Source organism: Colius striatus, chromosome Z (assembly GCF_028858725.1).
Source record: "Colius striatus isolate bColStr4 chromosome Z, bColStr4.1.hap1, whole genome shotgun sequence".
NCBI classification, from domain to species: Eukaryota; Metazoa; Chordata; class Aves; order Coliiformes; family Coliidae; genus Colius; species Colius striatus.
The window spans coordinates 39,709,545-39,853,723 of NC_084790.1; the positions used below are offsets into that span (position 1 = coordinate 39,709,545).

Below are 144,179 nucleotides of genomic sequence, written 5' to 3' on the forward strand. Positions count from 1 at the left end.
CAGAAACACTTCATGTTTTTAGAGCAACCATCACAAAATTTGCTTATAAATTGTTGGTAGTAGTACATAAAAAGGAGTTGCCTTCCTTTGACTATCAGTAAATTTAATAGAAATGTAAAAGTGAAAATAACAGCATCCTAACCCTGTAAATTCCTCAACCCATTGTTATGCCTGCTATCTTTGATTTCACTTCTTGACCTTAATTCTTGTACCAGAATTCACAGCTAACAGCTCCTTTGGCATAGAAAAAATTGTTGTGAATGCATGGACAGCAGATCAAGGAAACTGCCCCAGCCCAACCCAGGGACCCTTACTCAATGCTGTGCAACTTTTAAGGAGAAGAATAACTAAGATCAAATTAAGACTGCATTCCCTTGGCAACTAGAGGAAGGTTCCAGGAACACTAGTAGCATTCCGTGGACCAAGGAATTGTTTTTATGGTGGACATGGCAACCGTTCAGTTTGGTCAACTATCCCTGAAACAGCTTCAGCACACAAATCCATCTTCAGAGATTGTTCACCCAGATTTACTAATACAAATGTTTTCAGTCAATTAGTTTTTATCAAACAAATACATTTTAATAAACTGTCTCTACAAACTCTACTTAACATTTGTACCACAAGGAATATAGTATAATTTCTATTCTCTTTTCAGTATTCTGATTTCCCTAGCACTGTGTTATGGTCAGTAGTAGCACACCTGGGTTTCCTGGTCATTAGGGAAAACATTCCTCCATACCCCAGCAAAATTTTATATAAAAGTAAAAACCAAATTCAATATAAAAGTAGTTTAAGCAAACTGAAAATTATTATATGAACAAAGCAGGAGATAGACATATATGTAGGTACACACATTAAAAAAATATACAACTATTCAATTTTCAATAATGGGTTTATGTTTAAAGTAACAGAAAAGAGTTGTTCTATAATACAGCATTCAAATTTATAATTCAAAGTTAAGGACATAAAATCTGGGGAATTTTGAGAAAGAACTGAAAGCATAAGTTTATTATTTTAAGGAAAAGTGTTACTATTGCCCCCCTCCTTTTTTTTTTAATGAATGCAAAGAGTACTTTGCATCAACCTGGCAGCTCTTCCTCTGTTTCAAAGTTAAGATGTGCTTATAGCACAAAAATGAAGCCTAGCTTATGGAGTCAAAATTAAAAGTTGATCAAAACCCATGCTTTGTAACACTTGGAATACAAAATTTCTTCTGCACTGAATTAATTGACAGAATTAAAACTGGCTCAATTACTTAAACAAGAAACGTTCTATTCTGACGCATTTCATCATTTAGCTTCATACTGACAGTTGCTGATGAAATAAAAACATATATGTTTGAAATAAACTATATATGAATATTTCCTCTAGACTGAATTTTAATCCCTTCTCTCTGTTTCGCTCTTTCTGGAACTTTATAACAATGTCCTGTCTGCTAAAATTATTTCACTTCAAACTCACAGGCATTTTCCTTGTAGTACAGCATCAAATATGAATAACTTCCTTGTGAATAACCAATTGAAGGCACATGATATAATACACTTCACTAGAGAAAAAAAGTGCTACTAGTAGTCATGTGAAAATTTAGACTAGAATTTAAATTTTAAACTAGAATATAAACTGATAGGAAGTGTGTCCACTCTTTCTCTTAAAGCCACTAGGGCAATAGGAGAAATTTTACCTTATTTCTAGAGCACTGGGGAGAAGAAACATTCTCACATTTTTCTTTTAACTTGGCAATTATGAGTACCTACTTTCTATGCCAGCGATCCATTAAAGCAGGAAAAAAGTGCAGCACAGTTTTAACAAGCCAGAAAAACCCCAGACTATCTCCAACTTTGTAAGTACATCTTGAAAAGACACGGAAAAGGTTTACATTAGTGCAGTATATAAATCACTCAAATAATATTTTAGTGACATATACCATACATAGTGCACAAAATTACTAGCTTGAGTTTGTTAACATATTTTTGTGTAATTTACATGTTTTTAGAACATATACTCTTTATTGTAACGCATCCAGTAAAGCACAGATTCATTATGGTTTTGGTATCTCTGTTTATTTTTGCCATGGTTTTGCTACACATGGCAGTATCAATGCATAGTTGGAAATATAAATTAATTTAAAATATTACTGGTAAGCAACTGTTAGGCTGTTCATTTGTAACAGGCAAGTTTATCTCCTGGGTGACGTGAAAATATTTAACTTTGCCTTTGTTCTCAAATCTGATTACTCACAAATTACAGCATAACATGCAACGTGTCAAGTTTACTTTGAAAAGCTGTCAATAGCCTGAGCTAAAGTAGTCTAACAGTCAGGAGGTGCAGTGAGACTGTCGTATCTGCTTGGAGGGAGAGAGAAGGGGGTCGTTTGTCACAAGTGCTCACTACTCTTCCTAATACATTTCAAAGTGTTTACCTATTGCTGTGGTAGAACTGGTATAAGAACATGACTAGAAAAATACTACTTTGGAATACAGCTTAAAAGTATTGTAAAAAACCCCCCACAAGAATTGCTAGAAATACTGAGATTGAAATTATGTGTTTTTAAACTGCTGAACATGTATTCATAGACTGATCCTTAAACACAGCTAGAGCAGTATAGTACTGATCTTAAGACTGGTGGTGGACATAGAGTCACCAAAAATGCTACAGCTGCAATCTAAAAATGAGAACTTGTAATTCTCTGCTTTGTTCCTATATACATTTCACTTTGCAACAAATACAGATAAAGTGATACATTACCATGAAACAAACATACAGAAAACTTTCTACACCAATTTGTGTTCACTTCTTGCACAAAATATCTTAATTACTGAAATTTTATAGCCTACAGTTCAGAATACAAGTTACAAGTAAATGGATAAGCAATGCTCTTCCTCTACCAAACCATCATGCCTTTGGATAAAAGACAGTTCCTGCTCTGAGGGCTCTAAAGCAAGACATTTCTGATGTTTCTCAGAAACTTTTACATAATGTAAAAGACTGAAATCCATAGTATGAGGATAATCCTTTAAGAAATGTTCTGCTTTTCCAAGAAACAAAAATAATTATTAATTTTGTAACAAAGGTTAAACAGGCCCACTATACTGTCACAGAAACGAGCACACATTTCTAACGTGAGGAACAAACACTGCAGATACTACTGTTTCTGCGGGAAGGCACATTTTAAAAGGGTGAAACACTTCCCGTAATTAGCTTAGTGTGCTGCGGAGAGTCGTTGGTACTTTGTAGCCACAGAGGTCTCTGGTACCCATTAAGGCAGCAATCCCAGTTAATATTTTCTGTTTTTTTTTTTTTTTTTTTTTTACTTTATACCAATACACATTTACTAACATAAATGTAGTATGAACACACCACCTAACCTTTGTGCCCTTGTTTAAGTTCAGCAGATTAGATTCATCTGATCTATACACGCTCTTCCATAAAAATAATCCCTTTTGATAGTTGATTCACCACAAACTGGAATAATTAAGGCCCCATCTCCATCTCCAAGTGGGCAATGGACTTCAATAAAGAAAAAAATTACAAATCAATTACTACAGGCACCTTGTACACTGTAAGTAGATAATAGCTTAATTTTTACTTTGAGATTTCTTCAGAGAATTTTCTGTAAATGATAACCATTACACTGAACAGCCCACAGAGCAAATTACTATGTTGTGAAGCTTCAACATAACAACATTTTTCTTAAGGACTTTACTTATGATTAAATTTATATTTCTTTATAATAATAACAGTAATGTGTTTTATTTTACATTAGTAAGGATGATATTGCACTTAATGGAAAATGTTTTTTACAAGTACAGTAGTAAGGTCTTTAAGGAAACACATTTTGAGCCATTTTGATTTTTTTATACCCCCTGTATCTTCCCTAAAGCTTATGTTCTACCATAATAAATAAGTTTGCTTAAATATTTACTAAAATTCCTTAGTTCCTAATTAACATTCACAGAATCACAGAATTGACTGCAGTTGGACAGGACCTCTAGAGATCATCTAGTCCAACTCTCCTGCTAAAGCAGGTCCACCTAGATCAGGTTGCACGGAATGAGTATGTTTTTAAAATCAGTTTGGCTAACACAGATAATACTGTAACCAAACTGTCTTCTGTTTTCGAACCACAAACAACAGCTATTACCTGCAAACCGAGTACCAAGAAACTGCAAAAGAACAGAAGTTAGTAGAAACACTCTAAGAATAGCATTGTTCAAAGAGGTGCAGAAATACAGTTTCATGTTGTGAAATAAAAATAGCTTTTCTTTTAAAATAGTTGAATATGGGAGTCCAGTAGGAAAGGAAACAAATTCAAGAAGCTAATTGATCTTTTTTAGTACTGAATTCTCACAAATACTTAGCATTTATGTAATACTTTATATTTTTAAAGTGCTATACAAATGCTATCCAGGTGAAATGTGTTATCTAAAGGCAGAATACAAATCCAAAGTGAACAGGTGAACTGCACCATGACAGTACAATGTAATTGAATTACTACAGAGAGTGACCAAGTACTTTATGAATTAGCTAGCTATGCATGAACTATAACAGAAGGCCATTATTTCACAAGGGGAATGTATAGATATAAAACTATTACCATTCATTACACAGCTGTCTATGACCACAAGAAATTGACATGGAAGCTATAACTGGCTCCACAGTCTTAAAGAGCCTAACTCAGAAGTCATAGGAAACATAAGAAAACCACTTCAGTGATAAACAGGCAGCTTATTTCCAGTGCTAATACAGTTTTCAACAGCCATTATTCTTACACATCAATGCGGATTCCATGTTTTATAGACATTAATTCTCTGGTGCCTGTTAAATACATAGCAAATGAACATAAATGAGGTAAAGATGCTGTAATTGCCACATACAACCAGTATGGCAAAGGAGGAGTTTTTCCAAATGGGCAGATCCAGAGGCCATGACGAATCCCATCACGGATGTGATGAGAAGTCCAGGATATGAACAACATCCAAGGAAGAAAGCACCATGAATCCTTAAGCCTGAAAAGGTGCATAATAAACTTTAATGTCAGTGCCACAACAGGAATCACAGTAGAACAATGAAGAAGTGGCCTCTGTTGAAGAGTCAAAGCAGCCTGCAGAAAAGAAAAATATAAGTGGCAACGGTTATAATCATGACAAGAAACGCTTCACAGAATGTTTACAGGTGTATTATCAAGAGGCTAAGTGGACATACAATGAGAAATAAACTGTCTCTTTCCACTGCTCATGATCAAAATCGACAATATGACTATTTAGATCTATGAGAATGGTGTGCTGCTCTGTCTGTTGTATGATATGAATCATGCACCTTATTAAGCACTACCGATAGCAAAAAAATGGGAGAGAGAAGGATGAGGTATGCTGTTTGTCATTTAGTCATGTAGTACATAGGTAGAGTCTGCTGCACAAATGATATATCTCTAATTCCAAGATGATTACAGGAAAACAACCATACAATACACTTGAAACATTTAAAATGCTTTACTTGAAATATTTAATATGTTTTAATGGCATTTACTTTCAAAAACACATCCTGTATTATACTTCAGTTAGCAACCCTGAAGTTACTTCAGCTGGACAATACCTAAAACAGAACAGTCATTTCCAATATATCAAAACTATGATCTAAGTTCCGTGTACTTTAATTGCCTTCACACAGTGTTCTTTATGCACAGGCAAAGGACAAGTACAGAAGCCAACACCTGAATAATTTCTGACTAAAGTCTTTATATTAACAACTTGTTTAATGTTAACTCTGTTGAAAGACTAATATTTGGTTTTAATTCAAGTGAATGTGGAGTTAATGACATTAAATTTATCTGTTTTAAAAAGTGATAATTAGCAATTTAACATACATATTTTAGAAAATATTCCAGTCATACTGACTAGCAACAGCTAGAACTATCTCCATAAACTCAAAGATATTAAAAAAAAGTATTTGATTTCTAATCAACAATGGAGTAGATTTTTTTTCTGTAAGCACAGGAGAAATGAAAGTACACTGTTAAAAGATCTATATGGGTGCTGATGCAGTATTAATTGATTCGATTCAGATACTGGTAAATACACGTAAAGACTGCAACAGATACCAGTGACATTCACTTGTTTAAGACATTGCATCTGATTGCTAGGTTGAACACATGCCTCGCCGCATATAGAGCAGAAAGCAAACACAGCATCACTACAAGACGCCAGTCAGTAACCCGCTGATGTTGTGTTAACCTTTGCAGGATTCAACAGGTATTCATTCAACCTGACAGGGAGACTCTGGAATAGCTTCATCAAGTTCTCACTGAGAATTTAGGCAACTGCTTGGAACTCTGTCTCCTCTGTAAGGAAATTTCCATGTAGCCTTATCCAAGAAATAGAGAGATGGAAACTTACGGACTGCTTTGGAATATAACAGACTTTAAACCAAAGCCAACATTAGAAGGCTTGGAGAAAGCTTTGCTATATTACCTTCCCACCACATGCTTGTCTGCTACTGTCTCAACCAGGTGGCAGGACTAAAAACCTCACAAACTGTCTCAAAAACTTTTAACTGTAGTGCTATGGATCCAGCTCTTTAAAACTGGTGCAAAGTGTACATTTTCTCAACTTCATTTCTATTTAACACAAGTTCATGGATTAAAGTAGAAAAAAATCTTGTGATACTTAAATTCTTCATCATCTATCCTGCAAAGACTGAGTTTTGTTACTGTCAGCAAGAGCCTTAAAAGTCCATTCTAGCCTAATTTTGAAGAAGCACTCTGGATAGTGATACATTTTGACAGATATCCTGTTGGCTGGTCACTACCACTGCACTTTGGAGAAATCAGTGGCAAAGTCTAGAGAAGTCTTTTTCCTCTGTCCGTGAGAGGCTAGGTACCAACAGCAACACAGTCAGTAAGGAGAATCTGAATTATGTACACAATTTGTAAGTATTAGTGCAATCTTTATCCAGTTGTGAGGAGGTGATGCTTAATTTCTTTTTTTCATACCAATAGTAGATAGCAGGGTTGTTCATATAGCAAACCTAAGCACTCAATTTTGTAATTGCAGTACAGTCAATAGGCTTCTGAAATGCTGTTGCCCAAGTTCTGAGAGAACAGTCTGTTTTCTCTTTTACATTCTGTAACCAGAGAAACCTTTAGATCCTTGAGTTGCCAAGCCCAAGAGACAGACATGTAGTTCTATTTGGCACTATAAGCTACTAGACTCTTTCTCCCAAAATGCACATTTGTTCAACTTTAGAAACTACCAGATCTTAAAAAAAACACCAACACCAAAATCCAACTTGTACAAGCCTTTTCTGCCTAAATCTCTTGTAAAAAGATGATCACAGTTTGAGTATATTTTGGGGGACACCTACAATGAGCGAGATGAAGCTGCAGCTGCAAACAGAATCTATTCACAACACAAATTACCTTTCCATTTTCCTACATGTTCAATCGGATGCAAGATCTTCTTGAAGTTCCTGCTCCTTCAGCTCCTCTCACACAGTACAATGGGCAGCTGGAGACAGGAGACCATGATCATTTGCAGAAGCCAAGCGCACTCTGCTTTAACGCTCAAAGTGACACCATAGAATTTATATAACAACATGGGCTCCCTCACTCATATTCCACAATGCTTCACAAGCCCAAAGTCCTTAGTTTTGAGGCTGATCTATAAAATGAGTGGTAAATTAATTGTGTGTGTGTGCGTGCAGAGCTTATTCTCCAGTTCTGGAAATGCTCCTGTGCAGCCCATGTTGGCTGGCAGTGGTACATTATCCAGTTGTATCATGTGTATCTGCCAGTACAATTTTGTTTGCTGCTGATTGGATTCTCTACACTTTCAGAAGCTGGTGAGTCTTAAGTAGCAAGCTAACAACTTCTGCATGTCTGTTCTGCAATACAAGCATTTGGGCTACAGCCCTGGGGATTACTGTGAGCCGCCGATCATGCTGTTCCTGCTTACCATTACTGCTGAATATGATGGCAGGCTGCACTAAATTTCACCTTTAGAACTACTCGATGAGACAGATTCTTCAAATGTTGACTCTTAGACTCTTCCACACTTCTGAGAGTATAATGCATAGTAAAACCTACACGGAATACAAAAACCTACAAAAGCAAAGTCTTTATAGACTTTATACTTGTTGCAAAAACAATGTGGGGGAAAGGGCAGATCACATGCTATTTGGTACACAAGTATTTATCAGACTGAACATATAAATACCACAGGTGACTATTTGCCCTGAAAAATAATGATGACACAGTGAAAACAAGCCCAAGAGACAAATAAACCAAGTAGCAAGCTGTCTGTGTTAACAGGAACAGAAGTAGGTGACTGGAGTGAAGGTAGCAACTGGAGGTAGTATGCAATACTGCCTTGTGTTGCATAGCGAGTTTACTTGAAAAAAGTAACCCATCATTAGATGGGTCATGACAAAGAGCTTTGCAGAAAATTCACTAACGTGAAAAATACTATTGTTACAAACTAGTAATAGCAGTGTAGTTAATGAGTTAGATTTCCTAACATATTTTCACATAACCAGTAAACATTGTATTCTTTTAAAACACTTGCTCTCAATCCCCACACCTAAAGAGGAAGAATGGCACTAGAACTACACAGTAAAAAAGTATCTCCTGAAGGAATAAATTATATAGGCAACAGCCTGATTTACACCATGAAACTGAAAAGAACATCAGCTGAAGAACAAAAAAATGTATATTAAAATCAGTTCTAGCTAGCCAGGCAACAGAGCAGAAAAGTGTACGGGGATTACAATATAACACAAATTTAAAAGACTCTGATGGCATTTGCAAGAAGACATAAAACCTGTAATAGATCTTTTTTTCTTTAAAAAAAAAAGACAAAAGAGTCTATGCATATGACATTAAAAGCAATGGATCTATGCTATTTGACTCAAATTAAGTCTCACTGAAAATACTATACACAGCTGGGGACAGGACCCTTTAAAGATACTTAAGGCAAAAGGCAATCCAAGCCCTTCAGATTTTTTTCTGAGCTATGGAATCAAGATGATACTTTTTTTGTGAAGTATAATGGTTTTCTAACTTGTAGGAGTAACTCTGTTATTGCTGTAAGGATCCAGAGACCTACACAGGATATGGTTTACAGATACATATCCTTTATTAGCCCAGTTAACGTCGAAGGTGGGAGAGTTTGTAGGCAAACAACTACGAAAAAACCCTTGGGTACCTTGCTTTCTCCTCACCTCACCTAAGGAAGTTTGGCTCCTAAAGGACTCTTTTTCTATCCGCAACATCTTGCATTTACAGTTTTAAAACATTTTTGAGGAAGCACAGCAATCAGTTGTCTTTTCCAGAGAGGTCTTATAGAATCAGAAAACAAGATCTAACTGCCAACAGTCATACTTTAGGCTGGATATTAGACAAATGCTATCTGCTTGCAAACTGAAACAACACAGGCACAATTTAAGTCATGAGATTGCAATAACTTCTTTGTTTGGGATACGAGGGGTAGTCTACACAAACATCCTCCATCATGGAAAGCTTAGTCATACTTCACCTTGCCTCACTGAAGGCAGCAGAGACAGGTCACCTCCCAGTTCTACAATACCATCCTCAACTCTCTACACAGACATTGGTGAAGAGCATCATCTAGTGGTCATACTTAAGACAAAATACTGGTAATAACCTCCAATGCAATAAAAAGTGTAAGTAAAATGGTAACAATACTTCCTAACAACTAGACATTAATTACTTCCATTTACTTTAAAATAAGAAAATACGGAGAATAACCACAGATGTTACTATTCTAGGGCCCACTAATCAACTAAATCAACTTCCCTTTTCTTTGGTTTTACAGTTTATACACTATTTCCATAAGCAAAAATCACAGAAAAGGGGAGAACTAGGGGCTACCTAGGGAGGAACACCACCAGGCACCAGCACATGCTGGAGGCCAACTGTCTGGAAAGCAGTTTTGAGGAAATTGAACTCGTTGAATAACCAGTTTAGTATGAACCAGCAATGTGACCTTGTGGTAAAGGTGGCCAGTGGTACCCAATGGGCTATATTAGGAGTGCTGACAGCCAGTCAAAGAAGGTGATCACTGTTAAGGCCACCTTTATTGTACTGGGTCCAGTTCTGGGCTTCCCATTATGAGGGAGACATGGACTGACTGGAGTCCAGACAAGGGCCACTAGGATGGAGCACCTTGCACATGAAGAAAGGATGGCAGCTGGGACTGCGCAGGCTGGAGAAGAGGCACAGGGGAGATGGCATCAAGGTGTACCAGTATTTAAAGGGATGAAAAAGGTGAAAAAGAATGCCATAATCTGGTAGTACTAATCCTACTGAGAAATTCTGTCCTAATAAGCAGTTCTGCAAATGGATAATGATCTCATATGTTCCTCGCAGGAGCAAATTCATCTTTTTACTTTTATAAACGAGACTGACGCTTTTTTTCTTTTTTCACAACAAACTATATTTAAAAGGCAAACTCAGACCATCTTTTTAAAGGTGACAGCTCATATACAGCTTGTTTGTGGGAGAGAAATGTTAAAATCTATTTAAATATTGGTTTAAATATTTAAATTTAAAAATGGAATTAAACCCAAATGTACTACTCAGTAAGACTGGATGGATGAAATAAATCAGCAGCTGAATTACCTGCTTTCCAAGTGTTTCAACCCCTTATAGTAAACAAAAATGGAATAATCCTCTTTATGCACAAAGTGTGTATGACAGCACTTAACTGTTTAACTTGGATAAGTAAGCAACTGTGTGATACACATAGGACATCATACACAAGGGCTTTCAGAACTCTTTTTTCCAAGCTTCGTAAGGAGTAGAACAGCAGATATAAAATATTTTTAGGGCCTTAAAATCATAACAATTGCACGCATGTATAATTCCCATTTCCATTAAAAATGTATCTAATTAAATTACCATTGGAATCCTTTATGTTTAGGATATGGTAAAACAATAATAAAATAAGCAGGGATCAAGAATGAAAAGAAGCAATCACTAATTGATTGACTCACCTTTAGTGACAGAGAGCGAGCAAGAAAGAAGTGGTCCACATCAATGACAGAGGCTAGGAAACCAGCCAAAGTGACCTCAGTAAAGTCACTTTTCTTCCTGAGTCCAATCACTATTGCCCAGGACCACATTCCCAGTATACCGTGCACTGCATTATCAGAGAAGGCCCGGAGCCAGTCATGTTGCTGAATGAAGGAAAATTGCAGAAGTCTGTCTGCTGCAAAGCAGAATATCCCCAAAACTAGACTAGAAATAACCGAAGCTGTGCTGAAAGTTTGGAGAAGAGCATGGGCCTTCTCAGTCTCAGATGCCATGGCAAAAACCACGCTACGGCACTCAAAATGTGATCAGGATGTACAGTGTGCATTGTCCTTTTTATCTTCAGATGTTCTGTAAATGTCAGAGAACAGGAAGAAAATTATTGAAGAAAAAAACCCTAGCAACCCAAAGCATTTGTTTTAACAGCTACAACTGATCATAAAACCCCTGAATTCATTGTTTGCACTCTATTTCTAAGGAATTTTTTATTTTGGTTAAAGTAATTTGTGGACTTGAACAGCAATTCTCTGAACTAAAACACATTAGAACAAGCACCTCTGTACCATGGAAACCTCTAACTCCACTTTACAAGATAATTTTAAACATGTCTAAGATAATACATGGAATATGTTCCAAGATGCCTCCTGGTCTTAAATACATGACAGTCATCAAATTAAATCCTTTACACTCTTAACAAAAAGGAAAGAAAAAGATTTGGTTTGGGCGGTGGTTCTTAGGACTGATGCTCAAAAACGCCAAATCTCTCTATGCAACAACTGTTAATATGCAGTTCCTGATCTATAATACTAATACCAAAACACTTCTAATTTATGTACTTTGTAAGCATATCTATTTCCACCCTGGAAGTCCTTTCTGAGTAACACCTTCTTCAGCTTGGAGACATGTAGAATGAGTATTAACATAACCAGAACTGTTAAAATATCTTTACTATTTATTACATCCACAAAGACAACCACTGTTCAGTCAAACAGAAACTAACCAAAACGAACTCCTTTCAGAGCAAAATTACATATGCTTTTCTTTAGTATGCACTCCAGCACTAAACTTACTGTTAACTTTCAGGACTTGCCTATTGTCTGTCACATTACCTTCCTTAACAGCTCATTTTGCAGAGGAAAATTAACTAATCCCAGTCACTTTCCTTTTCAAAAATTGACCATTGAAAATAAAGGCATCATCATTAATATCAGTAATCACTTAAAAGTCCTTAAAATCTACATCCTGTAGTTGTTACAAAACTCTCTGTACAAGGTGATTTCTTGGGAATACGTAACTGCTTGACACCAAAAGAAATAAAAAAATAATTCACAATTTTAAAGACACCCCACTCCACTCCTAAGAAGCAATTATAGGATACCCAGATTATGGAGACAGACAACTCATTTCTGTGGTAGCATTAAAACCAATACTTTCGAAATAAAAATCCCCACATTAATCACATACTCCCCCAGCTTTGTTATATTAAACACACTGAAAAGCAGTTTTTGAAGGACAGTATCAAATATAACTGTCTCAACTGTTATGCTCTCCAGTGTTTTTGGGGAGTCACAAAGGAAGATGACATTTTCAAAGCCTTCATCCTATCTAAAAACAGATTCTTCAACCCAAGAGGTTGCTATTTCTGTGCAAGACATTAAATCTTGATAATCCTTCTTCACAGACTTCTGTCAGGTAAATTTTCATTCTAAATGGGCTTTTTGATGAGTGTATTAGACTTCCTTTAAAAAAGCATACTTCTAACAATGTTGACTCACAATAGTTTATGATTTTAAACACATCACTGATTATGACCCCCAGAAAACACAAAACTTTTCTTCCAGATTATTTGCATGCCTGTTTATTGCAGAATTATCCATAAGCCCACAACTACTGACATGGACCTTTATAGAAAAAAAAAAAATCTCCACCAAGTCATTTATTTGGATTTGTTTTTTTTTTTAAAGAAAGAGAAGCAAGAGGTAATAATACATGGGCTTTGTAAAAAAAAAAGTGGGTCAAGTTTAGAGTCTGTTAACCATGACTGTGCCTCTTCTGAATGAACAAGTAGATGTAAGTATTTCCTGAAAGGCTGGAACAGTTACAGGCGGGTTACTTTAAAATATACAGTATACTTCTGATTAAATTCAATTTTAAGGAAAAAATAGCCATCTCCTCAGAAACACTTCTTCTGTATAACCATTATATCAGGTTGGATTTTACTAAAAATTACAATAAAATCTGTATAAAAATCCAATATCTGAAGAGTTTATGTGGCAACATCCCGTTAAAAAGTGCATCAGTACTCATAATCAAGCTTACCCTGGGACTAGCAGAACACATTTTTTCCACTGTAGTTGTCTTTATTGCACTAGCAAACGTGGCCTATGCCTCAGCATTGAGCCTTTGTGCTTGCTGCATCCAGTCTGCCCAGTCCAGTCCATGAAAGATCAAAGGCCATTTGTTCCATCCTGAACAAACTGAACAAGGCAGCAGTAAGCACCGATACTAGGGAAAGCTCCTCAAACTCTTTACAAAACATATAGGAAAACGGAACAATTATCAAGACTATAGAAATGGGCAACATTTTTTTAATGAATTCCTGGACAAATATAGTTGAGCTAAAAGCAACTTCAGCTAGGGCTTAGAAACTCTGTTAAATAAAGTAGGAAAAAAGAAATTGAAAAAGGAAGACCACAAATAAAAATAGAACAAGATAATAATTAAAAGATGATAAACCTGAATGTCATAAAGTAAAAAAAGGGCACTTCCAGCCTTCTGTTTTATGTATTAGCATTTCAAAATATATAGACACCTATTTTAACAGATTTTTCCTTGCAATGACGTGCCTGGAAAATTCCCACCTAATGAAAGACTCATGATTCACATTCAGGGTCTCTTTTTAATTTCATCCCACCAGTTGTTGACCTCAGAATAGATAAACAGAGACTTACAAATTCAAGTAGCAGCAGAGGTGTGTGTCAATTCTGTGGCAGGTTTATAAAGCTTTGCTATGGATATTATTAAAGTGGGCATAAAGTACTCAGGGAAAGTATCACCAAAAAAAACCCCACAACCAGAATGAATATGATTTGAATATTATGTATTGTGAAATGCCAACCGGTAAAAACAAAGACAATCTGTGAATGGGTATCTCTGAGCCTGAACAAAGAAAAGTGGCTTCAGATTACCCTTAGTCCACAGGCACGCCCACGGCCTAACTGTTCCTTTTTAAATGTCTGTCTCTACCATCTTTCACAGACAAAAATGACTGCTGTCTCTGTAAAAATCAAGTCACACTCCCAGGTACAACAATGTAAGTATAAATATTCTGTAGACCAAGAGTGTAAACAGACTAGAAAAAGCAAAACTGTTCAACCAAAATATCTCTGAAATGTACATTTTCAACATAAAATTAAAAACCATATTCTTTATCTGAAAAATTATTATTTTCAGGCTCTTTATAAAGTACCACAACAATAGGTTTTTATATTCTATAAATCTCAGAAAGCACGGTTGTGGAGTTGACATCCTTCTTAGAACAGTGGGAGACATTATTATGCAAGAGTGCTTAGACAGCTATGGGTGATCAGTCCAGTCAACATACTGAAGGAAAGACTTAGGTTGTGTTTACAGATTAACACTGCATAGAGTTGTGATTTCTCACAACATTTTAATACAAGATCACGCATTACGCATAACCTACACCCACAAATTTTGCTGATATATTTACAGGAATTAAAAAAGTCATTTAAACAAATACATAGTTAATGCAAATTACTGACAAAGGAAGATATTTATATCAAAGCTGTAAATACGCATTTGAGGAAACAGCTGACACCAAAAGGCCTTTCCACTTAAAGTGTAAGAGTAGAACAAAAACCCAATCGCTAAAACTGTAACTTATAAATACCGCTCTCCAAAATTTTTGCCTTGATTTTGCAAGAAGTTATCAGGTACATGAATGCATACAGGAATTTAATGCCTAAAATTAGTAGAATTATGCACTTTATGCAAGAAATCAAAAGACCACAGTCTCTATAAGCCACTTACAATTCTACAGTCTCTTAAAAACTCATTGGATCTTCATTTATTTGAAAAAATCCATAAAGTACAATTACCATTTAAGACACAAGCTCAAATTTTTAATGTACTATCTTACGGAAAGGTGGATCCGAGCCTAAGACAATCTGTAAAGAACTGATAATGCAAATGTTTTTGGGTCAGATAACGCATTATTGGTTGGATAATGGAAGGAGACTGATGAGAAAAGAGGACAAAAGCACACAAGAAATCAGCAGGATTTTACCAAGGTACTGAGGAATAGACTTAGATACATCCACCAGGAAATTAAGAAAATCAAACAGTTTCCCCATAAAATCAAGACTTATTTTTTTATTTCTGGGACCATAGATTAAAATGTCTTAAAAGCGATCCCAAGGCACCAAAATGCAGACCATATCCTTTGTAAGTTCTTCTGAACTGAGGTGTATCCAAAAGAAAGAGTTAAAAGAAATATCCAAAATGTATTTAATAACTAGAGACGGACCACAATGCTTTGGATAAAACAAAAAAAAAAAAGGATTTGCCATTTTAGACAAAAAAAAAAAAAAAGCATGAGCAGTTTATGTATTACTGTAATTACAACATCATTCAGATAAACAGCTAATCCAATTTAATATTAAAAAATCTGCAAGCATGTGTAATTAGGTGAGGTACGACAGGCATGCCGCAGACACACATGCAAAACTAGAGATCAGCGACAATTTTTATGTCTTGAGGAAAGAGTACGCCTTAACACTCGACACCACAGCCCCTCATTAGATCACTCTTCAGCCATGTCCTGCCACCTCTACAGCAAAAACGGAGCCAAGAGTGTTAGGGAGCCTGAGACACACATAAGTGCCATGCCTGGCTTTAGGTAAAGCACCGCATTGCCACCTCGTATATTACGAGCTGACACGATGTACGGGTACTTAAGTGAACACCACGGGCATGTGACGCTGGCTCCTCTCAGGCTGCTACGACTGTCGTTCTCCGCTTTAGGTCCTTCTCAGTAAAACCCACGGCACCGCACACGCCCCAGGGTCCCCTCACCGACAGATGTGCGCAGCCCCGACGCCGCGCCAGAGGAGAGAGAAGCCCGACCCTCCCGGGCCCGGGAGGCTTCCTGCCTCCGCGGGGCGAGGAGGCTGCCCAACAGAAAGCCGGCCGCCGCCTCTGCTCCCCGCGCCGAGCTTGCCCCGCCGCCCCTACCTGCAGCGCGGTCACCGCCGCCCGCCCGCCCGTCCGCCCGCCCCCTCCGCCGTGGAGCTCAGGCGGCCGCCTCGAACCCGCCGGGCCCGCGGCAGTACGCATGCGCGACCGCAGAGCACGCTGGGAGCGCGGCCACCCGCCGCGGCGCAGGCAGCCGCCTGTCCCTTCCCCTCCCCGCCCGAGCGAGGTGGGCGGGGCTGTGCGAAGCGCTTTTCTAGGCATATGAAAAACAAGGCTTGGGTGATCACAAAAGGACTAACCAAAGCGCTAGAAGAGAAACCAAGGCTAAAAGGCTAGGATTTTATCAGGAAAGAGACAGACCGTGCACCAGCCGTAGCTGCAGATTCTTCAAAGAAATATTTATGACAAAACCGTAGGTTAGGATGCAGTTACGAAACTTTTTGTTCAACATTGAGTTAGTGTACGCTTCTGAATAAAAACACATTCTTAGCAGTTAAAACTGCTTACCCCTACTAGAGTCACTGGAGCAGGCAGTTAACTAAGTTGCACCATCAACAGCGTAAGATTCTAACAGAAATTCACACACTTAAAAGCCCCCGTATACAGTGCGGACAGGCAAGAAGAACCTGTGCAAGTAACAGAATACAGCTGTAGAAAGAAAACTGTGGTATTATAACAGCAACTGATAAGACGTTGCTGGTCTGCTGTGGTATTACACTGACAGGTCACCACTCTGCCTTCAGCCTTCTTTCCTCAGAGCTGTTACACCTCCTGCAAAGATACTGCACGCAGGCCTTTGCACATTATGAGGCTTCACTTTACTGAAGCTGCAAGCAGAGACTCGATATCCTGAATTACTTTAGAAGTTTTTTCCAAAGCCTCACATCCTCCACTGATTTCTTCCGTCTCACTCTTTCTTTCTGTTTTTCTGACAGTAATACCAGACAGACTGGGTTTTGCACTATATGTCCTTTCCAGAATATTGCTATTATCCAATAAAATTAGTGTTACTTTGTTAAGAAAAAAAAAAGGTCTAACTCTTCTTCCTAGTGAGAAAAATACTTCCCTGTATTTTTATTCATCATTCCACACTGCAAAGTCATAGCATGAGAATTACATAAAGCTAAAAAATAAGGAAGTGTATTACTTTATATGTCTACAACATTTATAGAAAATATCTTTAACCAAGACTTCGATTTATACAAAACCTACTTTAAAAAGGAATCTATGTGATGTCACACTGTACAGTTGTTCTGGTTTCGCAAAGAGCAGCTTTTGGCTTAGTAACAAGGGGAGCGGGTTGCAGTGAAGACCCGGTAAAGAGTTTGCGGACTCTCCCCCGGCTCCTGGGTTCACACCCACCTCTGGCCCGGCTGGGCCAATCTGGCGCCTCTGCCATCACTATTTAGGGGACGGGAATTCGGAATGCGAGGGGGCAGGTGTAGGAGTGATACAAGATGGAGGCGACCACGCGGACCCTTCAGCCAGAGAAGGAGGAAGGAAGGAGAAGCGATAGACCAGAGACCCCACTGCAAGCCGTAGCGAGAATGCAAGCTGTGCCCCTGCAACCTATGGAGATCCATGGCAGGACCGAGAGTTACCAGCAGCTCCATGTGAGTGAGCCCGGACGGGCGAGGGACTGTGTGGGGAGACGGCCATGGCCCAGGCCGTGTTGGAGAGCCTGCAGGCCGCAGAGCAGCCCCACACGAGAGGCAGAGAGGAGCTGCAGCCTTTGGGATAAGTGCGCGTCGGAGCAGCCCGTGCAGGGCTGCCGTGTGTGTGTGTTACCCCACGGACTTGCAGGGAGGACTGGTGTGGAGTTCACCCGTCCTGAGGAGGGACAAACAGCAGAAGCTATCAGGAACAGACTAACTGAAACCCCCACTGCCTGCCCCCCCGAACTGTTCAGGAGGGGACAGGGTAAAAACTCCGGGATCAGGGCTCTGAGCCCGGGAAGAGGGGAGGGGTGGCAAGAAGGTGTTCTTAAAAAGGCTGGTTGGACTCTTCATTGATGTATTACTCTGTGTTGTTTCATTTTGGTTATTGACTTGCGGAATCAAACTCTATAACCCAAAGAGTTATAAAGAAGGTATGTTTATTCGGCGCCGGGCGCACGGGGGATCACTCCACCACAAACGTGCCACCCGACTCGGCAACTTGCTTGACTTATATTTGTTACAAAGTTACAAAATCGTATGATGACATTATCCGCCTAGACAAAGACACAACCTGTCCCCGATTTTCACATGTAAATTAGGTCTTTTCTTCCTTTCATTTGCGTGATTTCTCCCGGTGATGGCCAGTGATGGTCTTTGGGGCTTGGGAGATGAAGGCTGATAAGTCCTGAGGCTTTCTCATCCCTGATCTTCAGATATCGATTGGCCCCTCGCAGAACCGGTTTCTGCCCTCAAGGAAGTTGGAGGACCCCGGAGGTATTGTGTGAGGAGATAAGCGTGACCTTTTACAGCTTGTGTGAATTTTGTCCTGTCTGAGAAATAAGCTTTATACTATTGCGATAAGTTAGGATAAGGTTTATTAGCACATGTTATTATAAAGCTCTACATCAGTTATGTTTTGGGTTTTTGGGGGTATGTTTTAGTTGATGTTGCATTAAATTGTTTCTCTGTTTTCTTCCCCAAGCCGAGTGGCCTGGTCTGTTTTGTCCTGAACCTTAAGCAGCAATCAAGCTCTCGCTGCCTTTGAGCAATTCTCAGCCACTTCGGTACTCGAGGCTAATCGTGGTCTTTGTTCCCTGATGGGCCTAAACCACGACTAACGGCATGCACTTTTCATAGCAATAAAATTGAACACTGGCTTAAAAGACAGAGTGGCTTTAAGCACATACAGCATAACACACTTCATAATCAAACAATACTGAGGTTAGCTGATAAATGGAAAGGTATTGTACTGTAACATGAAACCCAAAGGCAACTGTATAACTCCTCTTTCAAGAGCAGACCAGCAGATCAGTGTTAGCAAAACTAATGCAATACTCATTAATGGGCTTTCTGGTTTTGGTGATTTTGGTTCTTTTTGGTTTTGTATACATAGTTTTTGCACATTGTTTTTGTTTCTGGTGCGGTGATGCAGAGGTAGAAAAGATAAATGATAAAAGTGATAAATAAGAAAACAAAACAATAGCTTAAAAATGAAATTTTAAGAAGTGGGTAAGATAATGAAAGAAGGTGAGAACAGAAAGCCTTGGATGATCTAAAATGCAGATGAATAACAGAATACAGAAGTTAAAAAAGCTTATAGCTTTCAAAAGGATACAATTAAATCTCTGCATTTTTTCGAGCTCAGCATCAGCAGACCTGTCCAGGAAAATAAAGATTATTTAACAACTCAGTATCATAAAAGGTTCTCAAATGTATTTTCTACTTCAAATTTTCATTTTTTAACAGCTTCCAGAAATACTAAAAATGCAAATGAAAAAGTTGCTTCATTTTGCTTTTTCATACCACCAGTTAATGGCTGATACATGTCAATCATTTGTGTTTCCAAAAATCAGGACGCTGCTCTAAGAATAGTCTCCTTGCTGTATGTATGTATAATTTTTGTTTCATCAGCTACTGAATCAGTTCTAATTTGAATAACAAGTGTAATCAATTTCAATTAACACATTTTTAATACTCAGCTATGTTTGTTTGGGTTTTTTTTCTTCAGATTGCAGACTTTTTGTCAGTAGCACCTAACAAGAAGGACAAATATATTGGCAAGAGATACAAGTGTAATTTAGCTTTCACAGTACTGTTTTGAACCACTTGTTGTTATTTCTGTTAAAAGACACCTTTCTTCTCTAGTTTCTCCTCACCTTGCAAGAATTTATCTCTGTAACATTAATCCTCTTTCGGCAAAATCATCGTAATTCTCGTTTTTAAGTAAGGCAGGCAGAAGTGCAACAAAAATAAAAGCTTCACCTAAAAGTCTACTTACCTCACATTTTAAACACTGAAAGACAGATATGAAACCACACTAAATAAATGGACATAAAATTTTCATTTTTGACCATCAGGAAATGCAGTCTGTGAAATTCACAGATTACAGGCTTTTAGACTGTGATTTTCAACAGTGTTTGTAGTCAATTATTTAGGACTGTATAAAGATGAATACCAATTTCCTTCATTTCCAGAGTATGCAGTATATCCAGGAATCTCCTTCCTTTCATTCAAACTTTCGCACCATTCTATTGCTGTTCTGATATATCTGTGTTAACAAGGAGATTCACAAAAAAACCACTTAGATGAGAAATGCACTACATTAATTCAAGAAAGAAAAAAAAAAAGAATGCATTAAGCAATACACCTGGGTCTGAAAAAAAAAGCCATGACTCAAAATCTAACTTCTCCTGTAAGCCTCCTTGCTGTTTTTTGATCCCCACTTTTTGTCTGGAATCTCCTTAATTTTTAATTATAGAAATATATCTGCAATTACAGAAAATTGTAAAAAATCTGTGCAGTTTGTAATGAATAGTGTACAAGTGTTAATTTTTGTTTGCTATTATCCGCGTGCTAAAATGCAGCACAGTAAGCTTGTGACGATTTCCATAATGAGGCTCTCATTAGAGCAAGCAGACTTGAGAAAGCAATCTGCAGGCAGAGGTCAATAGCTGTAATAAAGTAAAACTGGATGAAGTGCTGTCCAGCCCTAAACAAGACAAAGAGGTTTTTTTTTCTTATCCACTGATGTGACAAGATGCAGCTCTGGTTATTTTCAAAAAAACATATTACTGTAACAATTGTAATGAAGTGACAGCACACAGTGGTCCAGTGTCATACAGGTTCTGACCCTTTGCTAGATGCAAGATATCACTTTTAGTATTAAGTATTTCACTCCGCCCCTGCAATACATTTTCAGTAAATACCATTTCTTCATATGAAATGATTTATCCAGAATTCTTTTATATTTAGCTTTAAATTGTTTAAGTTACCTTTCATAGATTCCAGGATGACTTATTTGTTTTAGCTGCTGTACCCCATCAGGAGTAGTTAACTTACACCAGCCTACATCATTTACCTTACAAGAAAAAAGAAAAAAAAGAAGTGTTAGTTTTCCACTGCAATCTGAAGAAAAAAAACCCAAACAAACAAGTACAATATGCTAATTTAAGAATTCATTATCTATGAAGATTCCACTTCAAACACCTTGGTTTTGCCAAGGACACAGTTTGGTATAGTCTGCTGTGACAAACGCAGGGGATAGAAGAAAGAACATGTGGTATGGTCCCAGCACTTGTTTTGTGCTATTAAAGAAAAAAAATATTTCTGAAACTGCAAAGAAGTGTTTCTGAACCTGTGGAAATTACAGTTCTTCTTTTATCGTGAGAGAGTATACAGATTTTGAGATAGCTTGCATCAGGAGCTTATGCTGTAGATTTTGACACACTGACTATGATATTTAAATTGCTTATAATAGTGACCTCCTCAGACACTTCAACATCTGTTTTTGTGTATTGTCATCTTAGGGTAATAAGCAAAGACACAGAAGCCAGAAGTCTCAGCAGTCAGCCTTCAGTCCCACACTCACATCATTTTCTCCATAGGGCCATTTTGCAAAAATCAGCATGATCTTTTTACTTCTCTATTAAGTAGATTTTAAAATGCATTTGGAATACTATATGCACAAGGTTACTTTTTCAGAGTATTTTTTCACTGTTTGCTATATTATAGATAATTTGACATAAAAAAAGCAGTCCCACCTTAGTATCCTTCTTAGAATGATAAAGTTTCATTTGTCCCTTTAGGCATCAGCTACGCACTGAAATATTCCTCCTCCTCATTTATGGTTCAAATACTGGCAATACATGAACAGTGGCACTTGCAAGTAATTCCTATTTTCATTTGTACTACTATCTGTGATTAAGCCACAGCAGCAAACTGCTGTGAGTTAGTAATCTCCAGAACTAGAGCTGGTATTTCATAGCCATTAAAATGTTTTGTTTCCTTGTTAGTTTCCTAGTAACACTTTTTTGTTACAAGTTTTAAGAACAGTCATTCCTCTATCTAATGAGTTACCTGGATCTTACTACAGGAAAAGCTGAAATCCCAGATCATATTCAGGGTCATCCCATCCCAAAAAACAGTATGGGCTTTATGATCCGAGTACATAACAAGTCTTCCCGTGTGGGGAATAACTTTTTCGTACAGCAAAACTGGCAACATCTCTCGTCCACCTGTCTCAGTTATCTAGGAACAAACAAATACATAAAAATCTTGAAGAAAGGTTAATTACATCATTACAGCTGTTTGTATCTCTCCCAGCTTTTCAATTCACTTGTTTTTCCAGACCACGGCCACCTCTATCATGCAACTGCTTTCAGCTTCATAAATATACCTTTACACTGCACAATTTCAATACCTAAACGTATACCTTATGATCTTTAAGGATACACTCACCATTCCTCCCTCTAGATTATACCCTATTCCCTATAGCCGGTATAATCATCCTTAGTAACACTGAAAGATTTATAAATCTTCAGGTACATACCATTTTCCAGCAGCAGAGGGAATAGTTATGAGTTAACGAAAGTTTAATCTTGTAGCAGTATTGAAGTATTCTGAGGAAAAAAAACCCAAACCAAAATATTAAGTATTTTGTACTTAATCTGTCTTCTAACAGGTGTTACCTTTGTTCTGTAAGTTTAGAGATGTCTTCAATGCTAATATAAATTCCTTTTATCTTTATACTTAATGTCATAATAAGTATTACATGTAATTTACATGTAATATTACATGTAATTACATGTAGGTACTGTCCTTTCAAAGTCACAGGAATTAATGTAACAAAGATAGAGTTACTTGTTTGCCTGAGTAATGATGGAGGATATAGAGTATGGATTTCCTGGTATATCAGGAGGTAGGCTTTTTACTGAATACATTTTTTCTTCTCTCTGTAGTAAAGAGCAGAAAGGAGAAGAGTTAGTTACAGATACTGCAGCATGAAACTGTTTAAAAAGCTTGCAAGATTTTAAATTTATGAACTTGCAGAAAGCAACTATAATCACATTTACATTTGTCCCACCACACAGGTAAGTATGTCCTTGGAAAGAAAAAAGTACAGTTGTACCTTTTAAGCCTACTTTGTGGGAAGAAACAATTACGATTTCCATGAACTCAGTATGGACCAAGAACTTCTTTTATCAGAGAATAACTGAGTAGTTACATTTAACTACAAGTTGGAGGCTAAACTGAAGTGGTAATTCTGCTTTAAAAATACAAAGCACTGCATGAGCACCTGAGGAGACCTCCACTTTGAGGAAAGTTCACAACAGACAAACACAGAGAGGGAAAACCAGAACTGAACAGCTGGTCTGTGGCAAAGCCAGAAAACAACATGCATCTTCTAGGTTCTGTCTCCAGATAGTAAAAACTAAAACAATTCCAAATACATGAATACTAAATTCTCATCCAATATATTAAAGACTAAACTCCTCTAAAATTAGTGAGAAATTGTTATGGTAGAACCTTAATGCGGTACGTAGTTGAAATAAATGTTCCAACAAATAACATCTTTCTTATTGTCTCTATATATCCTGAAACGGAATAATCTTACTTCTTATATAATTGAGTGCTCAATTTAGTCATTGTAGGAATTACCAGTATAGGGACTTCACTACAGATTGCATAGCCAAATGTCTCAAAACTAAGAAAAATCCTAGCTTGTAGGAACTCAGAACATATTTCAAAATAATTTTATAGTTTTATACCTTTTTTGATCCTTTTTGGACTGCATAATGTATGAAATAGTTTCCCAATAATGCTTCCTCCGATTTGAAAAATGAGCTATCGCCAGGATAAATTTCTGTGACGTTTGTCCTACCATGGATAAATCTAAGAGAAATAAGAAGACTTTCAACAAGTATTTAAAATACTGTGTCACTAGATAAGCAAAATAAGTTAGTATATTTGAATAAAGCACTAAGCAGAAACACGTTTTCAACACAACTCTCACATGGAAACCTTTTTATTCTTTCACAAACAGTAGAGTGTACCAATTACTTATTTCAACAAAGATTAGCATAATCAGGCTTTTGATCTGTATGTGCATGGTGGGTGGGAGTTAAACAAGCTAAGGAAAGGTTGTTTTGTTTTTTTTTTGTTTTGTGTTGAGGTAAACATCTCACAAGAGCTGCTGAGATGGACCAGAAAATAGAATGACTCTAAAGAGAAAAAATATTTTTTCTTAACGGACCAGCCCTATCTAGTCTAGAGAGACTGTCAGACAGAATGGTTCCTAAACAATCTGAAGGTCTTAATTTCCACAGCAGCTGTGTGGTTTTTGCTAAGATCAATGGTCTTTTACTTCTGATTATATGGTACCTTAGAGCCTAAAGCCCATTTAATGACCCAATTCTGCAACTCTGTGGCTCGAAGGCTGGACTTTGGTAATGGGATTCAGAAGACTAAGTATGGCTACTTACCACACTTCCAAAGCAATGAGACACAGTACTGAAGAGCTGCTAAACATTTTGTTTTCAGATGAAAATTTAGGAAAATTAGGAATTACACTGCAAAAAATGAACACTAGATGGAAAGATTAAAGCTTTAAAAAACGATTAAGCTTTTATCAAAGATATTTAGATGCTTGATAGCATGTGTAGCTTTTTTCAAAATTTATATAACAATTTTGTACGGGCAATTTAAAAAAAAATACTTTTTTTTTTAACCATATGAACAATGCAATTTTTCCAAGAAAATCCACATGTAGCTGTAAGCAGCATGTGAATTATGTAGGTCACCAAGACAAACATTTCTAAAGCATAAAATCTTCATTGTCAAAAGTAGCTATATAAGTAGCAAAGAAACCAAACATCATAACTGTCAGTGAAGCGTGTGGGAGCCCCAGCTGTCCAGTAAACTTTTAAGAAATCAGACAGTCAGATGACTTCTTTAAAAGCCTTAAACACAATTTCAGATCATTTGTTTCAGACATACCCACTTTCAGACTTGAAATTACACTGTACTAGAAAATTTTAAGTCCAATGAACAAACATGAGAAATGAATAGATTCTTACATAAAGATTGTGCACAATTTCTCAAAGAGTGAGAAAGGGACAAAGTTGGAGAGTTCATCTTAAAGATTAATTCATATACAAATGAACTCTTTCAGGGATGAAAAGCACCATCTCCTACATACCTGTAAAAAACACCCTGGCATCATACAATTTGAATTAGCTGAGGGCATGAACGCTTTTCAGTATCTTGATTCTGAAAGAAGTCACAGAAAGTCCACCTGTATAGAATACAATAAAAACTTCAGTAAGTCTGAAGATCATGTGGTTTTGGGGTTTTTTTTGGCCTGGTTTCTGTATCAACAGATGCATAAACATCTGTCCAAAGGAAAAGCAGCCACATATTTTCTGAGTCCTCTGACTTCTTAGTTATCCACACTCTTTACCAAATTAGTTTTATCAAACCTGCAAAGTGTTTTTTTGATAATTTTTAGTGGTGCTGACAAAGAACAGGCCCACCTCAGAAGTATTATCTTCTTAAAAATGAAAAAAAACAAACAAAAACCAAATAATTACAAAAAAACCCAATCAAACCAGCCCCAAACCTGTGCTCTTTTTTCCGTATTCTCTTTTTCATTTACATATTTATACAGCATGTCAGAAAAGAAAATTTATTTTTCTCTGGACTAATTACTATATGTTCATTACAGTAGGAGACAGTATGTTTCACAAATGTCACATTTCAAGAAGATCCTAAAAGAAGTACGGTAATAGTTTTTCTATTTTTCATAAGTAGAATTCAGTTACTTTGCTAGAGGTTGAAGTTCCAGATCGAAGCACTGTAAACACATGTTAACAACTATGAAGTAAACTGCTTAAATTACCTGTGTAAATGTGGGGCTCTGCAGTTGAGTGGTAAAGCTGTAGGTAAACGAGAAACTGTTTCATGTGTTTGGAGGTCTATTAAAGCATCAGCTTCTACAGATGTATGTCTTATTCTCAGATGTCTTCATTACATTCTTAACAGTATGTAAGTTACAGCACATTAGTGCCAAAGACAAAGGGTATTTCCATTCTTCTGGATAGGAGGAAACTGACCAACACTGTGTAACCCAGGCATATTCAGAAGAACAATTTGTGCAGAATAAAGGGACTCCATCTCTCTCTCTTTGGTCCTTTGGTTTGGTTGGTTCTTTGTATTTACCTTCATCACAACCACGTTTATTTTTCTTGTTCTCTGTTATCATATGTTTTGATGAAATTTCTTCAACAGAATTTTTACTTGGCTTTTCATACGGATCTCTGGCTTGATAGTTGCTAGTCTCTTGTGAGGAGCATAAGGATGCTGCAGATGACTGGCTGACTCTGCATAAGAACTCCAGTGTAAATTCCTGCTGCAATACTGACAGGTAAAGGTGAGTATAACCATCTAATGACGAGATTTGCACACTGTCATTGTCGATATATCTTGTTAGATCAGCTGTAGCAGGGTCAGGCCATCTAAATTCTAAGATATCACTAAAAAGAATCTAATACAAGAAAAAAAGGATTGGAATGTGTAGCAAGATAAAAATTACCTCCTTCTCAGAAATTACAAGGGAGGATTTACATGTAAAGGAATTCAGGCCTTCTGCTAGGTGATACTTAGCAAGCAACTTTACTCTGTTTCTATTTGCATACGTGAACTCAAGAGGAAGTAAGACTTCTATCCTTCATATCTACTTCCTCCTGTTTTAATATCCATGCACAAAATAGTAAGGTACATGGCCAACTGACTAGGCATAACTGCCCACAAATAGTAGCTACTTCTGTTTCCAACTGCTTCTTAAGAAACACTGAAGAGAAAGCCTAAATTACCTTGATCATATCAGTTACCAGTGGACTTCATGGAAAGCCAGCATTAAAAGTTCATACAGTAAAGCTCTATGTGTTCAAAAATCTTCTATTTATAGAATTAAAATAAGCCTGTAAAGTGCCGTGGGACAGTGTATATATCTTTCTATTAGAAAAGGAAATTTATTGAAAATGTTTTACAGCTAGGTGGGTAATCTTACTTAATCCTGCAGCACCGTGGATTAAGTTATATAGCTATTGATGGGATGAGGATAAAATATTGATGAAGAATTTAAAATATAATGAAGATGTTAGACTTACAATTTAACATTTGTAATGTCTCAAAAGAAAGTCTCATCTTCCTGCTGTTCTATTCAAGCACAGATTGCTGCTTCAATTAGCAGTTTTGCTCAAGACAAACAAAAAACATTTTCATAGCATATGCCCTTGTTGTACCTCTTCTACAAAAATGAAGCAGCAACAAATTTATCCAGATAAGCACTGCATCTACCTCAAACCCCAGATTAAAGCTTTGCCCAAAAACAAGATACAGATAGAGTTTAGCAAATCCACTAATCACCTTTGGAAACTAGAAACATCCTGTCAAGACAGAGAATGCCTTTCTAGTCATCTGCTGAAATTCTGCCCTAAAATGAGGTATTTTCCTTTGTATTACCCTTATACTTGATTATCACACAGAAAACATCCTTAGTCTGCTTCCAACTGAAGACTCCAGGTAAAGCACCGGATCTCAAATAAATACAGAAATGCAAACCCTCTCAAGGGTTTGATGTGAAGAAAATTTAATAAATATTCACACTTATGTTTTATTTATATTTAATCCCTTTTGTCTTATTTGTCTGATCTTTAATCAGATATGGTTCCACCGTGATAATATTTGGCCCAGCATTGCAAAAGCCTAGAGTCCAATAAAAATGAAAACATGACAGCACCAATTTTTATTAGTAAGGTCGGAAAGTCTGCTGAAGGTAATGGGGGCACTAAAGATGAAAATTTATCATAAAGAATTGCAAAAGGACCCCAAAAAACAAAGATCAAGTGACTGGACAATAAGGCTGCAGATGAGAATTCAGCAGAGACGAATGTCACGTGATATAAAAAGGGCAAAGCAATCCTAACTTTTTATATAAAAGATGATCTCTGAGCTGACTACAACCACCCAGGAGTAACATCTTCATGTTATGACTGTCTGAAACCATACTCTATATTCAGTAGCAGCTTAAAATGTTTGAAAATTCTAGGAGAGGAAGAACAAACAGAAGATAAAACCATACCACAGAACACATTCATGGTTCATCTTAATTCTGAACACTACTTGCAGATCTGAACAGGCTGTACCACTGATGAGACCTACCTTGTCAAGCTGACTATAGAGATGGGGATGGTTCACTTGGGCAAAGCAGAGCTTAAGTAGTACTAGGTTCTTAATTCATGCCTAAGCAAAGTAATTACAAAGTCTAACTACAGAAGGGTTTTTGTACCCAGTGAGCCCAGTGTAAGTTCTGTCACTGTTAGACACTTGCCTGAAAGCCTTAGGCTAACTCTGTCTTACACTACCTGTGCAAGGCCCCAGGCTGGTTCTTGGGGTTGTTATCATCTTGTTATGAAGACCCGCTGAGTGAATTGGAGACTGTAGCTGTTAAATCATTATAATGGGCTATTGAAGTGTGAGAAATAGCAAAGGCCTTGAAAATTTGGGCATTGGGTAAAAAAAGAGGCTACAGAACCACTAACTGATAGTAAAATACTGAAGAAATACAATCCCTAGAGTTAACTTAAAGTACTTGACTCTGGCCTTGGGAAATTTACTTATCATCCTGGAACAGGTAGCCACAGTGGAAGCTCTAAGTTAGAAACTGTCTAGAAATTCATCCATGATCCTGGCCTGGACAGTTGATGGGACAGATGGATGGCTACCCACTCGTGCTAACAACAGACTATCAGCTCTGTGCTGCTGTACCTTGCAGCAAATACACAGTGAGCCTGTTAAGGACTGACTGCTGTTAAGTTTGTAGTTATACGGACTGACAGTGTTTTCACAGTATCACATTAAAATGAAGTGTGTGAATGTTAACATGAACTAAAAGTTTTAAACTTAAATCTGTCTCGTTTATTGGTATCTTAAGATTCCCACTACAGCGTGCACAGACTCGCATGTGTTCAGTGGCAACAGCAAAAGGATGCTGATGAGAAGTAAAGCTCCTAGAAATGGTAAACAGGGTCTCCGGATGGACCTTCAGTCTGACCTGGAGTAGCCATTCTCACAAGGTGACACTGCCCCAGTCCTCTGTGGGAGCCTGACAGCTTCTTGGAAAACACTGTCACCGAGTCTTCCTTAAAAGCCTCCAAGCACACAGAAGTGATGATATATAAACCAGCTTTTTCCATCATATATAAACATGGTTTTAGACTTATTAAAAGTGAAAGAACTAGTGTCTGGCTACAAAGGATATGCATAAATACAGAAAAGGGAGAAACGTTTAAAACTGTTATTTAAAATAGCAGTATTCTAATAAAGTTGACAAATACAGTAGCCAAACCGTACTTTGGAGAACCTCAAGACCTGTACTCACAAAAATGCACATTAAGTTACACAAGCCCACTCTTCCAGACAACTAATGAAGCTTATTTTACGTATGCATCACAGCTGTAACTCTCACCTTTTTTCTTCCTACAGGTATAACACGTGAAGGTAAATACGGGCGAGAAGAAAACTTGTTCCGGAAATCTAGAGCACGTAGAAGTTGTTCCTGTTGAAGTGCGAAGAAAACAAAAAAAACCCCACAACCGTCGAGTTTTTCTGTGCACGACCCCACACGCTGCCGCATGGCACAACCCTCGCGTCCCTCCCGGCCCCGCCTCAGGAAAGCCGCCGACGCGCCCTTGCAGCGTACCCGGCGGGCGCAGACGACGAAGGCCACCCGCTGGCGGGCGGCCTCTGGCGGCTGGAGGGGGTGGGCGGTGGTGGGGCGAGCCGCTTCGTACAGCTACTCGCGGCCGCAAGCAGACAGCAGCAAGCGCGACCCCTCCGTGTAGTGCACCTCCACCGAGTCGTCCCCGTACAGCACCATCAGGCTTTCCGCCGCCATCTCCACGCGGGGCCTAGGCGGGACAGCGGGGAACCGACAGGGAACACCCGCTCTCAGAGATAAGCTGCCCCAGCCCCCGCGACCGCAAGGCGGGAAGGAAGGCAGCGGCGGGGGCGGGGCAGCATGCCCCCCACCCCTCTCCCCTCGGAAGCGCAGGCATGCCTTTGGGGCACTCACATTGTAATCCTGCTAGCAGCCAACGGGTAGAAAGTGGGGCCTTTTTTATAGACACGTTTGTAAACCAAGCTGAATGGAAATACGTGGGTCTTTTAACTGTAATTTTTTCCTAAAATCTGCTGGAAGGCCTCGACTGCAGGAAAAAAACCCCTCTTTACCTGTGACTGCCTCTTTTAGGATCTGCCTTGTTCAGTAGGTGCCTTGATACAGAGCACAGGCTACCTGCTGAACTGCTCCAGCAGCACCAGCAAGCTCCTCCCTCCTGCCTCCCTACACTGCATCGTGACAGCAGCTATGCAGAAGGGTGTTAATTTCTTGCCTCCCCACCCAAGCAGCTGTGGAAAACCAGGAGGAGGCTTAAGGGATGTAACTGAGAAGGCAGAAGGCCAATATATAACATATGCCAAAGACAAATTACTTACTGATAAATCTGCAACTTCTGCTTTACATCCATGCATCCACAGGGCAGGGAAAGCTAGCAGGTAGCCATGTACTTAGAACTGGATTACAGAAGCCCTAGCTGAGCAGATTAATTTCCTGAAGGCCAAATGAAACATTAGTTGCCTCTCTGGAAGATATTTACATTCTTCTCTCCCTCCCCCCAATATTTACAGTGTAATCAATGTGAGTTTAATGTGAGTTTACAGTTGTGACAATTATAAATTTATGATTAAAGCACTAAGCAAATGTAGTCCTAGATCCTTTGCTACTTGAGCCACAGTGGATTGTATAGTCTCATACAGCTGTAATGACCATCCCTTACCTATGGAGGTACAGGTTTACCAGATCAGTAGGCAATAATATCAGAACTGTGTTCAGTATAAGTTTCCATTCCATACAACTATTTTCTCAGCAAAGCAGAGAGTATATCTACATCTCGTCAAGTGGCTGCAGACACAAACCATGCATCAAAATAAATGTGTTTCTATTTGCAATACCTTTTAAAGTTAACATTATTCTGCATAGTACCTACTTGAAGCACTTTTCAATGTATGTAGTATGTGAATTATGAATCCTTTATTATTTTTATTTATGGTAGATACATTTTATCTGGCTGGCAACTTCACTGCTATGGTCAGAACCCTCAGCGCAGGAACTGTGGAAGTAGGTCATGAAGTGGTGAATCAGCAATTCACAGCTTCACAAACAGTGCAGTATAATCCATGACTTTTGTCCAGAATGTCATTTACTGTTCTTTTGTCAACTACTAGGATCCACAGGCATAAACTGGATGATCAGAACTAGTCAGAACTGGTTATTGCAGTTAGAAGTTGCAAACTTGAGCTATCAGTAATTGACTGAGTTCCGTGCAGTAGGAAGGAAAGAAGAAATAGGAAGTACTGTCCCAGAGAGAGAGAAAAAAAGACTATTAAAATTCAGACTGTCACTAATTGTAATTAAAAAAAAATTAATAATCCCAGCTATGCATAATTTGTGACACCTGATGTTGCCGAATCAGTTTTGCTTCTTTCTATACTGCTACAATTAAGTCCAACATTTAAAAACCCCATTACCATTTGTTTTCCTACCAAAAAAAGAAGAGGCCAGTAGCAAGAAGTTCTTAGGGGATTTGAAAGAAATTGAGAAAAAGCTGACTTAATTTCTGAATATGTAATTTTCATTAAAAAGCAAAGCACATACAAAGCAGTACCTCCTGCAGCCCAATTTGAAATTAATTTAAGCAAAGTGTGATTTTTCAAATACTAACCATTTTTGTTAAATAACAATTGTTAATACTGGGAAATACTGTGTATACTTTTTCTAATATGTGGAGCTCGGTCATGTGCTTGAATTAAAAGTGTTTCTTTCAAAAAGGTTTTTTATCTGCAAAGTATTTTCAGAAACTTGTTAAATGAGAAACACTTTCACACAGTACACCTCAAATTTGTAAATGTTAAAATTCAGGTGAAGTCATATTTAAATCTCTCAAGACTTACTTCTGTCATACAAAGAGCAGTTAAAAGCAGGCAGACAAGCAGCCATTTGTGATTATGACAGTGCAAAACCTGCTGCTGTCTTTTGCTTTCTCACATCTCATTCCACCATCACTAGCTTGTGTTAGACTTCAGATTTAAGGTAAGTTGGAAAGATTGCCAAGTGTTTAAAGCAAAGATTTTCCCATCTTCCTTACTCAGTAGGACAGAGTTAACACCAGTTTTTCCTTAACTGCAGTAGGAGCCTAAAGGTCTTGCAAAGCTTCATATGCACAGAAGCTTTAAGTCTCTCCACTACTTTGAACAAGTCGTCTCACACCATGATTTTTGTGTATTTCTGGTGGAGGACAACACATATTTTGCAAACCTTGATCTGAATTGCTTCATATATGCAATCCCTAATTCCCAACATTTTTGCACATTTTGTACATGGTTCTTCTCTGTATTTAAAACGTACTGTCTTCACAAACTGGCATAATATATATCTGGAGTCTGACAACTACTTCACAGAAAAAAAGCCACACTACAAAAGATGCAAAACTAAAATATGTAAAGTGGGGTCTCACAAAGTCACCATAATGCATATATGAATGCATGTTCCCTGGGACTTGAAGTTTTGAGTAAATATGCTTTCCGTAGGACATCTGATTGTAAAGTCAGCTGGAAGTCAGTCCTGTATTTGGATCAAAAGTTTTGCATGAAAAAGATATTAAACATTACAGAACGTGTGTGTGAAAATAATGTATTTTTTTACTTTGCTAGTTTCTAGATTTTAGTCTAGAGACTTTTAAATGCTCTGATTTTATGATTTTAGGATCATATTGGCCTTCTGTGATTTTTATTTTTTCAGTGAGTATTGAAAGAGAATACTCTTGCAACTAAAGAAAAAAAAGGAGTGTTAGGTGAAGGGGACATGGAAGGACTAAAAAGTTTGTTGTTTTTTTTTTAAAAAGCAAAAATACAAGGTAGTGAAATTATACCAAAGGAAGCAAAGCTAATTAATTTTTATTTTCCAAAGCTCCAACCTAAATATGTTAAATAAACATCCAGAAAAACACTCTATTAGCAAATGCACAAGTTATTTGACCAAACAAATAACAGTGAAATATTAAAAGAATTATTTACATGCATATTTACAACATGTGTTCTTTATAGTACCTAACTTGTGGGAAATATTTCCATCTGGTTTTGGTAAGGGGTTCTACTCAATCTAACCAGTAACACGGAACTGTACAACTGAGCTTGGCAACAACAACAACAGAGTACTCTAGGAAAATCTAACACGATTATATAGGGGTCAAAAAAAAGCAGTTGGCTTTAGAATGTTGACATTTATGAAATACATTAATGTACTCCAACTACAAAATTAAATCAAACTACATAAAATTAGAAGAATGGAAAAAATTATAAGAGTTGCTGGAGGGTTAGACACATTAAGAGACATTGAAAAAAACTGAGTACTGCACATACTCTTGAGAAGCATGGTTGCAACACAATTATATTCATAAAGTCTTGAAGAATACAACAAGTTAAAGGATTGTTTTTCCATGTAAAAGTTGAAGATAAGCTTATCTGAACCAAGACCTGAAAGCACTGGACTTCCAAAAGACTGCTTGCTTTTTCACATATCAACATATAACATGCTTACTCCAGAAAGAAAAAAAGTCCCGATATTGCCCATATGGGTTTTAGAAGAGAGATTAAAAAGAAATAAACAAAACAAAAAACCCCAGACAACCCAAACCCTTCAAAAAACACTTCTCATGATTAGGATCTACAGAATAAAATATATCCACATTTTGATTGCACTCTTAACAAAAAGCACACACCCAAGCAAACAAAAAACTCCTCTCCAAATTAAATACCAGATATCTTCTTGTATACAGTAAAGAGGATGAGTAAATCCCCATATATACTAAACCAAGCAAGCAATTAAATTTCACAAAGTTATTCTTCCCTTTTCTTCCTTCAAGGGAAATGGTATGGGACAGTTCCCCATTAAATTTTAATTCCAATTATAATAATTTTAAAATATTTTTTATTGCAGCCAAAACATTGTTCATATACCTGTACATAAAATAAACTATGATATATACACAACATTTTAAGTTACAGGGCATAAGTTTACAATTTTTGGCAGACTGTTAAACAAAACGGAAATTGTATAACTAGTACTTAAGAGAAAAATCAAGCTCCTTATTTTGGTACAAATGTTTAATATCCCCATGTATTGTAACCATACCTAAAGTGGTTGAATAAACTAATATTTATGTGTAATATCTCACTGTTTCCTCTTATGTTCTGATTCTAGGCAGAACTTTTCATATGCTTCTTCAATTTCTGGATCCATCTCTTCATCAATGTAATCAAAATACCTAAAAAAAATAGTACAGGTTTTCAGAAACATTTTTTTAAGATGTCAAGAATAAAACAAAGCTTTATAAATAGCACTTAACTATGATATTTAGTTGAAGGGGAATGAAGAAAAAAAAAATATTATGGGTACTAGGAAAACAAATAAATAGAAACCTCAAAGCAGCACAGATATTTAAAAGCAGAATCATAGAATGGTAGGGGTTGGAAGGGACCTTTAGAGATCAGCTAGTCCAACCCCCCTGCAGAAGCAGGTTCACTTAGATCAGATTGCATAGGAACATGTCCAGGCAAGTCTTGAAGAACTCCAAGGAAGGAGCCTCCACAACCTCCCTGAGCAGCCTGTGCCACTGCTCCGTCTAAGAAAGAGGAGACTGAGGGGGAGATCTTATTAATATTTACAAATATCTAAACGGTGAGTGTCTGGAGGTTGGGGCATCCCTTTTTTCTATGGTAGCTAGCAACAGGACGATGGGTAATGGGATGGTACTGGAACACAAAAAATTCTGTTTAAATATAAGAAAAAACTATTTTATTATGAGGGTAGCTGCAGTATTTGTTACCATTTAAGATCATCTTCTACTGTCCTCAGTTAAAAGACAGAAATAGTTCCCAAGAAAATAGAAAATGCTATGATATCATCCAAGCTTCCTAAAATTTAGTAATGTCCTTGTACTCATCTATTTGCAAAACACATAATTATCATAATATTCTGTGATTCTGATTAGCATAATTCTTGTTTGGTCAACATCTGAGTTAAAATAAAATACTGCATCATTGTCTTGGTTGCACACTAGTCAAAGAATATATGTATATGTACATATAAAAAACTTGAATTCCTAGTTGTTGATATATGAAAGAATGCAATCTTAATTCACCTCCCTATTGCATCTGTGTTATATTATCTTCTCTTATATGGTAACCAGTCTTTTGAAAATGGTCTGTTTTACTGATGTCACAGAAAATACTGGATCTCACTAACGATGATCAGTACTGCACAGAGCAGAGACTACTACAGAGTTTCAGAATAAAGCTGAGAGGTGATGGGCATCATCTCAACTTTCTTTCTCCTCAGTTATACACAAGTTTTCCTTGTTTTCTGTAGATCCAACTAGAGGGTGCATCACCATAAACTGCAACAGAGCTGTAGCTTGAACATGACAGTATATATAATTCTAAATGGCATTAAAAAAGTCATCAGCTATTGACTCTCAAAAAGTGTATATTAAACTGCTCAGTTCATTAGCTTCTGGAGGTCCCTTCCAACCCTTAAGATTCTCTGATTATTTCAAAACAAGGGAATCAGCATGTCTCATCTGCACAGAGGCCATAAATGGCGTGTTTCACAGAAAAATAGAGCAAGCACCTCAGAATGTATAAGGAAAGTATTTTTTTTTGCATTGCATGTTGTTGGTAAATTTAAATTTGTTTCAAATGTTTGAGATTACAAGCCAACCTACACCCCCCAAAACACATAAATTTGACTGTAGAGCAAAATAATACATTGTTTAGTTTCATTTTTTTTCCAAGATTGGATTCACAAATATGAAGCAAAAATAACCAGTATAAAAAAGTATCACTCAAAAAGAAAACACACGGATCTCCAGGTCCTGAGAGATCTGTCCCGTTTTCTTCATAATCTGGAAACAAATCTTCTCTTTCAAGCAGTTCTTGGTATTTTTCTTGGTAATCTGGCAAAGTAAAAATGAGCCCGAGTACTATGTAAGATTATCTAAATTAACATACATCTGTACAGTTTTAAATGATACATATCTTTCCAGAGAACTGTTAAGGTAGTCACTGATATCTTTACCTCAAATAATGTCATGTCACATTATGTTCAGATTACAGAAAACTAAGAAACTAAAGAATAAATACACACTTTTGCTACTAACTACAGAAAAACAGAAGGAGATTTGAAGATTTCTGGCTTCCTGGAGCGACCAAGTGCTGAGGACTATGTAACAAAGTCTCTGAACTATGTGAACTCGAACACATATTCTCAATTTCAAACCATTAATTTCTTTTAATGAAAAGTAAGGCACGTGTTATACAAATACAGGAATTCAGACCTAATTTTGTCTTTGAAGTTGTGCAAGTTTCAGACATTTGAAGAACAACTTTTTATGTACTCCAGCAGGACGTAAACTTAAATTACTGTTTTTAAAGAAGACAGGCATAGTATCTTTGTGGCATACCTGGATCTGCTGCAGTGAAAGGAACGCCATCAGAAGTGTAAAATGTTGGCTCATTCTACAAATAAAGTTGCACAGAAAGTTATATGCATTCATGGAGACATCTGTTTATAGTTTTCAGCATTCTGTCTATGAATAAAACTAAATTCACAGTAAGTAAAGGAAATGAAGTGCCCATACATTCTTACCATAAAATAATTTGGATCATTTTCAGGAGTAGCTTCTGTATGTGAAGAAGTTCCATAAACTCTACCCCAATTACTCGATCGCAGCTCTACTAGTTTCAAAAGCATGTGTTTCACATCTCTGAAATAAAAGAGAGGTACTACAAAAGTTAGAAAGTTTTGTCCTAAGCAAGAAATTCGGCTTCTCTTATCTTACAAATATCACATAGTTCAATTCCCCCTGAATTCTAAAAAGAAAAAAATTTGGTCCCGTCTGCAGATAATTTTGATAGTCAATTTTCTGTAGTTCCCAAAGCAAAATCTTTCTTATCCCCCAAGGGCAGATCAATTTCAACCCACAGATACTGTAAACTACCTGTTGGTCTCTCTCTGTATGGCAAGAGACCAAATCACAGAATCTAAATCCTCTACAGGTTTTTAGTAAGTTTGCAAGAAACTGAGGATGAAGTACATCAGAATGCCACATGAACGCACTTGACTGCATATTAAGACACAGAATATATTAGCAAAGTAATTTCTTTCCAGTCTGCACTAAGATCCTGACAGAAAGATACATTCTCCAGAAAAAAAACCAAACAAACCACAGAGCATATTCCATTTTGCCTTCACATTTGTAGTGATTTATATAGATTTAATATGGCTACATTCAGATTTAAAAGTATAAATGAGATACCACCACTACTGTCTCTTTATATATATACTTGCTATGACAGCCTAAAGAACTTACAGACAATTTTCTGAAGACCCGGAAGGTTAAAAAAATCATTAGAGTGGAATAACATCTCTATTAAAAATATAACAAACATGAAAACAAATTTTAAAACCTCCACATCCCTTTAACTGAAACAGTTTTGGTTCTTTTTCTTTGTCAGATGGCGAGTGACCCAAATCACTTTACTATATTAATAAATACAAGTTTTTAAGATAATGTTTTGCATGTGTTCATTATTCTTGATTTTTTAAGGTGTTCTGTTTGACATAAAATCAAATCTAAACACTGCACATAATTTTTTTTCCCACCTGCTACAGTTTGCATCCAACACAACATTTTCAATTCTCTGAATCACTTCCTCCATATCACTCTTTCCTTTTTCTTTCCAGGCATCTTCTAAAACTGAGCCTGTCAACTACAGACAAGGGCTTATTAATTTTTTGTTAAAGAAAATTACAAAATTTTAATAAACTCTCAACAGAAGAGATACTGTTATTAATCAAATGAAATAATTCATAGTATTTAGAAGCACTGTGTGACTACTTGAGGGCTGAAGCTCCCAACTGCCTATATCTTTTTTCTAAACAGATTAACAGACCTTGTAAATAGTTTATCTTAGACTAGAGACAGTGTGGTTAGCTCTGTTTCCAATGTGTTACCTAGACATTCAGACCCACTTTTCTCCTTCCAGTCTTAAAATATGATTTTGAAACAACTCTTCAGTGACATCTGTCAGATCTTAAGTACATGCTATAAAAAAGAGAGACCTTATTTTGGCCACCAGCTTACATGAGAATAACAAAAGGTTTAATAAACTTCAGAAATGGTTCAGTCAACTTAGCTAGCATCAGACACACCAGAGAATTTCATCTGAGTATATAAAAGAGGAGCCAAGAACTATCTGACTGAGCCAGCCTGAATTTCAGTATTTAACACGTGAGGCTGAAGCTGCTGTTGAGTATCATGGGTTTGTGTGGAACTGCTTTTTGCTTGGTAAGAGCAAGAAGGGGCTGCAGTGCTGTCCCTATGAACAGTTTTAAAAACTTTCCCCCGGCTCTATAGTGGACCCACCTCCAGCCTGGCCAGGCCAATCTGGCACCTCTGGCATCATCATAATTTAAGAAAAGAAATCTCCAGTGGAAGAGGAGATGGAGGGGTGAGATAAGATGGAGGCCACCATGTGGACCCCACAGTCAGAGAAGGAGTAAGGAAGGAGGAGCACTGGACTGGAGACCACCCTGCAGCCTGTGGCAAGAGAGCATCTGTCCTGCTGCAGCCCATGGAGGACAATAGCAGGACTGAGAGCCACCAGCAGCTCCGTGTAAGTGCGCTTCAACGGGCGAGAGACTGTGTGAGGAGGTGGCCATGGTGCAGACCGTGCTGGAGAGTCTGCGCACTGCAAAGCAGACCCACACAGGAGGTGCAGAGGAGTTGCAGCCTTCAGGATGAATGCATGTTGCAGCAGCCCGTGCAGGGCTGCCCAGTCTGTGAGGGACCCTGTGCTGGAGCAGGAAGGACCAGTGAGGAGCCCGTCTGACTTGAGCAGAGACAAGTGACAGGAGCCACTGTGAAAAGACTGACTGAAATCCCCATTCCCTGCCCCTCTGCACTGAGGGGAGGGGGAGATAAAGACACTGGAATCAGGGCTCTGAGCCCAGGAAGAGGGGATGGGTGGATGGAAAGCTGGTCTTAAAGGGCTACTTTTGCTCTTCATCATTGTACCACTCTGTGTTGTTCTCTGTTTATTATGTTTCTGGTTGTTGTGGATTAAATTAATTTTTGTTTTCTTCTCTAAGTTGAGCAGTCTTGTCTGTTTTGTCTGGGACCATAATTTGCAACTGAGCCCTCTCCGTCCTTAAGGAGTTCCAGTGGCCTTTAGTACTCATGGCTCATCTTGTTCCTTTGTTCCTGGATGGGACTAAACCGTGACATAATGATACAGACTGTAACATACGAAATAAATGGATATCAACAACCTTTTGCTACAGAAAAATGATAAACCCTAACTGCTGGATGTCCTTCAGAATAGAGAACATGTGCAAAGCTCCACAATTCATTCAAGTTGTTAACATTTTTCTCCCATATGAGAAGCAGCAAAAGGGAGACCTGAAGGGACTGATGACTCCTTTGTGCCTTGAGGTCAGTTCTATTACTCTTGTACCTTCACAGATGGCCTCATTTTTACTTTCAGAGCAGTACCTTTTTTTTTTGTTGGCTCTATTTCATAATGGTACTAAAAGAATTTAAAAAAAAGTGCAGCTTGCTCTGCTAATGATGTAATGAATAAAATCCTACAAAAACTTCCTCATTTGCAGTTTTGCACCCCACTGCTCCCAAAGGCAGCAAGGTTAAAAAGCTTCACTTTTTTTTTTCTTTTAAAACTAGCACCTCACCTTCAGCAGTTTCACTGCACATATCAAATTACTGTCCACAGGATTAGCAAAGAGTGCATTTAGCAATTCCCGAAGACCTTCTTGAAGAATTTCTGCTCGCATTACCTGTCCCTTTGTTCCTTTAATCTGCAAAACATATAAACATTTAAAAGACTTAGGTGTTAGGGAACAATTAGGTCACATTTTCTCTCTTGAATGTGGTATGATTTGGTTTGTGATCAATACAGTTGAGCTCTTCAGTTGGAAGAACAAGCCAAATACCCTATTTTAGAATAGGCTAATGTCCTTACAATTCTGATATTTACATAACAATGTACATCTCGAATTTTTGTTTATTTGCTAATACCTAAGAAAAGCTACCAAACGACTGGCAAATCATCCACAAAATCCCAAACCCCCAGGACACCATGCTCTTTCCCATACTACATTTTATATTCTGTACAGCTGTAATGGCTTATTTCTAGAAGGCACAGTTTACGATACAAAATGGTTTAAAAAGAAAATGTGTACTCTATAGAGCTGGACGACTCCCCTTCCCCAAACCCCTTGCAAATGTTTTTACTTCTAGCAAGTGAAAAGACTTCAAGGTTCACTTATGAACAGAAATAGAAAAGTAAGAGAATTATTTTCTTTCCTCATGCCATTAGAACATTTTTATACTATCTGTTTAAATCAAACCATTGAAATAATCCAGTAAAAAAAAAAAAAAAGAGTACAGTACAGAAGTTAGTGAACTTACTGAACTCACCATCAAAGAACTTTTAAGTGTACATACGCTTCTTTAGTGTGTATCACAGATACAAAAAACAAATCTAAATACAAGATTTCATGCTTCATGTATAAGCTAAGTATTCAACATTTGTAAAAGGTATCTTTAAAGGTCTGCATTTTTAATTGCTCATTTTGATGATTTCCACATCTTCTTCAAGGGTTTAGTAATAGCTGCTATTAATCACTGAATATTGAATTACATGGACTATTGATCCTGATTGGCTTCTCCTACGTGGTAACGTTTCCTGCTTTGGTTGATTAATCATCTGGGGGTTTTGTCAGTTGAAAGAAAACACCACAAACTTCATTCCAAAGGTGGTTTATGCTTGGTTCCTTTTATGAATTCTTGCACTTAAAAAAATATCTTTATATACTTCTAACAATCTTGTTCTTTTTTGGTTTTGTTTCCTGGACAGATATTATAATTAAACTGAAGTTCCTTTACTTCATTGCCTTCTCCTTTAAAAAACATCTCAAATTATATTCCATTTCAGTGTTTACCTAACCACATAATTACAAAAATTAATGAAGAACCACCTGACATGCAACCTTTTTCTTACCTCTAGGTTAAGGTAAAGCTCAGCTAAGAATAGCACAAAAGCATGAAATTGTTTTCGAGTAGTCTCATCTCCTTTGGTAGCTTCATCTCTGTTTTCATACTCTGCTTGACATCTGTAAACATTAAAACAAAATCACATAGTCTGTAGACATCCCAACATGCGTAACACTCTATTTATTTAGTGGAATGCTATGAACTGTAATTGCATTTAACTAGCTATTAACTGCTAAATGCTGGAAGTATGATGAGTGAAGGAAATCACAGGACTTCACATGGATTTCTTTTCTTTAATACATATGAGTACATGATTGTGTTTTCAAGCACTGAAAGTATCTGGGACAGCAAAATGAATCAGAGAAAATTACAGTATATGAAAATTACATACAGATACAGAGTTTATGTTTTAGAACATATGTTCAGGAAGTTTTCAAATGTCTGTGGAAATAAAGCTGAAAGACATTTTCCCCCTTTCAGGGTGCTGCCCACTTTGTCTCAGATGCTGTGTTGGGTTTGTGTGGAGCTATTTCTTTTTTGGGAACAAGGGGACAGGCTGCAGTGGTGGCCCCTGTAAGAGGTTCTTTGAAGTCAAACCCACCTCTAGCCTGCCTGGGGCAATCTAGCACCTCTGCCATCATTGTTTAAGGAGAAATGTACAGTGGGAGAAGGTAGTGGAAGGAGTGGGATGAGAGGGATGTGATCATATGGACCCCCAAGGTCGGTAAGGATGGAGGGGAGGAGGTGTGCCCTCTGCACCCTGTTGTGAGATGGCAGCTGTCCCCCTGCAACCCATGGAGGGCAACAGTGGAGCTGAGATCTGGCTGTCGCTCCGGAAGGGCCCCTCACCAGGAAGATGACTGTGCCCGGCAGGGCCATGACTCTGTGGGGAGGTGGTGCTGGAGTGGAACATGCCCCGAGTTCTGCTGCTGCAGAAGAGACTTGTGCTGGGGCAGGCTGTGAGGAGTGGCAGCCCTTGCGGAGGACTCACACCAGAGAGGTTCATGAAGGACTGACTCACATGGGAGGGACTCCGTGCTGGAGTGAATGTGAGGAGTCTTCTCCCTCTGAGGAGGAGAGAGGAGCAGAAAACATTGGTGACGGACTCTAAGTGGCAATTGGGCCTCCCTCCCTGTCCTTGGGGCCCTTGGTTACTTTTTCTCTTCCTGACCAACCACGAGAAATAAGGCAAGGGCTGGTGAGAATTAAGTAAGCAGCTGTGTGGTCTTTGTGCGTGGCTGACCTTAAATCATAACAGTCTGCCTGATGAAGTTACACTTATTCAATAAATTCTTTATCTCCTCATTTGAAGTGATACATACTTCATGACACTTAGCTGTGTGGTGTGGTCAACATGCACTAAGGAAGGGAAGCCATCTAGAGGGACCTTGACAAGCTTGAGAGGTGAGCCTGTGCAAAAACTCATGAAGTCCAACAAGGCCATATGCAAGATGCTGCCCCTGACGTAGGGCAGTTCTAAACATGGAATCACACAGATTGGTCAGTATGTGAATTGAAAGCAGCCCTGTGGAGAAGGGCTTGGGGGTGCGGGCAGATGAAAAGCTGACTATGAGCCAGTAATGTTTGTTAGCAGTCCAGAAAGCCAGTTGTCTCCTGGGCTGCATCAAAAGAAGCATGATTAGCAGGTCAAGGGAAAGAAAGACATAGACCTGCTTGAGCGAGTCTCAAGGAGAACCATGAAAATGATCAGAGGGCTGGAGCACCTCTCCTATGAGGAGAGGCTGAGAAAGTTGGGATTGTTTAGCCTGCAGAAGATAAGACCTGGGGGGACACTGTAGTGGCGGCCTCTTGGTGCTTAAAGGGGGCCTACAGGAAAGATGCAGAGGTACTTTTTCTCACAGAATCACTAAATCACGGAAGATCTCAAGTTGGAAGTGACTCGTAATGATCATGGTATAGTGATAGAATGTTGTGTCATATTTGTACCCACAATAGGATAAGAGGCAGTGGTTTGAAAGAGGGTAGATCAAGACTTAGATACTAGAAAGAAATTCTTTATTGTGAAGGGGGTAAAACACTGTAATAGGTTGCCCAGGGAAGTTGTGGATGTCCCATTGCCGGCAATGTTCAAGGCCAGACTGGATGGGGCTATAAGCAACCTGCTGTAGTGGAAAGTGTCCCTGCCCATGGGAGGGGAGTTGGAGCTACATGATCTTTAAGGTCCCTTCTGACCTACACCATTCTACCGAGTCTACGATTCTTTAATTTAGCTATAAATACAGAGGATTAAGATAATGTGGTACTTAGGTAACTCTTCTAATATTCAACAACTGTGTCAAAAACATGCACGTTTACACAGTAGTCCAAAACAGAATTAAAAATATTTGAAATAAAAGGAAACCCAGCAATTTCTAATGTATTCTCAATGACTATGACATGGATTAAGAAACATCAGAGAAACTGAAAAATCCAAGGAGATGGAATACAAAATTTAAGGTAGAAACTTGGTTTGAAAAACAGAAGAGGAGCTCTCTGTGGCCATGTTGTTAGATTGTTTATCTCCACCTCTCATTCCATCCCTATTAACAATACAAGCATAATCAACTTTAAATTCATGGCTTCAGGGTGCTAAAATTAATGTCATCAATTGGATTGGCTTTAAAAACCAGGAACTGTATAATCCAATATTAACATCCTTTACGATCAGGTAATAAACATAGTTAAGAACAGCATAAAAGTAATAATTTTGAAGGTAAAAAGGCTCATCTGCTTTGAGAAAAAAGCATGAAAGCATACAAAAAAAAGGATAATTTCAGCTTCTCCATTATGTACCACTCCAGATAAAGGACCATCAGAATGCATTGCTGTTAAAGTGTATCATGCTTTTGCACCTAAACATAGGTAAATTAAGTGAAACTTTTAAAATAAGAAGCCTGAAGCTTATAAAGACATATGTCCCTAAAGAAAAAAGTTATTTTCTAAAGGATTCTGAAGTATTAAAGCTTCTTCAAATATTAATCAGTAAGACTTAAGAGGAAACAAATCAATTTTAAAAATTGTTGCAGTTTTATCAACTGTGAAGTCCAATATTTACAAAAACTGTAATCCCCTAACTCTGTAGTAACTGAAAACTGAAGAAATTTGTCCTTCTGGGTTATACTTAAGAAATAAATGTATAAAAAGACAGTTAGCTGATTGATGAAAAAATCTTAACACAGCAGTGCCATTTGGAAAACTAATTCTAAAGAAAAAATACAATTAAATAAGTCCCAGCAAGGGTCAGAGAATACAGACAGCACATATGTTCATTTAGTATATTTAGTAGTATCTATATTTTATATTTATATATATATATCTCATTTATTTATATTTATGTATTTTTAGTATTTAGTATTTTAAAATATTTTTAAATGTATGTATTCCCTATCCAGACTGTACCTGTGCTTTAATAATCCTTAGTCTAAGCATCCACTTAAAATACATATCACCTTGCACACACAGAGTTACATACAAAATAAAAAGACATGTGACCTGAGAAAATAACAAGCTCAAAATGACACGCCGATACTGACCTCTGAAGTAGCAACTGTCGGAAGTTCCCATTTAGTGGATTAATGGTTAGATGGTGAGACAGATAGTTACACAGCCGTGCTCCCATGTAGGAAAAATTTGGGACAGATGTAGCCTGCCAAAATAAAAGTGGAAAATATATTATTATAAAACTCATGAGTGGGCTATCAGGAAATAGCTTTAAAAGCTTTTTAGAAAACTGTGTTTAAATGGAAAGTTGATTCGACAGCTTAAGAGCAGGAGATTAAAAATTACTATTTGTCACAATTTTTGTATCTCATCAATACTTTGTTATATGCATTGAAGCACTTAAAAGTTCATGATACAACCACCATTATGCCATGTGTCTTCAACTCTGCTTCTCCCTTGTGACGTACAACCAAAGAGTGTCCAGAAGTCACTCACAAATTGTTTATATGAAAAATCCACAGTGGACATTAACATACCTTTTCAAGGATACACACTCTATCAAGAATCACTGAGTACATCAAAATAAAATCAAACAAAAAAGTTGCCTTCCTTCAGTCTAAGAGCTATTTATCCCAGAACCTACTTTTGGCAATAGCGAGTGACCAGGGAAAGAGTACAAGAAACATGGCACATAAATACTTTCTCCGGTACATGCACCAGCAATTAGCAGAATAGCAAACTCCCGATTCAGACACTGAAACTTTTTTGTAAAACATGTCCTGTTACAATTGAACATTTACACTTTTGTATTCTACAGGTGGGTGGTAGCAATGAAATTCCACAATGTTAAGTTTATACATTGTGTGAAAAATATTTTGCTACAAAACTGATCCTTGAAAATTTCAAGGAGTGAAAAAAAACCTGGGAATTCAATAGTGTCTACATTCACCAATCATACAGCTTAAGACAGAACATCCTCTTATTTTGACAATTTGTTACTGTCCATGTGTTTTGAACTGTCTTACTGTAACACTTGACTTTGATAATATATTCTATATCCTACAGTTTCAGTGAAAAGAGGTTCTGGTGTAAATAACTATCAGCTCTGCTAAAAAGAAAACAGGGATACTAAGAATTCATTAAATTTCTCCCATGCCTTTATTGTCTTTGAACATTCCTTTCACATGTTGCTCATCTATCAGTGCTATAGATGTGTTTGCACAATTCTGTTTCTAACATGTCTGAAAAAAGCGTATTGCCATTAGCATGTCAATGTGTTACAGCTAGTTACCTTCTACAGGCAGAGAAAAATATGCAATTGGACTAACTGCACTATATGCTTAACTGGAAAAAAACCCTGAAGTGTATTCAGAAGACACAAAAAGTTCAAGTAATTAAGATAGTCAGAGAATTTAGTTTCCAGTAACAGGCATGTAAAATAGCTTACAAGTGTTTTGATGCTTTGGTTCATTCAGTTGCTTGGACAAGAAGAGGTGCCACCCTTCTTTTAAGGCAAAGTACATGACTTAAATTACACTTCTCTTATCTAACAAAAATGACCAACCAACCAACCATAACATAAAAATTCTTCAAGGTTCATCTGTATTTTTTTAACATTATCTTCCTCATTAGTTGGTCTGTATTTGTGGTTGCATTAAATACTGAAACAACTAAATTTTAGGTATTGTGACCTGGCATAGCACATCAAGACCAAAAAAACACTGCATATCTTAAAAATTATTATAGTGCAATATCATCTTCCCAGAATTATTGTGGCTGCTAACCTCAGTTTATTTCCAGTTCAAAAAAGTCACCACTGAAACATGAAGGCTAATCTAACAATACGCATCTTGAGAAATTTTAGTTGCTGTAACAAGAACAATCACAGTATCAACTACACAACAATCAAGATTCTTAAGGTATGAAGTCAGAGTGTTGAGTTTGTGGGAAACTAGAGAACTGGCACTTCGCTCTGTCTAAAGTCATAAATCAATTCGGAAGAACAGGGAGAGGTATACAATTAATACTTAGAGACAGGCTAAGATAGCTGATGCAGATGAAGGGAAAACATTAGGACTTGTGCTTCCTTTTTTGTCTTTTTCCTTCACAAACCTAGCAACTGCAATCTGCTCAGTCAATTAGCATTACGGGAGCAGATACTTATAAATCCACTTCTGCAATTTTACCTATTTTGTGATAAGCCCAGAAACACAAATACTTGAGCCTTGGCTCTAGTCAGAAGAATACCAGGCTCAGTTGACTTACACTTGAATACAATCCTATCCTGACATGCAACAAACCCCAAATCGTATGCTTTTAGATACTACCAGTTTTTTTGCACTAAGTTTTATTTTTCACATAATTTCAGACTTATAAAGCTCAATGCTTTCTGTTGAGGACAGCACAGTCAGATCTAACACTGGACTTGTTTTTAAATAGGAAGAGAGAAAAATATGCAATATTAAAGACTCAGATTAAACGAGACTATTTAACATATATTAAGGTAAAAATGGGATAAATACACGGTGTTTTTTCCAAATAAAGTTATATGGAAACTTTTGAAAATTAGCCTCCATGTGTTCAAATAAAGGATGGGGAAATGATGTTGCCAAACAAAGCACAAGTAATTTTAGTATCTAACTAAACTGTTGTGAATTAAATGTCCATCAATTCTGTATAAGAAACTTGAAACTACAGGTCAATACAAAGATCAAGCAGTCGTGCAGCTTTTAGATAACCCAGGCTAAAATATTCTACAAGTATCTACATTTAAATGGTAAGAGCTTACATTTTCCAAGATATTTGAAAGACACCTAATGTAATAAATACCAAGTACAAGTGTGACTTCATACTCTGCAGCAAGCCCAAATGACAGTACCAGCAGCTAATCTGCTAAGAAACACATACTAAGCTGTTCTTTCCAATGGCTCCTCCAACCAGTAGAGAGTTCAGCTCAAGGTCACTGTCCTCATTTCCATAGCCAGCAATGGGACTGGATCTAGTTACCATTAGATGAGCTTTCCTTTCCTTCAGTTATGCTGTACTGAAATAGGTATACTCCAAATGAAGAAGAAAGCCTGTCAATAAAGGAGCATTTCCTAATGGCTGCTCTGTACAGTAGGTATACATTTAACTTTCTAAACCACAAAGCAATTAGTAGTATCTTAATATTATAAAGAATTTTTTTCACAATAGAATAAAACTGTACAACTTTGACATCACTTATAAGTTTCTTACATCTCTGCTGTATAAAAACAAAAATTCAATGTAAGTCTCTTTCATTAGAAAGTGCTGTAATTTCAACACTAGTATGTAGTCTGGGAGACCAAAATACAAATAAATTTTCCACAACTGAGGAAATTTATAAACCGTTCAAGTAGCCTACTATTGAGCTGCCATTCCAACTGATAAAGTAAGACCTTTACCTATATTCTAAAATAATAATAGACTAAATAAAATTATTCAAACCATTAAAATACTACACAGATACATAACAACACTGGTAAGCATGTTTTGGACATTAGGTAACAGAGGTATACTATCCCTGTCATAAAACAGAATACACAGGCTACCTGCTGATAGACGAGTTCAACAAGTTCTTGTAAAGCTTCATCTGCAGTAACCCAACCATTCAGTACTTCGGCAAACTGCTCAATTTCCATTTCAAAACAAGCTGGTTGCTCAGTGAGGTGATTTAGGAAGTCTTGTACATATTCCGCCAAATTCACATAGTTGTCATATCTCTCTTCAAAGGAAGAGTCCTACAGCAGTGAAAGATGACACCAACATTTAAACAGAGCCTAAAATAATGTTACACTTTTATTTCCACAAATATTCACATAGCTCTTGGTCTTGAACCTCTGCATTCTTGATAGTAATCTTTATTAGACAGTTCAACATTTTTAGAGCAAAACACATCAAGAAGCAGATTAAAAAAGAAAAAAAATGTCAGTTTTCTAAGTTGAGTTCAAGACTAAGAAACAAAGTAAGTGCATCTGTTATGAGTGAAACTGTGAAACTGAGGCTCACTACCTATTCCTGATGCACACAAAAACTGTGCTGCAGATAAACTGTAGAAGGAAAAATATGTGTCTTTCAAAGTCAGCAAATTTGCACCTCTTGTCAATGGATGAAAGACTACAAGGCATCAAGTGAAACTACTCAAAAGGTATTGCATTAATTTATAGCTACTTGGGTTAGAAACCAAACAATAAACACACTTAATTTTGCCAACTTTGTCCATTCAGAAATTAATGCATGTAACAGTATCTAAAGTCAATACTGTTCTGTAAGATTATAATGCTAGCATATGATGTAAACAGCAAAGAAGTAGCACATTTTGTGATGTCACTATTAATAACACAGTACAATAATTCATTTTGTCACACTACACAAAAGATTGTGAAAACTGTCTCATGCAGATTTCAGAAGTGCAAGGAGTCTGAAGAGAGACTGCTAAAGAATTGACATAATGATCCATTCAAGACATAAGGATAACATATAGAATGTCAGAATTCTTAAATTCTTTACTTTTTAACAAGAAAAATGTTTAAAATATCTCTAATGTAATGAAAAATTGAAATATAAATTATAGAAAACTTTTTCTTTACTCAGTGGACATGAACACATTGATAAGGTTTATAATGATATTCTCCCTTCCCTCACCACTCCTCCCTAATGAGGCCATGTCATTTACTTTCTGTCTTCCAAATGCTCAAGTCTCTCCTCTACTGTGAAGCAATGTGGACCTGTGAAAGACTTTTATGTGGGACATGAACTGTGAAGAAATACAGACTGTGAAGATAGATATACATTGCTAAAAAATCAGTATGACATTGATTTCATGACCTGTGAAGAATGCATAGGCAAAAAAGCAGCAAAGACCCACGTCATAAAGGTATACAATTTACAGTGATGTGGGACATAATAATATGGCAGAAGAAAAACTAGACAGATTTCCCATACTGTTTGATTATTTGCCCAAAGAATACTACTAAAGACAGAGTAGAAATAAGAAAAAAAATATGGGTCTACGAAAATGGTAGAAAGTTGTACTACTACTCACAAGAACAAAGCCTTCAACAACCCGATTAGAGTTGTTTTTGCTTTGAGTTAGGGCTGGAGAAGAGAAACTTCACTTTTCCAACCAAAAGCATTCTATGATTCTAACTGTTTCAAGCTTATAAAGCCAAAGAATAAAGGCTAACACGACTATGTGTAACTTGACAAGTATTCTAACTCTCTCAATGAAATCAACTACTACAAGGCCATTTCAAACAATCCTGTAAAAGGTCTGTACAATAAACTATTTTGTTCCATGGAATTATGACATTATTGTGCAACAACTGCAGCTTAATCACATACAGCTGAACTACCACCTCTCCAGAGAACCCGTCTGAGAACTCTCCAGCCAGGTTTCAGGGAATGCAATTGCTGTAGCTAGTAAAAGAAGCTCCTCTTTCTGGTAGCCATCGGGTTATTATGAGATCTTTATTCATCAGAGAGGAAAGTTTCTCACTCTCATAGTCACCTGTTAAGAATTCTATCTTAAAGGAGAATGTCTTTGTTTTGGAGGGGCCCCAAGAACATCTGGTATATTTGTGTCCTTGAATTCATACTTTGCTTCTCACTTTGTAATTAAGAAGCTAAACACAGAGGCTAAACCCTGTACCACATTCATCTACCTGTACTAAATATGCGACTCCAAAGGCAGTTGTCCTGGTTTCACCTAGCACATAGTTAATTTTCTTCCTAACAGCTGGTATACTGTTGTGGGTGGATTTAGTCTGAGAACAATGTTGTTTCCAGTTGTTTCTAAGCAGCGTTTATACTAAGTTAAGAATACTTTAGCTTTTCACACTCTGCCAGCAAGAAAGCTGGAGAGCCACAAGAAGTTGGGAGGGAACACAGTCTGAACAGCTGACTCAAACTGGCCAAAGGGATACTCCATACAGCATGACGTCATGCCTAGTATATAAGCTGGGGGGAGTTGGCTGGGAGTAGATCGCCGCTTAAGGACTTGACTGAGGACCAGCCAGAGGGTGGTGAGCAATTGCATGGTGCATCACTTGTCATTTCTTAGGTTTTATTTAACTCTCTTCCCTTTTCATTATTTTTATAGTTCACTTTTAATTTCAATTATTAAACTGTTCTCATCTCAACCCTTGAGTTCCACTTGTTTTCACTTCTCCCCATCCCACTGTCGGGGTGAGTGGGCGCGGAGAGTGAGTGCCGGTTGGTTTTAAGCCACAACAGCAGTCCAGGTTTCAGTAGCTGTGCGAGGGAACAGAACAAATATCTCACTAAATTAGTAACAAAACACTTTAAAAACTAAGCTACTGGAGTGACTCAAGGAGAAGAAAGAAGTCTAAGGAAGGTGAAAAGGGGCCTGGCTGCTTGGGAAGAGTATAGCAATGTTGCCAGAGCATGTAGGGATGTAACCACGAAGACTAAAGCCCTTTTGGAATTAAACCTCACAAGGGAAGTAAAGGAAAATAAAAAGGGCTTTTTCAAGTACATTTGTAGTAAAAGGAAGATTAGGGAAAATGGGAACCCACTGCTGAACAAGGAGGGTGCCCTGGTGACAGAGGCGGCAGAGAAGGTGGAGCTACTGAATGCCTTCTTTGCTTTAGTCTTTACAGCTAAGGCTGGCCCTCGGGAAGCCCAGTCCCTGAAAGACGGAGAGGAAGTCTGGAGAATGGAAGACTTTCCCTTGGTGAATTAGGATGGAGTTAAGAGACTTGTTACGCAAACTGGACACCCATAAACACATGGGTCCTGACTGGATGCACCCATGAGTGCTGATGGAGCTGGCTGATGTTATTGCTAAGTCACACTCCATAATTTTTGAACAATTATGGGGCACAGGTGAGGTGTCTAAGTATTAGAGGAAGCCCAGTGTCACTCCAGTTTTCAACTGCAGGCCAGTCAACCTCACCTCCATCCCTGGAAATGTGATGGAAAAGCTCACCCTGAATTCATAAACATACAAAGGAAAAGACAGTTATCGTGGAGTCAACATGGACTCACAAAGGGGTAACACTGCTTTACCAACCTGATAAGACTTCTGCAAGGGTATAACTGGTGGATGTCATCTGCCTTGACTTCAGCAAGGCTTTTGACACCATCTCCCATAATATCCTCATCAGAAAGTTCAGGCAGTGTGGCTTGGATGAGTGGATGGTGAAGTGAATTGAGAACTGGCTGAACGACAGAACACAGAGCGTGGTGATCAATGAATTGAGTTGGAGGCCTGTGGCCAGTGGATTTCCACAGGGATGGGTTCTGAGGCCAGTCGTGTTCAACATCATCAACGACTTGGATGAAGGGACAGAATGTACCCTCAGCAAGTTGGCTGACAACAGCAAACTGGGAGGACTGGCTGATTCCCCAGAAGGCTGTGGTGCCATTCAATGAGATCTTGATCAGCTTGAGAGTTGGGCAGAGAGGAACCTCATGAGGTTCAACAAGGACAAATGGAGAGTCCTGCACCTGAGAAGGAACAACCCGATGCAGCAGTACAGACTGGGGACTGACCTGCTGGAAAGTAGCTCTGCAGAGAGAGACCTGAGAATTCCAGTGGGCAGCAAACTAAACGTGAGCCAGCAACATGCCCTTGTGGCCATGAAGTGTGGCCAGCAAGTCAAAGGAGGTTCTGCCCACAGCTGGGCTCCAAAGTTCAAGAGAGACAGGGAACTTCTGGAGAGTCCAGTGAAGGGCCACCAAGATGATTAAAGGACTGGAGCATCTCTCTTATAAGGAAAGGCTACAGGACCTGGGGCTGCTAATCCTAGAAAAGTGATGACTGAGAGGGAATCTCATTAATACTTAGTGTCCAGTTAGAGGATAAGGGCAATGGAAAGAACCCGGAACATGGAAAATTCCACTTCTACATAAGGAAAAACTTCTTTCTATAAGGGTGACAGAGCAGTGAACAGGTTGCCCAGGGAAGTTGTGTTAGCACTTTCCTATACCTATTAAGTATTCACAACATTTCCACTTAAGAACTTAGTAATAATGTATCATTGATTCCATTTCTCATTAGACCTCTTAGCTTAAGTTTTTTTCCTCCCTTCAGATCATGTTTACTCAATGGATTTACAATAAAGTTATTGCAAACAGTACAGGGACTGATGCACATACAAAATAATCTCTTCACGTTTGATGACGTTAAGTGGCATCTTCATGCTTGACTAAATGTATAAACTCAACACTGAGGCTGCTTAACCTTCCTTTGGAAATTAACTGAAGTTTATAGGAAAAAAAATGTCAGGACAGGGCAAATTCCACCTAAGACAAGACAAATCTTACTCTTAAAACTATGAAGTGAGAACATCATTATGACACTCTGATGGAGTGACAGCTATATTATTATCACATACACCCATGCCACAGAATAAGTCTCATTTCCTACCAACAATCTAAACCTAAATGAGTCATGAGTTCTACTGCAGACATCCACAGTTCCAATGGGATGGACAGCTGTATGCAAACAGAGAATTGCATAGAGGTCTTTCCCAAAGTTGTTCTGAAAATTCTAGTATGCCTTGCATGTATGATCAAATGAGAAATGGATGCATCAAGAAGAGTGTGTCCAGAAGGTTAAGGGAGGTCATACTCTCCCTCTACTCTATCCTGGTGAAACCTCATCAGGAATTGTGTCCCCAGTTCTGGGTTCCCCACCTGAAGTGAGACAGAGAACTGCTGGAGAGAGTCCAGTACAGGGCCACCAAAATGATCAGGGGACTGGAGCATCTTCCTTATGAGGAACAGCTGTGGGAATTGGGGCTGTTTAGTCTAGAGAAGAGGAGACTGAGAGGGGATGTTATTAATAGTTACAAATATCTAAATGGTGGATGTCAGGAGGTTGGGGTATCCCTTTTTCTGTTATATCTAGTGACAGGACAAGGGGTAATGGAAGGAAGCTGGAACAAAGAAAGTTCTATTTAAACATAAAGAAAAACTGCTTTGCTATTGTCATGGTTTGACATGACAGCCTTTTCTGGTGTGGGGGAAGGGGCTGTAAAGATGGCTCCTGTAAGAAGTTGTTCACGACTCTCCCCAGCTCTGAGCCAGACCCACTGCTGGGGCTGAGCCAATTAGACGCCTCCACGGTCACTTTTTAAGAAGCCAGAAGAGGAGGTTTCTTCCTCCATCTTCTTCCTTCTTCTGCCCCTTATTTCTGGCTGGTGGTGGTGCAAGGAGTAGGAACAGTGAGAGAAACAACCAGGTGGACTCCAAGGTCAGTGATGAAAGAGAGGAGGAGGTGTGCTGAAGCACAGACTCCCCTGGACTCTATGGAGAGAACTGGTGAAGCTGAGATTTATTTTCATTTCTTCAAAGAACCCGCATCAGCAGTAGAGACTCATTTTGATAAGGAGCCTGTATCAGGGGCAGAGACTCATTTTGCTAAAGCTGGCCCTGAACTAGGGGTAGCAATTCACTTCATTAAAGGCCCCGAGCCAGGGACAGTGATTTTGGCTGGAGGAGGCCGTGTCCCATGGGGGAGACCCAACCACTTCACTGCAGACCCTGAGCCAGGGGCAGTGATTTTCTTCTTTAAAACTATGGCTGGAAGAGGCTATGTCCCGAAGGAGGGACCCTTTATCACTATGGCTGGAGCAGGGTGTGTCCCGAGGAAGGGACCCAATAGCCACAGCTGTAGCTGTAGGGAAGAATCCATGAAAATGCAGCTCATTAAACTCATGCCCAGAAGAGGCCTTATCCCGAGAGAGGGACCCTGTAACTGCAGAAACTGCAACTGTGGAAAAGAATCCACGCCAGAGATATTCACCAAGGACTGTGTCCCGTGTGAGGGACCCTGTATCGGCAGAAGCCACAGCTGTTTGGAACAACCCACACCAGAGAAGTTCGTTAAGGACTGAATCCGGGGGGAGGAACCCCGTGTTGGAGCAGGGGAAGAATGCCAGGAGTCATCCTCATCTGAGAAGACAGAAGCGTCAGAGCCCATCTGTGAGAGACTGACCACATCTCTCATTCCCTGTCCCCCCTGAGCTATTGAGGGGGGAGGAGGTAGAGATACGGGGACCAGTGAGCTGGGCCCGGGAAGAAAGGAGGGATGGGGGAGGGAGATCTTAAAGTGCTGGTTGTTAATTTTCTCATCATCCTATTCCCTTTTTGCTTTTATTCTCTTCTGTTTCTTGTAGAATAAACTTTCCCACTTTCCTCTCTAAGTCAAGTACTGGAGTCTGTTTTGCCCAGAACCGTAATTGGCAGCGAGCCCTCCCTGCCCTTGTCTCAATCCACAACAACCTTGCTTATCTTTTTACTCCCATTTCGCTGGGTCCTCTGTCATCTTAACGAGGGTGGGGGTGAATGGGGGCACAGAGCAAGAGACTGTTGTGGTGCTGCTGTGCTAGCTGGGCCAAACCATGACAACTATAAGGGTGAGAGAGCCTTTGCACACGCTGCCCAGGGAGGGTGTGGGGTCTCCTTCTCTGGAGGTTTTCAAAACCTGCCTGGACATGTTCCTGCACGACCTGACTGAGGTGAACCTGATTTAGCAGGGAAGTTGGACTAGATGATCTCTAAAGGTCCCTTCCAATCCTTACCACTCTGATTTTGTGAGAAAGCAACACTTTATTTCTAAACCAATAAAGTCTTTCTAGCAAAACCTCTGTGTATTTCATAAGAGAATGCAAGTTTTCAGATGTAAAAATCCCAGGGAACACTGTAAGTTAAAAAGTATTAAAAAGTCAGAAAAACAGAAATTTCTCAAAACTTTGTTTTGATTCAAATTTTCAAACTCATGGTCACAATCTGTGTAATAGTAAAGTGAGCTGAACGTCTTACTTTTATTGCAAGTCAGCCCAGTTTATGAAATTAAAGTAAAAAAACCCCTCAAACTTTGTAGTAGCGAAAGACAAAAGTCTGAAACATCACTACTGCACACCTAGTACATTCTCATTAGATTAATTAGTATGTCCCTGCAACATACATTCTAGGTTTTGCCAGCATTTTAAGAAGTACTTTTATTAATAGATGAGTCACATTTGTAGCATATTCCTACAACATGGCAACCAGGAATGGTCACATCTTTGTGTGGTTTTGCAAAATAGTTGAAAAGCAACATTGCTGGCCTCCAAACTCTGTAAGTATGCATTATATATTACGTATACCATTTCAAATGGTGGTTTTGTTTGGTCTTGAAACTGAAATATGTTTTTATAGAAAACCTTTACAGTGTACTGGGGCTAAGTAGTTATTTTTTCCCTAGATTATCCATTTACTAAAGTAAGTTTGTGTTGGCATTTTTTTAACAGTTGTATACCGGCTATGAGCTTATATTACCCAGGACAGTAATTCTATACAGTAAAGCTGTCAAAGGTGGTAACTAAGCTAAACATGAATTTTACTGGTGACAGAAAGATTTCAAAACATCAAAGCACCCTAGTTAGCATTCAAATTAAGTATTCTGCAAGTTATTAAAAATCTATTCCTTTTGTATAATTGATTTTTATCACTTGATTGTATTTGAGAAAGTAATAGTTTTCACCTGTTTAGATATAGTACCAGAGTTCAGCTGCATGTGTTACTAAAAGAGTATTCCAAGAATTTGCATAGATCTTCCCTGAAGTAGAATTACTGAAGCAACAACATGCAAGACAATGGAGTAGAAAATAAGAAGTACTAGTTTTTATTACATGATGCATCTACAGTATTGATCTGATATCACCCTCAGTCTGACTGCAAAGATATTTCTTAGGAGGTATGCCAATAGGTTTACTAGTAGGAATGACCTCAACCCTACTGTTTTTGGTGATACAATATCACTAAAGGAATTAAAGTGCAGCTAAGCCTGTACTTAAAATGCATGAGAGACAGTGGCCTAAAAGGCAGCTTACTCTGTTGGGTATAATCAGCATGGCATGTTGCTATCTGCAGCACCCTTTAGCAAAATATCCCATACTCTCACCTACACTCTAATTTTCACCCATTATCACTTAACATATGACTGTGACTCCAGAGGTTATCACCAGAATTTTTGGAATCTCTTCAGTAAATAGAGCCTTCGAGTTACCTGATATACAAGATCTCAAAAATAAATATTGTTAATTTGAATATAATTGATATTAGGTAATATCAATTGATAATTGATACTAGGAAAAGAAGATAAACACTCACTGCGATGTTCTGATTGAAGTTCTGGTTGTATCCTGATGGATAAAACTCAGGTGCTTTAACAGACAATTTTGATGTTACCACAGGAGTCATGGCCACTTGAGGTTCAGCCATTTCTGGTCCAGAATCAGGAACTGAAACTTTATCTTGTAATCCAGATGCAACTCCTGTCTGCTGCAGGTGTTCTGAAAAATTTTAGTTAACAGCTTTTCTTATTAACTGGTAAACTAGTATGTATTCATACATACTACACACAGAATACATATAGATTTTTCTACTTTAAATGTATTTTTGCTATAAATATACTTTCAAATTTACTTAAAATATATGGGTTTTTTATTAGTTTTCTTAAATACAGATAGTTTTCCTTTTAGCAAACGCTAGATGTCTTTCTACATGACAGAAAGTAAACACACTGTTCATATGAAGGTAATCAAAAAAAAGAGAGAAGTGAAAAAAAAAAGAGGACAGACATCTCTTCTCTACCATGAAAATAGGTCTTCTAATAAGAGCTAACCAGAGAAATTAATAAATCTGCTTCTGGAATGCTTGCTCATCTTGTGGGTTTTTCATAGACTTCAGATAAACATACAAGACTTTGAATGTCAATAAATGGGAGACATCATTAATTTTTAACGACGACTTTTAACATAATCCTCAAAGCAACTTAGGTATTCTGATTCGTGTATACCATTTGCCAAAAAGATCCAATGAAACGGTGTTTTTAAACCCATATTTTCCAAATATACCTTCAGATTGAATTATTCTCTTTAATGAAAACAGAACCTGATACTTACCTGAAAAAAAACCTAACAAACGTTTCTTTGTGTTACTGTTGGATTGGGTTCATTTTTTGGCAAACCTTTAGGCTGAAGCTTTTCAGTAAAGGGAAGGCTGAAACCATCTGTGGTCAGATTAACAGATGGATAAAAAACACACGTGAACGTACAAAAAGGGTGGGGGGAACAGATAGAGAGGTGGTGGGTGGCTGCAATACAGCATAGCACCTTTATTTGAGCACAGGCCCATAACCTAGACCGCTCTTCTGAGAAAAAGTACAAATATCTGTCTCACCACCGTGCAGTGCTGAGAGGCCAGGCAGGTGTCCCGGCTGTGATGTGTCTCAGACCGCGGTGACCTCTCTGCTCCCACGTGCGGGGGTGGGAGAAAGGACGCAAGCTCGCGGCCAGGTTGGAGAGAAGTGGGGGCATCCCACAGCTCCAGTCTCAGATATACCGCGAAGGGGTAAGCGGGGGGCAGCGAGTGGTAACAAGAGAAGCAGGCACAGAGCGGTGCAAAAGACAGGAGCTCAGCGCAGCAGGTTTCAAGGGGCTGCTCCCCTCTACGCCTTCGACACCGCGGGCCTCCGGAGGAGTGGGGAAGGTAGGTACTCGGCCGCCAGTACCTGCGATTGCGGTGCCGAGCGGAGCCGTCTTCGGAGGCCGCAACGGTTCCTGCTGCGGAAAGCGGCCGCCCGACTGCTGCTGTTGCTTCCCGGCCGAGAGTGAGCTGTGAGAGCCGCTGCTCCCGAGGCGGGCCCCGCCGCCGCTGAGGGGCGCGGCAGCTCCTCGACCCCGGCCTGCACCTGGAGCTCGGTCGAAACTCTCCGACATGCTCAGGCCAGGACGGCTCAAGCGCTCATGGGAGTCGGGACGAGCGCGACGGTAGGCTGGGGCCCAGGGGGCCGGGCGCAGCGCGGCGCGGCGCGGCGCAGCGCAGCGCAGCAGCTCGCTCCCGCCTCGCCGCGGCCCGAGCCCTTCACTTTCAGTTTCACCCCCACACGCACGGACACGATGGTCGCGGCCCGGCGTGGATGACGGCGCCCCCTCTCGGCTTGGCCACGCCCGTCGCCATAGCAACCGCGGCGCAGGGCCGCCGCAGCAGCAGGTCAGGGCCTGCTGCGCCTCGGCGGCCCAGGCCGCCCCCCTCCACTTCAAGGCTTTCGGGCCTCGTCGTCAACTCCAAGTACCGATGAGTCAGCATGTGTGCGCCTCCCCCCTCCCCTATCATGGGATCAACTGCCAGCAACCAACCAGAAGCGGGGGTGTTTGGCGTCAGCAGTCAGTTGTGGGGCCACTGAATGCACTCCACTCACACTTTCCTCAAAAACCAGGAAAGCCTGAGGATGGGACAATATTCTTCCTGTAATTGCGTCCCTACAGGAATAAACAGTGTGAGGGGACCTGGGCAGGACCAAGACTGCAGCTACGCTGAGTGGGAGACCTGTAGCTACAGGTGCATCTCTTGGACTGTGCGTATTCAGCTGTTATCACAAGAAAAGGGTTTGTGTGAAAAACCTGCAGGGTGAATTCTAAATTTAAGCTAGCAAAGCTAAATCTCCAATATGACAGTATTATTACACTGTTGGGGTTATTGAATATAAATGTTTCTTCACAATAACATTTTTGTGTGCAATTTATGCATGACATGACAAAAAATGCTTTTCCTATTTAAAATCTTTCATGCCGACAGAACTGAAGGAGATTGTCTATGTAATGCATTTTGCTAATACTACTGCATTAACTGTACTTGATTTAATTCTCATGTAAATTCCCAGTTTAATTCACCTATTTTTGCTCTTGCTCGACTTGCTCTGCAAACTCCAGATAACAATCTGCTTCCAAAAAGAGGTTGGTACACGAGGTCTGGAGTGCCCAGAGCTTCCTCGGTAACCTTGCTAGGGACACCTGTGTTTTGTCTCCCTGAGCAGCCTGGCCTACCTCAGCCTACCCATTGGCTCCTGCGACAGCCACAGGCAAAGGCTTGCCTGGTGACGGGTAAAACTCTGCTTGTCACTCACCAGGGAATGTAAACATGCAAGTGTCTCTGAAACATAAAAAAAAAAAAAAATCTAACTGTATTGTAAAATGCTGCCTTTAGAAGTTCTGTTCCTATTTTGTTTATTATTGTATTTCACCATTTAAAAAAATTATTATTTCTTCTAGGTATGAATTAGACTGTTTTTTGGTGAGAGAGAAAGTTGGCCAGACAGTAAAAGGTGACATGGTTAAAATTAACTAGGCCCATGGGAAAACCGTGCCTAGGCAACCCTTATCAGAAGTGAAGACTGGAAAACTAACAAATCTATACCCTGAACTTAAATGAGAGCAAATAGGGAGATTTTGATGAGTCTTCAAAACATAGAGACCTGCCATGTGTAAACAATTATCAAAACAAGATTTACGCAGGACCACCAATCCTTTGAAGATCACAAATTAGCTACTACAACATATATATTAAAAATATTCGTTGCTCTTGTATTATTTAGGCTTTGGTTTTAAAGTCTATATTGTGAACTCTGCTCATTGTAGAATTTGCTTTATCAGGGGGAGAATGAAAAGCTTCCATTATCATGAAAAAGGAATTTGAGATTTTCAATCACTGGGCTCAAGGGCCTGAGGCTTTAAGAAAATTATCATTATATATCAACATATCTTTTTAACATGCAAATCTTTCATGAAAGTAACTCTTTAAGGGATATACCAATGAGGAAATAAAGGCTTCAGGTTACCATTACTGAGTGAGATGACTTTTCACCTTTGGTCATAAACGTGAGTTCTTTTCACTGAGCAGACGTTCTATATTAATTTAATGACTGTTTGGCAATTACTTACCTTTTGGAGTGGAACGTGATCCCAGATCCATCTTTTTGTTACAGATGGACTACTGAAGTTTGCATGAGAGCAGCTGTGTTTGGTTGGGAACCCAATTTCTCCTCCCCAATGTAGACACCTAAAACAAAAATTAAAAAGTCCTTCATACAGTAAAATCCAAAACTACAACCTCCAAACATTACTTACAGTAGTAATCCCCTTTAAGGAATGCCTAAAATTATTCTCTGAATGTTCTATCCTGAATAGCTGAAGTCCTGTAAATTACTTCAGACCTCTAAGACAAAACAGCTAAACAGCTGAGACAGCCAAAGTAAGAAAATGTATCCTAAGGGATACACTCAAGGGCTGGACTAAAACTTCCACCAAATGCAGTTATGACCACTTACAAATATCTGCTAGAGGAGTTACTTGCTTTGTCCTAAGTATGTATCTCACAGTCTAAAACTTAATTCAGAAGCAATACTGCACTGTGCCTGGTACTGAGAAATAATGAACTGCACCTTTGCCACTCTTCAGAACACAAGCACTTATACTTATTTTTTCTTTAATTCTGATAATCATATTTTTTTAAAATGCAATATACAATTAGAATCATGTTGATTCCTATAATACTCAGGAGGTATGTCGTTGCACTAGTCAAAGGTTACTGAACCCAAAACATAAAGCACACATATTAGCACATAAGCCTTCTGCCTCTGAAGGCAGTCTTCCCACAAACTTTAGAAGCGTGGCAGCCTCCTGCACACCTAGCAGCCAGGTATCCTATGTCTGAAGTGCTAAACTTACAGTCACAAATCATCTGTTGTGAGACTGGAAGCTGTGTGATGCCTCTGGCAATACGTATTTTGCCGGAGTAGTTACATAGCTGTAAAACAATAAGTAAGGCCTAACTCAGTAATTACAGATCGTCTGAAATAAGACAAGACATATACAGGCAATGGGCAACCCGGCAGGCTGTCGTCTGTAAACAGCCTTTTTAACTGCATGTTCTCTCTATTGACTCCTCTGTTATTTATAAGGTTGCCAAGGTTCTCTTTTTCTGTTATTCTGCCGCATGGCAGCTACCGCTCTAAGCCCAACATACGCAACAGAACACTGCTTTATTACACAAGAAAAAAACAGCAATGATTAAGATGATACCACCTATATGCTATGGCGTTTGTCCACGTGAAACAACCACGTTTCAGGAAGTCTCTTCGCAAGTCGGCTGCCTCGACCTTCGCCTCCTCGCTCCAGTCGCAGTCAGCCCGCCACGGCTGACGGATGAAGGCGCTAGCAGCTGCTCCTGCCCAACAACTGAGGGCTTCCCGAACGGCGGCTTCTTCTGGGAAGGGAAGCTTCACAGAGCCGCGAGCTCGGGCACAGCGAAGGTCCGCGGTCAGCTGCCGGCCCTGGGGCGCCTCCCTGCCGCCGCTCGAGCACCAGCGCAAGGCACCGACGGCACGCACGCACCACGTGACCGCCGCGCCCTTCCAGATCGGGGGCGGGGACGCGGGAGCTGCGTGACGTGGAAGCGTCGACCTCCGCCTTCCTCTCACTCTTTCCGGGTTGGCGGGCAGGCTCCCCCGCCCACTCAGTGCTACTCAGTGCTGCTCCGCTCCGCCTCCCGCTCCGCCTCCCGCTCCGCCTCCCGCTCCGCCTCCCGCTCCGCCTCCCGCTCCGCCTCCCGCTCCGCCTCCCGCTCCGCCTCCCGCTCCGCCTCCCGCTCCGCCTCCCGCTCCGCCTCGCCCCAAGGTCGGTCAGTGCCGCGGCGGGGCCGGGCCGGCAGCACGATTGGTGGGTGCCGCGCTCTGCTGTGTGGTGAGCCGGGGGGCGGCGGCACCTCCGCTTCCTCCCCGTGCAGGGGGCGGTCGTCGTTGAGGAGAGGGCTACGCTGTCGCTCTCTCGCGGCGCCCGAGAGCGGTGGGAAGGGCCGGGAGGAAGAGAGGAAGGAAGGAAGGACGGACGAACGAACGAACGAACGAACGTTTGGGAGGAAGGACGTGTGGAGAAGGCAGGTGGCGCGGGACGGGGTTCCCGGGAGCGCTCCCAGATGGGAAGCGACGTGGCCGCCGACTGTTTGGGCGGCGGGTCCGGGCAGCGGAGGGCGACCTGCCTGCCCAAGGTCAGCCAGCGGCCGCGGACTATAAATAGCGGCGTGAGTGAAAAGGCGTCGCTGCCTTGTGGGCCAGGCAAGCGGGGAGCAGCGGGCCGCCGCGTTAGAGTTCGGCCGACGGAGGGATTTTGGGCGACCAGCCTTTCCATGCGCCGGTAGTCAGCAATTAATGAGGGCAGCCCACTCTGTCATGCCCGCTGCCTACTGCCCCACTTGTCCTAATCTTGAGTGTTTTAGTATATTTCTTGAGCACCTGCTGCTGTCCTGCACAGGACAACTCTTTTGGGAGCTCTGGGAGCCTTATGGATTGACTAGTTCCTTGGGGCACAGGAAGTTTTCATGGGTCAAGACTTGCTTGTTTAGAACAATGGTGTAGAGATTATAGTCTTGAGTCACAGAAGTATGATCTCTAGGTCTGCTTGTAATGCCAGTCTTCCCATGAGCATATTGCTTTAGTCTTCTCAGTTGGGAAAAAAACTTGATTTTTGTCTTCTAGCTAGCAAGAAAGGTGGGGAGACAAAAACATCTCATGGCTGCTGGCTGTCGACTGAGCTTTAGCTGCTGAGTTTACATACCTTCTGGCTAGTATAATTAATAATTCTTGCTTTGTTTTTATGTGTGCAGTAGCGATTTCATACACGCAAGGAATCTGCTGTGAAGTCTGGGCAAAATGGCAAGCCTGCTGCGTTTTGCTGTTAGTGGGTGCTCAACTCCTGTGTTTGGCAACGTGTTACCACCTAAGGTGCATTCTGTAAAGATGCCATGTTTTCGAATGTTTAGAACCCACCAGATGCTCTTGTCTCAGACTGCACCGAAACCAGGTAAATTGATGAAGCTATTGTAAATGACCTCCTATTTTAAAACCAGAAGATATTTTGAAACAGATATGTATTGTGCGTACAGGAAAGACTTAAATAGAATGCTGTTAAATCATATCAGCACCGTGCTTAGTCAGTTGCAGTACAGTTTTACACTGGTTTTTAAAGGGTTTATGCAGAACCTGTTTGTGTTTATTCTGAATAATTTTGATCCAAATAGTTTTTAAAGGTAGGACTCCTGCTGACATTTACCTTGCTTGAAAGAAGTATTTGAACAAATACTTTTCTTAGTTTAAGGCAGAATTCCTCAGGAGTTTTGGTAGTGTAACTGTTTGTGCATGCATGGGAAAATACAGCCCTCACAAAGAGCATCTGCAAGCATGACTGTCCCAACTGAAAAAAATCTTTGTTCAAGCAGCTTGCTATGTTGTACCACTTTGAAAAACCTTTGATCTGAATCTTCACATGTAGGTTTGTTGGTATTTTTATACTACATTTTAGTGCAGAAAATGAACAGGTTTAGATATTTTCAGGGAAAAAAAAGGTAAGCGGAATGGGGGCATCCTGTGTTCCAGGTTGTGGTGTGAGTGTGGTGTATGAAAATCAGAACTGACAACTGAGAGTCCAAAGAAGGTATAAAACTGGTTTAATTGTGTTTTTGTCCATTATCCTGCATGGGTCGTGTTCCTGAATAAATTTACAGACTCTGCTTCTGTGGAGATCTAGGGTCTTCTCAGCCTGCAGCAGGTTAATGTGGAGAGGTAAACTAATTGTAGATGTGATGTCTGGTTCTTTCAAACATACACAGTAGGTAATTGCAGTAGATATTTTAAAGTATTGGAAAGGTAGTGCTCTTTGTGAGGCATCTCGTGAAAAGACAGCACATAAGATTAAAGTGTTTAACTGACAAGCCTTTGTTGCATTGAATTTCTGGAAGTGCTGACAGTGGCTGGTGCATTTTGAGGTATTTTAAAATTGATGACCTAATGTTTTGGAGTTTCTGAAGAAATATGATAAAAAAAAGAGTTTCTTTACTCTGAAGGTTCCTGATAATCTGTATCACATGGCTTCTTGCCACAGTTTTTTTTATGAAGCCTGAATTTGTTTGCTCTAACTGAAAGATTTGTCATGCTTTGACTTTTTTTTTGTTCCATATTAAATACCTAAATGAGACATCCCTGTCTTGATATGGCACATTGTCCCTTGGTTTGGAGTGTTAAACTGAGGATATATGAAAAATAGGTTCAAAGTTCTTTTTCAGATGTCCCAGGTAGGTGCCCTTGTTGTTTGAGTTTAGAATCAATCTTTATATTTAACTTTGCCACAAACTTATCAGGAAATCAAAAGATCTTTTCAGTTTTACTGAAGTTGGTGTGCTGATCTGTCTGTGTGTGTGTGCGTGTGCACATTTTCTTGTTTTTATAAAGCACTTGCCTGAAATTTTTCAACATGGACAGTTAATTCTTACCTGTGATGTTCAAGCATTCAGTGCTGTCACTTCAGATTTGTTGTGTGGAAGCCTTTCTTTAATGATGAGTAGTATTTGTGCAGTGCAGCTACCTAATGCTGAGAATTAGAAGTTTGGTGAGTCTTCTGGTTGATAATTAAACTGTCCTTATAGTTCATTTTGGTAACATGAGACTTTTTTTTCTTTCAGTAGAGGACAAACCAAGGATAAAACAACTCTTGAGTGACAAATTAGTAGCGTTACTATTGCCTATGTATACTTCTTAAGTGCCCTTGAGTGAAAATTTAACAGCATTTAACATAACTACATTTTATTCTTAAATTTAGGAAATGTTTTTTATTATAATGACACTGTAATGCTGAGAAGAGTAAGTCTTCTGAAAACACTCATGTCACAGTAATTCTTAAACCTATAGTTACTGCTTCTGTACTCTTGGAGTTGCTTTCATTTAGTTATGGGTATTTTATGCACAAAAATAACAACTGCTTGAGGAGTGAAGAGATTTGGAGTCAGTTGAAAAGTAAACTTGTAGGATAGTTACTTTTCTTATTGCTGTTAGTTATACTGTTTTCTCAGTTTCTTAGAAACATAGGAATTTCCATGTAGGAATAAACAAGTATTCCTATTATCTGTCTCAAATACTCGTTAGTACCAGATGCTTCAGAAACAAATGTAAAACGTCCCAGAGTCCTGGGAAAGGTGCTCTCAGAGTGACCAACTCTGAGATTTCTGGTGTATGTCCAGCTTGGTTTGTTGTACAGCTCTGTGACTTTTACTGTACTCACTCTTGGAGTTTTTAACATTCTTTTTATTTAGATGCTTGTTTGTTAAAAATGCTATGGGTTTTTTTTTTTTTTTAAACTTTACAGAAGTTTCGAACCTGTAACAGTTTGTTGTCAGTTGTTTGTTCAGATAATCTGTACATTATTGATAAACCATAGATGCACTCCTTTGATTTTCTTGGGTTTTTTGTATCTCCTAACTTGTGTAAGAAGAGGGATCAGGTATTTGTTTAATCTTCTGTACCATTCTCTTTTTTTTTTTTTCCTGTTCATTTTTTGCCATCATCTTATTGCTATCCTTCAGAACAGGTGAGATGGTTTGTTTAAAGCTATATTAGAGTAACTTAGAGGTTAGGCAGGTTACGTGTCCCATTTTCCCATCCCAGAACATGTGGCATATAGTCAAAACTTCCTTTTCTGTAAGTAAGTCTGTAAATTTGTTGATACTCTTTTGCTATGGACTACCTCCTGAAATCAGATTAAGGAGATAAAAATCTACATTTTTATCTGTTTCTCTACGTAAAATATTCTGACTTTTCATGATAGTTTTAACTTGGTATCTGTTTTAAATGCCTCTTCAAACTGAGTTAAGTTAAATGGAGAGAGACACTTTTGTAGTTAGCTGATTTCTGAAGCTTGAAGAGGTAGACTACCTATGTATTTTGATTACTTGAAGTTTGAAGCTGTGCTTTAAATAGGGTCCTCAATAAACAGTCAAGATTATGTTAAAGGGATGAGTGGCTTCTTGCTAGCTTTTCTAAATACTAGTTTATGTGTATTCCATAATAAGTTCCTCAGGCATGTGACATTTAATGATTCTAGTTTTGACAGTGGCAGAATAATTTTGGTATTGAATCAAAAAAAAGTACAGTGTATCTCCTACGCAATGAACACTACATGAAAAATCTTTGTATGATTTAAGTCCTCAGGGTATTAGTGTATTGTTTCGTGTTTGGAAGATGTTTTCGATGTCATAAAATACTTAGTTACTACAATACACTCAAAGCAACTCTTAACGAAATTACTTAATGTGATGGCTTAGAAATGCAACTTGGAAACTTCATGCTGTCATAAAGTTTTAAACCCATGGCAAGGATAGCAGATGTGCACCTAAATCAGGGTTAAAAATTTAGAATTCTATATATCAGCCTTTCAAAACTGATGACTTCTAAGTCTCTGAGTTCAACAAACTAAATTAATATTCATGATATAGCTTCATTCAAACATAATATTTATCATACTCTGTTCTGAAGTTTAATGTAGGTCTTTGCTTTGCAGTTGTAAATGTCAGCTCTGTTTTGGTGTTAAATAATGTGATAGCTCACACTGTCATGGAAGATGTCCTATATCTTCAGTTAAAGACTGGAAAGTCAATATCTATTTGCTTCTGTATTCCTTTCTTTCTGTCTTCATGGATTGGCAGAATTTGATAGTGGGACAGAGGAGAAAGGAAGGTGAGAGGCAAATGAGACTTGTTGAATGTTTATCTTGGATATGATCTTCTTGGAGGAGAGCATAGTCCTCTGCATTCATCTCTGATAATTCAGCTTACTAAATACAATGCAAATGCTTTCTATCTGAAAATAGTTTACCTATATTTATTGCATACAAAATATAACAATGTGAAAGAAAGGAATGACGAAACACATTTGACAAGCAGCAAATGCATATTCGTGTCCCATTCCTCCTAGCCATTTATTCTACTCTGCTACCCTACACAAAAGCAAGTGAACAAGAAGTCAGAAGCATAAGTTGTCATTTCAGCCTTAAGATTTTTTTTTTCTTGAAGTATATCAACTTGAGTCAGGTGTCTGTGTGCCTTTGGTTTTACAGTCATCCTGTTCCCTGTATGTTGTAACTTATTCCTTCTTTTTGCTTCATATGTGTGCTGCAAAAACTTGTAAAAGGGGAAAGTACACTAGTTATTTTCTCGGTGCTTTTAGAAAAGCTTTTTGCCATCTCTCTTAACAGCTACTTCCCTTCTGAAATTATGAGTATATTCTAGTATTCTAACAAATGTCAATTTCTGGGTTTCTTTTCTGCTCAAAAAATACAAGAGAGCTTATTTGCACTGAGATAATTTTGTGAAAATCAGAAGCAGGACTTTATTGTGTAGAAATTAGGAGAAGAGGTGAAGAGAAGGTTGTCTTCAAATGACAGAGTATTTTGTGTGAGTGACAGCAACAGTTTTTTGTGAGAGTAGCTTTTGTGTGAGCTGACATAGGCAAGGACACAGGAACAACCACAAAACCACAGATAAAATGCCAAGACCAAATTTATTCTCATTACCTCATGAACTGGGAGATCTCTGAAACAGCCCTTGGTCAGGGATATGTGGGCACCTTGCAGCTCAGTCCTGGCAGCAGCAGAGCAAAGAAGCAGAGAACCTACTGCTTTCACATGGAAATCAGGGATTGTTTTTTCAGGCTAATTTTCTGCTGTGCTTTGGTCTTTCTCACAGCAGGGTAGGAACCTCAAGAATGTCTAATAGATGACTCTGAGTCTGTCACAGGCCTACATTACCTAAACAGGGATGTTCTACTGCTAAGCACAGGATGCTAAACAACAGTTAGCATAGTGTTATATGTGTTTTTTGTCACTCCAGCTGCAAGTCACTTGAGCATGTTTACAGTCCTCCTTGCTGGACGTTTCATTATTTTCACACACTTTCATGTGGGAAAGGCATGGGGATGCCCTGAGTTGCATGGTGATGTCGGGGGTAGGTTGGTAAAGCAGGTCTTTGCAAAGCACTGTTATCTTTGTGTGTATGTTGGTTTAGATGCGCCACCTTGCTCCCGTTATGCCTTAGTGTTATTACTAATACGTTTTTCTGAATTTTACTTTTGTCTTGCAATCTAAAGAATTTTAAATGTTTCCAACATATACGATATCAAAACATGTGTCTTTGTATTATTTGTTTCTATTTTATTTGTTTGATTTCAAAAAGAAAGCTAAAATAAAAAAACAGGTAAAAATTATTGGAAGTAATGAACTTCTGTGTTTAGTGGTCTTCTGTGTTCTTGTTGGAAGTGTTCGATCATGATTTTGTTAATGGGCTTTCAAGACTGATGAGTACAGATAGATATTTATGTACCAATTCTTAGCAACTCTATCGTCTTTCCAAAACAGTATAAGTTAACAGTGTCTTGGAATCTATTAAACTAAGACATTTTGAGATGTTAAATTTTAAGCACCTTATAGTCCCTTATAGTATTATTTCATAGATAGATTTAGATTAAAAAATATCAAAATAATTTAGTTCCTCAGAGCTCTTGTAGTGTGCTGCGATTTTGGCTTTGTTTTGCTTATTTCTATGGTAAAAAACAGGGAAAAAAGAGGAAAGCAGACCTTCTTAAAATGTACAGCTCATTACTAGTCTGGTAAAGTTTTTGCAGCACAATACTTAGTGTTCGTGGCTAAGATTAAAAGTAGATTTGCAGTTTAAAACAAGTCTTTTAGCCCTTTTCTCCTGCTTTTTAAATTTGTTTGTGGTTGTTATATGGCTGCTTAGACTGATCAAGTTATATTTTGTTAATATATATGTAAGGTAAGTATCTCGTATTTAAATGTCACAGTCTGTATTTAAAATGTGGATAGACATCAGTGAAAGCTAGTACAGAAATGGGCCAGCGTGCTGGACTGTGTGCTATCTAATGTAATTGAAACAATGTCATCAACAATTCTGCTGCTTGAGTCTGTGTATTTACAAATAATGTATTTAAACGATTAGATTAGAGAAGCTTAAGTTGCAATTGTTAGCCTGTAAGCCCACATATTGTACATGAGCGTAATTCGATATTTGTTAATTGAAACCTTAATCTAGGACTGCTAAATGGCAGCTTCAGCAGTTTCCTGGTGTTATTTAATAGAGCTTTGAACAAGTTAAGACAAGGATGCACTGTTGAAAAGAAGTATAAATGAACAAACTATAAGTGACTGTTCCATTATTCTTCAACTACTCTGAATTCACATTTTAAATTTTTGTAATATCTCTTAGAATACCTGATTGAGGTAGTTGTGCCCTTTCAAAGTCCCTTGTGGTATGTAAGTTACAGTCATTAACAGTAACTGGAGACAACTATGATTTGGTAGACATTAGAAACATGTTCAGTTAAAATGCAGTTCAGCTGGTCAAGCTTATTTGTTTATTTATTCACAATAATGTTGAAGTGACTAGAGAGGGATTTAAATTCTTCCTATCCTAGGTAGAATGTGTTATCACCAGAACACCATGTATTGTATAAATCAGAACGCTGGTTACACACTGTGTAAGTTCAGGTGGGTATGAACTCCACGAAACACTTGTTAGTGCTTGTGTGGCTGATGGTGCTAAAGGGCTCATTCCTGAGATAACAGGGATCTCTAGCAAGATGGTGTAATTTAAGGAAATGTAAAACTGCTAGGAAGTGTCATCCTACTTCCTCTTTGAAGAGAGAATTGGCAAGAGTGATGTGTCTGCGTATATGTGCACAACATAAAAAGGGCCATTAATATACATTTATAAATCTGTAGTGGAACTAATGCTGTCTTATCTGTCACTCTTATAGGAATTCCTTATAAACAGCTGACTGTAGGTGTCCCCAAGGAGATATTTGAGAATGAGAAGAGAGTGGCTCTATCACCGGCTGGAGTTCAAGCCTTGGTTAAACAAGGTTTCAACGTTGTGGTGGAATCTGGTGCAGGAGAAGCTTCTAAGTTTTCCGATGACCATTACAGAGAAGTTGGAGCAAAGATCCAGGGGACCAAGGAAGTCCTGGCTTCTGATTTAGTTGTCAAAGTAATTGTTTTATTAATATTTGCTATTACATGCTTTTTGGAAAAACATATAGGTCGTTTTTTCCTAATAGTCTGATGAAATTCAGTAAGTAAGCTCCTTGAAATTATTATTTTCAATTCTAATTTATTTCAGTTTTGGTCTATCCCGTTTTTTTTTAATAGCTACTTGTGCACCTACAATAATAAACTAGTAAATGTCAGCATTGAATAAATTGAGGATAATTACTTAGCAAGTTTTTGACTACTTTGGAGCAGTTGTGTTTTCTAGAGTGAGGTAGACTATTTCTGGACTCTAATCAGATGAGATCCCTGCTTTAAGAAACTTTTGCTCCAAAATTAGTAACACACAACTCAAGTTAGTCTTCAGAGAGAGTTGCTTGGAATTTTGAAAATGTAAGTTTCTATCTTTTTTCAGCCAGGCATCAAAAATTTCCATGGCAGTTGTGTTTCAAAAGTATTTGTAAGTAGATGAGTTGTAGCTGGCCTGGGAAGCTTGCTAAAAGTGGAGTTGCTTGAGAGGTATTAGGCTCTCAAGCTTAATTGTGCAGTTCTAGTATTGTGCAGATTCTTGAAGGGAAAAAGAAGGCCTAAACAATGTTTACAGCTTCCTTTAACTGCTCGCTTTGAAGCCAGCATTGAACATAGAATTCCTGTGAGCTACTTTGTGAACAACTCTTTTAAATAGGTTTCTTTTTGAAGAGAAGTGAAAAACTCTGAAGTGAAAGCAGATTAAGATGAGTTATCTGCTGGACTTTATGCTTGAAATTCTCTTTATATACAGATGCGTTGCAACCTATTTAGTGATTCTTAGCCTGTATGGCTTGATTAGCACATCTATTCAGTAATAATTTTGCTTAAAAATGGTGGGTTTTGGTGTAGCTATCATAAAATCTGGTAGCTGCTAGTTAGAAGCCATCAGATCTTCGTGAAGGTGTGTGCCATTACTACCCTATCACTAGTCTGTCCAGAGCTAATTCTAATATATGGACTGCAGTTCACAAGTAGTTACTTAGTTCAGTTATGTAATCAGCCTTTTATAAACTTTCTTGTGTACTTAGTGAATGGGAATGGACAGATTGCAAGCTGATAGGAGGAGAGTGTGTTTTGATTTATTGCTTCTGATTAATATCGAAATTTCTTTTTTTCTTAGGTGAGGGCTCCTATATATAACTCTGCTCTGGGCATACATGAGGCAGATCTTTTTAAGACAGCGGCTACCCTGATTAGTTTTATCTACCCAGCACAGAATCCAGACCTCCTGAAAAAACTTGCAGAAAAAAAGACTACTGTCTTGGCTATGGATCAGGTTCCTCGGGTCACCATTGCTCAGGGATATGATGCTCTTAGCTCCATGGCCAACATTGCTGGGTATGAATCTTACTACTTTTTGTTTAACTGGTGGGTTTTATTTGTTTTGTTTGTTCCAGCTTGAGTAAGCATAGCTGGATTAAAAGCTATGTGCTTTGATATTACGTAAATATAAAGCAATTCTGCATCTCTCTTTTCATGTAGCCGCTTCAAGCAGAAAGGTGCTGTTGAAGGGGCCAAACAAGATTTTTTTAAAAAATAAACATAATTGAAGGCAGTTATACTAATTCCTCATCTGATCTAGATCAGAGCAGGCTCAAAGATATCCTTAAGACAGCTTGAACACAGATTGTCTGTTGAGATCTGATGTTGTTGGGAGCGAACTAACTCAAACCGCACTCAATATGAATGCAATTGCCATGGCAGAGACATATGGAAGATGAAATACTTTCAGACATTTTCATGCATTGTGGCTGGCATTGTAGGTATTGCAGTGAATTAAAATGTTATTGTTATCAAACTGACCTTTATTAACAGGTTCTTAATTGCTTTTAATTTGTTTTTTAATAACTTTTTACTTGGTTGTTGTCAATGAGGCATAATAAGCCTTGGAGAAGCCTGCCAGATTTTCTGGAGATAGCAGTTTACATCTGTGTACATGTTTGGTTACTTCCTTATGCTTTCATTCCATTAAATTTTACTAAAATATTCATGATGTATTTAGAGGTATAAAACTTACAAGCTGTATTCTAAATTAGAATGAAGTTTATGGCATACAGACCTCTGTTCATCCCTGCTAGGGATGCACAAGGGAGTGGAACAGGACTGTTGAACCACAACACTGTTAGTAAAGATGAAAGAAAATGTGCACTGTTATTTTCAAGATACATAGTTACACGTTAAGCTGCACTTTCAGATTGCTTTACTTGATGTACTTGATATTAACTTGATGTCCAGCCAGCTGTTTTCAGATAGCTGCAAAGAAGACGGGGCAAAAGAAGCAAAAAGACTAAGCTGTTTTCCTAAGCTGTATAACTCTGCAGAGTTAGGATCAGAGTACTTTTTTTAATTGTGTGCTTGCTGGTTGTCAGTTTTCAGCAAAGTTATCCTAGGTTTTGCAATTGCTTGTTCATGTTTCCTTCCCTAACAAGCCTCAAGTTACAGCTTTTGAAAGCATCTTCAAAGACCACAGAATTAACTTTTGGTGAGTTACGCACTCATTGTTCAGGTAGAATTTTCAGAGTGAATAATTGTGGACATCCAGTATACTGCAGTCCAAAAACCCTATCTTAAAGTGCATTTCGTGAATTAAAGGAAGAAACCCCAAGATGTGTGAACAGACTGTTAAAATTGTTCTCAATAGCATAATGTTAAACTTTATCATACACATTAAATGGTCAAATGTTTGTCCTTTTGATTGCTGTTTTGATTGTAACTGTACTGAGCCTGGGAAAACACTGATATGTGCTCATCTTTGACAGTTACAAGGCTGTGGTGCTGGCAGCAAATCACTTCGGCCGGTTTTTCACGGGTCAGATCACAGCTGCTGGTAAAGTTCCTCCAGCAAAGGTATGTACTGTTAAACAGTATATGAGTTCCAGAGCACAGCTAACCACAGCTGAACCTGTATGAAAGGGTTTTTTTTTCCCGTTTTTAGGCTGGTTCTAGAGGCTTTAGAAATCACTGTAGTTGTTCCCATACCAATTTTCTTCACTACCTATAGTGTAACCTTTTTTGGGAATAAGAGACTAACTTGTTTTATTAAAATTTTGCTTAGTTTTAAACATCAGACTAGCTATAGAGGATATATTTAATTTTTTTTTTGTCCCCCAGATTGAAAAGGCAAGGAAAGCAGTTAAGGGAAGTCAGAGATGTGAGGATTTCTGGTGCCTTGAGGGGTGCCATGGAAAAGATGGTTTGATTGTAATTGCAGATGAATTGAGTTGAAGATAAATGAAAACAGAATTAGGGAAGGTGAACATAAAAAAAAAAAGGATAAAACTTAGGTATTTCGTGAAATTGCTATTTGAGAGACAGTTGATCTCTAGCTAGGTGAAGTTAGGAGTTACAGGGCAACTTTACTAAAGTAATTTGTTTAAAGGTAACTTGTTTTAAATTGCTGTTAATAAGATACATCTGCAGTTGTGAAAGCAGTACAATGCTGCTGCTTTTCTAACCAGCTCTAGTTTATGACCCAAGCATGTTAATGGTGTCATTCCAGGTCTTGATCATTGGAGGAGGAGTTGCTGGCCTGGCTTCTGCAGGAGCAGCCAAATCGATGGGTGCAGTGGTTCGTGGATTTGATACTAGGTAGGTGTGTGAAAGTGGTAACAGCAATCTGAAGTTATTTTAAGATTATGTAGTTTGTGGCTGTGTTACAGTGAAAGCACTTGTACTGCACTGGTATCACAGTTCCTTTCCTACTATCATTATTCCTCAGTTTTTCTTATACTTCAAAACAACCAAACTATATGAAAAAAAATCATATCTTTATGAAAATGAGAAAGTTAGGACTTGTGATAGTATATCCCTAGTTGGCTGTCTGGTGCTGACCAAAGCTGTTCTGTCACTCCCTCTCCTTAGCTGGATATGGGGGAGAGAAATGCAGTGACAGGCTCATGAGTCAAGATAAGGACAAGGAGATCACTCAGCAATTACTGTCATGGCCAAAACACACTTAATTTGGGAAGAGTGGCTTGATTTATTAACAGGCAAAATGAAACAGGAAAAGAAATTAAAAAAGGAATATTAAAACTCTTTCAACCTAGCTTTCCCTTTTTTCAGGTTTTGTACCTCCTCCCCACCAGTGGTACAGGGGGATGAGGAATGGGGGTTACAGTGAGTTTGTCATAAGTGGTCTTTGCTGCTGCTGCTTCCTCTGAGGGGGAGTCCTCACCTTTCCCATGCTCCAGTGTGGGGTCCATCCCATGGGAGACAGTCTTCAGCAAACTTCTCCAGGGTGGATGCTTTCCATGGGCTGCAGTTCTTCATGAACTACTCCAGCATGTCTCATCCATGGGGAAACAGCCTTAGAATCTTAGACCTATTTTGGTTGCAAAAGACCTTTAAGATCATCAAATCCAACTACTAACCTCACACTACCAAGCCCACCACTAAACCATGTCCCTCAGCATCTTATCCATGTGTCTTTTAAATATCTCCATCTGCTCTTCATCAGATTTGTGCTCTAGACCCTTCACCAATTTCATTGCCCATCTCTGGGTATGCTCCAGCATCTCAGTGTCTTTTTTTATAGTGAGGGTTCCAAAATTGAACACAGTATTCAAGATGCAGCCTCTCCAGTGCTGAGTATAGGGAGACAATAATTTCCCTGATCTTACTGGCCACACTTTTCTGATACAATGCAGGATGCCATTGGCATTCTTTGCCACCTGAGCATACTGCTGGCTCATGTTCAGCTGGTTGTTGATTTAACACCCCCAGGTCCTTTTCTGCCAGGCAGCTTTCCAGCCACTCTGCCCCAAGCCTGTAGCAATGCATGGGGTTGTTGTGGCCTAAGTGCAGGACCCAGTACTTGGCCTTGTTGACCCTCATACAACTGGCCATCATTCTAGCCTGTCCAGGTCCTTCTGAGGAGCCTTCCTACCCTCCAGTATATCTACACACCTGCCCAGCTTGATGTCATCAGTAAATTTACTGAGGGTGCACTTGATCCCCTCATCCAGATCATTGATAAAGCTATTAAACAGAACAGGTGCCAACACTGAGCCCTGGGGAACACCACTGGTGACCAGCTAACAACTGAATTTAACTCCATTCCACGGCACTCTTTGGGCCCAGCCATCAGTCAGTTTTCTACCCATGTCCTTCAGGAACAAATTGTTCCAGCATGGTTCCCCCTCTGTTCCCCTGTGGCCTCCTTGGCTGCAGGGGCAGGTCCTGCCACACCATGAGCAACACCACAGGTCACAGGGGAATTTCTTTTCCAGTGCATGGGCACTTCCTCCTGCTCCTCTTTCACTGACCATGGTGAATGTGAAGGTGATGCTTTCCCATTCTTACTCCCTTCTGTTGCTGCAGTTTAGTACCTGCACAGCAACTTCTTCCCCGTATCCAAGATGTTATTCACAAACATGTTACTTCCATTGCTAATTAGCTCAGCCTTGGTTAGTGGTGAGTCTGCCTTGGAGCTGGATAGGATTAGCTCTATCAAATACAGGGGAACCTTTTAGCAACTTTTCACAGAAGCCACCTCTGTAGCCTCTCAGCTACCTATAAGGCTTTTATCCAGAACTTCTCATTGCTGTTCTTGGAGACACAGATAAATAATCTTTATGCCCTTGTTTGTACTTTCATTCATATCTAAACTTGTGATCTCAGAGATGCCATCTAGGAACTTCTTGGAGGCAGTTCTTTCAATCTGCTGAAGGAGGGAGAGAGAGAGATCAAGTTATTAGATTTATGAAACTTAGGCTCAAAGAACATCAACTACTGCTAAAGCTCCTTTAAATAGTGCTTACCTCAGGTACCTTTGTTTTGTTTGGTAGAATGACTTTGTCCCATAGTAATTTTTTAAAGCAGTAGACTGGGAAAATTACAGAACAGAAATATTTGCCATTTTACAGATACAGGGACCACAAACTTAATGAAGTGACCTTCTTGTATTGAATTTGTGCATGCTTGATACTGTATTTACATGAAAACTACATATATGGTTTTATGTAGAAGTGGCATTGAGTGCTATTTAGCTATATCTAATATGAAAGAATAAAAACGAATGCATCTCCAGGTTTATGATATGTAATATGATAAAGCCTTCACTCATTTGTATGCCTTGAACAGGAAAGAGGGTTTTTTAACTGTAAAATCATTATCAAAATAGGACTAAAATTTTTCAGATTTTTTTAAAAATTCCCTTTTAAGCATCCTCTATGCTTTTATCTTGGTGTGAAAAAAGTTTATCTTAAGTCATTTGTATATTTTGAACTTTGACCTAACACTGAAATTTAGTCTCATTACTTACTGTGACATTACATGATGCAAAAGAAATTAAGTATACAGGGTAACTGTAAGAAAACCCTACAGCAACAACCCCAAAACAGCATCACCCCACAACCCCCCTCTGAAACCCAATTTTCATGGTGAAAATAAGACTTACTAGTATTTACCATGCCACAGGTTAAACACTGGGCCACAGGCTGTGTATTTATTACCTGTTTTGGACATATAGGTTTGAGCTGTAGATCTCCTATCTAGTTATAGTGATAAATGGGTGAGTAGAGTTAGTCAATAATTAAGCTCCCAGCTTTGAGACTTCTATTGGAGTAACTGCTGAGTATACAGAAAGCTGTAGGCTGCCTTCTTTCCTTATCCAAGTATATTCATTAAGGACCCAAAGTTAGTGATGTAATTACTTTTTTCACTAAATACAGAAATTTTAAGACTTTAGTTATGGTCTCCTTAACCCTAGAGTACGTTTTATATCTCTTCTCTGAAGGCTGCTGTTAAAAATACCAGAGAAGTCATGGTGGATTTTTAAAGTTGTGGTTGTTTCCTCTCCTGCAATTTCCTTTCTTAGAGCGGCAGCTCTGGAACAGTTCAAGTCTCTTGGTGCTGAGCCTTTGGAAGTAGACATAAAGGAGTCTGGAGAGGGACAAGGTGGTTATGCTAAAGAAATGTCCAAAGAATTTATTGAAGCTGAAATGAAACTCTTTTCCAAGCAGTGCCAAGATGTTGATATCATTATCACTACAGCACTTATTCCAGGTAGGTTTTATGTGCAAGATGGTAATTTTCTTCTTCCTTGTGTAAATGGACATGTTTTGGAGCTGCAGTGAAAACAGGTGTTGGTGAAAACAAGGTATTAATTGTGTCTGTTTGAGCACATATCTTTTCCCTTCCCTGCCAGGAAATGCCTGTTTTTAAAGTGTGCATATTTTTACAACTTTGGTTGTCACAAACTGTAAGTCTGTGGCTTAATATCATCATGTTTTCTTATTAAACAAGGAGTATATAGTAATAGGAAGATGTAAGAGTATAATTCTCTTATGTATTTATTGCATCAATACTACTTCTGGCATGTGCATACTTTTTTTTTATATCCTGGGTGAAAGGTGTTCTAGGTGTTCTTTTCTCTCTGCTGTATAAACCAACTTTTTGTGATGTTTCATTCTGGGTACCATTACTTGAAAATGTTGCTTACAAAAATAAGGCTTGTATATATATATGAGAGAGAGAGAAAAGGGAGGAGCTTCTCTCCTGAGCTCTACAGATAAAAAGCTGTATTTTGTGTTTGACTTCCTATGCCTTGTCTTGTCAGGCAAAAAAGCTCCTATCTTGTTTAAGAAAGATATGATTGAATCAATGAAAGAAGGTTCAGTTGTTGTGGATTTAGCTGCAGAAGCAGGGGGAAACATTGAAACTACAAAGCCTGGAGAAATGTATGTTCATAAGGTGAGCATTTTAACCTGCAGATCATTCTCAGTTTGCATGAATTCGTATTGTGTTTTGTAAACTGCATGCTGAAAACAGGTTGCTGATACTACTGTTTGGTGTTAAATAATCCTTCAGATTTGCATCTGTTCACTAGACATCTCTATTAACAATGTGAAAATTTTTAAGGAAGCAAATACCTTCGTATAGTGTTAATTTGATTGTGTGGAACTCTTACTACTTAGACTTCCAAGTATGGTGATCTGTCTCTGTTGAGAGTGTTGTTTGAGGTCTGTTTCTCGGTGTATCTAAGAAGACAACTGTAGCAATAGTTTCTTTCACCTGTTTATCACCTCCCAGAACTGGAGGTTGACAGTCCCTGTCGTAGGTAAGCTGAAGAGGTTTAGACTACATCAGTGTTCACTTCAGTGCAAAGTCTCTGACTTAGCACAGTATAATTTCAACTTCACAAGGGTTCTGTTTTGTGTGTCTTTAGGTTTGCCAACATGAATGTGACGGTCCTGGAGTATCCAAATCACTTGTAGCCCAGACTAAGAGTACCCTGAGTTGGTTCATTAACATACGTAATTTTACTCTGGATTGAACCATCTTTCAGTTGAGAGCTTGTTTTCTGCTTTTGGATTTTTTTTGGTTCTTGTGAGAAATATCCTAGAGGTTACAGAAATGAGATTTCAAATAGCAGGTTTTCAAGGTTATTATTTGGTAATGACATAATGCAGTTATTAGGGAAGCTTGTAAGATTTATCGCACCCATGATTGTCATTAACAGAAGCAGGACTGTGTGTATATGTATCATAGAATTCTAATCACAGCATGGTAGGGGTGGGAAGGGACCTTTAGAGATCATTTAGTCCAACCCACCTGCAGAAGCAGAGTTATGTGTTGTATTTGGCTTTGGGGTTTTGTAGAGCTTTTGATGTCATTTGCTTAAAAACTTAAAAGAAACTTAAAAAAGTATGTAGAACAGGAGTAAGCAGATACTTACACAAGGCCTTTATAAGGAGCACTTTTAGTCAAAAGAGTATTAGCCCTGAATATAGTATGCTGGCACTGAGCTGTGTAAAAGAGCTTCAGAGCTGAACTATTAGCAGTGTTTTGGAGTGTTATGTGAAGAAGCCAGAGTTCCTGGAACCATGTGTGGATCTTAACTGTAAGTTGCAAGGAACTCAAACATGAAAAGTATATGCCGGCTTCAGCTTTTTGTTCCTTCCAAAAGCTCCAGAGGATGGTGGACAGGTATACTAACATTTCTTCTTTGAACAATGTGTATATATTGTTACATGTTTACATAAATGTGAATCTGGGCATATTACTTGCACAGCTAGCTAGCTCTGAGGAAACTCCCTTCACTCCTCTGTTATGTAGAATGTTCCACCCAGTGCACACTCTCTAGAAAGACTGATAAGATCTTAGAACCACAGAATCGTTACAGTTGGAAAAGACCTTTAAGATTATTGAGTCCAACCACTAACCTCACACTGCAAAGCCCATTGGGTATTGATAATGTTACCTGGTTGCTTTAAGAAGCTAAGTTCTTCAGTAATGGTAGGATTTGGAGAGGACAAGCTCTTGCATTGATACATTGTCCTCTCTGTGTAGTGCTGTTACAAATAGCCTTCAAGACACTGTGTTTGATCATGTTGAATTCTGTACCTGTTTTGAGTAATGGTCTCTCAGCTAAATAATGTTAGAGCTGCAGGTAACAGCTTTAGCTAGGGTTAAAACCAGAAATGTAAGTGAAGCGGTTGGGATACCAGAATGATATATTGGAAGTGATGCTGCTTCTTCAGAGATAGTACTAATCCTTAATGTTTTACTTTTTCAGGGTGTTACACACATTGGCTACACTGACCTGCCTAGCAGAATGGCTACTCAGGCCAGTACTCTGTATTCCAATAACATTATCAAACTCCTAAAGGCTATCAGTCCTGACAAAGAGAATTTCTATTTTGACCCAAAAGATGAATTTGATTATGGGACTTTGGATCATGTTATTAGAGGAACTGTAGTAATGAAGGTAAGTCAGTAAATACTCTCTTCTTAATTTGTGAGTACATACTTCTGTATTTACCAATGTTGTCTCTTTAAAATGCATTCAAAGATACTGCATGCCCAGTAGACTTTAGATGTGGCTTGATGGATACTGTGAGCAATCATGTTTGTGTTCAGCTGAATATTCCTCAGACCCTTTTTGTGAAGGGAAACCTCTGTGCTTTTGTCTTGTCATGATTAAACAAATACCTAACACATGCTATTGAAAAATAGGAGGAAAAGATTAAATTTGCATGTTGTAGTCATGTGATAAAATCATTGCTATTTAAAATGTCTTTGAAATGTTGCTAAGGGATCAGAAATACATTCTTTCTTTTTAAAAAAATAAATACACATTTATTTTCTTATAAGAATAACTTAACAAAAAATGGTGAAACAAGATGATACAGGATACTTTAAACTCTATGAGGAAGTCATAAAATGCAAACTCAGGGCAGGGGCCACTATGGCTCTCCTCCTTCAACTATTAGGAAATAATAATTTGCAGTTTACATAAGAAGTGTTAATTTCTGTTGAGCTTGGGTGACAAAATGTTAACATTTTGTAATGCTACCTACTCGGGAGGAGGCTTGCATTGACATGAGCTTTCTCAGACCGCTGAAGTGGTGTGGACAGCTCCTTGAGTTATTTCTCCCGGGGCCTGAAGAATAGCAGGACATTGTGCTTGGTACCTACCTTAGGTCTCTGTTGGCTCTTATTACAGTTCCTATCTGTAGCAGATTTTGTGATTTCTAAGAACATGTTTTATTTTGCATAAATGTTTTGCATTCAAGGAGCATTACCTTTTTGTTTGGTTCCTGCTTTCAAGCCCTGTGCTGTGTTTCTGCCAGATGCTCTTGGACACTTATGTTAGATCTTGTCTGAAAAGTGCATAAACCAGTGCGGTTAGTTAACTTGGTCAGGCTGTACTGTTGATCCAGCCTTGCAAAATTCTGCTGATGCAGCAAAGGAAGATGTTCCTATTACATGGCTGTAGGATGTTGAGACTTACCTGAGCTACAGTATTAAGAAGAGTTGTCTCCTCTAACTTTGAAGCATATGCCATGTTAGGGATAACTGTAAATATCTTTTGTCAGGATGGCAAGGTGATTTTCCCAGCACCTCCACCAAATAATATTCCTCAAGGAGCCCCTGTGAAGCAGAAGACTGTAGCAGAGCTGGAAGCAGAAAAAGCAGCTACTGTTACACCTTTTAGAAAAACTATGACTAGTGCGTCTGTATACACAGCAGGTAGGCAACTTCCAGAGTTGGAGAATCAGTGCAGAGTGCTCCTCATTTAACTAATACTTTTAAATGATTATCTTACTCATTTGTTTAATAACTAGTTAGGAGAACAGTTGATTGACTGGTATATCCTGGTGCAAAATCAATGTAGTGAAATAATGCCTTTTGAGAGGGAAAATAAAATTTTAGAAATTTAACCAATGGTGTTAACATTTCAAGCAGTGTTGTCTCATGCTTTATGCCTGTATGTGTGTTAGGCTTTATTTAAATATCAGTAAAATACTTAACATTTTGAAGGGCTACTGCTAGGGACTGTGCCCGTACTTTTCAGCAGAACGGATTCAATGCCATTGCTTTCTTCAAACAGTATGAGACTTAATATATACTGTATATGAGTGTATACAGTATATACTTAACATACAGTGTGTGTATATATATATATACTTAATAATATACAGTATATACTTAATAGATACAGTATGAGACTTAAATGTGCACAGTCTGCTGAAGTACTGAGAACAGAATCCTTTTCTTGAGAAATAAATAATGACTTGCTTTGTTGCTTGGTAGTCTGTGGGCATTAGAACTTCTGTGTGAGGTAACTAATGAATTAAGTAGTCTTAATTTTTACCTCTGTTCTTCATTTGCATACTTTGAGTCTTTCAGATTGTGTTTCAATGTAATTGTGACTCTTCTACATATTTTCAGGAGAGTGCCAGGATTTGGTATTGGTCTTTACATGCTTAACAAAGATGTGTGTATTATGTTCATGGCTTTATTTTCTTTTGTAAAAGGACCACTGGCACTGAAAGATTCTTGTAGTTGACAAAGATGATCCAACTGATCTTTAAACAAGTCCATGCGCAAAACTCCAGTTTTACATGTATCTCAATACTGGGCTCCTGTTGTACATAGTTGAAATGAAGGAAACCAATGAAAAGTTATAGAAATTTTGCTGTGCTTTTCTTCTAGGTTTATCAGGCACCTTAGGACTGGGTCTCATAGCTCCAAATACTGCTTTCACACAAATGGTGACGACATTTGGCCTAGCTGGAATAGTGGGGTACCATACAGTGTGGGGTGTGACTCCTGCTCTTCACTCTCCGCTGATGTCAGTGACTAATGCTATCTCAGGTAAGTACCAGTCACGCAACCCCTTATTTTCTATTTGAAGTAGACACAGCTCCTTTTTCTATTTGAAGTACTTCTATTAGAAGCTCATTTCACTCCAAATTTAGAAGTCTGTTGATACGCTTTTTAAAATGTTGAAGAGCCTATTACTACTTTGCATGTCTGAATTTACTTTCATAAGTAGCAAGGACACTTTAAAAATACTCTCTTCTGAGTGTGTGGGTTTTTTTGGTTTTTTTTTTTCAAAAGAAGGATAAATGTGGTCTTGTGTATTTTTACTTTTTATAAGTAATTTTTCACTCAGCCTGGTTCCTTTAAAATTTGTTTTACTTGGAGTGCTGCAGTTTCTCGTTTTGGTAGAACACATCTTCCCTCCCATTTCTTAAAAATGTTGCCCTGAAAATAACTTACTTTTCATCTTTTCTACATTCGCTTTTTCTCTCCTCCCCTATTTAGAGAGAGAAAAAAGAAAAACAATTTATAAGTGGTCTGAAAGATTCATAATGCTATAGAATTTAGGATTTTATATCTTTCTTTGTGTATATATATGTGACAAGTCATAAATCTGATCTACTTTGACTTTTAAAAGCAAAGTTTCCTTTATGTATTCACATACTTTTTTTTCTTTTAGAACATGTTTATTTTGCTGAAAAAACCCATGATAGTCCATGTTTAAATAGTAATGTGTACAGTAGGGGTCAAAATTTGAGTTAACTGATGTCTGACAGCTGAAAGGAAACTTTACATAGGTATAGAGCCTTCTAAGGTTCAGTAACACTTTTTTTTTTTCTTTTAAATAGGACTTACTGCAGTTGGTGGGCTCGTATTGATGGGAGGAAACTATCTCCCTGAAAACACTCCTCAAAGTCTAGCAATGCTTTCAGCCTTTATCTCTTCAGTCAATATTGCAGGTATGTTAGAGGTAACTTGTGTAATTGTTTTATTTCTTCTAGCTCTTTAATTGTATAGATTTCAGAAGTACTGTTCCAGGAATAGGATCTAAGAGCATCCATCGGTAAAGATCCACCCCTCTCACCCTGTCCCTATTTTTGTAGTAGTTATTGCATCTGTTTTGTACACCCTGTGGTGTAACCTTTTTTAATGGTAAAAAGGTGCTTTTTTTTTTCCTACCAATATCCTTTGCATGATGATTGTATAAAATGTCTTTTCGTGTATATGCCAAAATGATGCTGCATTTGTCCTTATATTCCTTTGCCTACTTAAAAAATAAACTAGTTGCATAGAAAGCTTTCCTAAAGCTTCAGAAGCCCCAGCTTTGCAAATAAAAAAGATAATGAAGTGAGCAATATGACCTATAAATACAGATTTTTACTACAGTATTTAGGGAAAAGGACAGTCATAAACTGTATCCTACAGTCAGAGTAGAGTATGGATCCAGAGCAAGTCTTCCAGGCTTTTCAACTTCTCCTTTTATGGATTTCCTCCAAAGGTTGAAGACAACAGGATATCAGTCTGATTACAGCTTTTTTTTCCTGGTGATTTTTCAGATTGCTAGCTTTTCAGAAGCTTTATAGGTGTCAGTTGCTGACTTTATTTGGTAATATGGTTTAACCAAGTATTTATCTTATAACTTGGCATATGCTTAGTTTCAAATTGTTTCTTTATTTTGACCAGGTGGGTTTCTAGTTACACAGAGAATGCTGGATATGTTCAAGCGTCCCACAGACCCTCCAGAGTACAACTACTTATACCTGCTTCCTGGTGGTGTATTTGTAGGAGGCTATGCTGCTGCTCTCAGTGGTGGCTATAATATTGAACAGGTAAGAACACAACTTTGTGGCCCTTATCCCACTGTTCACGGCATAGTATGCTTCTTCACTGCTTAGTCTTTTGAGGAGTAAACAGCAAATTAGCAAATTAGCCATGATTTTTTCATCAGCTAAGTATTTACACAAGGCAAATCTGAAGCTGATTAACTATTAAGTTTCCAATAATACCCTGAAGTGATGAATTTGTGGATTTTAAAAGCTTTGGGGGTTTGTTGTGGTTTGGTTTGGTTTTGTTTTTGTTTTTTTTCCCTCTATAATTCAGCAGGTACTTTGTTATTTACTTGACAGTTTTCTTAAGTTGCAGCTTAAATCAGTCTTCAGTTTAAATTTTTATGAAAAATCAACTTGATGTGGCGGTTAAAGTAGGTATGGCATCTGGATTAACACAGAGGGATGTACAGGGATTATACCTGTAGTTCCTTTTATAGTAAACTTCCATTTTTTTAATAGTAAGAAAAATCAACGTGTATTGCCTTCTGACCTTAAAAAGTGAATCCAAACATACCTTTATGCCAGGGGCTTGTAAGATAATTGAGTTTTTTCCAGTTATCTAGATATGTACAGCTCAGCTCATTTCATTTTGTTTATACTTTTTGAAAGCAGGAATTCATCTATGCTGTGAGCAAATTCTGAAACACTTTCTATACTGAACAGGACTGTTTAGCTCTGGGTTTATGCTTGTGAAAAACTTACTTCTGACTTGATGAAGGATATTGAATTGACTCAAGATTAGTATTCGTGATGCAGATAAACCAAGGTCATAAATTGGGGAAAAAGTTAAAATAGATACCACATTTCAATTGGCCAAGATCACATCTTGTACAACAATTTCTCAGTCAAAGGCTTTGACTTCAGTTAAGAACTATGACTTATATACATTCTGAGAAGTCATTACATTTTGTATAGTAATAATAAAAAAATCAATAATTATGCATTTTTTTTTCCTGTACTTCATGCATGCATATTGGTATTTCTCTTATTTTTTTCAGATGATGTATCTGGGCTCAGGCTTATGCTGTGTTGGTGCCCTGGCTGGTCTGTCTACCCAAGGAACAGCTCGTCTTGGAAATGCTTTGGGTATGATTGGTGTTGCAGGAGGTTTGGCAGCGACTCTTGGAAGCCTTAAACCATCACCTGAATTGTTGGCACAGATGTCAGGAGCAATGGCACTTGGTAGTACCATAGGTATGTGTATGATACTATAAACTATCAATATATGCTCTGTATGTGCATTTATGCAAGCTGTGTATACACAAAATACCGTATAGCTCACAAGTGAACTGACTGACTTATGTTTATGGCATATGTATGTTATTTGCAAATATGTGAACAAAGAACTGTATCTCCCGGGGCTTTCAATAATGCATCAAGATGTGGTTAAATGGAGAGACTGGTGGAAAATCAGGAGCACATCTTCTCTGTCAGGGAAACTGGGTGTGTAGATGTGAATTAACTAGGCAAACTTATGTTCAGTTCTTGACTTAATGCTGCAAAATTCCCTTTTTCACACTGTGCATTCATCACAGAAAATGCTGAATTTTCCAAACTTAATGAAGCTTCTAAAAACATTATATGCTCTAATCTTTTCTGGAATTTCCATGATATCCTCATTGCATAAAATACACTTATGCAGCTTTCAGTAAAATACCTTAGCAGTGTGTAATATAGAACAAATTTTTCCATTGGAACGTGTGTGTGTGTGTATTCATTGCACACTGAACCTTGATACATTAATTTCTACCCTCACAAACTGTGTTTTGTAAAACTTCCTTTGTGTCTTCAACTCTCAATAGGTCTGACAATCGCTAAACGCATCCAGATTACAGATCTGCCTCAGTTAGTGGCTGCTTTCCATAGTTTGGTTGGCTTGGCTGCCGTGCTCACCTGTGTAGCAGAATACATGATTGAGTATCCTCACTTTGCTACTGATCCAGCCGCAAACCTCACCAAGATTGTGGCATATCTTGGCACTTACATTGGTGGAGTGACTTTCAGTGGCTCTCTTGTTGCTTATGGAAAATTGCAAGGTGAGACTTTCCATGCAGGACTAAGTATTTGTTAAAGAGCTTCTTTTTCCCCAAGAATGTAGCTCAACCTTTAGACTACTGTGTAACTGGAAAGAAAGCTTGTATTTTGCTTGAGGTAGAAGTTTATATGTTTGATTCTTATGAGTGTAGTTTTTTTCTTTTTAATTCTATTTAATTTGTGTACAGCTTTATTTATGAAAGGTCTGTCTTCAGTGCTTGGATATATTACTGCTATCAAGTCATGTAAGCTTCTCTCAGCTTGTCTAGAAATAAGTTTGCTTTAGTATTACCGGGACACTACCTGAAGCTGTTTCTGTAATTGATTTTATTGAACTTCTATAATCACAACTTTCTATTTTTGAGCAGACGTTTTAACTGAAATCCTGGACTAGGCGAGCACCGCTAATATTTATAGGATTTTTTTCTTAGCATTACAGGCTTCATTTAGGTAGGTAGCTTGCAGTATCAGTTCAGACTGCCTCATTTTCCGCCAATTATTTTATTGTCTGTGTACTTACTTTGTGAACTCCATGCTTTGTATCTCTTACTCTGTTAATAAAATATGCCTTCTAAATTGAATACTCACTAATTCCTGGTTCTTATGCACTGAAGGTTTCTTCATTGCATTTATTTTTGTTTTGGTAAGCATGCAGCTTTTGAGAAACTGAGGTAATACTTGCACTAAGAATTTCTGGCCAGGAGCTTCCTATTACTAAATCCTATTAGTAGCTTTGTGGTAGTTCCTTTCGGAAACGTCTTTTTGCTTTTCTTGGTATTTGAGACCAGCCACTCAAGGAGGAAGCATGACGTGGATGAAAAGCTGTTTTCTCCAATAATATTTTGAATGATGTGTCAGTAGTATGTATTTCTGATGTATTTCTGCTAAGTAGTTAATAATTTATTTCTTATTGGTTAATTTTTTTCTTTTCCATCTTACCCCCTCCAGCATCTCAGTGATTTGTGTGCATGTCCCTGGTGAATATCACTGTCTGTTTCTAGCTATCTCAGCCCTCTCTCCTAAATCTTTTTCTGCTTTTTAAATCTTTTTCTGCTTTTTAAATCTTTTTCTGCTTTTTAAATCTTTTTCTGCTTTTTAAATCTTTTTCTGCTTTTTAAATTTTTTTTTCCCCTTGTGTCTTCATATCAGCTTATTGAACTAGAGGAATAGGTTACATACTTTGACTCTTAGCCCTGAGACCATCAGTTCATTCTTCTTTTTGAATTTGATTAAATTTAAATGAGACACTTGATAATACTTACCCTAAAAGTAACAGATAAACTTGAATTATTTTTACTCCTTGCTGTACTGTTGAGGAAAAAAAAAAAGCAGCCTAGGATGAAAAGAAATATTTATCTTTTTAAACTGACTCACATAAATACCAAACCCCCTTTTCCCCTCAAGTCTCTGCCAATATGGGAAGCTGTTGGAAGTGTGTGTGACTAAGGGTACTGCTGAAACTAAAACATTTGAAACCAAGATAGTTTTGTGTTTAAATTTTTCTGCATAATCATATTTTTCTAAGCACACAGCTTTTGGGAGACTTGAGATGATATTTGTACTAAGAAGTTCCAGCTAAAAGCATCCTACTACTGAGTATCATACACAACATGTAAAATGACTTGGGGATGGAATGAAAATACATTTATTTTTGTTTGGGGGTTTTTTTTGTTTTCAAGGGAGATTTTTGTGATTATTCTGAAGCACTTTAGTGAGATTAGGAAGTAAAACTAGTTTACACAGAAGTATTTGAGAATCTGGAGTAAGTAAAAATGTCAGCTCAAGCTCTTAGCTTCAACTGACTTGTTTTAGGTTCTGCCCCTCACTCTTGCTTTTTTTTTTTTTTTTTTTTGAGGTAATCAGTCTTCCCTGAAGATAACAAGCTGTCCTCCAATTACGTGTCAGTCTCTGAACATGCATTTTGTTGCAGGTATCCTAAATTCTGCACCACTGCTCTTGCCTGGTCGACATGTACTGAATGCTGGATTGCTGGCCACCAGTGTTGGTGGAATGATTCCGTACATGATTGATCCTAGTTACACTACAGGAATTACTTGCTTAGGTTCTGTGTCAGCTCTCTCAGCCATAATGGTAAGTCAGAAGTGTAGGAGGGGAAACAAATTAAACAAACAGTTTGTTGATCAGCAAGTTTCCTCTTAATGGTTTTGTTTTATCATCCTGAGTCGCAAGCATCATAGTGCCTGTGTACTAACTTGCAGTAGTAGCAAGTAGCAAATTATCTAAGTCTATCTGTAAGCCAGAATTGTTTCAGAGAACATGCGTGTATATAATTGCTATTTGCAGCTGTAATACTTTTCGGAAAATGTATCTATAAAATACTTAAGGCACTGAATCTTCAGGTTATTGTGATAACTTACTGAGATTATCACTGTGTGTAACTTGTTTCATTCACTCACACCAGGTATTGCAAATTTCACCCTGAAGCTACCATTTTGTAAACTGAGTCTTGCAAAGGCTTCTCAGGGTGAGTCCTTCAGTGGTATGAATGGTTCCATGGAGCTGGTAGGATGCTTTTGTGGGTGAAAAATATGTGAATAAGCACAGAATGTAGTGCTGCAATGTAGTGCTGCCTTGTCCTCTCAAAAGGCAGAGCTTTTAAGTCCAGTCCTCAGACCACAGCTTGATGTCTCCTACATTGAAAATAATTGAATAGGTTATTAAGTAGCTTGATAGATATTTTTCAGTGCCACAGGTGGACTACTTTTCTGCATGTATGTCTTCTCATATCGTATACTGAAGTATTTTCTTTCCTTTTTCAGGGTGTCACTTTAACAGCAGCTATTGGAGGTGCTGACATGCCTGTTGTTATTACTGTCCTGAACAGTTACTCTGGATGGGCTTTGTGTGCTGAGGGGTTCCTACTGAACAACAACTTGCTCACCATTGTTGGTGCACTCATTGGCTCCTCTGGGGCCATTCTCTCTTACATCATGTGTGTGGTAAGAAACCAGCAGCAACTGTATTTGTTTTCTAAGTCAAGGAAAACTGTATTCAGTGTGTTAGGAGGATAATCAGTTGGAAAACCAAACTGCTAGTTTTTTACAGAAAATTCTTGATTGAAATTGTTGGACTAGATATCAGTCATCTCTCTTTGGTTTGGAGAGATATGTACTTCAAAACTGAGGAAATGCACTGGGCATTTAGGATTTGAATCCTGGGTTAAAATAGGCATAATTTACTTGTGCTTAGCTGCCTTTTTTTTTTTTTAAGTCATATTACTCTTCAGTCTTGTTAAAGTTAAGCTAAATTTAAAATTTATTAGCAGGAAATACTTTAAGAAGCGAGTTCCTTTAAAAAATGTTTAGTTTGATTACAAAGTAGTTTAAAGTTTGATTTTTTTTGGAGTGTGGTGAAGTATGCTCCTTTTTTCAGAGCAGCTACTTTGAAGTACCACCGGATGGCAGCAGGCTTGCATTAATGTATTGCTGATACTCATCTCTGTCAAAGCAAATGGACTTAAACTCTGTGTGTAAATCGAACTGAATGATTAGTAATGATATCCTTTGTACTAGAACATTTGTACAGAAGTCTCTTACTTTCCCATGTCTCTCCTTTTTGTTCTCAAAGACGGAGAGGTAATGACTTTCACAGTGCACTGACTGCCAACCTCCTGATTATTCTCAGTGTTGTACTTACTTCACTTGTGCTCTTGTGTATGATCAGTGTTGCTGTCCTTGTGTCTTGATGTTTTCCTATGATCCGCCCTGGCTTTCATCTTTTACTTCATCTCTGCTGAGAAATATTGTTGTTACCATGTTAGGAATGTTCATTGTCTTTCATTTTCATCTCTCTTGAGGAACAATTTCAGAAAAGCTTAAAAAAGTATTTTTGTGCAGCTTCGTGGAGGTGAATTCAAATGAACAATCCCAGGTATGAATTTTAAAGAATCTTGTTCTTTCCTGAAAGTTTTCTGTCTTCTTACGAAAGGGAAAGCAGATTATGTGGTTCATGAGATATATATTTATATATATATAAAGGATATCTATATACAGTCAGCAGTTTAGTCCATATCAGTAGAAAGGTGGTGCTTATGGGCAACATGGGTATGAAAAGTATCTTCTTTAAAGATCATGTTTATATCTGTCTGGGTGTAAACATGATCTGTTGTGGATGTATTTATCAGTTGGCATGGTCACTCTGTATTTTCACTTCTTCTTTTGCTGTCTCTTTTTTTTAATTTATTACCAGCTTGTCACAACACTCACAAGAGAGTTTTGAGATACTTCCATCTGTTATTTGGACGAATCTAGGTAAACAGGAAACCTGAAGGAGTAATTACCAAAATATTTATGTGGTGACAGAGCTGCTTTCCTCTATGTTTCTTAAATTTCAGGAAGTTTCATTTTTGAGGTAGTATTCTTGAAATCATAGAATGGTAGGGGTTGGAAGGGACCTTTGGAGATCATCTAGTCCAGCCCTGCAAATCTTGTGCTGCTTTACATAATCTTAGACAACTAAAGTTGATCAGCCAGTAAAATTGAAATGACTTTGTATTATTTCTGCACAATAAGCAGAGTTAATGTTTATAGCCCAGCATTTTTCCTTTCTGCTTTACTTCCTTTAATGGAAATCATTACTTTTAGAACCATTGTTATAATCAGGAGCTTCAGTGTCATTGTCTTGAAGCTACATTTGGAGAGAAAAAATGCTCAGAAGGTTAAACAAACTGCTTTAGGCTGTTGCAGCCTGTGCTAATGAAGAAACAGTTCTCCCCTCTAATTTTTTTCCCCATCTTTTTTCTTGCTGATCTAGTATGGCTTCCAGCCAAAGCAGTATCTTAATAATTGAAGCCTTATTTTTACAACATTTCAAAATGCTTTTTCTAATAAAACTTCAGCTTAATCAGCCAAAGCCTATACATATAATCTCTTAAAGCTTGAGTTGATAAAATTGACCAACAGGTGTTCAGACAACCACTTGGTTTGGACTCATATCTGCTTGATTTTCAACCCATCACTATTTTGTGCTTATTAGTAGGGTGAGTTAAGGACAAAGAATTTAACTTCAGAGCTAAAAGGCAAAGGCCTGTACTGTTCACTCCTCCTGTGAATTGTGTCTACTTTTGAAACACTAACACAGTGTTTTCTTCAGAGCCCTTGATTGTATTAGCATGTCCTTCTCCCCCTTTTCTTTTTTTGTTTTTGCAAAGTGAAAACTTTGTAACTGTATTTGTATCAGTATGCTCAGGAATGGGGAAACCACTTCAGGTCTCAGAGGAACCATTAATAGGGGTGATGAAACAGAGCAAGAGAGGGAATAATTGTGTTAGTCTTAAATTGTATGCTGGCCCATCACCTGTAGTAGCTGTGTGGTATCTGTGGCCACAGGGAAGGACTTGGAGCTCTCAGGGGCTGAGGGTGTGGTTTTCTTTGGGCTGTATCGGTTGCCTGTGCACCGCACAGAGTGCATTTTGCTGGTAGTTGGACTACCTGTGAATGGTGAAGCCTACTTCATTCACTGAAGGTTTATTCATATAGGTTTGTGATACGTGATAAAGAAGGTGAAAGAGCCTATAGAAAAGTTTCTGCATTGTCCCTGTGCTGTTAGGTCTTAACTGCGTTGCATATTGAGGATTTATTTCATTTTTAAGCCATCTGTACCCCTCCTTTTTTTCTTTTTTTTTTTTTTTTTACCCCCAGACTTTCTTCCTCTTTTCTTGTTCCGTTTGTGGAGCCAGGCAAGGATGCTTCAATCTCATACTTGCTTTGTGTGCATTCTCAGGTTTATAATAATATTTGAACTCTTTTTTAAAAAAAATTCTTTTGGCACAGTATACTGTTGTCTTTTGGTCTAGATATGTGTAGAAAGTGCTGTGTTTCTTATAAGCTTAGGATCCACAACATCTAAAGAGAGTGTTTTTCTGTCTAGACTGTCTTACCTGACAGCTAACTGTTGTGATTTACTGAGTAGTCTGTTTGTCTGTCTGATGGGTTAATGTTGTGATACATGTCAAAAGCAGCATGTTCTTAGGGGATATGAACTGCTGCCTACTGCAGATGATAGAAAGATGCTGGTTTCACTGCATTTGTTTGCTGTCTTTATAGTATCTGAAATGGTGATGATTTTTCAGGAAAAACAAAAGGTGTTCTAACATCTCAGCTGTACTTATTTGCTAGATGATGAATTTCACAGATTCATACAACTTCTCAGGCTAGAGCAAAAACCTGTGGAGTTGCATGATTCAAACTACCAGTGGAAAATGGACACTCGGAAGCATGTTTATATGGGTTTTTCTTCCCGCTTGTATGTGTAGCTCTCTAGACCCTTTCTTGAATTTTACTATGGTTTCTGAGCTAATACAGCAGATGTATGATACATATGTTTAATTAAAGAATCAATTTATCCTGTTGCTTTCCTAGTTCCAAGGTTTTGTTTACTGCAATTACAAGTTTTGTCTACTTCCAGGTATTGCCAGATACTGCTTTGGGACCAGAGTCACAAGGAGATACAGCCGGGAAAGCATTTAGCCAGTGGCTTTTCCTGGCTCTGTAGCTAAAATAAACAAATTTTCAGGATGTGTTCTCCTCTTTAAGATTTCTTGTTACCCTTTGGTGCTCAGCCAATAAGTTAATGCCCTCCTTCAGTTCATAACAATTTGTTTTGACGCTGCATTTGGTTGGTTTGGTGTGGCTACTTAGATTTGTTGTGAAGAAATTTTGAAGTTGTAAGCAGGCAGAAACAGCAAATAAAGACTGTTGTCAGGAAGGCTGTATTATTTTCAGAAGTTTTCTTCATGGACGTCTCCTTTAATTTTGGATTTAATCTTTAGCCAATCAAAACCCTCTTGTCTTTCAGGCTATGAACCGTTCCCTTGCAAATGTGATTCTGGGGGGCTATGGCACCACATCAACAGCTGGTGGGAAGCCAATGGAAATTACTGGAACCCACACTGAAATCAACGTGGACAATGCAATTGAAATGATAAAGGAAGCCAATAATATTATTATCACTCCAGGTAAGCCACTCTTGACTTGTGCAGCAACGTGTTTGAAGAATGTGTTAATAAAAAAAACCAACCAATGAAAAACAAAAACCTGTAACCTCTGTAGCAGTTGGAACATAGCAGCAGCCTGTTAAATGTTGACTGGATCTGTGGGATCTGTCTTTATTTCCAGATCTGTCATCATTCGCTTTGTAAGCATTTGTATGCCACTTTATTTTTCCTTGTGTGTGCCTTTTCAAACTTTGTCTTACTTGTTTACGTTTAAAATTCTTAAGGACAAAGCCTGTCTTCTGTAAATTGTGTTTACGGGTAATTTTGTACACAGCTGTTGTGGTGTGAGTTTCCAAGCTTACTGTACTGCCAGCGCAGTACCTCTAACAAAATGTCAGTTACGTTACTGAAAGAGAGGATTTTGTTTACACATCTTATCACTTGCTCAATTCTGTATTTTTTAATTAAAAAACCTAGAAAAAATTCTAAAGTTTAGTTAGTATACAATAAATACTGTAATTAGAATAGGGGGGAAAAAAGCCATGAAAACAATGACCCTGAGTTGTCTGAAACTATTATGTTGACTGTAGGCTTATATAGTTCAATAGCACATTTTCTGTTAGGAGAGGTCAGGTAGGGAATAGCTTAATACTTGATTTCCTTTGAATGGCACAGCTATTGTCTCAACTTTATTTTAGCATTGGAATGGGAAGAATGCTGCAAAACAATGTAATCTGTCATTTTGTTTCAGCTTCAATGAAAACATCAGTGAGGTAGAGTTCTAGTTTGGGAAATTACGTTTGTTTTCAAAAAAGCTTGCAAACGTCTTCAAGGAGTTTGTCTCTTGTTCCTGTGGTCACACCTTAAGGACACTGTTAATATTTTATATTATCTATTTTTTTTCCTAGGCAATGTTGCTCTAAGGAATTAATTCACACAGGAGAGACTGAAAAGATTATTTGTTACTAAAAGCCATTCTAAACTACTAGATTTGCTTTATGCAAATCCAAAGTTTTACTAAGGATAATCATGGTGAAATAACCTGATAGTAGCTTCTCTATCAGTTTTTTGGTATACCGATCTGAAACTTCCTCTTCTGATAGAGAACAAGTGTTTTTGTGTAGCTGAAATAAGTTACTTGTGTAGTTTGACTGGTCAAACCACTATCTTGTTTAGTGGTCAGGAGACAAAAAGAAAAGATGAATTACAGTGATCAGGCCAGAAATTTATAAGTATCTAATATGTATACATTTATATGGTATTTTTTATTTGTTTAATTATGAGACCTTCTGTTTTTGTTTAAGTATACTCATTGTCTGCACAGAGACAGAAGAATAGCTTAAAATTTGGAAATCTTTCAGGTTATGGTTTGTGTGCAGCAAAAGCTCAGTACCCCATAGCTGATCTGGTGAAGATGCTGAGAGAACAAGGGAAAAATGTCAGGTAAGTACTTCTCTTTATTAAAACTGGTATGTATTTGTGGTTTTTTTTTGGTTCTTTGTATGTCGGTTTGGTTTTGTTTTTTTTTTTTTTTCCCATTCCATTAAAATCCCCTACAGCTCTTTGTTTTGGTTTAGTTTTTCTTTGAGCATTCATTATTAGTTCTTTCCAGGGATAACTGACTTGCATTAGTAGAATTAATACTTATTACTACACAGCAACATATACGCATATATTACAAAAAAATACAATAATGTCCTATTCTTACTGCTCTGTTTGAAACAATGCTGAAAAGAATTAACCACACTGTGATATTACATACCTTTCTTAGGTTAAAAACCCACAATCTACTTTGCCTTTTTACACTCATACTAGCCCCTTCTGCACTCTGGAGTAGCTAAAGACATTCAGTGTGTACTGATGAGAGTTATTTTGCAAATGCTCAAGAGCTCCTGCTTTGGACTGATGTACTGAACTCAGTGCCTCTTAAAAGTAAATTAAGATCCTGTGTGTTACATTCCTTGAAATCCTCATAAGTCAATCCTTGTGATCTTAAGTTAGCAGCAGGACTCCCGCATCCACAGGATATACTGCCCGATTTCCCTTTGTTTCTGCTAGGCATTAGGGCTCTGGTATATTTTCTCACACCATACCTTGAGGGTTGCTACAGTTTGATTTGTTCAGAAAGTTGCCAATGAATACGGGAAGATCTGAGGAAGTAAACTTTTGTCACTATTTTAATGTAACCTGAATGTTCAAGGAATTGCAGAATATAGTAAGAGATCTCTGGAGATTGTGTAGTTCAGTCAGCCCCCTTGCACAAGCTGGAGCAGTTGCTTCAGTTCTTTCCCACTTGGATTTTGAGTATCTAGTCTCCAAAGATGGAGGCTTGACAGCCTGTCTGGGCAGTCTATTCTAATGTCACTCTTAGAGAAAAATGTATTTTTCCTGTATTTCAATTTGCAGCCATTCACTAGATACCAAGCAGGAATCTGGCTCTGTGTCTTTACTCCCCTCAATCAGTTTTTATGCACAGTGATAAAATTCCTTTGAGCCTTCTCTTCTGCAGACTGCAGAGTTGCAGCTCTCAGTCTCTCAAGACTGCTTGCAATAAGGGTTAATAGTTCTTTGAGTATTACATGACAGGGTTATTGTAGTGCATGTGGCTTTTGCCATGGATTTATTCTGCTGGAGTGCTCCTCCAAAAAGCAGAGATGAATTCTGAGGTTCAAGTATTGGTGTCAAGTCCTTTGATTCTTACAGGTATCAAAAGCATTGAAAAGCTAACATCATGCCTCCCTTGCTGATTGTTTAAGGAACTGTTTTCTAATTATGAGAACGTAACATTTAAAAATTAGTCAAGGCTCAGTTTTCATTTGAAACGAGATACTTGGACAGATGCTGGTTAGCCAGACTAATTATCTGACTTCCATTTGTTTATTTCAATTAGATGGTGACTTAGAATCAATACTCTAGCAATTCATGGTTTTGGTTTTGTTTTTCTTCCACTATTTTTCCATAGCTTAGTGGAAACTCGGTAGTTTTTGCAGTGTTTTACAGTGTGTTTTGTGATGGATAACAGTAGAGTATCTGTAGGGTTTAGCAGCAATTACTTGTTGGTGTTTGCCCAGAATGTAGCAATTTTGCATACAAAATTGCTTTATAGATACGTTTCTTCATGCATATATGAGAAGCGATGTAGTGTGTGTTGGTATATCTGCTGCTTAGAGCAGTTCTGTTCACACCTTATATCTCCTTTTTTAGCAAAAGCTTTATGTGCATTAAAAATTTCCAAGACCTGTTAGCAACAAAAGAACCATTCTTGGCTAATGCAATGACTGTGTCACATGCTTTTAGCTTTCTTTTCACTGCTTCTGTGGGGGCAAGCTTTATTTTTTTAATCAACCCTGATGAAATAAAAAAATATTGCTTTTCCCTTTTATGTTAGCTTTGCAGGGGAGAAGTGTGAATGAATCCTTGAAATAACTGGCTTACACTTGAAATGAGTAAATTTCAGGAAGGGATCACTGCAATGGTTACCTACTATTTTAATGAAATAAATCTGTATTTACAGTTTGTGGTAATTCAGGCCTTTCATCACTTTGTGGAGCTCCCACGGTGTTCATTGAGTACAGCTGCTGTCCCTCTGGTTTCAGTAGGCCTGTAGTGCCTCAGGACCCCACTACACTCGCCATCCAGATGCAGTGACACTCTCACACATCTGCTGTGGAGGGGTGCCAGCATGGACATACGATTGTCATCAATTTGTAATGCCCATACTGTGCCAAGAAAAATTGCGCCTGTCATGCAGTGTTATTTTGCTTTGTGGCTCATGATTGATCCAGAGGAGCTGTTGTTTTCATTTACTTTGCCTATAGCCATAACATTCCCAGTGAAGAATGCAGATTATATAACATGATGCATAACCTTTAATGAGGATTTGAATTTAGAAATACGGGAGAGTTTAGAAACTTCAGACTGTTTTAGTTATTAAATTGTATAGCTAACATCATCACTTACTTGAGATGGTGTTGCAGCAGATCACATCTTTAATGCATTAGGATCACACAGAAAGCTGGATATTGTTGAGCCTTCATTATAGCTTTCCCTTGTTATGGATGGGTAAAACTTTTTATAGGCTAAATCCTGTAGTCCCTGGAATCCACTGGCCTTGGAGAGGAAATGCCTGTCCAACAACTAGTGGTGTATTTCTGTAAAGTTACAGCTGAGTAAATTGTTGGAAGTTCTCCCACGGATGTTCCTTGGTCTCATGCTGTGTTGCTTTTAGGCCTCTAGTCATGAAAGATTGATTTCTTCTATATAAGAAAATTACATTTAGTAATTCTATATCTACAAATATAATTGATAGTGTTATAGTACAGTTTAAAACTGTATACGTTCTCATATGTGCATAGGTAATTGGTGCTGTCTAGGACCACATCAAGTTAACTATCTTAGCTTTTGGCACAGTATGACTTTCCTATGACTTTTTCTATCGATGTTGTTTTTTTGCTGCATAGTAAGAAATTCTCGTTAAGAAAAATATCTTACAGGGTGAAAGGATACTTCAAAATTGTGCTTGTTGTAGACATTCTAAGTCTAACTTTTAGTTAAATATTGTGGATTTCTGATAACTAATAGTTGAGAGAAATGCAGGTTATCTGTGTAAAAGCTGTTCAAAGTAATCGCTAATATATTAGTGTTCTGATTTGTTTTTTTTAACCTAATCTTCATAAGTGGAGATCTTGAAGGATTCTTCTGATGCAAGAAAATCTAATTACAGTTAAGCACATGGAAACATGGGTTTCTTAACGTTTTTGAAAATGTGATAGTGTTGATTCATTTTTGACCATATTTTGATTTTTGTTGTTATCTCTACCTTTGATCTCTAATCAAATGTGTTTAGAGTTTGGGGTTTTTTCTCTCCATTGCTGTAATAGAACATGTGCATGTGTACCACTTTCATTGTTATCCACAAATTAATAAGTAAAACTTCTTAATATCAATTATAGTTTAATTAAAATTCAGTTCTGTGTTGCTCTACAAGAATATCTGGAAGAATTTTAAAGGATGAGCTGTTAAGATGCTGTCCCAGCCAGTCTTAACATGCTTCATAGTCCAGGTGTGCTTAAGATGGAAATTACTGTCACTGATGAATGGTAGCAGAAGAATATGAGGAAAGGCTGTAGGAACTGAGACTGTTAAGTCTAGAGAAGAGGAGACTGAGAGGGGTATCTCACTAATATTTACAAAAATCTAAATAGGGGGTGTTAGGAGGTTGGAGCATCCCTTTTTTCGATGGTATCTAACAACAGGACAAGAGGTAATGGGATAAAGCTGGAACACAAAAAGTTCATCTAAACATAAGAAATGACTATTTCACTGTGAGGGTGATGGAGCAGTGGCACAGGCTGCCCAGGGAGAGTGTAGAGTTTCCTTCCTTAGAGGTCTTCAAGACCCACCTGGACATGTTCCTGGGCAGCCCGATCTCAGTGGACCTGCTTCTGCAGGTCGTTGGACTAGATGATCTCTAAAGGTCCCTTCCAACCCTTACCATTCTATGATTCTGCAATTCTATGAACAGTGCATGTTGATGCAAGTTTCTGGGAAGCTGAAGTGTGCTTGCTGGGAAGACACTAAGTGTACATTTGTGACAATACTTGATTTCTCCTAGTCTAACTGGGTGGATTCTGGATTATTAATGCTGCAGATTAAGGAACGAATGGAGTCCAACAGATCTATTAGCTCAAGTCACCTATAGTTATAGCTAGAGAGAGCTAGGAGACGTTGCCATACCTGATGTGCTTCTGCAAGGATGCAGCTATAGCTGTATGCTTCTTGGAATGTATTGTAGGTAGGCCATTAGTTCCATATGGGTCGGCTCAGGTCTGAGTGACCTTACTATGTCAGTTTGTGATGATTTTTGGAGGCAGGCTCTTCTTTTTTCCTTGCAGGTGTGTTCTTGAATGTATTGAGCGAATGTCCATGCCATGTACTTGATTTTTCCCTTGCTTTGAAAAACCATAGTGACTGGAAACAGGGTGCAAGTACCAACCCTTACTAAAGTATGTTTAATTTAACTAATTTAATGCAGTTTAAATTTATCTGACCTGACTCCAGCAGAGCCACTGCAGTTAGTGCATGCTGAAATACTGTTTCTGGGGGCATGTTGTTGCCTCAGACTTGACACCAGGCCTAAGCTAGCTACATGGTAGCTGTCTAGTCATGCTAGTCATCTGTAATGTGTGATGAAAGCATTGTACCGTGATACTTAGAAGTCATGCAACTGCAACTGTTGTTACATGGCAGGATTCAAGATGTGGAGTATCTGACTGATGTGCTTCTCAGTCCATCTATTTGTTTTTTTATTTGTTTTTTTTCCCCTCCTGTTACTTTGATAACAGATTATTGTTTCTACTACAAGCAGAGGTGGAGAGCTGTCAAAACACAAACAAAGTGAATGGGGTGGGGGAAAGAGGAAATGAGGCAAAACTCTTGGGCAAATTGTCCTGTATGTGTGGAGTGACTGAAGTGTTGAGTAAGCTAAATTAGGCCCCAACCAGATGTTACTTGCTTACATTACTCTGTCCAGCTTTGGCATAATGGCAGGAATCCTATCTTTACAAGTGATCTTGATACACTTCTGCATTGGGTTAGGTAGGTGCTAGCTCTTTCAGTGTTGATTACAAGAATGTTATCTAGCCAGTCATGATAAAGATAGGTGCAGACTTTATGAACTGTATAAAAAGTAGTTTCCACTCTGAGATTTTAGAGTAATTTTTCATACAATAGTTATCTTTTTCATACTACTGTAATTGACTTCATAGTACTTTGAGAAACACCCACCCATCCTCACTCCCCCAAATCTTAAGTGCTTTTTGTAGTGACCAAGATACGGCATGTATGTAAGGAGTTTTGGATTTTCTAAATTTAAAAGAAAATGCGGCACTTATTGTATTTCAAGAAATGTTTTAACAAAATGAACTAATTTTTGAGTGTTCTGTGTTGTGTTTCTAAAGCTAAAAAGTATCCAAAAGAGACGGATTAAAAAGGCAGAATATCCTTGCCTGCTACTTAGCTGTTTAGATATAATGTCTTAGTACCAAGGAAATGTAGGCTCACTTCAGTGTATCTGACAATTGGAGATGATAAGGAAGCCCCATGTTACATGGTTGAGGTCAAGAGAAAAAAATTCCTGGTAAATTCTGTTTTGGTGAACTTACCAGAATAGTGTTTCAAGTCATAACAAAGATTTACAGTCATGCTGTATCTGAGTGAAGTGTATGTAGGCTAAAGAGTTAATGTAATGTAAAAAGAAAGTAAAGAAGTGTGAGATTCCTACTTGATTTAGAAACAAACCAACCAATGCAAGGGAGTTGTTGCATAACAGTTATTACAAGCATATTGAAGAAACTCAACAATTTTTTACTTGAAAATATTTTAACCATAAAAAATCTTTGAAGAACTCTTTGAAAGTCATTGTTTTGTTGAATTTTGGAGTACAAGTGAGGTTCATATTTTGAACATCTAGGAGAGCATACATGACGGAATATTTCTGCTGTAATACACATAGCTTTGAAGAACTGCTGCTGTTTTGAGTCAGGAGCAAGATACCGAGGTTTTATTAGATGTATTGTGAGCCATTGAGAATTTTAACTGTGTTTTTTCCATGCTCACCTTAATTCTGCTTTCTATTGGACAGGCTAATTTCACTCAAGATATATGTAGATCCTATCTTGATGAATAATGAAAGCCTAAGAGAAGCACATTTTTAATGATTTTTTTTGACACGCTTGCATGTCCAGTTTCTAGAGGTACTAGGCTCTTAGAAGCAGACTTCTGGGAGTTGCTTCAATATTTTTCTGGAAGCCTTTTGTATGAACAACTTTCTGAAAGTTTTTGAGTATGCAGTATGCGGTTTCAAACAGAGTGTCAGAAGTCTGTAGCTACTGATGGTTCATGCCATAACTCTTTCTAAATGAAGATAATTTGTCCCTTTTCTTCTTTCTTTGCATCTTGCCAGGAATGGTAAAGTCAAAGGTGAAATTCATTCTCTTGGCAGCTTAAATTTAGCTTTCCAGCCCTTGAAATAAGATTATACATGTACGTAGTACTTAATAGAAACCTCACAAGTATTTTGTTTTGTGTATTGCCAAAGCAGCTTTGGTCACAAAGATACTCAAATAATTTTATTAGAAACAAAAGAGAATTTTGTTGGAAGAATCTATTTTCACTGCCAGAGAAGTGATGGGTTTTCTCAATTGTACTTCAGAATAAGAGTTCTCCTAGTGTACTGTAAGTGATTCACTTTGGTAGACTAAAGAACTTGCTGCAGTACTATGCATGGCCTGTATTACTTGGTGTGAAACATAAGCTGTTAATGTTTTGTCCTGTATATTTACTCTCTTTTTTTCCAATTCTAGATACTGGCCTTTGTAACAGGATCCCAAATATTTTCTAGCTGAGTACAATCCATTATCTTTGTTTGTTTAAAGGCATTCTTTTTAAAATTAGCTTTTGTCTTGCTAGTTGATTTTAAAAGTTTAAAGAATTTGAAATTGTATCTGGCATTTTGTAGGTTAATTATGTGCCCTTAATTTTATTGCTGCAGTTCCAGTTGTGTCATCTTTGCATTGTCTTCATGCTGTCTTGCTGATGGAATGCTCAGTTGCCCTTTTAAGGATGTATTTGTGCAGTGTTGAATTCACAAGTGGTCTGTGTTAATTGGTCTGTGACTTGTAGACCATCAGTGATGTGTTACCCATTTCCATTGTGGTGGAGTTGAAAATAGAAATATGTGACAGTCTGTCTGCAATGGCAAGTTCCTTTATTAGTCTTTCCCTCCTTTCTGAAGAAGTCTGCAGTCCTTTATTTCCTTCTAAACTCACTTGGATTTCTACTCAGAAATTTCTTTTCAGAAATCCAAGACTTTAACAGTTTTTTCTTTTGGATATCTTCTCTCTCTTCCAAAGTGTGTGCAAGTTTCTAATTAAACATTTAACTTAACTGCATACAAAATTCATCTGAGGCATTGCTGCTGTGTATGAGTCAGCATTATGATGATAACTCCAGAGCTGGAAAGACAGAAAATGCTCAGGACAATTAGCATTGATACGCCTGGTTCGTTCAGGGCCAGTAGATGAGCAGAAGAGTACAGTCTGCCCACAAGAAGGAGTTTTGCTTCTCATCAAAACAGATCTCTTGGAGTTGCAGCAAAACTAATTTAACGTCTCTATTCTGAATTTTGTCAGTTTTTTGCTCTCAGCACTGCATATGTCTTAATACTCCCCACTATCACTCTGTATGTCTGTCTGAATTTTTAGTAATTCGTAATCAGTGTTTTTTCTTTAAGTTGTTTTTAAGCTCTTCTGGAAACTTTTCTTAAATTGTTGTGCCTAAACTGGTATAGCTTCTTAGCTTTCGAGCTTCTCACTCCCTCTTTTTTTTTTTCCTACTCCAAAGATCAGTCATGAGAAGAAAGTGGCATGTTAATCTAATTTAGCAAAGCATCATCCTGAAGTAGAGTCCCTGCTTGTTTTTCTGTTGGATTGAAGTGTTGGACTATGCATACTCTAGAGATACAGGAGTCAATGAGGTCATTTGCTGTGGGCATTTCTAGGTCTAGTCAGGACTGTTACACGGTCTTCTGGCCTTTTCATGAAGGATGTTGTGTTGTGTTATGTTCATTTACTCTGTGGTGCTTTCACTTTTCAATGACGTAAGGGATCTGCAAGGCATATTAATGTGGGTGGTGATTTTGCAGCAAACAGGCTTATTCATAAGGAATCAAAGGTCTTTGTCACAAGGTTTTAAATATGGTACTGCTTGTGACGTGAATGTGAGAACTTGCTGTGTGGGATGAGGCTCAAGCTCATGATTGTAGCCAAACAAAATGGTAAAATAGTCCTACTATTTTCAACAGTAATTAAAGAAAAGCTATTGCTGACTGGAATATTTACTCTGTTGGTCCATCTTGTTGTGATGCATTCCCAGGCATTTCTGGCCGGTTCCTTCTGTGTTGTAACAAGAAGTGTCCAATAGGCTCTACAAAGGCACTTTGCAGGTGCAACAACTTTCTGAAAGAGCTTTCTTATGATGGAAAGATTGAAAATGTCCTAGCTTCTTTAGTTTTACTGGGAAATAGGCATATTGTTTTTGCCAGTGATACTTCCAACTTTGTAGAAAAGGAACAGCTGCTTTCTGGATGACGAGTCAAATCTATGGACCATGTTCCCTCAGTTATCTGAAAAACTATCAAAGTCATTACGATATTGTTAAACCTTAACCTCTTTATTGATTGACCTGTGCTCTTGACTTGGCCTTGTTGGTCACAGGTGGCAATTTTACTATTTAAAAGACGGTTGTCAGTACTTACTAATGGAGTTGTCTTTTCTTTCCTGCTAGGTTTGGCATTCACCCTGTGGCTGGCCGTATGCCTGGTCAACTGAATGTACTCCTAGCAGAGGCTGGTGTTCCCTATGATATTGTGCTGGAAATGGATGAGATCAATGAAGATTTCCCAGGTTAGCATGTGAGCTATAAGTTTCCAGTAGATTGGATTTGATCATGTAACTTTGATTTGATTCTGTTTTTACATTGTACAAGGATTTTAAAAATAACAAACTAAATAAAAATACAGCAAATCTCAGTCAAGACACTGAGTTTGTGCCTGTTGTGATACCACTGTAGAGGAGCAGAGATCTTTCTTTTGCAATCTGAGGGCTCTCCCAGCTGATAAGCGAGTACACAGTAATACGAGAAATAGTCTGACTTGGAAGCAGAGAATACAGACAGGTAAAGCAAAGGGAAATGCAAGAGTACTGAAGAAAGTAGATCTTGAAAGGAGGTTAAATAGGCCTGTGAAACTTGGTTTCCTGCAGAACCAAGAGTACAGTTTTTGGGTTTTTTAATTGCTTGTAACTGTAAAAAAAAAGACAAATGCTGTGTCTTTTTTTATCACTGTTACTGCTTCATATGGGAAAACTACCTTAACTTCTTCAAGTCCAGTGTTGTGGATGACTTAACTCCGTGTCCTGCAAACCACCGTCACAGTGTACAGACAACTTCTTGCTTTATTGTATCTTTGTTTAAAAATCAAGAAGTTGCCATTGAAAAGTTGTTCAAAAGAATATTCGAAAGAAAAAACAGATGCAGAGAAATTTGAAAGTGGTGACAATGTTACCTGTGTATGAAACCACATTTAAGTATGAAAGAATTTAACTTTTGTGTGTCAGAGTAGTCTGATGAGTCTCCTGGAATGGGGTTGTGGGTGCTTGCCATTTGTTGGAGGTAGTTGGCAGCACACTTTGGACTCTCACATATAATTTACCTGATAAGTTTGTGAAATATTTATGAATGAAGTAATCATAAATGTTTGTCGAGTGCTTACCATAAGGGGATCTTCAGTCTCTCAGATTTAACACAAAAATGTACATCAGGCTCAGTGTTCAGGTTTTGGATAATTTTTCATCACTTGTAACTTCTTTATCTTACTGCAGAAACTGACCTGGTCCTTGTAATTGGTGCAAATGATACAGTTAATTCAGCAGCTCAGGAAGATCCAAACTCTATCATAGCTGGCATGCCAGTTCTTGAGGTCTGGAAGTCCAAACAGGTGAGACTAACAGAGTTGTGATAGGACCTACCTTAGGTAGCATGCTTTTAAAAGTGTGTTTTATAGAATGAGCTAACAAGATTGCCCTGCTCTTATGGTTTCCATGAGGAGCTTTTCTGTTAGCTGTCCAACAAATTAGTCAGTACTCTGCAAGTGTGATACACTGTTCATGATTTCATAATCATCACTGAACACTATAGTGAGACTAATGATGACTGAAGTAGAAAAGACCAATGAAAGTACTTCTACTAAATCATGTGATTACAATAAATGATGTAGTGCTTACATATGTGATCTGAAGCATTTCTGTACAAATATGTGGGTTTTTTTTCTATTTGTAGGACATTCACTTGGCAGTTTTAATATTGAGGTAGAAATAAAAAAATTAATTATTTAAGTGAAAAAAGACCAAGCAGTGAGTGTCTGGGTTGAGTAGAGAGCCTGTCCAAATGGAACTGACAGTTTAGTTCTCTCTCCAGTTTTGCTCTTGGAATGCAGTATCATCCAGTCTCAAGAGCATGTACTTGAATTTGCTTGATGTGAAATTTTTGATCTGTTGTTCTGAACCCCCTTTTAGCCTCAGTTCTCAGTTCTTCTGGGTTTGCCATTCAAGTACTCAGAGTAGTGAGCACGTAACATTTGTCAGTGTTTTGTGCATAGCTATAGGTTGCAATTTGAAAAAAGAAACATGTATGTGGTTAAAGTTGATAAAGCTTCACAGTTTCTTGCTGAAGATGCTGTGGTTAAGTAATTTGACATTTAATAGCTAAAACTGGCCAAAATATATTTTAGGATGTAAAAAATGCTTTTAGAAAAATCTTATGTATGAATGCTACAGTCTTTCTAGACTATTACTCTGGTATACTATAGAATTACCAAAGAGCGTGGCACCAAGTATTGAGTTCAACCCTCATCTGAATTGTGCTGCTGTCAGGGAACTGTGTTCTTAAAATAGTTCAAAAGTAAAAGAGCCTCAAAAACCTTCTGTGTTATAGTTATTGGTGTCCATCTTGCTTTGACTTTATTACATGGAATAAAGTAAAAGTGTGCACATGTGTAATGTCTGCAGTCTCATCATCTAGTATGCAACATTTTGTTTAACAACAAAATGTTCCTGAAACAGGTCCAGATTGCAATTTGTCTGTTATATTAAAATTTTAAATACAGTTTTGTAGCAGTGAGCACCCTAGTTTGGTCAGTCATATGTCTTCCTTTCCCTTTGTTTGTAGAGGTTGATTTTGTATTGTCTTTTGAGGGGAGGGTGGTGGTTGGTTTTTGCTGTTTCAAATGTGAGCTCTTTATGTGCAGGTCATTGTAATGAAGAGATCTTTGGGAGTCGGTTATGCGGCGGTGGACAATCCAATCTTCTACAAACCCAATACTGCCATGTTGTTGGGAGATGCTAAGAAGACTTGTGATGCCCTGCAGGCCAAAGTCAGGGAATCATATCAAAGCTAAATATCGATTTATATTCCACTTGTGATTACAACTACAGTTTTGTCACAGAGGTCATGGAAAACAAGAATTAGAAGAATCTATTACTGTCATAATGCAACTGTCATTTGAAGGAGACTGCATTGACTCCTAGGAGACGTAGTTCAATGAAGGGATGTAGCCTCTTAAGAAAAGATGAGCATGTTAACCCTTCAGACTAAATCTCCTATGAGACAATGCATTAAAGAACAAAAATGTGGTTTTTAAGGTTAACAATGAGCTTTTGGAAGCAGGAACTAATAACTTGTGGTCAACTTTAAGTAGTTACTGGCTTCCTCCTCCTTGCTGTCTGTACTATCATAGAAATTGACTAAAAAACACTGTGTCAAAATTGTATCCTGTCTTATCATCAAAGCTGTTCTCCGGCCAATATGGACAAAACAGCTATTTATTTCATCAAAACTTAAAGCAAAATTACAAACAGATGCAAGCAGATACAAATAGATGCTTACACAATTCAAGGTTCTGAACATAATGTTCTCTTTCTTTTGGGGATTATATGGATGCTGTGAAACAGGAACATTTTAGGAAAGTTACTTTCCTTTAAAATACAGTTCCACTTTTCGTAGTGTCCACTCCTATTGTGCGAAACGAAACACAGGATTTCAGGGACCTACCAAGTAATGTGTGACCTACTCTAGATGTCCTGCTCTGGTGGGGAGGGCTGGACTACGTGATCTCCAAAGTCCCTTCCAACCCTTAAAATTCTTAAGATTCAAGGTTGACAAGGAAATGTACACTTACTTGCACTGCTTAGCTGTTTTGAGCAGCTGCTAAATTCTCTGTCTCTTCCAGTCGTTGCCTTCTTAAATGTCTGAGGAAAAATATGGTCCAGTTGTGTTCAAGCAGCTTGCATACCTGTTTTGTTCACAGAAAACACCACAGTGTTTAAGGTTATGTTCATTTGAACTTTTAATTGTATTTGCTACTTTTAAAATTAGTGCTACTTTCTCAATTAACATTTTTATGATGCTGGAAAAGGCGCTTTTGAACGTATTTAAGATGCTGGAATTTATTAGAATTATTCTAAATGAATAAGCTATTGTTTGGACAGCACACAAACATACCAAGCTTAAAACACAGCGTTTTGATTATTTAACTTCTCTCTAATCTAATTAAAAACACTGTTAAATTCCCATTATAAGTTCAGCAAAGAATTAAATTTAATTGTGACATTGATTGCTGTTTTGTTTTAATTAAGTGTACTTGAGTGGAACTCAAATATCTGCCCAACAAAAGGAATTTATCATGTTTCCATAAGAATGTAGCAACTGTCCATGGTGACGAAGGCTAAATAGAAATAGCTGTACTGTGTTAGAAAGCATTCATATCTGGGGATGATGAATTATTGTGAAGTCAGTCTTGAAATTAATCCATCTTGATTGATAGAACAAACATTTTTTTATTACACCATGTATAGAGACCTCATATGAAATATAGTATTTCTACTTAGCTACCTCTGTTTTTATGTGAAGATCACTTAAAACACAGACTTTGACTGGGAAATGCATCAAGAAATGTAACAATGTATAAATGAAGCTACCCTTTTTACACATCTTTTGCATAATTTGGAATATCACATAAGCATTAATACGGTGTAGACTGCAGGAGAGGACTTGTAATTGAATTTCAATTTAAAACATTGTGGCAGCTATATTTGAATGTAGCATGTTTGGCCTCTTAATTTCATAGTATTCAACTTTTCTTTTAGGCCTACAAGAAAATAGGAGGGAAATGGAGAAGGGGAAAGACAAAGAAATAATCCTCCATCTGTTTTCCCTCCCAACTAGGCAAAAAGGTGGTTTGAAGGGATTTAACATCCTAAAGTATGAAATTTTTGTTTTGTCAAATGTGGAGTATCTGACTGCAGTACGCAACATATCTATGCTTAGAAGTGGCTAATATAAAACTTCTCTTAAAAAAAACAAACCAAACAAACAAAGGTGTTGGGGATGACACTTTTTGGTTTTTTTCTGTAGTATTTTGAAAGAAGCTCGTGCTGTTATATTGTATCAGAGGTACCAGTGTTACTTTTAAAACTGTGCTTTGCCATGGAACACACAAGTAGCTGCTGAAGTGCTAATAAAAAAAGTAATTTTTTTTTTCTTTATTTCTCTTTTCTGTCCTGTTGTGTTTCCTGAGTAGTCCGAGATTGTTTCTGGGAGTGAGGAGATCAATGTGCCACCAAGGGATGGTGAGATTGAAGAATGTAGGGAAAAGGAATCATAGTGAAATATGTGTATTACTCTTTTTTTAGAAAAATTTGAACGATTCTTTAAAATACTAGATATGATTGTTATCTGACTGTAGCAACTTCCCTTGTAAATGTAGAGGGTTAGACAACTTCTGAGAGCAATTGATCTCAACATGTGTTGTTTTTTTTGACTATAAAATAGGGGGGGAAAAAAAAAGCTGTATGAACTAACTTGGCTCAGTATCTCATTTTCCATTGTCTGAGGTGTGAGACGAAGTCTATCCCTTTGAGCCTGATGGCATATGTTTGCTCCAGTTATTATTTTAGTTTTACAAGATGATTAAATTTATTGTTTTGATGATTTCAGTTTCTACATTCAAAGTGAATGGTAAATGAGTAGTTTTAGCCATTGTGCAATGACACAACTGAATAGACTAAGCCTGACATGCAGTTGTTTTCTTCAAGCTTTGATTAAGCTAACTTTAAGTTTCTTTCAGAGGCTGCAGTCTGGCATTGATTCATGAGATAACCTTTCTTCTCTCTTGATAGGGCAACCCATTTAGGTAGCATGTACCCACAGTATTAAGATTTGTAGTCTGATAAATGGTAAAGCCATAGCTCATGTCCTTTTGGGGATCTGACTGCTGATTTGAAGCTTGTAACTCTCTCTACCCTATCCCCAGCTTCTTCTTATAACCAAGGAGGTATTTACTGTATCCTACCTTAAGCAGGCTATGAAAATCTTCTAATCGGATCAAAGCAGTGCAGCAAGAACAAAAGGAAAGGGTGGAGGATGCTAATTTCTGTTCAGCTGGTGGAGCTTTTCCAGTTTGCAGTGTGTGTCCATGCCTGTGATACACCACAGATCTTTGTTTTTAATACAAGTTGTTTCACTGCTATAGTTACAGAGGAATTTAGTTTGGAAGGATCCTGTAGAGATAACTTGGTCCAGTCCACTGCTAAAAACACATCTAGTTTGAACAAATTGCTACAGGCTTTGATTTGAACATCTGTGTGGAGATTCCAGAGTGTCTTTGTTCCTCTGTTCCAGTTTTTGGTTCTTCCCATTGTGAACAATTTTTTTTAAACAAAATTTAATTGGAATTTCCTTTGCTGCAACTTGTGTGCATTACCTAACCTAATCCTGTTACTCTGTCCTTCTGAGAAGAGTTTGTTTGTACCACTGTCGCATGGAAAATAACAGGAACGTTCTGCCCTTCTCAGGCTGATAAACCCAGTTCTTTTTGTTTCTCCTCTGTGTTGTCATGGTTTAAGCCCAGCCAGCCATGAAGCACCACACAGCTGCTTGCTCACTTCCCCTGCCACTCCACCGCCAGAGTGGTCGAGGCCTCAGCAAGATGGGAGGAGAAGAGGTAACCAAGGGCTTTTGTGCATTGACAAAAAGGCAGGGAGGGCTCACTGCCAATTCTGATTTTGGGCAAACAGACTTGACTGCTCAGTTTAGGAAAGAAAACAAGGTCAGAACCAAGTAGAAACAGACAAATGAAAGCTGAAGCAGGGTGATGAGAAAAATACAACCAGCACTTTAATACTTCCCCCCGCCCCCTTCTTCCTGAGCTCAGCTCATTGTTCCCAATATCTCTTACCTCCTCCGAACTCAACAGTGCAGGGGGCAGGGAATGGGGGATATGATCAGTCCCTCACAGATAGTATCTACTGCTTCTTTCTTCTCAGAGGAAGAAGATTCCTCACCTTCGCCCCCTGCTCCTGCATGGAGTCCCTCACAGACCTCTCTGGTGTGAGCCCTTCCTAAGCACTGCAGCTCCTCACGGACTCCTCCAGCACAGGTCTCCTGGGTTGCGGCAGAACTCCAGGCATATTCTGCTCCACCGTTGCCTCCCCACAGAGTCACAGCTCCTCTGGGCACAGTCACCTTTGGTGTGAGGTTTTTCATGAGTTACCAGTAAATCTCAGTGTCACAGTTGCCTCCATGGTTGCAGGGGTAGGGCCCTCATCTCACCAGGCAATACAAGAGAGTCTTTGCTCCAGTAAACTTCCTCCTCTCCATCATTGACTGACCTTGGGATCTGCATGGTTGCTTCTCCCTCCTCCAACTCCTTCCACCACCTCCCAGAGAAGAACAATGCTTGTCTTCCAGCTTCTTAAAAAGTGGTCATGGAGGTGCCCAGTTGGCCCAGCCTCAGAGATGAGTCTAATTTAGAGCAGGGGAAAGTTTTGGTCAACTTCTTACAGGAGCCATCATTACATACCCTTCCCCAGAAATGGTTCCACACAAACCCATGACATATGTGAATCATGGCTCCCAATTTGGTTCACTTCAGTAGTAGTGGTTTCTTGTATGGGGCATGCTCATCCAGACACAATCTGACAAGTACAAAGTTCAGAGGAATCACCTGTGGGCTCTGTGCTCACTGATGTAGCCCAATACACAACTGGCCATTTCTGCAAGATTATGCTGCTGTTTCATCCATCTTGGTGGTCTAGTGGGACTGTCTCATTTTCTTCAGAGCCTTTTTTCTAGCTAGTCATTCCCTATCCTGTACTGTTTGGGATTATCCCATCCTTGGTAATGGACTTCAAATTTGCCTCGCAACCTAATGAGATTCCCATCAACCTGTTTTTCAGCCTGCTGCAGTCCCTCTGGCAGTCATACCCTCCAGTATATAATTTGTTCCTGTAATTTGCTAAAACCTGTGAGGCTGTTATGAGCACTTTCCTTCAAAATACCCGGGTCAATAATAAGGACATGAAAAAGTGTTGACTTCAGTATTGACACCTTCATGAATGCTGTGGGGATTTCACCACTAGCTGGACTTCATACTGCAATCACAACTGTTTGAGCCTGCTCTGTAGCTGCCCAGAAGATATATTACATTAACTGTGTCAGACTAATGTGGTACAAGGTTCTTTCTCAGAGGAAGATAAGTACTTTTACAGTTTCATAAATGGGCTTAGTAATATTCATAGCTTGAAGTTCCCAAAAGGTTATGTTTTTAAGTAGCAAAATCAGCTCTAAAACATTAATTCAAGGTATTGAGAAATAAAAAGACAAATTTTTAACTCTTATTCCAGGGCCATCATCATAATGACTTCTAAGGAAAGAACTTTTTCTCCAGTTACAACAAGGAATATTAGCTACTAAGAAAATAGTGAATGGAAAAAAGGTGTTTGAGGAAAGAACTATTCTGCTTTTTCTATTTCACTTTTGCCTGGAGAAGGAAATTCCTCGAGAAGGAGGGGCATCGTACTCTTCAACTGAACGTTGCAAGGGTAGTTTGTGTTCTTCCCTTAATGACAGTTGATTAATTTTATTTTTCCCCATATAGTCCAAGACTGCATATAGCCCTCTACATCACTCTGAAACCTGGCATTCCACAGTCCAATTCTCTGCATGGCATGCATAAATTATAAATTGGTACCTGGTTTTACTTACCTGTTAGGAAAATAGGTCTCTGATTTCTACATTGCTAATTTTAAAATTCCCACCTTTGACTCTTTTTTTTGAACTCTGCAAGTTGTACTTCTGCAAAGCAGTTTCTATTAGACAAGGATGTGGAAAACAACTATTAAGCCTTATTTACCAGCTACAACTGTCTTTGGAATATTGTGTGAACAAGAGGTACAAAGTATGTCTCTTACACGTTTTGAAAATACAGTCAAAGTAGGTCAGATAAGATGGGGAAGAAATTGTATGTTGGGGAAATACACAAGTCATGCTGCAAAGATCAGACCTTTAGTTTTGCAAATGTGCATCTAAATACGTGTACATGTATACGTGTAGTTACAGCTTTGAAAGTAAAGTTACACACAATGAGTTTGGTTAAATGTGCTAAATCTAACAGTGATGTTTTGCAATTGGGCATGAGAGCAGGAAAAGGCCCTGTGTATCTTTTGACCTTCTTTTCCCATCCCTTGTTGACTACACCTATACAACTGGATATTATCCAGACCTTTCCCTGTTAAAGGAAGGAAGCAACAAAGGAACTGGGAGACAAAAGTGCTGAGGGGGCTTCACAGTTCAGTAAGAAGTGTCTTCTGAAAGAAGATTGCGGTCCAACTCTAGCACAGCATGAAATTAAGTTATTCTATTACATGGTCAGTCTAACCCATAATTTAAAAAATCCCTAGCAGAATGGAAACTTAACAGCTAGTGAACATAAAAATGTTCAAGCAGATGTTAAAGCTGTCTCATGTAGTAATAACTAGCAGTTGCCCATTCTGCCTATTAAAATATTACAGATGTGGATGGGAAGAACCATTTGGTTTTCTGATTTTACATTCTGAGAAGCTCATTGTTGTCATAGTACAATGAACTTAAGTTTGCAAGTGTTTCATGGTGGATTTGTTAATTTGCAAACACACAGGAAGCTGACTCTTTTCTAATTTATAGACACATCAACAACCCTTACTTTTCATCAGCATTCTGTCCCCAAGTGTATCCATTGAATGTTAGTTTAGTGAACCATATTATGAGGTGATGTAATGATATTTGAATTTTGAAACCAGGGAGGTATGATCATCACACGGCAATGTGCTAAGTATTGCTGTAAATCTTGTGTTACATTCTTTACATAACATTTACTAATTTTTTTAAACTTTCAGAGATACCATACTTTCTACCTGATCAATTTGATCTGTAGACAGTGTTGAAGTTACTTGTGGAACTGCTGACTTTTTGTCTTAAATCTCAGGATCATGTATTTCTGCAAGGCGGTGGAGCAAGAGACGCTTTGCTTTTTTACCTGTGTATACCTCTCTCATTTTTTGTGAAGTCATTATGGCAGTTGTTATTTGAATGGTAACCCATGCTGAGAATTCTAATTTCTGTTGTCCTCTGGAGGTAGTCATCTTTACATTTTTTTGTGGAATTGATCTTACAGGAAATGATACCCTAGCCTCGCCTTATTGTCCTGTATCTACAACTGTTATCAATACAGAAAGGAGAGGCAGCTTCCCATCACTGCTGTAGGGTGATCATTGCAGTTGGTCCTAAATGCTGCCCTAACCTTTGTTTTCAAATGTAAACCTATGCATTTTTTTTTAAGGTGAGGGTGGTGAGACACTGGAAGAGGTTGTTCAGAGAAATTGTGGATGCCTCTTCCCTAGAAAGTTTTCAATGCCAGGTTGGATGAGGCTGTGAACAACTGGCCCAGTGGAAGGTGTCCCTGCCCATGGCAGGAGGGTTGGACCTAGTTGGCCTTTCATTGTATTCATAGACCAACTCTGTGGCTTTGGAGTGTACAGTTAAATCTCAGTGTTTGAACAGGTGTGATGCCCTCCTATCTCAGAAAATTAACAATGGCTTACACACACCAACTATTTTAAAAATAAGGACTAGTCTTAGCAAAAAATTGTTTCTCTGTATGCATTCTTCTCAAAATAATTGTTTTGAAAACTATCACCTCTTCAAAAGAAAAAGAAAACTGGATATTTTACCATGCCGAAGATGGAACACATACAGTCTCCAGACTTCACACGTGTTGGTTTTCCGTTTGTTAGATGGTATCCTACAATTAGTTTTCAAGAAACCTGTAGCAAAGCTTTCCATGGATAAGCAGAATTCTTGCTACAAACAGTTGTAAAAACATATTAACCTAGTTTCTTTAATTCAGAAATAACTTGTATATAGAACATACGTCTTTGAGAAGATCTTTTGTTAGAATTGTTCTTGCAGGCAGCATATTTTTTTTTCTCAAAAAACATGTTGGTGAGGTGCAAAAGTCAGTATTTGAACCTTGGTTTTGAACCAGTGTCTTTTAAATTTTAATCTCAAAATATACTGATTTGATTCTTAGCTGAGGTTACGTAATGTAGGTTAGGACAGAGAAGTAGCCCAGGTTTTGATCAGATTGACATTAAGTTTACCTTACCTGAAGTTCTTTGCAGGAAATACCAAAGCATTCCACCAGATTTTAAATTAATTTCTATTTTTCCATTTCTAAGCAGAAATAATATCAACTCTTTTGTCTATTTATCTCCAAAACTTGTTTCTCCTATGGCTTTTAAGAGTAGCTGTAGTTGGTTTGGGAATTACTCTCATAAACTTGCAGAGTAACTTTTTTATTAGGCTCACTTTATGGGCGGAATCCAGTTTTGATTATTTTCTTAATTGCCTTCATGGCCATGGTTAACAAGAATTAAAACATGGAAAATAATTTTCATGGTTTGCAAGCATTAATTTCTGTTGAATACAAAGACAGTAAAAAAGGAACAAGGAAAGCAGGAGTTGGGCATCTAAAACAACTTTTATAATAAAATTAGGTTTACATTAGGTTAAAATTATGTTAAAGTTTCATCAAAATAAAGACATAAGCAGATGCTTTATCCAGACTTCATGTGATGCTGTATCCATGAATTTCAGTGGTCTTTATAGGAATAATTTGTGATTTATGTTGGTATTCACAAGCTGTCAAAACAGAGGTGTTTAAGAAACGCAGATGTTGAGATTTTAACCAAAATTTTTGTTTTATAATTACAGATAAAACAAGCCATTGTGCCTTTACTGGATTATATTTCTTGTCTAGAAAATACTTTTAAGGGGCCCAAAATAAGGCATGGTTGAAAAGAAGCCTGTTAAAGACAGTATGATTCTGACTGTTCTGTCACGTGGAAGGTTTAATACTCTGAGATGTCCCAGATTGCCTCATGAATTCTAATACCTCTGTTTTACAAGAGAAGTTGGGACCTTTGTTGTCTTAAGCATTGTGTGAGTGTTCAAGATGTGGAATATGAGTTGCTGCAAAATAAGCATAGCTTTAAAGGCTAGTATTTTGCCATCATTTATTAAAATCCTGTAGGAATAAATATTGTTGATATCTGAACAGTGGGGGAAAGCTGTTTTCTATATGTGTTGGTATATGTAAAGGTGAGTTGTCTAAATATAGGTTTCAGCTGAGTTTTATGTCTACAAACACACTTTACTTGAACATCTAACTCTTTTATGTATGCTGCTGCATGGCTGCACAGTTACAGATTTTTTTTGAAAGCTTGTTCCAGAAATGTCAAAGTTATCTCTCTTTGGCTTAGCTTGTGTTCCTGTTACCACTGAGAAAGAATCCTCATGCAGAATGTGTAATGGAGCAGCTATGACATTGTCTTCTGAAAAAGACCTTTCCCTCTTGGGGAGCTGGTTGTTGCTATTGTTTGGTGGCCTGTTGTTGTCATAACAGGCTAAAAATGAAAAGGACAGTTGACATCTTTTATTAGGCAATGATGTACTTGGGAAAAGAATAGACACATTTTTCAGACCTCATTTTTATCTTCTTGTTGGAAATGGCCTTGTAGTCAGTTTTGAAGGGTGCGTTAGCCTGAAAGCTTGTCTGGTTGTTTTCCCAGCTATATTGTTTGGTGTTACACTATGTCTTCCTGTTTTCTTAGGTATGTTAAGCAAACCTGTACTTTTAAACATTTCTTTTGGTATGGAATCTAAAATTATTAAAGCCATCTGATACATCTTTCTGGCATTTATTATTAAATGACTTCACCCGTTTTTGTTTTCTTTTTTTTCTTAGCAGCAATGTTTGTTAACTTTCTCATTTTAAATACTAACGGAGAAGATTTCTTAGATCTTTACGTAAGATCTATGCTGAGCCACTCAGTATGGAAATGCTTGATTTTTGATATCAAAGTGAGGTGGAATGTAGATTACAAGTATGAAAATATCTCTGGATATTAATGGTGTTACCCAACCAAAATGTCTAATGCTGCATTTGTGTTCCTGTCTGCATTCCTAGCAGAGTCTTGCTGGGATTTTTCAGGAACAATTTCTAAATATACCTACTCAATTAAGCTCTTACTATCTACACTTTGAGAATATTCTATGCAGCATTTTGAAATTTGGTGTATGTCACAGGCAGGTAACAAATTTAATTGGAGTATCATTAGGAAATTGATTTTCATTTTGCTTTTTTTTTGAGTATTAAGCTGCAATATAAATGGCTTTGTAATCAAATGCCACTACAAAACGCTCATTTAAATGTGATCTGGGCTTCCTATCCACCTCCCTAATTCTTGTGCCATTCTCCCTTGGAATTTTTTTAGCAATGGTCCTGAAGAAGTTCTCCTTAGACAGAAAAGCTGGTTGACTTGCTACGGCCCCTTGGAGTAAACAGAGAGCTGAAGAACAGAGGGAGAAGTATATGGATGCTGGATTTGAATAGTAATTGACAGTACCGGCCACTGGATGTCACTTGTTCCACATAAATAAATGTGAGAAGGTATTTGTTGGAGAACTCTTGTGTCTGCTGTGAACATGGAAACAGTGCCGAGGTGTGCACAAGCAGCAGAATTTTGCTTTCTCTGCCTTGTGCTTTTGCATGTGAAGATCACTAGAGGTTGATTTGAAATATCATCTTGTTACCTTGGAGTGCAAGACACTAGTAGCTGACTCTCACCTGTATTACCCTGTGATGCTTCTTGAGTCTGGTTTCGATGTTGACTTTTTCCCATAAATGTTGTAACCATGAGACAGCCAACAGGAGGGTCTCATTTCTGCCTCTCCTATGCAGATCCCTGTCCCCTCTGTAACATTGACATTGACTTGAGCCATGAACATGAGTCAACAAAAATATGATTTTCATAATAATGCTTTTGATCTAATGCTTTTCAAATGCTCTGTGTTTGGAGGTTTGTCTTAAATGTGGGCCTAAAGAAAGATATAGCAAAGGCAGCTAAACAAAGCCCCAGACAAGCAGAAAGGAACAAAACCCAGGAGAACTGTTCTATTCTTGAGCTAGTGACTGTTCACCACAGAGTATTTAGCCAAGGAAGTACACATCTTGAAAAACATGTGTGGGCAACATCATCACCAGTCAAATTCTAGCTGTCCTGCATATTTACAGATGTATTTACACTTCATCTGGTCATGTGCAAACACAATTGTGCCTGTATGTACAGCCTTTCTCATGAGTCAATGCATGTACAGATAACCCTCAGCCAGAGCACACTGTCCCATCACTTCTTTTCTGGTTCTAAGTTTTCGTCTTTCTATTAAGCATGTAAAATAAAAAAATAAATAATGTAATAAATATATTAACAAAAGATAATACAAAACATGTCAAATAAATATAGAGCACACAATATAATCAACGTGTATAATACCCCATACTTACTGAGTTAATATCATTGTTGTCTTTACAGTATTAGTAGTACAGACTTTCCACATACTAATGAAGAGTTTCCTGTCTAGGTGTCAGTTATTAGAGTTTTACTGGTATTTAGAATGCAGAATGACATTATGTCCTTAGTGGAAGTGAGGTCTACTTCTTCCAAAGACTTTTTGAGCAAGTTTTTTTCTGTGTATACTGAGTTGATCTTGCAAAAAAAACCCAAGCCAGCCAATCAATCAGAAGTCACCTGTCATCTGGGAAAGAACATGTGAAAATCATCGAGTGAAAAATCAGTTCTGATTTTTATTTCTAATCAAAATTTTTATAAAAAATGAAAGCATATGTTGTTGCACCTTACAAAATTCTGTGTTTCATTTTGAAGAACAGAAATTCAAGAGTGGATCTACTCTAAAAACCAGAAATTATTGTTACACAATTTTCTTCTGCTTGTCATTGCCCTGAAACTTATGACAGAAACACTTAAGTGATGATGTTTTTGCAATGTACATTAATAAACTTATAATATTTGCAAATTTTTATTACGTTTCACCTAAAATTGCTATCTTAAAGTTTTGTTTAGTGCTCTGTAAAACTTTAATTTTTACAGTAGTATCTTGTTAGACTGTTTAAAACTGAAATAATCTCTTTTTCCCTTCTCATTTTCTCTCACCATCTGATGTAATTTCCTATCAGAACTCAAGTACAAAGAATGCATGATAGAGTCTCAGTTTGCTGCTCTGGTTACCAACTCTATGGGCTTTTTTGTTGTTAAAGAATAGTCTCTTTCCAAGGGTATTTTAGCCAATACAGATGTTCTCATGACTAGTTTTTTGATCATATTTTTACAAAAAATATTCATCTGTTCAATTCTGTTGTATCTTAAAAATCTACAATGAAATTGTAGATTTCCAGTTTTTCATTAGTCCATATATGTTAATTTCCCAACAGCAAAGGCTGCCTCTGTCTCATTATTATAAAATCACATTAGATACCAATAGAGAGAACAGAGCTTTTCTACTCTTAATTTCATTCAATTCAAGCAATGTATAATACAAACATTTGCTAATTCTGTTTTAACAGTTAAGCATTGGTGAAGTTTGGTAAATGATGCCCTAAAGAACTGGGCTAAACATTACAAAAGTTGAAGCAGTGTTTTCTGGCACTGAATATTTTAATTAAAATTTGAGTAGTCACACACATGTGAGGAACAGAAAAATGAAAAGAAAATAACAACTCACTTTTAACTTATTGTTATGCACTTCAACAACATTTTTTCTTGTAACAACCATATAATGAAATTTCAAATGTTCCCAGCATAATTCAGATAAGGAAGGAGAAAACTGTTTTCACTGTGGCTATGGATAAGCTGAGATAAGCTGGCAGGTGCCAGGTCTCCATCCCAGTTTTCAGAAGAAGCAGTGTTCACAGTTCATTGCTTTCTATTATGACCCCACTAGTATTCGTATGGTGTTTGGTTTCACATTTGAGGAGGAGGGCAGAGGGCTGCTGCAAGCAGACAGTTGCATGTATTTATGGCTTCACTTCCTTTTTCCCCATTTGCCTTCTGTCCTCTGAATAGTGTAGATCCCACCATAAGCAAGCCATTCTAAGTGGTTTAATTTGGTTTTTTTTTTTTTTGCCTCTTTTACTGAACATGATGAGGAATTCCAAGAAGGGGAGTAAAGAGGAGGTGTAGGAGTTAGTGTGTTGTGAACTTTCCACCTCTCCCATGCTTTGCCTAATAACTGAGGGAGATCTTGCTGGATGTTTTTGTTTCTTTGTCTGTAAATTCTATGAGTCTTTTTGTTTTTAAGGATTACTTAGTTCTGAATTACAGATGAGCAGACACGAGGAGATTAATCCTAGATGGCTTGCTTAGCTTGAACTGCATCAGTTTCTTCCAAAGGACCTCTTCTACAAATTCCATAGAATGTCTCCTACATCTGATATATGAGAATAAAAACATGCTTTAAGGAAACATTTGCTAGCTTTCAGTTCATGATATGTGAAGTCACAAAGAGTGATGTCCAACAGAAACGCATGTGTATAATGGTACCAAAAGTATAGCAGATTCTTAGGGCAGTAGAATATTAATCATACAAGAGTACAGTGCTGTAAATTTTACTGCAGTCAAGTTGTAGGCACTGTAAGTGATGAAATGAAACAGTACCTACTAGAGTTCCTCGTCATGCAAACATTTCAAACAAACTGAGGCAGAATGAATAATGCATACATTAGTGTTCTGCAGGGTGACATATTCATTAATTCTTTTAAAGTGTATAGTAGAGTGTATAGTGGAGTATAAAAATCTACCTAAAAAGGTAGAAAAGCTCATTTAGTCTTTATTTTGTTCATTTGTTTGAAAACTCATGTGCCTGTATACATTAAGCTCCTGGTAGGCTGTACATGAAACTCTTTATTCCTTTCTTGTACAGGAAATAATGGAACAGTCCTACCACTGGCAACTCACAAAATAAGTAGAGAGAAAAAAAATCAGGTAAAATATTGTAGATAGAAGTCATTTAGTCAGAAGAAAATGGGCAAGAAGACATGACTTTTTCACTGACTTCTGGCAAGTGGCAAAATGACTCATGTTGTAACAGTGGATAGGATTACACGTCATACTAACATCCAGGAGAGCCCTGTGTTCCATGTCCTGATAGACTGGTCATTAAAATAAAATAAAATCTTTATCTGGAGTCTGGCCATCTGCTGTCAGTCTTAAAATGCTCCAAGTTGTTGAGATGACTATAGCTCAGTGTGAAAGGGTAACTTTATTGAGCAGACTTCTCTCTCCATTAAGGCATCAACTCTGACAACATTTGTATGAATGACCTCTTTCCAGCAGAAAACCTCTATAACTCTGGGCTCAACAGAGCAGGTCCAGCTGAGAGCTTCAGTCTGGCATTAACAGACCAGGTGACCAATATGCCCCTGCATACAGAAAGTCCGTGGCTGAACAGCATGTATTGCTCTATTTGCAAACGGCATCTCTGGAAACATAGACATCCTGTGGTTTGAGCTCAAGAGGAATTTCTGTCCAGATAGCTGCTCTGGTTTCATTCCTCCCCAGGTCAGCCAATAAGGAAGGACCCGTTTGCACACAGTTTGTGGAAAGCAAGCATTCCTTCTAGTGAAACTATGTAACAAACAAATTAATAAATTTCAATAGGAAAAGTCATATATAGTGGTTTTTGCAGCTAGAAAATATTTATATGACTAATCTCTTAGGAAAATGGGGAAAATCTATGAATTTTCCCACACTTCAAACTCTAGTTTGTGACCTCAATAGGAGAGTTACCTTTGCCAGCAGATTTATTTTCATGAGCAATACTCTTTGGTTTGACATTTGAAACTTGTGCCGCAACCCCTGAGGTGAAAAGGTAAAATTAAAAATCTCTCTCTTTTTTTTTTTTTTTCTTTTCTTTTTTAAAGGAATAGGTATGTGTCTCTGTACAGAAGATAAAGAGATTGTCTTTTTGCCTTTCAAAAATATACTTACTCATTTGCAGTTTTACAGAAGAAAAAGTTATTTACACACTGGGCAAATATGTTCTGTTTATCTGCCAAGACGATTCTTGCACCATAGTCATTCCTTCTTGAGAAACAAATGTCCCCTTTCACATTACAGCTATACACAAGTTTACATGATTTTTTCCAGGACTTCACTTTAGAAAAACTGCAGTAACACTTACATGTTTTTCTTTTCCATCATGTGTAAGCTGTGACCTTTTTATTGTGGCCCCATGCTTATACAAGCCAAAGCACTAGTAGGTGATAACCTGTAGGTGTTATGAAAAGTACTCTACTGAACAGGAGTGCTGCAAGTTTTGTCAGAGAAAACAAAGTTTTACCACATCTGTGTTGGAAGGGCAGACCAGAACAGAACTGATGTGAATGTTAGACTATCCTATCCATGGAACATATTCAGCCTTAGTTGTTTCCCTTCTTTTGAATCCCCATCTGACAATGCTGAGAGGCCTGTTAAACTTAACACAAGTCTCCTAACATTTGTCATGCCAAGAATTCTGTTATTGCCTACCAATAAATTCTTCAAATAAAACCTTTTTTAAAAACTAACTGTTTCTATTTGGGAAAAAAATCAAAACAACCCAGATCACTTTGTTCAGAGTTTATAACACTTCTGCAGGTTCCTTTAGCTTGGTGACAATGGATTCAGAATTATTGAAGCATCCTCTACCTCAATAGCTGAAGGTGTTGTCAATTCTTTCACAGCACCTGGTCCGGAGTCTTTATTCTATTGTCGTTAATGCAGAACCAGCAGATAATGCAGGTATGCAGAGCCAGCAATTGGGAACCAATTCAAAAGCAGTTCAAGTCAAGTCAAAACCTAAATAGCCCCATTTAGCTGCTACCTAATACTAGATGTACTTTGTAAAAGACCGAATGAGACTATTCTGACCCTTTTTTTTTTTTTTTTTTTTAATCATTGTGACAATCACCACCTATCTCCTGAGAATCTTGAGCCAGGGCTGTGTGATGCCAGTCCACTGGCAATTCTCCCGGGACATTTAACCCCAGGGGTCCAATGAACCAAGATTCTTTTGGAAATAAAATTATAGAGATGCTTTATTTCAAACCAGGATCAACACACAAAATGTCAGGAAACAGCATATACAAAACAGAGCACATACTCTGGAAGTAGAGGGTGTAAGTCATGAGGAGACATCTTTCTCCTCCGAGGGCTAAGATGTTTTCAAGGAATTCCCATAAACCATGGACTTAAAAAAGATCATACACTTTTTTTCTATTTTTAATTAATCTTGACTCTAACAGTAGCAGGAACAGACTTTTAGAAAGGAAGTGGACAAGTCTGAGTTGGAAGGAGAGAACTGGGTCCTCCTCTGTTTTGGTGAACACAGTCCTTTAATCATATTTATTGCTTCTACTGACCATATCTGGAGATGTCCCAAAGTGATTCTGCACAAATAGACATCTATAAGGCATACCCTGAGGAAGCATAAAGTCTCGCAAGGGACCAAGCAAGAGAAACACCAGTCTGAAACTTGGACTTTCAATTTTTAAAGGACTTTCTAGATATACAGATGCCTACAAATCCATCCAGAGGTAGACTGGATTTAGTGCCATAAAAATCTTCCATGAAGATCTAAGCTGTAGTCATTTGCCCAAAGTAACTCAATGTGTGGTGCAACAGCTGAGAAGGCTTCTTTATGCTGTGTTCAACACAGGTGCCTTGCACTGACACCTTATAGCTTTGCAACTGTTCCTTATAATACCCCATTGTTCAGAGTTCCAGGCAAGAGGTTTGTTTATCACTGCTCGTTGCCTAAAGGGCTGACGTCTGACGTTCATTTCCTCCCAGAGGAGCAGAGCCTTCCTGCCAGTTTGGATGGTTCCAGAGGGTGGCTAAAGGCGGTTTTGACAAAAGCGGCACATGACAAAGGAAAGCGGCTTGAGCTGAGACTGCTACCTATGCTTTCTGGGGCTAGAACTCTGGCCATATAGAATGGGCACAATAAATCTGTTATTGCTGGACTAATGTCCCACAGGTGCATTGCCTCCACCAAGAATTCTCAATAAAACAGAAGAAGCGTTTGTGTTTTAAACTCATGACTGCTCAGCTATTCCCAAAGGCAAATCTTTAAAATACTTTGCATATCACTAGGATTAAGTGTTATTTGCTTTGAGTTATCCATGCCTTGGAGGACAGCAGTTACAGGTTTGCACTTATTCATTATATTGCCTTACTTTATTGAATGGGATTTTTTTCTTGCTAGCAAGTTCCTCTTCTGCTGGAACTGATGTATCACATCATTCATAAAAAGCTTGCCACATAATTTACGTGACATGTAAAATCCCATTTGTAGAAAACCTCCATAGATTTAGCTGTGGAGAGTGGTATTATCTTGAAAGCTGCATTTTCTAAACACCTCATAGAATTTGAAGCTTTCTTACATTGTTTTCCTGGAAGGGTATTTGGTTGGTATGTCCTGTATTTTGATACTCTTGACATATTTGTTATAATTGGTCATGGATAAAGTAAGTAGACATCTGACTAGTGGAAATGGAACCTATATTACCATTTGCATTACGAATTGTAACTTAGGAGTTAAGATAAAGGCAAATCTTTTCTTTTAAAGGGCTGTTGGATACCAGGTTTTAAGTGCTGTGATAAAAACTAGTCTGTGTATGGTGTGTGATTAATATAAGGTAAAGCATTAAAAGTGAAAACTCAAAAAATATTTTGGGCTTTATTTCCTGCATTTTTCTCTGCTTAAGCAGTGAGAGCAGCCCAGTGTGTTGTACTTTTGAAAAATCTATTTGATTTTACTTACTAGCTTTTACAGAGTAGGACACTTCTTAGAAATGCAACAACATTATTTTAAAATATGAACTGTTTTTTTCAATGAAACTGTTTAATATGATCTTAAATTATGTATTAACCTTATGCTTTTATTTAAAAAGTGATTTATAAAATCCAAAATTTAGATCTAAGTTGTCCTGACACTGTCCCTTTAAGAAAATGTTTAAGAAAAGCACTTCTGATATGCTTTAAATTTTATTATTGTGTAGGGTTTTTTGGGGCGAAAGGGACACACGGGGATGTTAGACAATTCGAGCAAAGGGGAAGAAAATCTAACAAATTCTTGGGTACTGTCCAATTCCTGAGCTAAGCCATGAACTCCATATTTGGCTTGAAATAAGGATTTTTCTCCGCAACAGCTGTCCCTGGAGTCAATATAAACTGTTCTAAAATATTTAGTTACTAGCAGAAAGATACTACAGGAGACAAAAACCCAAACTTTTGTGAAGCACTGGTCATTGTGAAGGAGCCTTGATTCAGAGACTGTACTGTACATTGCATAACAACGTTGCTAATCCCCAACATGTTTTCGATGTTATGGCATGTTACATAGTGAGAGGGCTTTCAAGGCACCAAAGTAGTTCTTTTGGGAGGAGTGACACAGAGATCAATAGAGCTGCTTGTGATGAAAGAATACAGATCCAGCCATGATGATAGAGTCTGAATTGCCTTTCCTTTATTCCACAGAAGACTTTTAAAAAGAGTATAGTGTTCATCTCTTCGCAAGTCTTTGTACTTTTTAAAGAGTTATGTCTCTAATAAATGATAATTTTTGTAAAAAAAAGTACTTCCTGACACTGGAAGAAAGCCAAAAACCCCTTCAAACCTCTATCCTTTGAGGAAAATGGTACCATTTTGAATCAACTATGTATTTAGCCAAAGTTTCAATATGCTACTTTAAAATGAAGCCTTAAGATAGTATTATTTTTCTTCAATTATAAATCATTATAAAAGCAGGATAAAAAGTAAGATGCTGCCTGACTCCTCTGCTGAACTGAAGTACTATGGTTATCCATGGTATGCAACTGAATAATGAACTGAGACTGAGATTACCTACTCGAGGTTGTATATTTATACTGCTACAAAAGCAGCAACTGTACTGTATATTTAAACAATGTATGAAAGAGACTGCATGCAAATAAAGAATGTCAGGTAGATATAAACCAGAACTGGCTGGAATAAAGGGGCTTCAGAGCTGTATCTTCTCCTATGGAACATATGGCAGTCTGCTAAGAACCCTGTGTATTTTATCATCAGCATGGATGATGACTGTTGTTGAAATCTGAAGTATTGTGATCGAATGTTTAGATGTAACTTCTGCAAAGAAAGTACTACCAGACTGCATCACAGGACAGAATGTTTTTTGTGAGATTTCTGCCTTTAAGTGCAGCTCAGAAGAATGCAGTAAAATACTATTATTTTTACTGAAATGCAACTATTGGGAAGAGTTGTCTTACAACTAAAACAAAAGATGAAAACTATCTTGGAGTTGAATGTGGTATACCATAAAGAGATTAAAACTAAAGTATTTAGCTCACAGATATTAAATTAAGATTGCTGGCAGTGAATTAATTTATATTTTGAATGTTGGCTGATTCAAATGTGGTTAACCTCATTCAGTTAAAACTGAGAGATTGTTTATACTGTTAGTAGAAGATGCACAGCATAAAAAAAAGAAAAAGCTTAGCATTTACTTAGTCGAGGAGAACAGAGAGTGCATGGGAACAGGAAGGACAAGAAGGTCATTAGGAGCAGTCAACATGGCTTTACCAAAGGGAAGTCATGTTTGACCAACCTGATAGCCTTTGATGAAGATATAACCAGGTGGATAGATGATGGTAGTGCAATGAGTGTGTTTATTCTCAATTTCAGTAAATCATTTGAAGTCATCTCCCACAGCATCCTCATGGCAAAACTGAGAAACTGTGGGCTGGATGATCAGGTAGTGAGGTGGATTGTTGAGGTTGAAGGGAAGAATGCAGAGCTGTGATCAATAGGACAGGGTCTAGTTGGAGGCCTGTATCTAGTGAAGTCCCTCAGGGGTCGGTGCTGGGACCAGTACTGTTCAATATATTTGTTAATGACCTTGATGAGGGAACAGAGGACACTGTCAGCAAATTTTCTGATGATACTAAACTGGAGGAGTGGCTAACACACCAGAAGGCTGTGCTGCCATTCAATGAGACCTGGACAGGCTGGAGAGTTGGGCAGGGAGAAATCTAGTGAAAGGCAATAAGGGCAAGTGTAGAGCCTTGCATCTGGGAAAGAATAACCACATGTACCAACACAGACTGAGGAATGAACTCTTAGAGAGTAGTGTAGGGGAAAGGGACCTGGGGGCTTGGTGGACAGCAGGATGAGCATGAGCCAGCAATTTGCCCTCATGGCCAAGAAGGCCAATGGCATCCTGGGGTGTATTAGAAGTGGGGTGGTGAGTAGGTTGAGAGAGGTTCTCCTCCTCTTGTGCTCTGCCCTTCTGAGACCACATCTGGAATATTGTGCCCAGTTCTGGGCCCCTTGGTTCAAGAAGGACAGATTGCTGCTGGAGAGAGTTCAGTGCAGAGCTACCAAGATGATGAATGGAGTGGAGCATCTCCCATGTGATGAAAGGCTGAGGGAGCTGGGGCTCTTCAGCTTGGCGAAGATTAGACTGAGGGGCACTTTATTAATGTTTCCCTACACATGTATTTGAACTACAAATAAATAAAGAGCAGGTGTCCAGAGGATGGAGTGATGTCCAATGATAGGATAAGGGGCAACGGGCACAAGCTGGAACATAAGAGGTTCCAAAGAAACATAAGGAAGAATTTCTTTACTGTGAGGGTGATTAAACACTGGTATGGGCTGCACAGATAGATTGTGGAGTCTCCTTGGGGACATTCAAAACCCACCTGAAGGAGTTCTTGTGTGACCTACTCTAGGTGGTGCTGCTCTGGCAGGGAGGTCGGACTAGATTATCTTTTGAGGTCCCTTCCAACCCTTGAGATTCTGTGATTCTGTGAAAGGAAAAAAAAACCAAAAGAAGTAAACATGTAAACATGCAATATGTAAGAATGCAAATAACTCTAGGTTCTGAAAATATGAGGATTTTTTTGGGACTGACCAGTTCACAATAACTAAATTGTGTATTTTCTAAGCTAAGGCAAGGGTTAGTATTAGATTTCTGTACAAAACTTCTGTGTTTCTTAGTAGTAGAAAAAAGCAAAAGTAGAACTTTTGCAATGAATGAAAGACAGTATCACCCTAATATTGTAACTAGACATAGGATCTTATTGCTTACATGAATTGAGTCATATATTTCAAGCTGTAGTAACTTACCATTGAAAATAAACCATTTCTTAGGAACAATCTTCAAGAATAGTTTTCTTTGAAGCCATGGCACTGATTGAGACAGCTCACACGTGCAGTCTGGATACTCATCTCTTTCTGATAGACAACTAGTATGTTCCTCCAGCAGGCTAAAGGAGAGTCCACACTAGAGTATTTGATTGATTCTCTTTTGAGAACCATTTAATTTATTCTCCAGGTAGAGTGTCAGAAGTTTGAAGGTCAAAGACAGGTTTTATACAAGAGTCAGGACTGAAAGGCTTCATCATGCAAATGACTAAACAAACTATGGGATGCAAAAGGAAGTAAATACAATGCATCCATTTGTGCTCTTACGTGTAGATTGCCTTCACTGTCCTAGGGTGACAAGCATTCAGATTTAGGATGGGTATAGAACTGAAATGTGTGCTCATGCTGCCAAAGAAAACCCTGCTAGAAACCAGGAAACTCAGAAAGATTTAAACTCATACACTTGCCTCTCTGTGGTAACTGCTAAATGAAGCCCATTCTCTGGAGAGAAATGAGCTTTTTGTGTGCATATTCCTGCAACAAAGCACTGATATTTGCTGCATCTGCTTGCATCATCTGGTTGCCTGTAAGGATCTCTGTAGCAGGAGAACATCCACCATTTTTACTGAAGGCTCCCTGGGGAGTAGATTGTCTTCAAGTTTCATTTTCCATAATGAAAAATGTGTTGTTGCCACTTGACAAATAATAACAAATACTAACTTAAATATTCTGATAGCTTCATTTAAAAAAAGCAATAATGGGGATTTGTTTTGAGATATTCTGAAGCCAAGTTTAAATTTAAATATATTATCTTTATAAATCATTTGACTTTTCTGTATGTTTAAAATTAATACTATGTGATTTGCAAGTTTCAGACAGTTGTTGCTTAGTTTCTTTATAGAACCTCTGCAATGAAAACAGTTGTTTAAGACTTTCAGTCTGCAGTCTCCAGTAAATATCATCTTATTTATGTGAATTTTACTGAGGATACACTTACAAATAAAAATTAACTCCCAGCTATCAAATGTTGGTAATTCATATCTGCTAAAATAACTGATTTTGGAAAAATATCAGTAGTATATACACTTGGCACTTGTGCACAATCTACACTCAAAGTGAAAACACGTTTACAAGTCTTAATGCAATAAGATTTATGATGCCTACAACCTTTCATTTCTGTGAATGTAAAAACTTGCATTTTAAAATTGGGTGCTGTTAGAAGCAAGAAAGACCTGGAAGGAATTTTCCCTTGATAGTCAAGGGAATTTTTTAGTCTCACTCTAAGAAGAACAGTGCTCCACCCATAAGCATTGAGATTGTAAGCAGATCTGGTTTATCTTCATTTGATCCAAATTTGCTCTAAGTGACTATATAGCTGTATTAGTTGAACTGGTTGTGTAGCTTCTGGCTGTGGCCCAAGCTAGCTGGGACCTCATCCAGCAGCTATTCCCAGAGGCTGGTTCGGATGCTGTTACCCTGGTTTCATGGGTGGGTGGGTGGGCAAAGAGACCTGTGTGGTGTGCTCTGTGCATGGCCAGTTGGCCTCAGGGACCTGTTATGAACACAACTGAAGTATCTATCTAGGCTGAACTGACAACTCTTCCTTATCAGGGAATTCTACGGGCAAGTACAATTTATCGGTATGTTTAGGAAAAACACCAAATGGAAAGTTTAGTTACACACTGGAAAGAAATGTGCACTCTAGTAGAGAACTGTGTTCAGCATCCAGTCTTCTCCCTGTTCTTCCCAAAGCCTTGTCTCTGAGAAGCTGTGATGTATCATTTCCTTGCACTTCTGGGCTGTATGGGAGCGATTAAATGAGGAATGAGTTTTGCTGATTACTCCTTGAGTCTCCAGTTGATGAATCAACTTGTGGATGGGTGCCAGGGAGTCTCGGTTTGTGTGATATTCCCATTGGTGCACCATCCTGGTAGCAAAGCACTGATGTGAGCTGGAGCTATTTCTTTATAGATTGTGGAGATCTAACATACTGCAGCATATCACCCTACAGAGTATCTCCATAAATGCAGGTGGACAAACAGCTCCATTTCTCTCTCCAGCAGACATAATGTCTGTTTGGTAAAATGAACAAAATATTCCTCAAATCTTACGACAGCAGTACCGAAGTCAGAAAAAGTAACATACGACCCTGAATTCAAACTATAAAATATTTAAGGTGAATTTTAAGTTTCTTTTCCCTAGCTTGATTTCATATTAATGTGTGCCAAAATTGGATCCTGCAGCAGAGTGTACTGATGAATTCAATCTCCCAGAGAGGCTGGTATCCCAGGACACCTGTTATTTGAGTTAATATATTTGGCATCCAGTACATTCATCTGAAATTCATAATTGCTAAGACTTAGAGGTCAAACAACCCATTAGGAAAAAACCTGACAAAGGTATTTTCTTCTTGTTATTGTTCCTGGGATTAACATGGAGACATTTATCTTCTTGAAGACATTAGTTTGAAGTGTTCTGTAATTACATTCTGGTCCAAATCCACTTGTGAAGAAACTAGTATCACTTGACAAGACCTTAAAATGGAGGTTATGTGTGGCTATATCACCTTCTTTTGACATTTTGCCAAACTTGACTGGCTAAGTAGAGCGTGTTGGGAAACTCTGAGGCACAATTGTAGTTGAACCTGCCTATAAAGTGCAAGTTAATTTTTGTCATATTTTTCCTGGCTTTGTGCTTAGTTTTTCATGCAACATCTTGTTTCTCATTATGAGTGTGGGAGTGTCTGGCCACATACCCAAGTTTAGCTGCCAGGATTTTGGGGCACTCAGTGGTGTGGCAGAATGCTTTGGGTCCATGTTATCCTTGTCCTTACCACATCACTATCTAGTAGATATTGTGTTGGCCAGTTGTGAGGCTTCTATTGAATGATTTCTCAAATTGCTGAGCCTGAGACCATCCCGAGCTGTTGCCAAATGGTGTGGTTGTGTGTCTCTGATCTATTTATGCTCTGGTTCCAGGAACCTACTTGCAGAACTCAGTCAGAGAACAGAAATATGTTCATCATCCCCTTGATTGCACTCCAATGCAAATGTATCTTTATGGAACTTCAGGGACTCTCTTTGGCATAGAAGCTGAGAGCAATCACGTGTCTCCACTGGGTCTACAAAGTTGAATATCTTTCCAAACCTGTCGCTTTGTGCCTCAGTTCCCTTCTGATTAAATGTATGAATGAGAGTGATATTCTAGGGTACCATTGCAATAGAGGCTGTTGGTATATTTGCTTTTTTTTATGAGGCAAGTGTAAGATTTCAGATGTCCTTTATTCATAACCTGACTTTTAAGCCTTTTACTTTGTAAATTATGTGATAAGTAAGCACACTTTCATTTTGCAAAACTCACTGTTTTTATGTAAAACTCACTTTCCCTGTTAAAGAAAACATGTTCAGACCTAGTAAGATGTATGGAAGGTCTAGCTAGTTCTTGTGTTTCTTGCCTGTTATGCACCAAATGAGTTCTGTCTAGGAGACAAGTAGTTTTCCATTTTTTTAAATGATTTTTTCCCCCTCACCATCAATATGGCCTAAATTTTGTTAAATAATGGTTTTGAGCCTGTCTGTGTTTGTGTTTTCCCAGGCTCTTTTAATGCTTGAGGGAATAATTTAAAGGGCTGTAATTTTGTGGGTTACTGTGTTATGACCATTTATAAATGTCTCCTTAGGGCACTGAAAGACCCAAGAAAATGTAAATACAAATACAACACTGAAACAAATACCTGTAACATGAAGAAAACTACAAGCAGAGAGACCATATGGCCTAAAAATTCAACTCTACTTAATGACTCCATTCACCTCCTATTGAAGTAAAACCATGTTTTACTACTGACTGTAGTGAAAAAAAATTGAATGTTAAAACCTTACCTGTAACATGACAATCACCTACCTCTGTATTTAATAATATCCATACAAATTTATTTATTTATTATTTATTTATTTTTCATATTAGTCTGCAGTTCTTTACTACCATATATAACTCTTTATTCCTTCTTCCCTACAAATTCAATAATGAATATTTTGAAATAATCATGTAGCTTTAGGCTTGGCTGATTAATTAGCTTTTTATGAGATTTTATGTGGCAGTAATTAAAGGGAACTGTGGCTGGGACACCTGGTGGGATCCAGGCACTGTGGGTCTTGGTCGATTTTTACTGTAGAGAAGATGTGCTCCCATAGGGAGGAATGGGAGCTTTGCTGGACAATCTGCCCCTTGGAAACACACACCTTATTGTTAAGGGCACCTGGGCATTCATCATGGGCAAAACATCCTACTTAATTTATGTCCAATTAACATCAACTTCTGATCACTGATTTGTCTAAAGAGAATAAAGAGAGCATCATCAGCAAAAAACTCCACTTGAGCGGAATGCTTTTCACTCCCTCTTTCCCAGGTTTGATTTCCCCTGTGTTTGCTGGGGGTTTAACTCAGTTTGTCCCAGTTTCTTTGGTCAGGTGTTGAGTGACATGAGAGGTCTGGGGTTATAAGTGCAATCCTTTCTTTTTCTGCTGCTCTTTACTTGTTTCTTTTGTTCTACTGCACTTTGCTTCTTACTGGTTTTGCTCTACTGTTATTTTTTTCTCAATCATTTCTTCTGCTACTCTCTGCTCCTTCAGGTTTTCTTGCTATATTGTTTGTTAGGGCCTCTCCTCCAACATGAGGTATCTATGGGCCTCAGTCACTTTGAGGTGTCCCTGCCTTGGCATGGGTCCCCTGGGGGAGTCCCACTGTAGTCTGGGTCAGCTGTGAGCCCCTTTCCCTGGGGTGACTGTGAGGTATTTAAAACACTTCTGTGAGCATCTTGCTCTGCCTCACACTTTATGAAGCTCGTTTCTCTCCCCTGTGAAGTGCAGATTTCTGATGTGCTTCAGTTTCCTCTGGAAATAGGTTTCTGTATATACCCAAAAAAGTATTAATTTGCTCTTTAGTTCTCCACTGTTACAAATGAGTGTACCAGGTATATATATTATGTACACACGCACCCTATAGAAGATGAGGGACACTGAAAATGTGTCCATGTGGACAAATGCCTCATTTTGAAGAGATGTTTTTTTCCCTTATTATAGGATAGATTTTGTGAACAGCTACCTGAAGAGACATTGACTCAATTATGGGAAGCAATCCTGCACAGGACTGACTTTTTGGCTTCATAGAGACAATCACTGCACAAGCTCAGCTCTGTGATCTAACGGTTTAGGACAGTGTTTGTCTACAAGGAGTCTGTAAAAGACAGATAATGAAATCAAGGCTTTGCTCAGTTGATGTTTGTGGTACATGCCTCCCACCTCCCCAGCAGAAACAATGAAGATTCAGTAACAGAAAAAGCCAAAAATCAATATTTTGGGCCATTCTTGCTCACACCAAATCTGTTATGAGTTTTGCCAATAAATTTATTTGAAGTGGGTCAGGAGACTGTGTAAGAATATTTAATGGGGCTGAGACAAACAATCCTACCTTTTTCCCAATAGAGGAAATTTCTACTAACTGGTAAGAAAATGAAAAGTAATGATGTAATCAGGAAGCCTTTTCAGCCACACTGATGGCTTGCAGAAGGGTAGGTGTCATACAAACAATGCTACATGAGCCTCAGAACTTCCTGGCAGGGAAGTCAGTTCTGAATGAAAAATCCTTGCCAAATGCACCCTGTCATGTTTTCCATCAGTAGGGCTGGATATTTGTGTATAATTCTTGTGGGATTGGAGGATGGTAATGTATACACACAGAAGAAGTTCAATTTCAAGTAGCTGCTAACATCCAGTAAACAATATGTTCCAAATTCCTTTCAAGGCTCCTAGCACACTGATTTTTTTTTCTAAATACTGCCATTCTCTGTGATGTTCAAGACTATTGGTAAGAAGCCTTCATAACTATAAAAAGAAACAAATTGAACACAAAAATATTTTGTACCAGAGCTGCAACAGATCATATGCCTTCCTCTTAGCCACAGCCCTCTAATTTCACTGTCGCCATCTCCATAGACTTTCAGCAAAAAATTATTCCAGGCTACTTCAGAACTGTGTCACTCCAGAGTTTCCTTGTTTGATAATATCAGATAGCTTTGTAATGGTTCATTTTTTTTCATCATAAATGGGGAGATTCTAGGTGCTTATTCTATGGAATTTCAGAAACAAGGCAGGTAAAACACAGAAAGCTGTTGTTGCCACTGAAAAAGCACAGAGTGACAGAGACGCTCTCAGAAGAGTTTGAGACACGCCTGACTCCTTCAAAGGAAATAAATTCCGTGCCTGGGGTTTTTGCAAAGCATTACATGCACCTATTTGCGTTTATACATGCTTATAATAATCAGCAGCTTTGCTCAGCCATGTGGCAGCATTTGCAATCCCTGTCAACACGGAGGCTACAATTGTATTTAACCCATAGTGTGTTTCTTCACACAGTACAGGCTTTAAACATCAGCCACTGCAGCTCATCCAAATGCAGTGAAATCCCTTTCAGATTGAAGAGTGCATGGAGGCATGCATGCAGCCCTCATTACTCTCAGACAGCCTCCTGCACTAATCCTGTCAAGTAAAGGAAGATGCTTGGGCTTCATTCAAAGATATGATGAGCCATAGGTGAGAGCCAGAATATTTATTCAAGAGCTTATGCAGTCCTTCTGGATATTCAATATGCAAGCTTCAAAAATCATTAGGGTAACTTAAAAATAATGGCTCACTGTGTCATAAGGTGTACCTTTGGACTTTGGTCCTTTAGACAAGAGGGATATGAGTCTTCAAATCTTAGGATGAGAAATGTCATTTGGTACCCAGGTTGCCTAACCTGTGGCTTAATTTTACCCACATCAGGGCTCTCCTCTAGGGTCTCCTTGTCAAGAGAGAGAAGGAAGCGTCTTTGGAGGCCTACAGAGGGAGACTCACTCTGCTTAAATCCTACATGAAGGATGGATTCTGTGGGTGCAGTAGGGCTTCCATGTAAGATGAGTGCTTAAGGTAAGAACCAAAATGGTCTTGCTTGAAAGCCTCAAACTGAGAGTCTTCATGAACTGAGATTTTAAGAAAGATATAATGTACTTGATTTTTCTTGACAAAATACAGCTGCAGCTGCACACAGAGTTTCTCTACCTTCCCCTTGCCTTCTTCCTTAATTACAAATGGTGATTATATTATGTTCAAATACTAGTAATTGTCAAGCCACAAACTGTACTCCAGAAGTAGCTGTATAAATGGCTATCCTTTGTAAGTTGGTTTTCTAATACATTCTCAACATGCATTAACCAATTTGGAGTATTGCACCGTTTCTGTAGAGAAGCAAGATGGTTACTGACTCTATCCATCACATCACCAGATGTATGGGCTGGATTGTGCCTGTTCATGTGTGTTTGTGTAGTTTTACTGTTGTGAGTGTTATGGAATGATTGATAGGAATTTGCAGTGCAGTTGTTTCCAATCATCACAAGTTTATCATACCCTTATGCAAGTAAAATAAGAACTCAAGAGTCTTCTGACTTCTATCATCTAACATAACTGCGTACTCCTACCCTCTGCTTGGAGGCTAAAATGATCCTTTTTTCATCATCATTTGTTATTATGAGGTGAATGTATGTGACAGAGGTTAAGCTTAGCTAACAACAGAGAATTTTCAATTTTTAAGGAAGAAAATTTTCCCACCAGTTGTAACAGAGATGGATCAACCGTAATATCTGTCAGTGCACATTGATGATTATTTTTTGTTTCTTTGGTAGGAATTTTTGTAGGTTGAAAATTAGTCATTTGCATTGAGTCAGCTGCTTTCAGCCCATGACAGTCTGGGCAATGCTGGAGTCAAGCACCCTCAACTATTAATCTCTATCTTTCAAATAGGAAATTATTTCAGTAAAGGGCACACAATTTACCTCGTAAAAGCTGTCACTGTAATCTGAGCTACTATATCACTGCTAACATTGTGTAATATCCCATGACCAGCTGAAGCCCATAACATTTTTTCCTACATGTCACACCTCCAGTCACTTCATCCTTTGATTTTGAGTAGGACTTCAAATGCAGGAGTAAAAAGCAGCGTTCAAACAGAGTGACATTCTACTAAGCTGAAGGAGAATGTACTTGGAACTTCACTAGTAAAAACAAAATTTCTGTTCTAACTGACAAACAGTGTTGCCTTCTCCTAAATAAGCTGTGAACTGAAAGAAAGAAAAAAAAAAGCACATTTGAAAATAGGGGATCGATCTTTATTAGCAAGAGGGTTTGCCATGGTTGTGTCTTCATTTTTTTGTGCAAGCAGTCTGTCTTCCATCGACAGGAAAACAAATGTGCCCAAACACAAATCCAGCACTACTGGTTAGAAATAGCCCTAAATGGTGACTGATGAAGCAGCTTTAATAGGTGTGGTAGTACTTTTCATTTCAACATAACCTGTTAGCAGACTTAAAATTATTACTTGAGCTTTAAATAATTCTTGTAAACAAGTATAGTAAATATGATATTAACTTCAGAAGAAAGATTATCTGAAATATTAAGCAACTTGCCAAAAATCTTATAATAACAGACTGCCTGACCTAGGAATACAGTTCTCCTGTTAATGCTTGAAGCTGTTAGGCTGCACTAAATCACAGATCACTGGAACTGTAAATGAAGTCAGAGCAGTCCTAACACATATGGAAACATACCTTAATGCCTTCTGTCAGCAAATTACAAGGCAGCAAGTCAGCCACACTGGAAGGTGAGAATTACCAGAGAATTTGATGCTGGAGTGCTTGGATTCAATAATGCAACTAATTATATTTGATGTGGCATTATACTAGAGGGTTGTCCAGCACAGACAGAAATGACATGTTTGTTTTTAAAGTAGGAGAGTCTCATCTTGGGAAAGTCAGCTGAGTATTCCGGCTTGATTTTGAAGCCTTTGATGAGAGAAGCATGTCTCGTCTAATCTCGGAGTGACAGGTTCATAAACACACACACTGCAGCTGATGCATTAATGGCTATATTATGCTCTGCTGATTTTCCTTGCCCTGTTTATTCAATTTCTTTAGTGACATCCAGAGATGAAAGAGAAAAAACGCTTGGTATGCTGCAAAGACCAAAAAGTTTTGTTTGCAGACTCTCTTGTTTCCAAGCAAAGCATTAGAAATATACAGCAGCTCATATAACTTAAAGAGGCCATGTAGTATGAAAGAATACCACTCTTTTAGATGAAAACTTGCCTGGGGGCTGGGGGCAGGGTGGGGTGGTAAATGTAGATCAGGGAATACACAATGACACTGAGAATTGCAGGCTTCTGTCTTTGTCCACTTTGCTGGTCACATCTGTGGAAGTCATTTGCTATCAATTATGACTCTCCTGCTTTATGTCATGATGTGACTTATAAGCAGAAGAACAACTGGCTTAACTTCTTACTAGGGAATTCTTCCAGAGTAAGATGAAACAAATCTTCAGCAAGTGCAAAGTGATAGGGAAAACAAGGGCTGCTATGATGCTGTATCTCTTACTGGTAGCTGCTCAGCTGCACTGAAGATCTGGGCAGCTGGGACAAAAATCAAGGTAGCCTATGAGCTGTGAGAATGTAATGTTTTTGAGTGGCTGTCTTTGAGTGAAGGCCATGGGTTTTCTGTGCATCCAGCGGGATAGGAAGCTGTCTGTAGCCATTAACAACAGCTGGTACAGAATGTTACCAAACCCATCACAAAAAAATCCAAAGAAGTTTCAAATCTTTGTTTATTCTGTTTCAAAATCAAGTACTTTCATAAACATAGTACCATTTCATCACAATAGTTTCATTTCATCTCCCATTGGAAGATCATCTCTCTGTAAGACCTCTGAGTTTAATGCTTGGTATATGTTTTACTCTCACAAAAGATAAAGGAAACATGCTATTCTTGCATTCATAGGCAAGATGTACTTGCCAGTTTTATAGACATAAACCCATTAATCTTTCCATTAATGATTAAATTAAAAAGTTCATTAGAGTTTGGGCTGCAAGAAAATCATACAGCTCTCACAGCTGTATTTTCTCATTTGCAGGTGTCTTCAGTTGTGTCAAAACCCAGCTACATTAATTCAAGGGTATGTCATGATGTGGGAAAGGGCACTGGGATGCTGAGGTTTGTCTCTACTAGTGTCAGTCTTCTGATTGGTAGTCCATGGTGAGTGACTTTCCAGTGCAGCATGCCTGAATGCTTCCTATCCTTTGCCCACTGAGGTCCTATGCACTTTCCCCCACTGCTGGAAAAAAAGATTTGACATTAACGGATATTCAAAGACTATTTCAAAGAATAATAAAGTTTATTTGCACATGTTGAAAGTGAAAGGTAAGACAATGGGTAAGAAACTGCTGTATACTCTAAGCTCCCCTCTCTCCATCTACATGTCTCTTTTTTTCCTCTCTATCCTTGCTCCCACTGGAGTATAAAAGGGATAAAAAGGACTACTAATAGCAGCTCTGCTCTTCTCTATGACCTCAGTGGGAACTAAGAATCTGAAAATATAGCTCACAGCTGATAATGGATTTGAAAGCTGACACCTGTTACTGAAAACACACTGCTTCTCCTCAGCACTTCCTCCAGTTTGAATGTATCTGTTAATTGCCCAAGGGAGTAGAAGTCTTATTTGATTTCGATGTCTGAAAAACCTTCACCTTAGTGTAATACCACATGGCTATGAGATTTGCAGCCTGTTCTTTTTTACATGCTGTTGTGCCCGTAAACGTTCATCAAATATTTGCTTTTTGCTGTTCATTGTACCTGTCCCCAAAAGTATGCCTGGCAAATAGATTCAGTTATAAATCTAAAGGATTATTACAGAACTATAAAATTGCCTTCAGCCAACTAGGTCAGAGCAGTAGATAAGCTGAGATGATTTTAAATGTATTTTTCTGTTGGACAACTTTGTGCTTTGGGTTCTTGTTGTAAAGAGTCTAGACACAGACAGAAAAAACCCACATATGGATGAGTTAATATTTGTGTGATTGTTTTATTTTGTTCACCCACCTATTTAGGTGATTACATGTGTGGTGTGATCCTAATGATGTGTAAGGTACTCTGTTCTTCGCTGCAGACTGGCCTTATATGCACTGTATATGTCCTGGTGATTTGCTTTTGAATCTATCTTGCTAGAAAGCATTTGGTCCATTTCTTTGTGCTCTTAGGAAGTCAGCTGGATAAAAAACAGCTTGCATTCCTTGATGCTCCCGCCCTCTCAGTGAACTTGATGCCTCAGCCAAGTGACCTTTCATTTCCAGTCAGCGTGGAAGGACGAGAGCTGGACACAGGACACCACGCAGTTTTGTTCTCATCCTCGGGCTCTCTCTGGTCACTAGGTCAATAAATGCTGGGATTGCAGTGAGGTTGTCGTACGTCTCATGCAGGGCCTCATATCTTCCCGGAAACCTAAAGAATGGATCATCCTAGTGGACTTTGAAGATCCTTTAAATCATTGGTAGATAGCATCTGATGACTGTTAAAAGCTGTTTTGTAGACAGAATATGAGAGAACAGAATGGCTTTCTCAGAGCTCCTATTATCTCAGGAAATTAATCACTGAGCTACTATAACTGTAAGTGATTAGTAATTTGCACAATAACAATTAGTAACATAGTTATAAAAAACGAGTAAGACACCTTCTGCCTCAAACTGTTTTGTTCAGACAGATATGTTTTTGGTGCAGCCCAGTTCATAAACTAAAATAATGCAATGCCTTCCTCTCAAGTTGTAATTACAAAAATTGCATCAATGGCAAAGAAAGAAAAGAAAGGATATTCAGGCACAGGCAGATGAGGTAGAAGAAATGGATGGGAATTTGGAAAAAAATCCCAACAACAGAGCAAGAATTATCATTCAAAAGGAAAATATCTCTTAGTAGTATATACATTTTTTCTTTCTTTCTGACTGGACTGGGAAACAGAAAAATAGAAATGCTTTATTCTGCCTATATTCTTTTCAGGCTTCAAAGCCCTAACTACAAGGCCTACATAGCCATAATGCATAGTTTCATCAGAGAATGTGTAGTAACAACTTAGAAGAACAGAGAAGTTTCAGAGGTATATTTCTTTCAAATAAGGCAAGGTAATGGGTTTGCTTACAAAACAAGTGATGTATAATTAGTTTCAATTAAACACTGTCTCATTTTGCTGATAGGATTTTCTATCTGAAGTAAGAACTATATCTAATATTGTCAATTAGAACTGTTAATAAGAGAGGATATGAGTGTCACATTTTCAATAAAAAATAAACACAGAGTCATTAAGTCATCAGTGGACAAAAAATGAGAGCTTCAAAATATTACATTGTGCCAGAGGGAAATTTAGTATTATGAAAGAAAAATTGACAAGAATAAAATATTTGAAGAGGTAAGCAGAAGATATAGAGTAACAGAAAAATTATTATCAAGACGACTGGCATAATCATCAGTGCATGCTGTTGCTCATACTCTGAAAGGAATGACAGAGCTTGTCAATGATAGTAATGGAAGTGGAAGTTGAGTCCTTCAAGGGAGCTGACTTTGCAAAGCTAACAAGCTAGAACGCCTTGTGAGGCAGAAGCAAGAAAAGTAATGCAGAGCAAGGAGGAGAGATATAGCCATGAAATCAAACATTAAATGTGGAGGAGAAAGATAACTATTATGAATTGAAGTTGAGAGTGTAAAAGATAAGAAAAGCAATACTGACAAGTGAATAGTCTGAGATTAAGATAATGGAATTTTTAAGAGGGTGAATAGCACATGAGAGATGAGAAGTAAAGGAAGGAGAAGGGCCTCTGAGCACAGTCTGGATTAATTTACTGCCAGAAAAGTAAGAAATTGGTAAAATATCTTCTAAAACTGTGCCTTGTGAAAGGAATTCAGCATGAATGGGACAACTTGAAGTGCTTAGTAAAACTGCTTCTGACTACTAGAGTGACGTAAATTCTACCCTATAGGTCTAGTCAGAAAGAGGCATTGACTTCCTTTCAATGAAGACCTAGCTTGGAGGCAGGGTGCTACAGTGAAGCCCTTTCCTCCCTATGAGGATGGACCTTTAATGACCAAATCAGTTTAACTGAACTTTTGTGTTTTGGATACTGAGCAGTCTAGTTCTGTGCCTCAAGATGCTGAGGCACACTACACCTCTTGGGCAGACAGGTCCATCTGCATAGAGAGGTTAGGTCTTCCAGAGACATTACTGACAATCAGCATGCCTAGCAACAAGTTGCTCAGATGGTTTTCCAGAGAGCCTATCTGTTGGTGGAGCTCTTGTTTCTAGTCTTTAAGAATAAAGTAGTGGGCAGGAGAGGAACTTGGGCTCAGCCAAGCCACAATCACTTTTACTCTGAAAAACACTAGACAGTTACAAAACAACATCCTGTATGTACTCTCCTCCCCCGCTCAGCGTGATCTCATCTCTCCTGGGAGCCCTGGTTTGGACAACATCTTTCCTGCCTTTTTCAGCCATGTGGCAGTGGTTTGGCCTTTTTACTCACATGGTCAACTTTTATCACCGTCTCTGTCGTTCTTTTGTTCACATACTTCAACTGGGTTTGCGTACTCCCAGTCCTCCACTGGCTTCTTTACATCATCTGTCAAAACAATGACCTTCTGGTAGAAAGCCCTTTCCCAGTAAAGAAAGATTATTATATGCCAGTGGATCTCGACTACTCTCTCTTTGTTTATCCCATCTGAGATCTCCATATGCCAGCATGAGTGTTGTCAATATTCAAAAGAGTGAGCTGGAGGCTCACTTGATCAGTGGAGACATTGCAAAGCAAGGATCTGAGTAAAAGGTATGTCAAAAAGGCATCTGCCAAAGGAGGAGTAATTCCTGTGATAACGTGGACAGATTGCAGTGCAGAAGTCTATTTCTTGTCTGTACGTTAAAGAGGAGGAACCTGATCATTTCAATGCAAGTATTGCACATCGGTACAGCATAAAGTTTTTCCTCTGCAACCCACCTGTTTTACCCTTTCCATATAAGGAGTACTCACACATTGGCAATTTCATAATGTGTCTACAAATGGTGCTAGACAACTATTAATCCACTTCACACTCTTCTTGTGTTTTCCAAATCACTGGTAAGGCTGATGAGTTGTCACATTCTCCAGAGACCATGCTTTTGCTTGCAGGCATTGTATTGTAAATCTTTCTTGTGCTGACCTTTTTTAACTCAGTTTGACTTCTTTCTTTCTTTCAAAATGTAATTTTTGTAGCTAAGTAAAAATCTCTTAGATCGTCTTGATACAGATCATCTTGAAGATGCATTTGCATCACAGAGAAACATTGCTACTGTGTTTGGCTTTAGCTGAGATCCTTGTTGGATATTTGAGTGGAGGCCAATGATTTAATTTATCAAAGGACTGATTTTTTTTGTTACCTCTGCCATGATTTGATCTCTGCTCAATGGAGGACTCCATCCAGTACTAAATCTTGGAATGTTTTGAAGCAGAATAACACTTACATCAAAGGAATAGGGAAACAAAGTGCTTAAAATTTTCTTTGAATTTTCATTTGTAAAGACTCTTATGGGAATAATGTGGTGATTCAAACATGTTATTTTAGAACTGTACTGCAGAACTGGTAAATAGAAGATTAAACTTTCCTAAGATGAGATAAATGGATCAAGGCTGGAAATCTAGAATGGGTTGGTGCCGATGAAAGTGATGAAGAGGGTGACAGGTGAATATCTTTCCCTGATAGGGTTAGTTTATTTGTTATCTACCACTGTGCTTTCATAGAGGAACGTTTGGTAAAACATGTGATTCCAGCAGAGAAAGAAACCTGTACAAACAGTGTTTTATAGTCTTGTATTTTTTTGTCTTTATGGAGAATATGTCTGTTAGAAGGGATGTAGGAATTCTTTGAGCACTGTGCTGTCTCAGGACACAGAAAACTCTGCCATTTTTTCTGCTCAGCTGGTGAAAAGGAGCCAGTTATGTTGCTCATGCCTGGTAGCAAAAAATAGATAAGTACTAATTTTGTAGTTGGAGAGCTATCCATAATTTTATATCCTAAGACTTGAAAATTTTTTCTCCCTGTCTTTTCAAACAAGCCATGGAGACTTCCTTTAGCTGCACACCATGTTACGATTATTTGAGATTAAAGTGACTACAGTGGAAAGAACAGCCGATACTGGGGAAAGAGCGTTATAAATCATTCCTGTCTCTAAATCAGTTTTGTCTCAGACATATTTTTGTCTCTATTAAATTAATTCTAGTGCCATTCATGGCTAGCCTCTGCATTTGGTAATTTTCCATGGTGAAAGCTGAGATGGATAACTTTTTAATAGCTTTAAGAAAACAAAAATGATTCCATTGCACACATCCGGATGAGCTGAAATCCAGCTTTCCAAGCAATCCATTCTCTCCACAGCTATTTTGAGAAATAATCACGCTGTCTTATTTAGGATTATTTTAAATACTCTGGGCTTATTTGCAAGAAATATTATTTCCTGATTTATGACTCTTGCAGCCCTATTGACTTATATGGAGAGTGAGATGGTGTCAGACTCATTGCCATTCTGAATGGTATGTAAATAGCATGTCAGAACAAACAAGACTGGAAAGGACCTTCCTTTAGAGGCCAAGCATGAAGTATGTCTGTTTACTTACTGTTGGAAGGAAAGTGGGTAATGTGTTCCCTGCAGGCACTGATCCAAAGCCCGTCTGTCATGACAAGGCATCTCTCTGTCAGAGCATTTGGAGGGATGTTTGATCCACGAGTGCATTTTGGTGTATTTAGAGAATAAACTCATGCCCAGAGTAACCCTACTGAAGGCAGCAGAAATGTCCTGGAAAACAGAGATCTTTTTGCCATATGCACGGTCTTTGTTGTGTGGGGTATGTAGATAGTAGAGAGCTGGAAACCGAAGGATCACAAGCTGCTTGTGTGGTACACCATAAAAGATGTAATACTGTGATATACAGTATTGGACCCGATTTCCGACTAGCAAGCATAACTGTATTACTTCATTAGAAAATATAGCCAGCTGGCTCAGCATTTGGTCTTATAGAATTTCTTGTAAGATTATTGTTTCAGCCTGAGATGAATTGCATACTTCTAATTAAACAGCTAGGAGATGGGAGTACCGTGTATCAAACTATAGTGGTGCCGTGGAGAGGAGTTAATACTGGTGTCTTATGCAGGAAACCTGTGAAACAGATCTGAGGAAGTCAGTAGGCATGGAAGATGCTTGAGAAGGCGGTGAAAGCTGGTCTTTATTCACAGACCCTTTGATGAGAGCAATGCTATAGAGGGAAAACAGAGAATGAAAGCTGTTTTATTTAAAAAAAAACAACATCATCACTAGCAAAAAAAAAGGTGTTTAAAAAAGCTGATTTATTTAAATACCGAATGATTTTACTTGCCTTTTGATGCATAGTTGTCAAAGATCACCTTAAATATAGTAGTATCTCCCAGTGCTGATGATATTGTAATGTTTATAATACATCGTATAGTCCATAGTATTGGTAGCAGATGTTTATATCTTGGTCCAAGCTGTGTGAGGAGCTGGATAGAGCCACATGCTGCCAGAGGGAAAGAGGTGGAGTATGACATAGTGTTACAAAAGACGATAGTCCAACTCCTGCATAAACAAGAATCACTTTTGAGAGTGGTTGCTCTTGTGAAGTAATCCACAAGTCTGTGTGTGAAACTTCAAAGTTACAGTGTTTTGTTCCATTTTCTTTTTCATATGTTGCCAGGATTTGTTTTTCCTTTCCAATGCTCTCTACTTGGCGAGACTTCTGTTTCAGCAGGG

The 144,179-nt window shown here is 38.3% G+C and overlaps 4 protein-coding genes across 9 annotated transcripts; 1 reads left to right on the forward strand and 3 right to left on the reverse strand.

The window, feature by feature from the left end:
- Positions 1 to 2,038: 2,038 nt before the first annotated feature.
- TMEM267 (transmembrane protein 267) lies at positions 2,039 to 16,380 on the reverse strand. Of its 2 annotated transcripts, none has more exons than XM_062018722.1 (4): positions 16,298 to 16,380; positions 13,364 to 13,521; positions 11,008 to 11,395; positions 2,039 to 5,101 (listed from the first exon to the last, which is right to left on the reverse strand). In XM_062018722.1, the coding sequence occupies exons 3-4, from the start codon at positions 11,317 to 11,319 to the stop codon at positions 4,766 to 4,768; spliced, it is 648 nt and encodes a 215-aa protein (XP_061874706.1). In that variant the 5' UTR covers positions 11,320 to 11,395; positions 13,364 to 13,521; positions 16,298 to 16,380; the 3' UTR covers positions 2,039 to 4,765. The 2 variants fall into 2 exon arrangements, with proteins under 2 accessions (XP_061874706.1, XP_061874707.1); XM_062018723.1 differs by lacking the exon at positions 16,298 to 16,380 and adding an exon at positions 16,139 to 16,263.
- Positions 16,381 to 17,071: 691 nt separating this feature from the next.
- Positions 17,072 to 30,151, reverse strand: CZH5orf34 (chromosome Z C5orf34 homolog). The gene is given in 13 exon segments (XM_062018574.1): positions 17,072 to 17,268; positions 19,532 to 19,572; positions 20,372 to 20,464; positions 21,189 to 21,274; positions 22,273 to 22,443; positions 22,745 to 22,814; positions 23,056 to 23,147; positions 23,964 to 24,087; positions 25,394 to 25,489; positions 26,093 to 26,197; positions 26,199 to 26,737; positions 29,723 to 29,812; positions 29,957 to 30,151. Coding segments are annotated over 13 exon segments (1,899 nt in total).
- Positions 30,152 to 33,251: 3,100 nt separating this feature from the next.
- On the reverse strand, positions 33,252 to 62,082 carry PAIP1 (poly(A) binding protein interacting protein 1). 5 transcript variants are annotated; one of them, XM_062018437.1, is made up of 13 exons: positions 61,784 to 62,082; positions 60,641 to 60,758; positions 59,827 to 59,852; positions 57,030 to 57,211; positions 48,458 to 48,646; positions 44,978 to 45,090; positions 41,452 to 41,563; positions 40,121 to 40,246; positions 38,036 to 38,142; positions 37,019 to 37,136; positions 36,834 to 36,888; positions 36,233 to 36,326; positions 33,252 to 34,637 (listed from the first exon to the last, which is right to left on the reverse strand). In XM_062018437.1, exons 3-13 carry the CDS (start codon positions 59,840 to 59,842, stop codon positions 34,544 to 34,546), a joined length of 1,206 nt encoding a protein of 401 aa, XP_061874421.1. In that variant the 5' UTR covers positions 59,843 to 59,852; positions 60,641 to 60,758; positions 61,784 to 62,082; the 3' UTR covers positions 33,252 to 34,543. The 5 variants fall into 5 exon arrangements, with proteins under 5 accessions (XP_061874421.1, XP_061874420.1, XP_061874419.1 ...); XM_062018436.1 differs by lacking the exon at positions 59,827 to 59,852 and adding an exon at positions 61,427 to 61,505; XM_062018435.1 differs by lacking the exon at positions 59,827 to 59,852.
- A 304-nt stretch (positions 62,083 to 62,386) lies between these two features.
- On the forward strand, positions 62,387 to 108,636 carry NNT (nicotinamide nucleotide transhydrogenase). The gene is made up of 22 exons (XM_062018501.1): positions 62,387 to 62,633; positions 63,360 to 63,556; positions 70,351 to 70,580; positions 71,730 to 71,947; positions 73,369 to 73,456; positions 74,109 to 74,197; positions 77,427 to 77,614; positions 78,168 to 78,301; positions 80,127 to 80,318; positions 81,430 to 81,583; positions 82,550 to 82,711; positions 83,509 to 83,619; positions 84,344 to 84,489; positions 85,488 to 85,683; positions 86,292 to 86,525; positions 88,454 to 88,614; positions 89,304 to 89,483; positions 93,340 to 93,499; positions 94,840 to 94,921; positions 103,823 to 103,941; positions 104,917 to 105,032; positions 106,341 to 108,636. The coding sequence occupies exons 2-22, from the start codon at positions 63,406 to 63,408 to the stop codon at positions 106,488 to 106,490; spliced, it is 3,261 nt and encodes a 1,086-aa protein (XP_061874485.1). The 5' UTR covers positions 62,387 to 62,633; positions 63,360 to 63,405; the 3' UTR covers positions 106,491 to 108,636.
- Positions 108,637 to 144,179: the final 35,543 nt, after the last annotated feature.

What these genes read in the sequence shown, in the direction of transcription:
- TMEM267 (XM_062018722.1), bottom strand. Translation starts at nt 11,319, where the DNA reads ATGGCATCTGAGACTGAGAAGGCCCATGCTCTTCTCCAAACTTTCAGC. An exon ending in CTCGCTCTCTGTCACTAAAG is followed by an intron (nt 5,102 to 11,007) that starts GTGAGTCAATCA and finishes TCTTTTCTGCAG; the next exon opens with GCTGCTTTGACTCTTCAACA.
- PAIP1 (XM_062018434.1), bottom strand. Translation starts at nt 58,639, where the DNA reads ATGTCGGAGAGTTTCGACCGAGCTCCAGGTGCAGGCCGGGGTCGAGGA. An exon ending in AGCTTTACCTTAACCTAGAG is followed by an intron (nt 40,247 to 41,451) that starts GTAAGAAAAAGG and finishes TATGTTTTGCAG; the next exon opens with ATTAAAGGAACAAAGGGACA. An exon ending in ATGATCCAAATTATTTTATG is followed by an intron (nt 36,889 to 37,018) that starts GTAAGAATGTAT and finishes CTTTATTTGTAG; the next exon opens with AATGAGCCAACATTTTACAC.
- NNT (XM_062018501.1), top strand. Translation starts at nt 63,406, where the DNA reads ATGGCAAGCCTGCTGCGTTTTGCTGTTAGTGGGTGCTCAACTCCTGTG. An exon ending in GAGGAACTGTAGTAATGAAG is followed by an intron (nt 80,319 to 81,429) that starts GTAAGTCAGTAA and finishes ATCTTTTGTCAG; the next exon opens with GATGGCAAGGTGATTTTCCC. An exon ending in GAACAAGGGAAAAATGTCAG is followed by an intron (nt 94,922 to 103,822) that starts GTAAGTACTTCT and finishes CTTTCCTGCTAG; the next exon opens with GTTTGGCATTCACCCTGTGG.